The sequence below is a fragment of the Eleginops maclovinus genome, chromosome 15 (assembly GCF_036324505.1).
Source record: "Eleginops maclovinus isolate JMC-PN-2008 ecotype Puerto Natales chromosome 15, JC_Emac_rtc_rv5, whole genome shotgun sequence".
NCBI classification, from domain to species: domain Eukaryota; kingdom Metazoa; phylum Chordata; class Actinopteri; order Perciformes; family Eleginopidae; genus Eleginops; species Eleginops maclovinus.
In genome coordinates, this window is record NC_086363.1 from 20,474,449 (window position 1) to 20,618,627 (window position 144,179).

General features: G+C 41.5%; 7 protein-coding genes across 10 annotated transcripts in view; 2 read left to right on the plus strand and 5 right to left on the minus strand.

Moving 5' to 3' along the window:
- Positions 1 to 932, minus strand: part of ndufaf4 (NADH:ubiquinone oxidoreductase complex assembly factor 4) — a 2,520-nt gene extending 1,588 nt beyond the window's left edge. Inside the window, exons 1-2 of the mRNA XM_063901427.1 lie at positions 732 to 932; positions 492 to 589 (exon numbers count right to left, since the gene is read on the minus strand). Of these exons, the coding sequence (XP_063757497.1) occupies positions 492 to 589; positions 732 to 867 (234 nt within the window). The 5' untranslated portion in view covers positions 868 to 932. The remainder of the gene's footprint in view (positions 1 to 491; positions 590 to 731) is intronic.
- A 4,009-nt stretch (positions 933 to 4,941) lies between these two features.
- Positions 4,942 to 29,360, minus strand: dse (dermatan sulfate epimerase). Of its 4 annotated transcripts, XM_063902653.1 has the most exons (6): positions 29,214 to 29,354; positions 26,130 to 26,599; positions 21,350 to 21,603; positions 12,746 to 12,985; positions 9,547 to 9,754; positions 4,942 to 8,183 (listed from the first exon to the last, which is right to left on the minus strand). In XM_063902653.1, the coding sequence occupies exons 2-6, from the start codon at positions 26,558 to 26,560 to the stop codon at positions 6,431 to 6,433; spliced, it is 2,886 nt and encodes a 961-aa protein (XP_063758723.1). In that variant the 5' UTR covers positions 26,561 to 26,599; positions 29,214 to 29,354; the 3' UTR covers positions 4,942 to 6,430. The 4 variants fall into 4 exon arrangements, with proteins under 4 accessions (XP_063758723.1, XP_063758724.1, XP_063758722.1 ...); XM_063902654.1 differs by lacking the exon at positions 26,130 to 26,599 and having other exon boundaries at positions 29,214 to 29,360; XM_063902652.1 differs by lacking the exon at positions 29,214 to 29,354 and having other exon boundaries at positions 26,130 to 27,284.
- A 1,433-nt stretch (positions 29,361 to 30,793) lies between these two features.
- On the minus strand, positions 30,794 to 105,418 carry nt5dc1 (5'-nucleotidase domain containing 1). The gene is made up of 12 exons (XM_063902254.1): positions 105,094 to 105,418; positions 103,219 to 103,310; positions 99,959 to 100,030; positions 99,706 to 99,815; positions 99,126 to 99,205; positions 98,953 to 99,034; positions 62,508 to 62,682; positions 57,295 to 57,392; positions 52,119 to 52,240; positions 44,532 to 44,705; positions 34,564 to 34,732; positions 30,794 to 33,262 (listed from the first exon to the last, which is right to left on the minus strand). Exons 1-12 carry the CDS (start codon positions 105,184 to 105,186, stop codon positions 33,150 to 33,152), a joined length of 1,380 nt encoding a protein of 459 aa, XP_063758324.1. The 5' UTR covers positions 105,187 to 105,418; the 3' UTR covers positions 30,794 to 33,149.
- On the plus strand, positions 93,320 to 98,959 carry col10a1b (collagen, type X, alpha 1b). Its single transcript, XM_063902252.1, has 3 exons — positions 93,320 to 93,453; positions 93,861 to 93,996; positions 96,395 to 98,959. The coding sequence occupies exons 2-3, from the start codon at positions 93,876 to 93,878 to the stop codon at positions 98,248 to 98,250; spliced, it is 1,977 nt and encodes a 658-aa protein (XP_063758322.1). The 5' UTR covers positions 93,320 to 93,453; positions 93,861 to 93,875; the 3' UTR covers positions 98,251 to 98,959.
- Positions 105,419 to 107,527: 2,109 nt separating the features above from the next.
- Positions 107,528 to 112,945, minus strand: rpf2 (ribosome production factor 2 homolog). Its single transcript, XM_063902800.1, has 10 exons — positions 112,798 to 112,945; positions 111,905 to 112,037; positions 111,181 to 111,218; positions 110,897 to 110,936; positions 110,731 to 110,812; positions 110,406 to 110,482; positions 109,343 to 109,442; positions 109,145 to 109,247; positions 108,802 to 108,946; positions 107,528 to 108,040 (listed from the first exon to the last, which is right to left on the minus strand). Exons 1-10 carry the CDS (start codon positions 112,815 to 112,817, stop codon positions 107,855 to 107,857), a joined length of 924 nt encoding a protein of 307 aa, XP_063758870.1. The 5' UTR covers positions 112,818 to 112,945; the 3' UTR covers positions 107,528 to 107,854.
- Positions 112,946 to 116,356: 3,411 nt separating this feature from the next.
- On the minus strand, positions 116,357 to 126,586 carry amd1 (adenosylmethionine decarboxylase 1). Its single transcript, XM_063902317.1, has 9 exons — positions 126,264 to 126,586; positions 122,237 to 122,323; positions 120,567 to 120,693; positions 120,355 to 120,457; positions 120,102 to 120,144; positions 119,697 to 119,841; positions 119,487 to 119,579; positions 119,247 to 119,402; positions 116,357 to 119,162 (listed from the first exon to the last, which is right to left on the minus strand). Exons 1-9 carry the CDS (start codon positions 126,374 to 126,376, stop codon positions 119,019 to 119,021), a joined length of 1,011 nt encoding a protein of 336 aa, XP_063758387.1. The 5' UTR covers positions 126,377 to 126,586; the 3' UTR covers positions 116,357 to 119,018.
- A 1,070-nt stretch (positions 126,587 to 127,656) lies between these two features.
- The window catches only part of cdk19 (cyclin dependent kinase 19), a 49,253-nt gene continuing 32,730 nt past the window's right edge, over positions 127,657 to 144,179 (plus strand). The window contains exons 1-2 of the mRNA XM_063902582.1: positions 127,657 to 127,907; positions 131,042 to 131,117. Of these exons, the coding sequence (XP_063758652.1) occupies positions 127,780 to 127,907; positions 131,042 to 131,117 (204 nt within the window). The 5' untranslated portion in view covers positions 127,657 to 127,779. The remainder of the gene's footprint in view (positions 127,908 to 131,041; positions 131,118 to 144,179) is intronic.

A 144,179-nucleotide genomic window follows, 5' to 3' on the forward strand; every position in this document is an offset into this window, starting at 1 on the left:
AGTATTCCTACACTCTGGTACTTCTACTTTACTCAAGTACAAGATCTGAGTACTTCTACTTTACTCAAGTACAACACCTGAGTACTTCTACTTTTACTCAAGTACAAGACCTGAGTACTTCTACTTTTACTCAAGTACAAGACCTGAGTACTTCTACTTTTACTCAAGTACAAGACCTGAGTACTTCTACTCAAGTACAGGATCTGAGTACTTCTACTTTTACTCAAGTACAAGACCTGAGTACTTCTACTTTTACTCAAGTACAAGACCTGAGTACTTCTACTTTTACTCAAGTACAAGACCTGAGTACTTCTACTCAAGTACAGGATCTGAGTACTTCTACTTTTACTCAAGTACAAGACCTGAGTACTTCTTCCAGCTCTGCTTGTTATAATCACACATTCTTATAATGATTTATGTATGGAGGGAATTCAAATGAAGCAGCATCCCTCAACAGACACAGAGAAGGGCACGGAGTGTCCCGGGCTGACCTCTGCTGCTGCCGGGTCCTTGGACTCCACATACACGGAACGCAGGAGGCCCAGCAGAGGGGCGTTCTTCTGGCTTAGCGACTCCGCTGTCTCCGCGGCTGAAACAGACACACAACAGGCCGTCAACACAGGTTTTCCAGAACGTACTTCCAGAGCTTAATGACTGCTGTCCTGCCTCAGGCTGGATTCTCCGGTATGTCCCCGCAGGAGACAGCGACCTGTCAGAGGAGCGTCACTCACCTACGGAACCGCCGGAGGAGCGCGCGAGGTCGGCCTCGTGGCGGGGTGCGGCTCGCGGCTTCTCCTTGGAGATTTCTCGGTGAACCCGGTTCTCCAGGTTGAAATTTCTGAACATACGCGCAACCCGTGACCCCATGTTGAACGAGTTACAAAACACAGTTGGCAATAAAGTTCATTCAAACTGACGACGGTGAGCGAGAAGGTTCACTTCACAACAAAAATGCGACCAGAAAAATGCAGCGACACCATGTGGAGCCTACTGTTTATTTCCCGTCTGTCTGTCTGTCTGTCTGTCTGTCTGTCTGTCTGTCTGTCTGTCTGTCTGTCTGTCTGTCTGTCTGTCTGTCTGTCTGTCTGTCTGTCTGTCTGTCTGTCTGTCTGTCTGTCTGTCTGTCAATGCAGAAATTCAACCAAATACTGTGAAAATGATGCAATACAAATTACATAATTTATTTCGTCCTACGAATGTCCTCCAATAATAACATACTTTAATCATTCACAGTTGTAATTGGAATAAACTATTCTAAAAAAGGTAACGACCTGAAATATGCCATATGTCACATGAAAAGCTGTTTTAGTGTCTACATTTGTTTGAATTGACTTGGTAATGGAAAATTGTCTTATTTAAAAAAAAAATGGAGATGTAGTTTATTCAGGAGTTGGAAATCATACTTAAAAAGTATTAATGGGAATTAAGAAATGTAGTCATTGATCTATGTTGTAATAATACATAATTATTCTTTAGCCCTTGCACGGCCAGCAGATGGCAGTAATTTATATCCTGATACATTCAAAATGGCCTCGTAAAAAAATGGGCCTCATCTAAGTTTGTTCATGGTTAATCAGAGCTGGACTCAAATACAAACCAAACCTGTTCCTGTTACACATGAACTAAATCATATCACATATCACTACCGTCCCCCATGTGTCCTGACCAGGCCATACGGCAGAGGTCACTTTATATAAGGGGGGTGGTGGGGGGTATCACATCTGGAAGTGATTATCAGCTCAATCAAAACATTACAAGCCACAGCATTTTTGTGATGAGAGGAATGGAAAGACATTCTTTTCATTTCTCTCACTACTGTGCAGCTCCCCAGTTAGGATCTGGTAAAGTCACAAAGTCCACAGGATCTCAGCCAATGAGGCTTCTCGGTTCATGTGTGGCTTCCACACTCAGAACACTGAGCAATAACACAGATCACTGGTAGACAGAATTCATTTTTCTACAGAAAAAAGTTGTGAAATAAATATATTCAATTAATGTTAAACCACAGCACTGAGGTCGGATTGGTGCTTTGCATGGCTTTGATGGCTTTGTTTATCATTTCTATGCAACCATATGTATTGTGAGGAGGCTGTAGCAACACTTAATAGGACAGCTCAGAGGCAGGCTGATGCACGCTGTGTCTCCACTGTGATGGCTTGCAGAGGTGCAACATATTGTTTCTTTCTTAAATAAATACAAGCTTCCAATATTTACAAATCCATGCTAACACATACTTAGAGAATATTACGCTGTGTGAGAACAGTTTCTACATCTGGACATTTGTTATAATGCTCACTGATTTTGCCTGAAGATTAGTTAAGCATTTCCCCAGCAAAAAGTTTAAGAGTATATTCATAAAAGATTAAACACTAATATCATCCAGTACTGAAAAGCTGTTGTATCCCTTTATATCGTGTGCCTTTCATATCTTTAGTCTGGAGACCTTAACACGTTATAACGTAAAAGGAAAGCCTGCTGATATTCAATTTTTGTTGTGTCTAGGTAGCTTGATTTCCCCTCCTTGGTTGTCCCTCCCCTTGACCTGATTAACTGCCCCGCCCTTATTGTTTACACCTGTGTTCACCTTGTATATTTAAGCTGTGTTTGTCTCTGTGCCCAGGGCCAGATCGTTTTGAGTTGTCACCACGCTAGTGTGCGTTATGCTTAGACCTTTGTGACTATGGAATATTACCTCTAGTAAAAAACCTTTTTCGGAAACTCTTTTTGTGTGGAGTCGTGCATTTGGGTTTTATCATTTTATTGTGCCCCAGACGTAACAATTTTTTATTCTTCTTGTCAATAAATTCCATGTGCAGTTTGAACAAGTATTGTGTGTTTATGACTTCCTGATATATCATCTTCCTTTTTTGCCATAGCGCTCCATTTGTATTAAATCTACTATAAACTCATCAATGAGACTCACTGCTGCTGAGTGCAGCTTGGTGAGAAGGCAACAACTGTTGGTGCAATTATTAGAAAATGGAAGAAATTCAAGATGACGGTCAATCTCCCTCGGTCTGGGGCTCCATGCAAGATCTCACCTCGTGGGGCAAAAAATGATCATAAGGAAGGTGAGGGATCAGCCCAGAACTACACGGCAGGACCTGGTCAATGACCTGAAGAGAGCTGGGACCACAGTCTCAAAGAAAACCATTAGTTACACACTACGCCGTCATGGATTAAAATCCTGCAGCGCACGCAAGGTCCCCCTGCTCAAGCCAGCGCATGTCCTGGCCCTTCTGAAGTTTGCCAGTGACCATCTGGATGATCCAGAGGAGGAATGGGAGAAGGTCATGTGGTCTGATGAGACAAAAATAGAGCTTTTTGGTCTAAACTCCACTCGCTGTGTTTGGAGGAAGAAGAAGGATGAGTACAACCCCAAGAACACCATCCCAACCGTGAAGCATCGAGGTGGAAACATCATTCTTTGGGGATGCTTTTCTGCAAAGGGGACAGGATGACTGCACCGTATTGAGGGGAGGATGGATGGGGCCATATATTGGGAGATCTTGGACAACAACCTCCTTCCCTCAGTAAGAGCATTGAAGATGGGTCGTGGCTGGGTCTTCCAGCATGACAACGACCCAAAACACACAGCCAGGGCAACTAAGGAGTGGCTCCGTAAGAGGCATCTCAAGGTCCTGCAGTGGCCTAGCCAGTCTCCAGACCTGAACCCAATAGAAAATCTTTGGAGGGAGCTGAAAGTCCGTATTGCCCAGCGACAGCCCCGAAACCTGAAGGATCTGGAGAAGATCTGCATGGAGGAGTGGGCCAAAATCCCTGCTGCAGTGTGTGCAAACCTGGTCAAGAACTACAGAAAACGTCTGATCTCTGTATTTGCAAACAAAGGTCTCTGTACCAAATATTAAGTTCTGTTTTTGTAATGTATCAAATACTTATGTCAAGCAATAAAATGCTAATTAATTACTTTAATTAGCCTTGTGCAGGTCTACATTGTTATCCCTGATGTCCTTACACAGCTCTCTGGTCTTGGCCAATGTGGAGAGGTTGGAGTCTGTTTGATTGAGTGTGTGGACAGGTCTCTTTTATACAGGTAACAAGTTCAAACAGGTGCAGTTAATACAAGTAATGAGTGGAGAACAGGAGGGCTTCTTAAAGAAACACTAACAGGTCTGTGAGAGCCGGAATTCTTACTGGTTGGTAGGTGATCAAATACTTATGTCATGCAATAAAATGCTAATTAATTACTTAAAAATCATACAATGTGATTTTCACATTAGATTCCGTCTCTCACAGTTGAAGTGTACCTATGATAAAAATTACAGACTTCTACATGATTTGTAAGTGGGAGAACCTGCAAAATCGGCAGTGTATCAAATACTTGTTCTCCCCACTGTATAGTTCTTTAGACCATCAATGTCTATCGTTTAGTGTTAATAAACCGTAATTAAAAAGATATATGTTGTTGTTTTTTTTGCCAAACTGTATAACTAACACATAACTGTATTAGGTTAATTGAAAGCAATAATATTAAGTTGAACCTAATATTTGTATTTGAACTTAATAGGATTGTTTTCAATTAACCTAATAGTTATGTGTTATCTGTTGACATGATACATTTAATACAAAAGTCCACGTTTCAGATTTCTTTCAGAGTGTACAACTAACTGTGTTATTATGTAAGCCGACCTGAAGACCAGCACCCTGAAACTGAAGCTTTATTTGTTTAGTTTCTCTGAATAAGCTCTACTGATGCAGGGTGGATGTATGGGTCAGCTTTAAGGTCCTCCATGAGTCCTCCAGGTATTCTAGTTTTCTCAAGTTTTCTGAACCTTTCCTAATGTTCTGTCAGGGCTGTAGATCTTTTTGTTTTGTTTGTTTGAGCTGCAGAATGAGCTCTCTTTGCCCCTTCAATACATATATTGTTTATTTAACCAACATTTCCGAGGTCACTTATTCACTGACACAAAACACAATGAATGCATGTGGTAATTTTATTTACAAATGGTAAAAAAAAAACACCATAAAAATATATCTTGCTTTCACATATATACATGTAAATGTTTTCCTATGAACTATGGGTGACTGCATCATAGTGGCTAACCTCTGATCTATTACACAGACCAGACTTCTGGAGAACACACACTTCACACACACTCGTTCTGAAGCTCCACAGAAGCTTTTACATCAGAGGTGGTCTGGTCTCATCCTGGCATTTCATCAATTCCTATTTGGAATCAGTTGTTTTTCCTGAATACCCGTTAGGTAGATCTTACCAGTATTTGGACCATTATATAAAAATATATGAGATTTCAAGAATACACTCCTGGGGAAAGTGAGAATAAAGCTGTCATCAGTTCTAATTTCTAATTTTATACATTACATTTACACATTTTATACACTTAACTATTAAGCCCAAGTTAATTTGTGATTTTGAGGCGATATAAAAAATATTTATTACATATAATATATAATTAATAATATTTGGAAAATAAAGTTGTACATTCTAGAAAGAAAATATTATGATAGCAAAAGTCATAATAACATTTAGTATAGAAAGTTACTAACAAGAATCATATTGAGAAATAAAAAGCATTATAGTAGTATAAAGCTGTAATTCTGGTCTAATAATCATAATATTAAGAGAATAAAAAGCATAATATAAGGAGAAAGTCAAAACTCCAGATAAAGTCATATGAGAAAAGACATGGTGTTATTGTTTTTTATTTTGTGTCCAAAAATGTAAAATAATGTCCTCATAGATGAACTCTATAATCATCCGTATTCTTCATTTCAAGAGCTGCCTGTGACTCTGATAGAAGAGATAAGTGTTTAAATGATAATTTCATAATATGACCTTTAAAACATTATGATTTTTTTCTTGTAAAATGACAACTTTATTCTGACAATACTTTATTAGTCAAACATATTTTCGTTATCATCATTTTTCTTGAAATCTCAGATATTTTTCTGTGTGCCAGCTCATAGGGTCCTACTGATGAGGACCACAGAGCTTTATGTTAGACATGTATAGTCTGGTTCCCAGCACAGAGAAACTGCAGGGTGCTAGCCAGCATATGTTGGGCAATTTGCACAATTAGCAGTTTTGACCAGAGTGGCCATATTTGTCATCCCGGTGGACTGGTTTGGTGAATTTTCTTAACTGCCAATTTAAAAAAAAGAACAGACCAAAATGGTCAAAATCAGCCAAGCCATTTTTTTGCTTTAGTCTACAAATGCTAATTAATTCAACTTGTGCTAATTTTGGCAAACTGCCCAACATATGCAAGTTAGCATCTGGCAGTTTATCTGTGCTGGGGACCGTACTATACATTTCAAACATAAAACTTTGTGGTTCTCAACATTTCCTGGTTCATAGTGCTGGCAACTAGACTTTTGTGTCCTAAGATCCGCCTCCCACCGGGTGTGGGGGGGCAGCATGGGGGTCATTGGTCTGTAGTCTGGTGTATTAACACTGTGAGTGAGAGCAGGAGGAGTAGAGGTACAGTAGGATGAAGCAGTCGATCAGAAGGATGGTGTAGAAACATCTCTGCGTGTGCAGACTGCGCCCCCTCTGAAAACGGGTCAGCAACACGCCCAGCAGCAGGAAGAAGGTGGCCGTGTTCAGCAGGAGGAAGAGCCTGATGTAGGAGGCGGTGCTGGAGAGACCCTCGCTCCCCGCCGTGGCCACCATGTGAACCTCCTTAAATTTCCGGCCCTTGACAAAAGCCCCCTTTCTATTTTTGCGACCATCTGTATAATCCATAAAGGCCCGAGAGTCACCCTCCCCCTCCTCTGGACTGTCCTCATAAGTACGCTTTGAAGTCCTCTGTCTCACCTTTTTCTCGTTTACCTCAACCTGTGCGAAAATGTCAGGAAGACTCTCAGACAGCTTTTCCCCAAGGTTCACTTTCCTCCCCCCTTTCCCCTTGCCCTGTTTCTTGGACATAGCAAACATCTTCTCTATGACTTCCTCCGTCTTCTTCTTGTCTGAGAACTGGAGGAGGCGCTCTGCAGTCTTTCTGAAGCTGGCCGTGTTGAGAACCCGTCCCAGGATGTGTCTCTCCATCTGCTGGAAGACGGGCTTCACGTGCTGCAGGTTGTCCTCCACCACGTTGACGTATTCCTCGACTTCCTCAGGGGAGCTGTCCTCCTCCGCAGCTGCTGCCCACTTCTCGAAGACGATCTTCTTGTGGTCCAGCAGCACCATGGCGAACAGGGGCTTGCTGGGGACCTCTCCGGTCAGGAGGTAGATGGTGTAGGTGTGGTCCTTAGTGGCCAGGTAGATATCCACTCTCTGGTCATCGCCGCGCAGGCTGAAGCTCTGTACATCCACGCCGGGTCCATAGAAAATGTAGGCCACCCTGGTGTGGGGGAACCTCAATGGCATAGTGACGTTCACATAGTTGGAGCCGTTGTACGGGTAGCCTCGAGGGTAGTTCCAGTAACCCACCACCCCTTTGTTACTGAAGCCGGTGTCATCCATCCAGAACATCTTGTAGTTATCCTCCCCGTGGGAAACATACGCTCCATGAACACCATCTATCTTGGTGCTCTGGAATGGCAGCTCCGTGTTGTGGAAGAAGGCACTCATGGCCCTGGTGGGGCTGTCCGGATCCAGGTGGATGTGATCCACCAGAAGCAGGAGCTGTGGGTGGAGAAGGAGCAGGTTCCTCTGGAAGCTCCTGATCTTCAGCTCGGGATTATAAGAGGAATGTCCCTCCCCACGGATGAAGACCATGCCCTGCCTCTCCATGGCAGCCTCCACTCTGCCCTGGGCATCCGCCGCCAGCCCCACCTTGTACTTCAACCACTTGGAATCGCAGGCTTCCGTCACCTGTCCAGTCCACGGCATGAAGCAACTACCCGGGACGTCAGAGCTGAACAGGACTGCGTTGTTCAGCAGCGTGTACTTGGGTCCATACAGCGCCTCGGTGATGAACGGGACGCCGTTGGGCATGAAAGTGAAAGTGTTCTGATCGGGGTGCTCATGCCCGGCGTTAAAGTTCCTCCAGCCTTTGATCCACTCTTTGTACTTGTTCCTGTGAACGATGTCGAAGATGGCGCGTCCCCCCAGCTTCCCCGCCTTGAAGGACAGAAAGGTCCGGTTGGTGTCTGCAGGTAGAGCGCTGCCGTACGTCACCACCCCCCAGTCCTCAAAGTGGTGAAGTTGGGATGTTCCGAAATCTGATGGAGGCTTCGGAAACAGTCCTGGATCGTACCTGCAGAACCACACGAGAGGACGGATATCAGAGGGACGAAACACAGATAAAGACATCAGACAAAAGCCATTGACAGGGAGTCTTATCAGTGAGAGGATTGATATTTCTCTCAAAATACAAGAACCCTAACCCTACTTTGCCAATAGAGGCGTTTTTCCCACTGTTATACCCCTGATGTGCAACATGTGCAATTTACGCTTCATTTTTCTTATAATTTATTTTTCAATCTGTAAACAGTACCAGCTACTTATTGTGTTTTTATTATTAATAACGTGTGCCTACCTCTCTGAGTATCTACACAGCTCTCCACTCTGCATAACAATACTGCACATATTTAATTTTATTATTGAATAGTTAGTAATGCAGGGTTCTAAATATTAAAGTAGGAATAGGATAAAATAATCCAAGAAGCTTCTCATCTGAATTTAACAGGATTTATTAATACAATGATATGATACGTTTACAAAAGACGCTCAGCCGAGGTCTTCTCCTATTTAACTGGTCCACAGTTCACTTTCATGTGGTTAGCTGTCTACAGCGTCGTAGGAAGAAGGGTGATCTAAAACGTTTCAAGTTGTTTTCTACTCTAATGTCTTTCCGGTCTCGTCTTCGCGCATTGGTTTTAGTGGCAACGGGGCGGGTCTTCGGCACATCTGACTCCAGTCATCTTCTAATTTCCTGTCTTCTTCTATTGGCTGACGTCGACGGAGGCGGGTCCATGGCACGTTCTGCTTAGCCCTCTCATGACGTCTGTATTTATGATATATTTTACAATTCTTCTGAGGTTTATCGGTTATTAAACACGTAATAGTATAATTGCAGCGTCAATGAGTGAGATGTAGAGGCGGTGTGTTTAGTATGTAACTCCACGCGTCATTCTCCCTCTGCTCATACGATATACTATTAGCTACATGCTATCTGAGGCTAGAAACAATAACATCCGGTACGACCGGAAGTTCAAAATCTGGTCCGCCGGGAAACAGTGAATTATATCATTTAATGTTCCATTTCAATATATTGATTTATTCTCACAGTATCCTAACATATAAAAGTTTAAAATTTCAGTTAGTGAGTTAAATATTTTTTTATTTTTTGGTTGTTTTTCTTACTTTTTATCTTCTTTAACTGTGTTTATGTAGACCAAAAAAAAGTCCTTGTATGTGTTAATCTACTTACATGTAATAAACCTGATTCTGATTCTTCCTACTATTTTAAATAATACGTTAGTCTAGTCTTTATAATTAATCTGCACTATACTCGTAAATGCCCCCATTGCGGGACAAATAAAAGAACACTGAATGTGAAGATTCCAAAGAAAATTCTGAAATATATTCCTGTTATGAAACCAGATGGAGCGGCTCACCAGATGAACTCTGTGTGGAGGGTACACCATCGCTGGCCTTTCCCCGCTTTCCCCGGCCCCTCCATCACCCTGTTCTGATGGATCAGATCTGCCAGCCAGTTTCCACTGCCGTTACGCAACACATAGCGGTCCAAGAAGACCAGCTGGCTCTCTGGTCCGTAGAACCAGTTGTAGTTAGAATCTGCTATGGCCACAGTCCGCTGAAATCCTGGGGAACACACAGAGGGAACTTCAGTGGTGGACAGAGGGACAACCAATATGTATTGACTGATGCTGAAATGTGCATTAAGGCAGGAAAATAAGACTTTGAACAACATTATGAACACAACCACACAAAATGCCCCCCCCCCCCATTGAACCTCAGTCCCCTCTGCTGTGATCTGGCTCGGTCCACAGCCAAGTGCAGATTGTTCGCACTGTTCTGTTGTCTGTAATTATGTTAGAGTAATGTCGCACTCTGCTGCTGAGAGGGTTCTTAGAAACCAGAACTCCAGCATGTAATCACAGTCAATCATGGCAGGGAAAACAATCGTAAACAGAAAATTGGAACAGAAACTGTGAAGTAGCATCCCTGTGATCACTCAACACATTGTCAGGAGATTTATTCCAGGGATGGAGGCATAATTGACAGCTGTTCCCTTGAGGATTTAGGCCGAAGCATAATGTACACTGCTTTCTATTCTGCATATTTGTGTATTTATATTGTGTATTCAATATTTATGCTCTACATATATCCTTATCATTGATATCATTGATATTATATGCAGTATATTCGCTGTTTCGCGTAATCTTCTTCTGCTGATATGTATATCTCTATTGCGTAATTTTAATGTAATATTTATGTTGTGTATTTTATTTACTTCTAATTCGTATGCAATGTCTTATCTATTGGGATCAATAAAGTATATCTTATCTAATCTTATGACCAAGTGAAAAGTGGTGCTAACATTGAATTATGTCTCAGAGCTCTGAGGTTTAATGTTCAAGCATTTGCTTTAGGTCACACACACACACACACACACACACACACACACACACACACACACACACACACACACACACACACACACATACACATACACATACACACACACACACACACACACACACACACACACACACACACACACACACACACAGTGAGCAGACAGCAGCCATACATCAGACCCTTTAGGTCCTCTCAGTGTTTACACCTCAACCAATACGTTAACTCCTTCAACTCACACATCAGCTGATAGTCCATTCCTTCAGCCCCCACACAGCCCCCTCCAGTGTGGATGTGGACAGACTGTTCCACTCCTTTCAGTGCTCTGAACTCACATGTTAGTACAACTCTTACTGACATCTGTTTCCTGCCATCAATGCTCATGCTTTAACTGCCATCTTTTAAGAAGGGGGGAGAAGTACTCAGATCTTGTACTTGAGTCAAAGTAGAAGTACTCAGATCTTGTAATTGAGTAAAGTAGAAGTACTCAGATCTTGTACTTGAGTAAAAGTAGAAGTACTCAGATCTTGTACTTGAGTAAAGTAGAAGTACTCAGATCTTGTACTTGAGTAAAGTAGAAGTACTCAGATCTTGTACTTCAGTAAAAGTAGAAGTACTCAGATCTTGTATTTGAGTAAAAGTAGAAGTACTCAGATTGTGTACATGAGTAAAAGTAGAAGTACTCAGATCTTGTACATGAGTAAAAGTAGAAGTTCCCGTGCTCAGGAGAAAGTATCGCAGCAGTACATAAGCACACTCAGCAGTACACACACAGCAGTACATAACCTCCCTGTCAAATCTTATTCAAGGTCTCGTTTCGTCAGCCTTGTGAATGTTATTGAAATCCATGAAAAAACTTCAACCACACTTTAATTCACTCTGAAGGAGAGCGTGTTTCAATGCTAAATGCATTAAATAAAATAATAATTAAACCAGGAACCCTGCACATGACCGAACCTGACGGCAATAAATGTAGTGCATTAAAAGTACACCATTTACCTCTGAATTGTATTAGAATAGAAGTACAAAGTAGCATAAAATGGAAATACTCAAGTAAAGTACAAGTATCTCAAAATGTTAGTAATGTACTTAGTTACTTTACGCCTCTGCCAGCGCTTTGATCTAAAGTGCTTGACTCATCAGTTAGTTCTTGAGCAGTTTCTAACCTCTCTAATCTCTGACACAGCAACTATCATCCCAGCTGCTTTCAGTGCCAACACCTTGTGATACACACACACACACACACACACACACACACACACACACACACACACACACACACACACACATACTGATTTCTACTCCAGTGCTCAAACTTCAACTGACACTTCCGCTCCTTTGGTTCTTAAAGCTAAAGAGAATCCCTTGACCTGGGCCACCTTCACTTCCTTAATATTATTGCTTTCAACTAACCTTAATAAAGTTCATTTAAATGTGTTGACATCAAACATTTAATTAAAGCCAACGTTTCAGTTTTTCTATGCACTGACACTCCATTTAGTCCTCATACTTCAATAACTGTTGGACTGATTTCTTTTCTGGGCATTATTGAACAGTGGATAGGACAGAGGCCGACAGGAAAGAGCAGGAAACAGTTGGCTGATATTAAACCTGAATATTGATATTGAATTGAGCACTTTCAAAAGTTAATTTAGGCCTTGAAACTCATCCACCAGCACTTACAACTGTATGAGTCTAGAAGTGAAAATATCTGATCTTCCCTTGTTGTTCGGGGTTTGAATCTCTATGGTTTTTGCACTTATTGTAAGTTGCTCTGGAAGGAATGGTCAGCTAAATGTACATGAGGAACCTCCTCAGTGATGCTCACACCCAGCCTTCAGCCTCTCCTGTGGCGGCACATCCAAGGGGCTTCACTATACACAAAGTGTTGGCAGGGGGCTGTGAAATGTCCGAGCATGACCTGCAGCCCCCTCCTCTGCTGCTAAACCTCCCCCTGACCTCCAGAACAATCTGTTGACATTATACATTTGATTAAAGTCAACGATTCAGTTTTTTCAGAGTAAGATAAGATAGACCTTTATTGATCCCTTAAGGGACATTCAGGTGTCATAGCAACAACAGAATAAGACAGAAACACAGATAGAACACATAATATATAAATATAAGATAGGATAACAAAAGAATAAACATGTAGTTATAGTATGAAACAAAATATCAAAGGGACGTGAAGTAAAGAGGTGATGGGACGTTTACCTGGCAGGACGGTCCGGTACAGGAAGGCGAAGTGCTTCAGCAGCCAGGGGTGGTCGAAGTGGCTGATGGCGAAGTGGCGCTGCACCAGGAACATGTACTGGAACAGGGAGCGGGTGGTGTACGTCCCGTAGGCCACGCCTTCGTACAGGGAGCCATCCGTCACGTCCTGAAGCAGCACCATGGACTTCTCCATGATGGACAGCACCTGCTTGGTCCACAGGTAGGCCTCCTGCAAGTAGCCTGCAACACAGGGACAGAATACAGTTTGAGCCCCCCGACCCTAAACTGTCTTGAGCCATCAGCTGTAACCATGCACACTTCACATGGCAACCATTTACCAAATACACACCATAGTTCATTTCAGTGTGATATGAATTCGTCCAGTCAATACTGACTGTTGTGCAATAACCTGCCATGTGCAATAGAAACACTTGCATTTGTACTGGTGCTATCATCACATAATGTAAAAAATACACTCTTTCATAAATGTCCCCAAAAAACTTTAATATGCTTTTTTTATGTCACAACTTGCTGCTACTAATTTTTTAGCCAAGGGAGTGTACTTATTTGTCTTTTTAGAAAAATGTTATTACTAAAGTCTGCTTTTCTTTTTTCATAGTTTTTAGCTGTTATACCACTTAAAAAGGAATTCTGATTCTGATGAACCATGGAGAGAGCAGGATAGGTCACATTTTTAAATGACCATGTAATTATATATGTAAACATAGGTCAATTATAGCTTAACATCCCATTTTTTCTGAAGTTAAATACGTTAAGTACACACAGGTGTCAAATTTCTCTCCAATATTATATATAATTAAAGTTCTGTGCATATCATTTTGCCAAGCCAGTCCTTGTAGGACACATATTGAAATAATTGGTTATTTTTGGAGGATGTCCAATTCTTTTTAGAGGCTGTTGGGCTGTTGTTTATGGATAACACTTGAAATAACTAATTTAATGTTTATCTTATTGGTTTTCCTTTAGACTGTCAGCTTGCAATGGAGGTCACAGATGATATCATTTCAACTTTGAGCACTTTTGGCGATTTTGCGAGAGCGATGTTGAGGGAATCCCTTCTGTCTGCTGGGTCGGCCTCGCTCCCTCCAGAGGAGACAACAGAACAGAAAGTATTGTTGCTCCAGCTTCTATCAATGATTGAAAGACCTTATTTAGCAACTTTGTAGGAGAAGTTCTGATAAGCTGAATTTGAGAATAATTGAGGCGAGTACAGTAAGGTGTAAATGCACATGGCCAGTATAAAATGAATGGAACACAACATTAGCTCTTATTGGGGCGGCAGTGGTTCAGTCTCTAGGGACTTGGATTTTGGACCGAAGGGTATCTGGTTCACATCCCGATCAGACAAAAAAAAGTGCTCCAATTGCTCCCTGGCGCTGGCGAGACTGGCAGCCTTTCCAGCTCTCCAGATGCATATGCATTTGGGCAACCTACGTAAAAACTGTATAGTGTGTATAAATTGTGTGTGTACTTAAAAATGCATGTGCGTGTGTGCAAATACCTGTGTATAGTTAAACGCATTTAAAAACAGTTTCCCCCTAGGTGGATTAAAAACATTTTCTTGTTCTTGTTTTTGTTCTTCTTCTTCTTCTTCTTCTTCTTCTTCTTCTTCTTCTTCTTCTTCTTCTTCTTCTTCTTCTTCTTCTTCCATCAATATATTATAATAATCTAATCTAATCTAATCTAATCTGTAACCGGGGATAGTAAGGAGATGGTAATTGCCTGTTGTTGATCTATCTTCAGACAGAACCGTTACAGTTTCCACTGTTCTGTACAACATGAGAGCAGGGATCCTCTCTGTCGGCACCGGGTCTTAAAAAGAGAGTTTTACAGTATATGAGTTTGAGTTATGTCACTAAAGAAATGAATAAACAAAACAGCCTTACATCCAACAACCTAAGTGTGTTCCCTAAAGAAACCTTCCACACTGAAGCCCTAAGACACACTGCGCCATGTCTCCTCTCTCACACACTGGAACACACACAGAGGCTGTACTCTGAGAACAAGCGACCACATACACACTAAAGCCACAGTTCTGGAGGAGTCCCGGGCCAGCAGCGGTAACGGGACAGCAGCTACGTCCCTACACTGTTTGGTTTGGGGCTTGGGGACTGCGGCCCACACAGAGCAGGTATTTACCATCAAACAGGAACTCCTAGCACACACAGAGACCATATTTACTGACACACAGCTTCAGCAGCTCTCACAGGCCAGAGCCACACTTCACAGCAGCTCGGCCTGCGAGCCTCTTCAGGACCTTCCAGAAAAATCTAAAACACCATGTACCATTCAGGTCTCATGATGGCTGTGATGACCCACAGGGTTAAATAATTACACTGCACCTTCACCTAGGGGGACCAGGCACTAACAAGATGTGGGACAAAGAGTACGCTTGAGCGGGAAAATGAGGGTCAAGTTACTGCCATGATAGGATGTAGTTTAGATTGAAATGCTTATCTAACCCTTGAAAATAAACACTCCAATGATATCTGGGTCAAAGTATGTGCGGAAATTGGCCCCGGCCGTGCCGCGACTGGCTGGGGCACCTGGACCGTACGCCGGTGACCCGGGTTCGATTCCCGACCCATGGTCCTTTCCGGATCTCACACTGACTCTCTCTCCCACTTTCCTGTCACTCTCCACTGTCCTATTCGATTAAAGGCAAACACCCCCCCCCACAAAAAAATGTGCAGAAATTGTTCAACCAATTTTTTGCATTCTTGGAATACAGTCCATATTTCCATATAGTTTACAATGAACTAGCTGCTGCTGGCCACGCCCCTTTGGAGCTGCTGCTGGCCACGCCCCTTTGGAGCTGCTGCTGGCCACGCCCCTTTGGAGCTGCTGCTGGCCACGCCCCTTTGGAGCTGCTGCTGGCTACGCCCCTTTAGAGCATCATGATCTCTCCTCTGAAGAGAGTTTCCTACCGGGAGAAACTCAGCTAAATGCTGCCGTGATTAAACGCCATATTATGTTCCAAACCACATCCAGCATTATTTCTGAAACAGTATGGAGCTCAAACGTTTCTCTCTCGGTTTACCACAAGGACAGGACCTTTATATTACACACAGTCTCTCCAGAACAGCGTTAGCTCTGAGTGTAGGTATGTAAACACAGACCATAATACTCTAACATAACACATAGCTTCTTCTTTCTCAAGTGTTTACCACTAGAACAGTGCCATTATATGTATTATATACAACAACTTTACTCTAAGTCCCTCCTGCAGACATCCTGCTGAACACACACACACAGCTGGGGAGGGGATTCAGCTCATTACTGTATACTGTGGACAATAGGTTGGGACGTGTCACGTGGGCAGGACGTTGCCAGGAGTTCAATGTAAAGCCAGCCCACATTTCCGATATGACATCATAAGGACAGCAAATCTGGATCAGCTTGTTTGTACCCCCATTTTTAGAGATGTGGGTAAGGAGGAAAAGAAAGAGGGTTGTATTTTCTGACACTTTGTGAGTCTCCTTACACAACGGGGACACATATTTAGGTATAGAAGACATCAAAAAGTACATTTTGCATAACAGGGGACCTTTAATGTTTAAACCTTTTGTCAATTGGCCATGTTCACTTGAATTAGTGTTAATCATTTATGTTGTTTTTTAGTTTTCTCGTTTGAATAATTGTGCACTGTCAACATCTGTATATGTATATTTTTTTATTATTACTTTAAGTGTGTTTTGTCTTTTGCTGAAAAGACGAAATGCTAATAGAAATATTAGTACAAAAAAAAAAAGATTCCATTGGCTAGTTGGCAGGGGTAATAAAAGTCCTATTACTGTTCAAAGAAAGGGAAGTACCATGAAGTGAAACTACAAGGTCTGCAACATATAATTCCAAATAATGCGGACAGAGCTGAACACACAATTACCCCACACCTATAACTGGAAAAATAAAAGAGGAATAAAACACGGGAATCATCACGTAATCCCACATTCAAAACAAACTGAAGCAACATCCCCTGAAGTATACAGTAACCCATTGAGTTCTCCCACACTAATAATGTGGCTTGCTTGCGTAATCAGTGGCAGAGGGGGTTCTGCTGCTGAGAGCTAGGGTTAGCATGCTGCGGACTCTGGATGCAGACCCCCCCCCCCCCAGCACACAGTGTGTCCAGAGGAATGTTATGGTTTTGGGATGACTTATTTCCAACTCTTTGACTCCTCTTTGTCTGCACACCACACATGCTCAATGGAGTGGAAGTGCAGGGAAATAGTAAATAAGTGGGGGGGGGTATTTGTTTTCTAATCTTTTTTAATATTGGGGGCAGGACAGAGTCAGTAATGTTTCCAGCAGGCTGACAGCTCAGTGGTGGGGGAGGTGCATTCATGTGAAATGGAAAAGGTAGTCTAGCTTCATATTAAAGCAAGAGTAGAGAGAAGGAGCTGTGAGGCTAAATGCTGCTCTCTTATTGGTCAGAGGGGAGCTACGCAATGGCAAACTGCACTTCCTTTACTTCCTGACACCAATACATTTATCTTGTTAGACAATACAACAAGGAGTTATACAACCCAACTTTATTTGCATCGCACATTTAAAAGCAACCGAGTCGACCAAATGTGCTGTGCAACAATAAATATATTAAAAAATAAATAAACAAACAAACAGATAGGACGTAAAACAATGTAAAACACAGGACAATAAAACCATAAAGCCACCGACTGCACACTCTCATACGTGACGTAAAGACAATATAAACCCCAGACTGACATGTCTTAGAGGTGGTCTGCAAACACACGGGAGACTAAGTGGGTCTTCAAATGGGATTTAAAAACAGGCAAAGTGGCAGCAAGTCTGATCTGGGGGGGGGGGGGGGGGGGGGGGTGGTTCCACAGCCTAGGAGCTGCTACAGCAAAGGCCCTGTCCCCCCTGCTGTTTAAACCTGGAATTTGGGACCACAAGCAGGAATCTGTCATCAGACCTCAGGGACCGTGAGGATGTTGTAGGAGTCAGGTAGGCGGGGGCCAAGTCATTAAGGGCTTTGTAGGCAAACAATAACATTTTAAATTTGACTCTAAATTCTAGTTCATTATAAAGAACAGCATGTCATATATAACAGCACACAGACATTCCCAGTCTGCTCTCTAGTTGTAGCTCATGAGTTTCTACTAAGTGGATCAAAAGCTGGCTAGAGGAAACGTACCTTCATCATTTTGAATCAGCTTCACAGCTATCTGTCTAGCTGCCAGCATGTTGAGTACCCCAGAACAATGTGTGTGCCACTCACTCAGAAAGATGTATGTGAGTGCACTGACAGACTGTGAGTTAGAACATTCCAGATACAGGTGTTTGCTTGTTGCTGCCTTCAAGCTCAATATTCAACAGGACCCCACTCCCCCGTCCCAACAGCCAGAGGGCTGTATTACTGTGACGTGGCAGTCTGATTTGTGGGCTCGGGGCCTAAAAGTCAAGATAGCAAATCGTTCAATTGGGGGTTTGACAACATCAGAATAATAAAATGTATCATGTTTTTATTTACTCAGACAGTGATACATACAGCAGTGCTATTAGTTTAGATACATTTCCTATATAATCTACTGAGTACCGCAAAGTTTTATGATATAAACGTAAAGTAGGGTCCCCAGCACAGAGAAACTGCCGGATGCTAACCTGCAATTAGCACAAGTTGTGTTCATTAGCATTAATTAGTATTGTAGCCTATGTGGACAATAGTTTAAGAAAGATTGGCCGATTTGTACAATTTTGGATTGTTTCTGGGGGTAATTGCGGGTGCTGAGTCAATTTCTGACATTGTCAGGGACAACTATGGCAGTTTCAATCCTAAAGTGGCCATATTTGTCCTCTAGGTGGGCTGATTTTTACTACCATGAGTAGTGTTGCAACCATTGGATATAAACAGATGACAGAGAGAGATCACAAGATGAAGTTCATTATCTCTACTGTGGACCATTTTATTTTCTAATAAATAGGCAACTTGTCTAATCTGAATGATCCTCTAAATCCCATCAAAATCAGACCACAGAGTTTTTTGTGGTTCAAACTGCCATTTTTTTTATCCTGACAATGTCAGAAATGGACTGAGCATTCTCAATAACCTACAAAACCACTCTGAAAAAGGCTATAATGCAATGTAATGCTAACAAAACTTATGTTAACTGTGCAAATTGGCCAACATATGCAAGTTAGCATCCAGCAGTTTCTCTGTGCTGGGGCCCATACTATACATTTCTAATACAAAGCTTTGGGCTACTCAACATTTCCGGGTTCAAAATAGAAATCTAGATTACTGTATATAGGAAATGTATCTAAAATAATAGCACTGCTATACAGCCCCGAAAAAAATTAAGAGACCACTTCAGCATTGTCAGTTTCTCTTGTTTTATTTTTTATAGGTACGTCTTTTGTTATTGTATTCTATAAACTACTGACAACATTTCTCTGTGTTGGAATTCAACAGACACTGGAATGGCTGCCATACATGTAGAGATAAAGATTTAAGAAAAAAATTGGAATGGTCCCTTCATTTTTTCCGCGGCTGTATGTGTCACTGTCTGAGTAAATAAAAACATGATACATTTTATTATTCACATAACATTCATAACGATTTGCTATCTTGACTTTTAGGCCCCGAGCCCACAGATCAGACTGCCATGTCACAGTACTACAGCCCTCTGGCTGTTGTGGGGGCAGCATGGGACAGGGGAGTGGGGTCCTGTTGAATATTGAGCTTGAAGGCAGCAATAAGCAAACACCTGTATCTGGAATGTTCTAACCCACGGTCTTTCAGTGCACTCACACACTTCTGTCGGAGTGAGTGGCACACACATTGTTCATTATAAGAGTGTGTTATTTTAGGGCCCCTCAGAATGAAACAATAATAACTACTCCAAACAGCAGAGGGCTTAAGGCTTGTGTCAGATAAGCAATGAAGAAGAAGAAAGCAGGTTTGTTCTTTTTCTCTGGTCCTGCTTATTGGAACCGGTCCATTTATTCACAGCCAGAATAATATTTGGACTAATGTCATCCCTTGGCACAGGAAATGAATGATACATATCCTCTGAAGGAATGCAGTGAGGCCTCTGCACAGCGTTGCAGTGAGGGAGACAGGCAGCTAAATGTTTGTGTCGATGCTCGCGCACCATGTGTCTGCCGCCTTTCAAAAATTAATTTTCTCAGCCATGCTTCCACGGCACTATCACCGCTCAGCCATGCTTCCACGGCATTATCACCGTCACATGCTGTGAAGAGCACTGCTACCAAATGAAAGCAGTTCTAAACAGAGCAGTGTCTGGACCCTCCCTCCTCAGGTCACACTGGAGCAGCTCACTTTTTCCTGCGCTCCACACCAAATGGCAAAGGAAAGAAGAGGTCACACTATGACTCCTGAGAGTTCTGCTGTTGCCCTATGAAAATGCCTCAAATGCATAATAACTGATTATCATAACAGAGAATGGAATAGCCGGACAAACAATTAAAGCTAATCGCAAACGGACATAAACATTATATTAGGCTAAGTAAGGAACAATGTGCAGCGAGGCGGTCACTATGGGGAAAAGAACATCCGACAGGCTTATCAGGGAGCCCGACGCCAAGCACAGGGATCTTGATCAGTTCTTTTCCGGCCTATTACACGGCCAGATACTAAACAAACTAACGACTCGACTCCCAATATTAATTGAAATTATTTATTGACTCAAAAATTATCGTATTTCTTCCGCTAAGAAAAATAAACTTCCACGGCGCAAAAACGGCTGGAACTGCGACAACAACAACAACAACAACAACAACAACTACAACTACAACAACTACTTTACGGCAGCACTGATCGAGGTTTTCTGTAACTGTTCAAGTCTGTTCACAGTTTCTGATCCACTAACACGTCTTTAAACCCTGCAGAGCCCAGACCCTGTTCCTGTTAGTGTTCACTTCCTGTCTGTCTTCTTCTGGTGATTTATCTGACATACAGCGCTGCGTATTTTAACCTCTTTTCCTTTCTCTTTCTTGATCCTCCTTAACAATGGTCAATACGTCCTTGACAGCGGTCTGCACTACTGGATTAACAACATGTCACATGTTCTGAATTGACCAATCAGAATCGAGTATCCAACTAAACCATGTAATAAACCATTAACAGCATATGAGTTAGTAAAGTCGTGGACAGAACTTCGCCTGTTTTTTTACTTCCTCACCAAATTCAGAATTAGAGTCCAACGCTTGGAATAGTGAAGCGTACTGCCTGAATTTGCCTCATGAAAGGCATGTTTTTTAATTAAACAAACACTGAGAAGAAGTCACATCTTTTTCATCTTGATTTCTTCTTTTCTAATATTACATTTTTGTGTTGTCCTCTCTTTTCTGTTATCAGAACACAAAAGCAGTCTTATTGATATTTATTTTCTATTTACATATTTGATATTGAGGTTATCCAGAAGTAAAGTAAAGTAATTAGGATACATAACTAATATAAATTCCTTTTTTTAACATGGAACTATCAATTGTAACAGATTACACTGTTTATGTAAGTTTCTTAACCCTGGCGTTAAGGGAATATGAATATCCGACCAGGTGTTCCTCAGTATCATAAAGACCTGAACGGCAGGGACTGACCTTGGGTCATGTAGACCAGGCTTCCTGTGAGCAGTGCCACACAGTTGGTGGGCTGGTGGTTGTGCAGGTACTGGAAGCCCCACCCTCGGACGTACGACTTCTCGTACATGAGGCGGGACGCATTGCCGATCACCTGCAGGAAGCGTTCCTGCTGGTCCTTGTTCAGGTATTCGTACAGAAAGTCGTAGGCAGTGGCAAACCCGACCAAAGAGTGCGCCAGAGGAACCTCGTCCCAGGGAGCGTCTTTAACCAACCTGCAACACAAACATCAGGCTAAAGGCCAGGCAGAGCGAGTGCAAAACCAACATCGAGCGGTAATCAGGTGCGAAATGTTCGCTCTTTAAATGAACTTCTGGAAAATGTTTGTTATGAGCAAGAAGGAATTTTCTTTACAAAGCCTTTTAATTATCCTTACCACAGCTGTAAAACATCTTTTCACTTGGAAGGCAAAAATAAAAACTTCACACTTCCTTACCAATAAAGCGGCTTATAGAGAGACATTAAAGTGTGGTGTGTGCAAACCTCTGTTGGTTCACAGGCGCTGGGGTCTAAGAACGCTGACTTCTGGGAGTTTTAGAGGTGCAAAGTGTTGGCGTGTTAGTGTAGGTACTCTGTAAGCATTCTGCTCGCTTCAGAGAGGGGAACTTCACAGGTAGTGATGAAACACGCTTTTTTTCAAAGCTGTAAAGAAGTGGGGTTTGTGTAATTGTTTGTTACTTTAATTAGTTTATGAGTTTGTGTGAAGCACAAGTTAATCATTTGGGACACAATTGGTTAAGCCAAAGTTAACCAAGTCTCACGTCTGTATGAAGGAGCAGGCACCAGTTTCCCACAAAAGTAGAAGCTCCCCATCGGAACACAATTCCTGAAGTTCTAGGAGACATAATTGAAGGTCATGAAACCACAGCGGAGTGATTCCTGGAGCCTTCAGAGGCTCAGTGGCCGGGATTAAAGAGTGGCCAGGAGAAACTCTCAGCGCTCTTCTGACGTGAAACCACACGCTCAGTGGCTGCTCCTCTCTGCAGTGAAGCTCAGCTCGAGGTTCAAGCAGGAACACTTGCCATACATTCATTCACTCCTCAGCTGAATATCATCAGCTCATCATGGGCGCCAACCAACCAACCAACCAACCAAAGTTTATTTATATAGCACAATATCGTACATTTAACATTTGTCTCAGTTTGAACAGAATATGAATCCGACACCCTCTGTCCTTGGTCCCTCAAGTCAGACAAGGAAACACTTCCTAAGAAACTTTGAGAAAGAAACAGAGGATGATCCCTCTCCAGGACGGACAGACCTGCAATAGATGTCGTTTATAAATTAAAGAGATAATATCTTTACAACATAGGTGTCCAATGTGTCTATAAATAAGAAAACGATGAATCCAGGTGGTTGTCAACAATCCTGTGGGAGCCCTCAAATAAGTAGTGGCAGACAGGGAAGGATACTAAATAAGTCTCAGTATTTTTATTTTACTGATTATGTTTGTACCCATGGCTCCCCTCGAACCCTCTGAAACCAGAGTCAGTGCCTCACACGTGTCTCTTTTAACCAATTACATTTCACCTCAATGTCCAGCAGCCAATCATCATGCTGCAGTCAAATATAAAATGGTTCTCCTCTCTCCTGCAGTCAGCTGTGATTTCAGGTGTTCATGATGCCGCCCGCCTCCCCCCCATCCACCTCCAGTCATCAGGTCCAGTGCCAGGAGAGCTAACCCAAAGACCTCATCGCACCTCCACTTCTCCACACCTCCTCCACGGATTTTTCCTACTATACTCACGGCTGTATTTCCCCCTTAAAATATACGATATCAGGATGGGTCTAATCGCCAAAGACTATCAAACATTTATGGAACAAGTGTCAGTAAATCTTCTTCTAACAAAAAAGGAAGTCTCTCCTGATTGGACTGTGGCACACTAACTACACCAGTGGTTCCCAAACGGTGTGCCACGCCACACTGGTGTGCCGTGAGAAAAATCCTGGTGTGCCTTGGGATTTTTAAAGAATTAGGTCTAGTGCATTTAACTGTACGAAAGGTTATAAAATGGATTCCTAAATTATTTTGTTAATAAAGGGTGAAATAATATAATTGCCTGTGAAATTGTGTTTGGCATTAGTAAATAAGAACATTTTTGTCACAGACTGATAACAGTGATACTATCTGTACCCCCCCCCCCCCCCCCCCCCCCCCCCCCCCCTTCCCTTCAATGTATCTGGAAACACTGGCCGCCAGCATAGCCAGAAGGATTACATCCTCTACTGTAGAAGCTTCCACAACAAACAGAACCCTTGTTCTCAGGGTTTAGGGAGTACACATGTTGGCTCAAGGCAGGAAATAGTTGGAACGGGGTAAAGCAGTCAGACTACAAAGCATCAAGGTACATTATTTAGCAGACACCTGCAACTCATGTTGTATGATATATCTGACATCTGTAACTACGGACAATATATTGATTTATGATGACTGGATTTCACAAAAGTTCATATGGTCGGGCATTGAGCACTGGTTATTAAAGAAGTGACAAAAAATACAGGATAATTGAGAACTGTCAAATGTAGCTCACAGTAGCTACTATAAGACACTGTCATGGCTATGCTCCGAACTAAATAATGGTTATTGTGTTGGTTATAATTCAACTTTTCTTTTGTGGGATGAATAAAGTTTATTTCTGATTGGTAGTCTTTGCTCTGTCACTGTGGACTCCAGGTGTACAGATCTCACCACGTGTAGAAATGAAAATGGAAAGAGGTGCTGATGTGAAGAATGATTTGGCTAGTGGGTAACTGTTTATATGTCAGTAGGTATTCGTATACAAAATCAGATTTAAATTGAAAGAATAGATGGTTCATGTGAACAAAACACTATAACTAGCCAGTAAGGGATAACTAGTCTAGTTGCCAGCAATATGAACCTCGGCAAAACAAAAATAAACTTTGATTGAAACGTTGTTGAAATGTTTTATATTAGAAATGTATAGTACGGTCCCCAGCACATAGAAACTACTGGATGCTGACTTGCATATGTTGGGCAATTTTCACAATTAGCATAAACTGTGTTAATTAGCATTAAAGCAAATGCAGGCAATATTTAACAAATGGACTGGTTTGGTTACTGAGAATTACTGAGTCCATTTCTGACATTTTCAGGATCAACAATGGCCGTTTAAACCTGAAAATGGAAACATTTTTACTCTCTGTGGGCTGATTTTGACTACCATGACCAGGATGAAAAGAATTACCTCTACTCTGGAAAATGTGTTTTCAAATAGATAAGCAATCTGTCCAATCCAAAAGATCCAGAGTCCCCAAAAACTTTAAAATCGACCCAAAAAGCAGTCCATCGGGAGGACAAATATGGCCACCCTATGGTTTAATAAGGGTGATATACCCAAACTCTAAGGAAGATTTGAGTGTCTGGATTTTACTCTTGTCAAACCTATTGAAACAGAGCCATTACATTAATTACTAGGCAGCTGAATGGCAACACCTGCCAGCTAACCTGTCTGTTAGCAACATCACTCAACAGCAGTGACAGTTTGTTTCTCCAGTAGCTGTACACCAGGCTGACGGAAAGCCCCGGGATAAGTAGTGTTAATAAGCCCAATGTCCAATAAATTCCGTCATTTAAAGTAACAAATCTTACTTGATAAAAAAATATCAATAACCTATATGCATAACCAGCACCATACTTCCTCTTATTATAAGCAATCTGAGACTTTAATTTTGAGGGATGAGCTGCCAACAAAATAAATGAAACCCTACGGAGAGCTGTGATGGAGAGCATATTCAAGTATCCAGAATAATTTACCTACAGTTGATTAATTTTGCTAACTTATAACTTAACTTATGAGGTAATATACCTCACCTATAGTGAGGGGCCCAGCCCTTCATATGTTTTTTCTGTATGTGGCTCTCTGTGAAAAGAGTTTGGACCCCCTGCTCTATGGTTATACCAGCAGGAGAGTAGAGGATGTTATCCAAACCGAAGTGAAAACTATATTACGGTGTATTCTGCAGGTCATAAATGGCTCGGTAAGCTAACAGAGTTTGTTTGTTGTTATGAGGATGCATGTGAAACGCTATTCAACGTTCCTTCTATTTGTGCACCCCCCCTCAACAACACAGATAAAACCTTGCTTAGGGGCTAATCCCGTGAAAGAAACCATTTCTAATAGTATTGTCATTGGCGCACACCAGCTACTCCGAGCCGTTACTCCTCTTCATCAGAGAGAAGCTGGGAAGCAGAGGGTCCAGTCTTTACTTATTTTCTTACACTGGCTTAATGCCTCTAGAAATATCTAAGTATGTTTTATATTTTCAGAAAGGGATCTGAGCAGCATCAGGTTTACATAATTCTGACAATTAGGCGTCACCGCGACCTGGGCTCAGCGTCGGGCAGCCCTTCAGAGCGGGATTCAGCTCACATCTGAACTTTTCATTTCCTTTCATGTTCAGCAAACAGCTGCTAAACATATTTCCTGAAGCACAAACTTATCGGACCACAATGCATCTCTACCGGAGCTCTGCCCACAGGAACAACACTCAGAGATGAAGGGAAAGAGGTGGAGGTTCCCGCATTAATAACCACAAATGGGGGGGGGGGGGTTTGGTACCATCTAAAAGTGTGATTACTATCTGTCTCTCTAACAAAAAACAGGCTATGCTAAGGGGAGGGGTTCCAGATGTCAACAGACGTTTGCACAGGGCCTCAGATCTGAAGAATAAGAGATTAAATGATAATAAATAAAATGATAAAAAAAGACAGAAAATCTACCAACTAGGCTGAGCCGCCATCCTCTCCATGTAGTCCTTGGCGAGGTCGAGGGCCCCTTCCCTGTGGGGGTACAGCAGGCAAAACATGGACAGCACCCCCAGGTTGTTCCCGTACACCTCGTTCCAGCGGGCGCTGAACTCCGCCGGGCTCCAGGGGGGCAGGTAGAGCTCTGGGTGCTCCAGCATGGTCTCCCCCGCCTCACGGATCCTCCTCGCCATGTCGCGGTGAGTCCCCCCCGCCGCGTACTGCAGCTCCTCCACCTCCCCCCGGTTGAAGTACAGCATGGGGTGACCATTGTAGTTCCCCCCCATGAAGGGGATTCCTCCGTTGGGGTCAACTTCTGCTGCCGCCACCACGTCCACCACAGCGAGCAGGGGCCACAGCAGACTTATGAAGAAGACTGTGGGGGCCCCGCGGGTGTGTGTTCTCATCGTCTCAGAGGGGACTTTGGCATCGCCGAAAGATCTCAGCTGAGAGGGGAGAGTGTGGGGGGGAGAGAAGGATTTGAGAAAGCCAGCCCATATTCTGCACAGCCTTTTCTTACTAAAGCCCTGCATTCCATGAATAATGAGATACAGCTGTGGCCTGATGATGCAGACTTTCCATAGTAAGTGGACCTCTACTCAGAGGCACAGCGAGCAACTACGGTCCCATAATGCAGCAGGCATCGTGGCTGTGGCTTTTATTTCATACAAATTCAAATTCCTTTATAGTCGCTAAAAATATATTGATACCCTCCTGCCATTAAATCCTCACTCCCTGTATCCCATGATTCACTTCATGCTGTTTCTGAAGAAATTAAACATTGACTTTAATTAATTGTATTATGTCCACTGGTTCCATACAGCTGTATTAGGTTCGTTAAAAGCAATTATATTAAGTTGAACCTATTGTTATTTTATTTAAACTTAATATTATTGCTTTCAACCATCCTAATACAGTTATGTGTTAAATAATACATTGAATTAAGTTATCGTTTCAACTTGAGTGCACACGCTGTGTTTCCTAATACAGTTCCCTTTCACATAACTGCACCAGGTTAGTTGAAAGCAATACTATTACGTTTAAATAATTAAATAGTAGGCTCAATGTAATATCATTGCTTTCAACTAACCTAATACAGTTATGTGTAATCTGTTGACATAATACACTTAATTAAAGTCAATGGTTTCAGTGCAGAAGCAGGCCTGCCGTATGGTCCTCTCTCTCTCTCTCTCTCTCTCTCTCTCACACACACACACACACACACACACACACACACACACACACACACACACACACACACACACACACACACACACACAGCGTCTCTGGTCTGAGCATGAGAAAACATTCCATGACCCGAGTGGAGGTGTTGGGTAAGGCCTGCTGGAAACCCTTTGGTAGTGATTTCAACAGCGTCTAGACTGAGGTCCACTGTAACTGTGTTTGATAAAGAAAAAATGCTCAAGTTTGGTACACCAAACTATGCCTCTCCTGAGGTCAATTTTGACATTTGACCTTCACATGCCTGTGTGGGGAACATGAGGATGGTGGACAGCTCTGGACTCATTTATCACACTAAAGCTGCGACTGTGTCAGGAGGATCTATTTTTACTGATGATGCCTGTAAGTCTGAATTAAACCTCAACTCAACCATCTCACACTCACATGCTTTATTTCACACTAAATGAATATTATTGTGGAAGCAACCTGGAGTAGGTCCTTACAACTCGACGTTTGAAGAAAACCTTTGGCACTTGAAGATTATTCTCTTAAATATTGTAGCATTTAAGTGGGGATATATAGAATCTAGAGCAGTGGAGGATGTAAATAATTGTATTTGCAGCCCTAAATTGATATTCCTTTTAAAATGAAGCTGAAAATGCTCTCATATGCAAGGACTAAAGATCTAAAGAAGTGATGAAGAACGTTTTCTATAAGAAAGAGTGTCAAGCCTCATTGTAGAAGTATTACATGAGTATGAGAATGTGTCAATATCTAATAAATGAGGACTAATAATCATACCTTTCCTTGGTAAAGAATTAAACATTTTTTGCATAAAAACAATCATATTAAAGTACATAGATGATCAAGACAGAGCAGAATCAGGGAAATGTTTACCCAGACGGTACAGGAACTGAGAAATCACTGTTATTGTATTATTATTATTATTATTATTATTATTATTATTATTATTATTATTATTATTACATAATAGTACTAAATGTGTGCTGCGTTCACTCATGACTGAGTTCTGATTCTGCTGTGGTGTTAGCTACTGTCTACCCTTAGGACATGGTGTGATGAGTAGAAGGAGCTAGATGTAATTGTGTGGCCCGCAGCGACGCAGATTTGAATCACTATGATGAGTACCTGCCTCAGGGCTTTCCACGTTCACTCGTAAAAATGCAGAGCAATTCAATTATGACAGATTAATGAAGGAACTATCAGCCAACATAGTTCGGCAGTTCTTGAAAGTAAAGCAGGGGAGGAGATTGTGTGAGGACTATTCCCACAGGGAGCCTTCTCCTCCACAGAGATGATGCCTTCACTGAGACCCTGCTTCAACTTTTACACACTTTATGCTGAAAGTAACAAAGTACATTAACTTAAGTCACTGTACTTTAGCCATGAGAATACTTTCTACTTTTACTGGAGGAACATTTTGAATGCAGGACTTTCACTGTGACAGAGTATTCCTACACTCTGTTACTTCTACTTTACTCAAGTACAAGACCTGAGTACTTCTACTGTTACTCAAGTACAAGATCTGAGTACTTCTACTTTTATTCAAATTCTGAGTAACCTCTGGTATTGTTAGGATTATTCCCACAGAGAGCCTCCTCCTCCACAGAGATGATGCCTTCATGGTCGGAGACCCTGCTTCACCTTTAACACACTTTATGCTGGCTCTCCCTTCATCCAGTCTGCCATATACATTATAAAAAGTAGCTAAATAATACTTTATATGACTGCAGGTGGTGTAGTCAAACAGTAAAGTGAATTTAACCGCAGACAGCTCAGTAATCCTCCGCTCCGCACACAGGGAGCCTTGTTCGCATCGAGTCCGAAAAACAGTGACGGAAAGCCCGCTAAACTTACCTGTCACAGGCGGTGCTCAGGAACCCGGAGCCCGGCCTCACCGCGACCATGTCTGCCCGGAACACCGCGGAGGTTCTGGAGAAATCAGTATGATGACATGAAGTTTGTTTTAGGGACGAAACAAAGTTAGAGAGGGGAGGGAGAGAGAAGCAGAGAGAGGAGGGAGAGTCACGTGAGGAGGGGCTGCTGGTGGGGGGGGGGGGGGGGTGAGTGGGAGAGTGAGAGAGAGAGAGAGGGAAAGGCCTAATTTCACTGAGCTAAACTAACAGGTAACAGAATTGTGAGCTGTGGTGTAAAGTAACTACATTTACTCAATTACCGAACTTAGTTACACTTTTGAGGTACTTTACTTTAGTATTTCAAGGTTTCAAGGTTTTATTGGTCATATGCACAGCGTATATGTCGGCAATGAAAATCTTATATCCCATGCTCCTCTAACAACTCAACATACATGGTGCAAATAAGATAAATAGAATAGTGCAAAAAGAGAGAAGAATATTTCCATTTGATGCTACTCAATTCAGAGGTTAAATGGTGTACTTTTACTTCACTACGTGTATTTAATCCCTTTAGGTACTTAAGGATTTGGATAAATTATATAAAATATAATCAGCCCTTAAATCAGACTTTAGTTCACCTGGAGTAAATCAGCAGCTACCCTGCAGTATACAAAGCCATTCAAACTAGCTGCACCTTTACCAGCTCTGAGAACACTTTAATGATCAATAATTATAAAACATATCAGAGATATTATTCTGAAATGGACCAATCAAACAATGACTACTTTTACTGTCGCTACTTTAAGTACATTTAGATGAGAGTACTTTCTACTTTCACTGGAGGAACATTTAGAATACTTTTACTGTGACAGAGTATTCCTACACTCTGGTACTTCTACTTTTACTCAAGTACATGATCTGAGTACTTCTACATTTACTCAAGTACAAGATCTGAGTACTTCTACTTTTACTCAAGTACAAGATCGAGTACTTCTACTTTTACTCAAGTACAAGATCGGAGTACTTCTACTTTTACTCAAGTACAAGATCGGAGTACTTCTCCCAGCTGTGGCTACAGTAAGTGTGTAGTGAAGTATTCACTTTCTTTACTTGAGTCTACCTAACTACCAATACATTGATGATCATGTAAAAGTCCTGCATTCAAAATCTAATAGTAAAAGTACAAAAGTAGTATCAGCAAAATGTACTGAGAGTATAAAAAGTCAAAGTATTCTGCAGAAAAATGGCCTTCATGTATGATTTAAACATATGACATTATTAGCAAATATATTAATAAACAAGTTCTGACTTTTGTTTACCTTTAACAGCCTACTACAAATGATATACTGTATTTAAGAAATAAAAACATCCTTTCTCTATCAAATAGACTGACAGGATTTCCTGCAACAGCATTTTAGCATTAGCCTGTGACTATGGTGAACAGTATAGTCACCATCATAAGTAAACTGGCTGACTTCTCATACTTGGGTTCATATGTTCCTCCTGTGTAACCCAGCTGTATGATGTATAATAAATGAATATGTACTGTCTGTTTGTAAAGAAAACTCAAAGACAACCCTATGTAAGAAAAGTGTTGAATTTTATTTCATTGACAGTACTCCAACACTGGAACACAGAATATAACTTTCCCTGTGTTTTCCAAGAACCTTAAGACCACAAATGACTCCAACATAAGGCAAATATGCATGTCAAATGTTCCTGTTCAGATGAGGAAAGAAAAGTACAATCACCACAGCTGTATGCACAAAACATTTGCACACTCAGCAAAAGTAATACTGACCAGTCTCACACACCTACTGACAGTGCTGGGCCGCTTATTCTCAAAATAGGTTATTTTTAGTTTGTGAGAGCCATGTTAAAAGGACATTTGGGAAATTCTCTTGTTTGTTGACCTCCACAGAGCCTGATGAGGGATTAATTGCAGCATCACCGCTGTGTGTTCATCATAGGCTTGGGATGTTTAGCCCGCTTAGCACAAAGGCTAAAAGAACATGTATTGTATTCAAGTTAGCAGCTAGCCAAGAAGCCTGTTTGGCGCCATCAGAATCCTTTCAGAAAAATCCAAACTGGTTTTATTTACATGTTGTATGGTTTAGGAAATAGAAAATTAAATGGATGACCGACAACAGCAAGGTACAGTGACTGTACGCAGTAGGCCTGACGCTTTCAATGCAGAGAAGGGAAGTATGTATTTGGTATGTTTTGATTGGGTGACCAGGTGTACCGCGAATTGAGATGTCCAGCATTTGGTTCAGTCACTCAGAAAGTTGAAACTTGGCTTTTTTCCAATGGCTGTTAGAAAGCTAAAGAGGACTGTGACCATTAGCTGAGTCAGATGCCAATCAAGCAACAAAATATGCATTTAATTTCAATTGCACATGGAGGTGAATATGATTTGAAGCGAAACTACATGCGAAACTCACAAGAAAGGCCGGGCTCTTAAAGAAAAACCAAAAGAGGACTACCAAACAGAGAAGGTAACAGCAGTGGAAATAACAATCGTACACACTGTGCGGGGCGTTGTATTTATTATAAGGGTAGGATGGAAATTATATTCAAATATAAACTAGCTCCTTGCATCGCAGCAACACCCCCCTCATTGTCCCGCACAGAAACACTCTTCGACCCACATGTGACCTGCCGGCACCTGGTCCCCCTAGTTGGGATCGCTCTGAGACTAACATTCATAGTACATGAGCACAAGAGGAAATTAGTCACCCTGGCAGGACCCGTAGCAAACCAGCCTATTGTTGAACCTGTGGACCTTGCACACCTGAGTTCCTGTGTAGTTCTCAGTTACTATGAACCCAGTGATACACTTTATCCGCTGGACTGAGGCTAGTGGTCCAGCGCTAAGCTAGGCTAAACATTTCCCACAACACAGAGGCAAATGTGAAACCTTCAGTGACCCTTGGCAAACTTCCACATTTTTTTGTTCAATATTATAGCACAACTTATCTATGCTCACCGACACAGCCACCATTCAGACGTCAGTAAGTGTATGTGGTACTGCATATGAATGAAGCACAATGTTTTACACAATCACTCAAATAGCACATGTCACTGTTGCACCAAAAAGACTACAGAGAACATCTAGCATAGTCTTTATCATCCATTTGTATTATGATTATTATTTTTAAAAGTTTCCCAAAGTTGTGTTTTTGAAACAGCCAACACAGAGAGCAGCATTGTGCCAGTTATTCAGCAACAATGACCTGATATTAACACCTTCCACGAGACGCACACAGCAGACCATATACCTAATGTTGTGTTACCTAAATGCATACAGTGAAACTATTTTTTAAAAAGAACTTCACATTAACAGAAATACTGATACAATGACTCCTAGGATTTCTAGGGACACACACACAGTGACCATCGGGTATAGCTGAAGGTAACGCTCTTGAGGTAATCACTTCACGGATAAAGAGACGGTGAAATGTTCACTTTATTATGGAGAAGTTCATAGAATTCTGATTTTAAACAATCTACCATTGGAAATAATAATGGCCACACACATAAAACAATAAACACTACACCTCTATTACTACTGTATGCACACACACACACACACACACACACACACACACACACACACACACACACACACACACACACACACACACACACACACACACACACACACACACACACACACACACACACACACACTCACACACTTTATTTGTCATATTTCCACAAACACTAAACCACGAAACAACATTTAAATGTCGGCGTTATTACAGAGATACTGTGGCTTACATTCACATGGTTTCTCTGAATGGGGGGGGGGTTGCTTCCTGTGCTCCACAGATGGCGGGGGTCAGGTGGGGAACTGACATTCCTCTCCTGAGGCGAGGGGCAAGGGAGGACTTTTACTTTTTTTTTTTTTTTTACTTTTCCCTTTTTTCTTGGTTTACGACAGACTCTCGCACCTCTTCAGCAAAGAATCTGGGGGCCGGGGGTAGTAGCCCGTTGTGCAGGGCTTGTCAGGAGAAAACCTGGGGAACTTGTAATCCAGAGGGAGATCTAGAAGAGGAAAGTCAAACAGGAAAGTCAACTGCAGGTTATCCATGCAGACCACCTGCATTTGAATGCACCACTGCTGATATGTTACCTATGTTACTTAGTTCTTTAAAATGCTGCTCCTCATTTTTAGCCATGAATTTGAACTTATCTGTCTTTATTTTGATTCTATTATTACTAAATATACTAGCAATATAAGCAATATATACTTCCACCTTTAACACCATCTCCTGGATGCTATCTCACAACTGTTATGGTACTGGATGTATATGTCGTAAATTGTGTATGTCTACTTTTATCTTTAATATTTGTATGCATGCTTCTTAATTAATAATGCTATGGTTGGCTCTTTACTTGCTGTAACAATGTAAATCTCCCCTCTGTGGGGCGAATACATGTATTCTGATTAACGTGTGCTGTTATCTCTATATTTTTGAGTTAGCTTATTCTTTATTATTCCATGCCTTTTTTTACCTGCTATGCCAATTTCCCTGCTGTGGGATGAATAAAGGAATTCAGATTCTGATTCAGATAAAGAGGAATGATTTTTAAGTTCAGTGGAGAAGCAGCCTTTGATCCAAACAGAAGGGAGTGATCAGAGAACGTTGGATCTCTTGCCTCCAAAAAGACAACTCTGGCATTAAACATCCCAAATAACGATAAATAACCTCTGCAGATATTTCACATTCATGTAGTTCTCCAATCCAAAATAAAAATAAATGCAATGTGCCTTGTGATTTCTTACTCCACCCTATCCTTTAAGAGCACCATCACCAACACGTCCCGGCGCAGCACTGGCTTTTTTATTGTAAAAATGTGTTGTTCAGCTTCAACTGCTTTGTTCAGCTTCTTTTAATATATTTTTTTATATAAGTCACAGCTGCTGTGGGTAACACCAACACATGCACACACGAGCAGACGAACATGGAGTTGTTCTGAATTGTGTTAAAGTAATTTATTTCTTTAATCCTGAGTTGTGATGACTCATTCTAACCACGTTGCCTCTGTAGCTCTGCAGAACGGCTGACAGGGCATTAGGAAGTGAAACTGACATGAAACTGACACTTTTGCAACTGCATTGATTGCTTGAAGTTGATTTTACTTGCTCCTATTAAGTGTCCTTTTGTGGTTAACATGTCATGTGACTGGATTCAACAGGCAGTGATTTAATTCTGTGCTCTTTAACACATTTTCTGTCGTAGTTGTATTGGACTTTGTATCACTGTGAAGTTTATTATAATGATGACTTTTTAGGCTCACCTTTCTCCATCCAACATGTCTGTAATGTGTGTGGAGCCACATACCTGCTATGTGTTCTACACTGGGGATGGCCATGGTGCTGTATGTGTGAATGCAGTGGCAGCACCAGGTCAGTTTCTGGCTCTCCTCGTCCCCTCCTCCGCTGCGGTGTGAGTCCACGAAGTAGGAGCCCCACTGTTGGGACACGTCAGAGGGAGCCTTCATGCCCTGGGCCTGCAGAGACACACACACCTGACTGAGACTGTGCTCACATTCATTCGTGGACATGTGCAGACCTGATAAAAGGAGGAAGGAATTCCACCCTTAGCAATATAAACTTCAAACTGGCGTTAACCCAGGCAGCTTTCTGTGGTTTTTCTGACTACTGCATGAATCATTAGTTCTGAGTAGAGATGGACAAAGTACACATATCCTTCAGTCAAGCAGACACACTGAAAAAATTGAAACGTTGACTTTAATTAAATGCATTATGTCAACAGATTTCACATAACTGTATTAGGTTAGTTGAAAGCAATAATATTACGTTTAAATAAAAAATATTAGGTTCAACTTGATACTATTGCTTTCAACTTACACAATACAGTTATGTGAAATATGTAGACATAATACATTTAACTAAAATACACATTTCAGTGTTTTCATTACATTTACTCGTGTTTAAAAAAACTCTAGTAAAAGTATTTTTACTCAAGTAAACTCAACTAAAGAAGTATGGGCTTTAAAATGTACTTAAGTAAAAGTCATAACAACCAACTATTTCATAGAACATCTCCCTCATATATGGCCATGTGTGTTTAGGAAGGTTCTCAGTTGAGAAATCGTTAACTTCACCTAAATGTTTTATGTCCGATAACTGTAATAACTGTTTCTCCAGAAATGTGTTGAAGTTATACGTTTCATTAAAGCCAATATTTCTGTTTTTTCAGTCTTGCCTCTTCATCTTCCCTAACTATTAGCCAAATTACCCATGTGTCTTGCTGCCTTCTGCCTAATCTCTGTTGAAATAGCTTCGTAGGCTACGGGCACAGTTTGAAATAGGTGCGCAAAGACTCTAAATAATAGTGATCACTCCACCAAATGCAGATTAAAACTAAAGTAACAAGCCTGTTTTGAAAATGTAAGAAGTAGAAAGTACTGGTATTTTTGTTAAAAATGTAAGGAGTAAAAGTAATAAGTTGTCAGAAAAATAAATAGTGGAGTAAAGAACTGATACCAGAAAAATCAATTTAAGTACAGTGACAAAGTATTTGTACTTCACTGCTTCCCACCTCTGGTTCGGAGACATACTCTGCTCTGTTAGCCATGATCACATGATCACCTCAGTGCATTCTATACACAGAGAGATGAAGAGCAGGGATTAGTCAACAGGATGTGATGAGATACAAACCTCAAAAACCAAAGTCATAAATGTGTGCTTGCAGTTGATATCATCATGTACTGCTATATGATATTCAGAGATGATAAAAAAAACATCTGAAAGGTTTAGATCATGTTGTTATGGAGATTTGCACCAAATATTTCTAAATATAATATTTGAGAAGGAAGCACAAAACAGAAAATGGGGGAATTTCGTTCAGCAGAAAAAGCAGAACTAATTTAAAGAACTAAAACTTAAGAACATATCATAATATTGTAAACTGAAAAACTGAAATGTTGACTTTAGTAAATGTATTATGTTCAACACTTTCACATAACTGTGAAAGGTTAGTTGAAAGCAATAATGTTAAGTTGAACCTATTATTTTGTATTCAAACTTAATACTAGTTCTTTCAACTAACCTAATACAGTTATGTTAAATCTGTTGACATACATACGTACTATAATTAAAGTTTTTCAGTGTAGCTATAATTGTGGACAATGGATAAATAACTTTATCATTGTCTGCTCCAGGAGGACAGGCCAGTGACGTTATCTGGCCAAATTCCCTCGAAAAATCAAAAGACACAGAGAGGATTTCACAGTCAGGATGTCACAGTCACTGGTTCAAGGATTTGGAATGGCATGACCTATTTACTATCTAGAGAAACACACAGTGGACTTACTGTATGTGATGTCAGTCCATCAGACCGGATCATGGGCTTGTTTCCTCTTTCAGCCATAGATCCTTAACATGTCATAAAGGTCTTTGTCTAAAGGTGGTATTATGTTTAATCTTTGAGCAGCACAGGTCAAAATGATATACCCCATTCATACCAGGAGTAGAGACAGGAGAAGCACTCAGATCTTACTGTAAACTTGGGTAAAAGTAGAAGTACTCAGGTGTTGTACTTGAGTAAAGTAGAAGTACTCAGATCTTGTACTTGAGTAAAGTAGAAGTACCAGAGTGTAGGAATACTCTGTCACAGTAAAAGTCCTGCATTCTAAATGTTCCTCCAGTGAAAGTAGAAAGTACTCTCATCTAAATGTACTTAAAGTAGCGACAGTAAAAGTAGTCATTGTTTGATTGGTCATTTCAGAATAATATCTCTGATATGTTTTATAATGATTGATCATTAAAGTGTTCTCAGAGCTGGTAAAGGTGCAGCTAGTTTGAATGGCTTTGTATACTGCAGGGTAGCTGCTGATTTACTCCAGGTGAACTAAAGTCTGATTTAAGGGTTGAGTATATTTCACATCATTAATCAAAATCTGTAATAGTAATGCCGCTTTTCCATCAACTTGGAGCCGGAGCCGGAGTCGATAAAGATTTGTGTTTCCACCGCAGCGGCGCCGGCTTTAAGCGCCAAGAAAACCTGATCTTTCTTGCCCCACTCGGCTGCCCGGCAAGATCCAATACGAACCAATACATCACGCTTACTTCGGAGTGGGAGATTAACCTGAGCAATAACAGTTCATGGCGAGTACAGTGAATACAAGTTGTAACAAGCAGTATCTCTGAGCAAAGTGACTACAAAGCGACCACACACTTACAAAACACACACTTTATAAAGTCAGGCAACACTAACCAGGCTCAGTGTGATGCTGTTTATTTTTACCTTGCTTTAATCACCATCCGTTCACTGTTAGTGATCATTGGGATGAGCAGGCAGTTATTTCCCTGATGTTTTGTATTATTGCAGCTATTGAATGGAATCAATAGGTAGATACTTTATTGATCCCGAGGGAAATTCAAGGTCTCCAGTAGCTTATAGACACACAGCATAAAAAAGGATGATATAAAAACCCACATGAATGTAAATAGAAAAAGTATAGGCATAGGACTCTTGCAGTGGCAGGGCCTGACCCTGTGATTCAGTGTGCATTGTAAGGTGCTCAAGGAGAATGTGTGCCATGGTGTAGTGCAAGGGAGTATTACAGTGCAAGGCTAAAGCCGGTGTTCAAAGCCTCCATTGCCAAAGCTGCGGCGGGGAGCTGTGGTCTCAAGGTCTTAGGTGCCTCAAGGGGCGGTAACCCTCGAACCTCCTGGTGGACACCGGTGGTCAGGGAAGACGTCTGACTGAAGAAGGAGGCCTTTCGGGATATGTTATCCCTGGGTACTCCTGACGCAGTTGCAAGGTATCGACAGGCCCGAAGGGCAGCCGCCTCAGCGGTGGCCGAGGCAAAGCAGCGGGTGTGGGAGAAGTTCGGAGAAGCCATGGAGAAGGACTTTCGGTCGGCACCAAAGTTGTTCTGGAAAACCGTCCGACACCTCAGGAGGGGGAAGCAGGGAACCATCCAAGCTGTGTACAGTAAGGATGTTGACCTCAACTGATAAGGTGTTAGGGCGGTGGAAGGAACACTTTGAGGAACTCCTGAATCCGACAACTCCGCCCTCTATGTAAGAGGCGGAGCTGGAGTATGAAGGGGGATCAACTCCAATCTCACAGGGGGAAATCACTGATGTAGTTAAACAACTCCACAGTGCCAAAGCCCCGGGGGTGGATGAGATCCGCCCAGAAATGCTGAAGGCTCTGGGTGTTGAGGGACTGTCATGGTTGACACGTCTCATCAACATTGCGTGGAAGTTGGAAACAGTACCGAAGGAGTGGCAGACCGGGGTGGTGGTTCCTCTTTTTAAAAAGGGGGATCAGAGGGTGTGTGCCAATTACAGGCATCACATTACTCAGCCTGCCCGGGAAAGTTTACTCTAAGGTGCTGGAAAGGAGGGTCCGGCCGATTGTCGAACCTCAGATTGAGGAGGAACAATGCGGTTTTCGTCCTGGTCGTGGAACGACGGACCAGCTTTTCACTCGCAAGGATCCTGGAGGGGGCCTGGGAGTACGCTCATCCAGTCTACATGTGCTTTGTGGATTTGGAGAAGGCGTACGACCGGGTTCCCAGGGAGATACTGTGGGAGGTGCTGCGGGAGTATGGGGTGAGGGGGTCTCTACTCAGGGCCATCCAAACTCTTTACTCACAAAGCGAGAGCTGTGTCCGGGTCCTCGGTAGCAGGCCGGATCGATTTCCGGTGAGGGTTGGCCTCCGCCAGGGCTGCGCTTTGTCACCAATCGTGTTTGTGATATTCACGGACAGGATTTCGAGGCGTAGTCATGTTGAAAGGAGCCAGTTGAGGTGGTTCGGGCACCTAGTGAGGATGCCACCTGGGAGCCTCCTAGGGGGGTGTTCTAGGCACGTCCAGCTGGGAAGAGACCGAGGGGTAGACCTAGGACCAGGTGGAGGGATTATATCTCTTCGCTGGCCTAGGATCGCCTTGGAATCCCCCAGTCAGAGCTGGTTGATGTGGCCAGGGAAAGAGAAGTTTGGGGCTCTCTGCTGGAGCTGTTACCTCTGCGACCCTGACGCGGGAGAAGATAGATGGATGGACGGCTAAAGCCTAAAAACCAATATTAAATATGGACAATGGAAAACAAAATAAAATAATGTAAACAGTAGGTGAGACACAGAAATCAGCAGCAAATCTTAGAGTATTAAGTATTAAAGTTACAGCCAGTATTAAAGTATTAAGTTAAAAGTTAAAGGTTAGGACACAGTCCAGTACATGGGCTACACAGGTTTCCATCAGAAGTAAAATCATAACGAAAACTACGCCAGTAAAACATGCCTGTAGAAAACGGCTTATGCCACAATAGGATAGCAGAGTAGTGTGGTGACACATTGAGGGACATAATTCACAGTTGTGGGGGGGGAACTTGTTATAGTGTTTCCCAACAGGCCCGTTAGTGGGTGGGACCTAAGAGTTCTGGTTTCCCGTTGTGATTCATTCATTGCTGTGTAGTAGCAGGCTGTTAAGTGTGTTCGTTTGTGTGAGTTAAATGGAGAATAAAGTGTGGAGTTCCATATTAAACACACCACCTCCGACTCCCATTCATCGGCTCTACAGTAGTCAAGATAGTCAGAGTAGCCTCGCTTGCTATGCCAACATCACCTGTCTAATGCCAGAGACACTTTCATAACAGCGTTGCGATGCCAAACAGCGTCAGTTCAGACGTAGAAGAAAGTCATTCAATTATGGGGAGAGGGGTATGCATCAGCTGCTTGTGTGACAGTTAGACAGTGAATACATTTCAGCGAACACCGCCGTGAGTTAACCGGAGACTAATGCCGCGTTCCATTTACATCGGAGGTCGGAACTGGGAGTGACGTCACATCCGAGTTGACTGCATTCCAGTAAAACAAGTCTAAAAAGATGGATGCTCGCAGAAAGGCTGTTGTTGTATTTGCTCTTGCCGAATACCAAAAACTACAGAACAAATATGCAGTCCACTTGAAAAACTTTAAAAAGTCCACATAAATAGAAAACTACAGACCTAACACACTGTTTTGAAACATGTAAACCAATGTTTAAAGCCGAATCAGGTCAAAATATATATGTAATATTTTTTCCGGTATCATATAGCAAATTATTTGGAACATCCTTACAGTATTTTACACTAGGCTATTTTAAGTATTCCAACTAAGCAAGCCATGAACGTTCGCCTTGTTTACAGTTTTAGCAATTACCTCGGGTTATCCATTGTTAGCAATGCCGGTTGATAACAGCGCTCTGTGTCATATTTTGTGCATACAAATATCGTAGCAACATATCTTCAGATAGAAGATGAGCGGTACTTTATGTACAGGTGATTTAATGTGACACAAATAATACTGAAGAGCTAAAAATGTTATGTGATCAACGTGTTTACTTAGTGTTTACGTGCTGGGCAGCCATGTTGTGTGCGAATTGAAAGTTGATCTGGGGTATGGCGAGGTATCTCTGAGTTTCCGAGTAGGAAGTCCGACCTCAGGGGGCGTTCCAGTTGAAATTTCCGACTGGGAAGTCGGATACTCCCACTTCCCAGTTCAACTGGAACGCAGCATAAACACTAGTAAGCGGTTACGTCAAGACGCAAACGATGGCGCAATGACGCACCCCCACTTGAGCTGTACTCGGCCTCTGAGCGGTGGAAACACAAGGGTTGCTACAGGCTAGAACCAGAAAAGTGCCAGAAAAGCAAAAGATCGGATCTTAAACCGAATCCGGCTTGATGGAAAAGGGGCATTGTAGAGCCGATGAATGGGAGTCGGAGGCGGTGTGTTTAATATGGAATTCCACAGGTCAATATCCATTTATTCCACACACACACACACACACACACACACACACACACACACACACACACACACACACACACACACACACACACACACACACACACACACACACACACACACACACACACACACAACTTAATAGTCTGCTACCACGCAGCAATGAATGAATTGAAACTGCACCGGAACTCTTCAGTCCCAGCCCCTAACGGGTCCGTGGGGAAACACTCTAACACCTTCCCCACCCACAACAATACAATGGTGAATTATGTCCCTCACTGTGTCACCACACAAGTCACCCCAGAATTCACCCATACACAAAGTCTGTGCGGTGGGGAGGAACGACAGGCCGACCACCACGACTCCGGAGAACGGGAGCCGGGGAATCGACCTCTGCTCAAAGTTGCTGACAGGGGTCAAGGCCGTTGGGCGACCCCGCCACGGAGGCCGAGCCAGCACCACAGGCTGGTCCAAGTCCAGGTGAGCAGCCTTCACCCGGTCCACCGAGACGTGCTCAGCCCTGCCACCCAGGTCCCCCACCAACTGCTTGCCCCCGCGTTCCAAGACCCGGAAAGGCCCATCGTAAAGGGGTGGCAGTGGGCCTCTGTGAGCGTTGTGTCGGATGAACACGCGTTCTGCAGAACGAAGCTCCACGGGAACCCGGGACACCGGAGTGCCCAGCTGAGCAGTGGAGATCGGAGCAAAGGCCTTAGCGGGGTCCTGCAGTAAGGCGCGCTGGGCAGTAGCTGACCAGGAGGCCGTTGCGTTGGGGAAGAAATCCCCCGGAACCCGCAGCGGCTGACCGTAGACCATTTCAGCCATGGAGCACTGCAGATCCTCCTTAAGCCCCATCCTAAGGCGCAGCATAAACCAAGGCAGCTTGTCAACCCAATTACCGTCCAGTAAGCTGGCCTTGAAGGCCGCCTTCATGTAGCGATGGAAATGCTCGCAGTTGGCCTGAGGGTGACAAGCAGTTGTCCGGTGGAGTTTAACCCCCAAACCCTCAGCAACGGCGCTCCAGAGCTCGGAAATGAACTGCGAACCACGGTCTGAGGAAATGTCCGATGGGGTGCCAAAACAACACACCCATGTCGCAATGAAGGCCAGGGCTACTTCCGCCATCAGCTGCCGCCATCGACGCGAGTGGGTTCGCCTCAGGCCAGCGGGTCGTCCTGTCCACCATAGTTAGGAGGTAGGTGAAACCTTGAGATGAGGGTAATGGGCCAACCAGGCACGAGGAATCGCTCCGGGGGGGCTTTGCGTGTTGGTGCACTTTGGCATGCTGGCAAGCCACACATGCCAGCTCATGACCTCAGGTCCTTTTTGAGCCCCCACCAGACGAATTTCGCGGCCACCAACTGCACTGACGGCTTTCCGCCAGGGTGCGACAGGTTGTGAACCGCCTCGAACACGGAGAGCCTCCAGCTGGAGGGGACGACTGTCGCGGCTGGTCCGTGGAGATGTCACACAGGAGAGTAACGCCCGAGTCGCTGAAAACCACCTCCTCCAGATGCAGTCAGCCCCCCTCAGGGCCTGGACGCTGGGGTCGGTGACCTGGTCCGCCACCATGTGGGTGTAGTCGAGGCCCAACTGGATGGCCCCGATGACGACCCTCGAGAGGCAGTCTGCGACCAGCTTGGACTTGCCAGCCACATGCTGGATGTCCGTAGTGAAGTCCGAGATGTAGGAGAGCTGGCGTTGTTGGCGAGCCGACCAAGGCTCCGCCACCTTGGACATGGCGAACCTGAGCGGCTTGTGGTCCACGAACGCCGTAAATTCATGGCCCTCCAGCAAAAACCCGAAGTGCCGCACAGCCAACCAGAATCCAAAAACCTCCCGGTCAAAAGCGCTGTATCTGCGCTCTCTGGATGTCAGCTGGCGGCTGAAAAAGGTGAGTGGTTGCCTGGCACCCTCCACCCACTGCGCATGCACTGCACCAACGGCGTAGTCCGACGCATCAGTGGTAATGGAAATTGGGGCAGTGGATGACGGATGTGCCATCTTGACCTCCTTGAAGGCAACCTCAGGTTCCGCCGTCCAGCTGATCTCTGGGTTGGGGCCTTACCCTTCAATGCTTCGTACAGTGGCCGCATAATGAGGGCAGTCCGGGCGATGAAACGGTGGTAAAAGGTCACCATACCAAGGAACTCTCGGAGTGACCGGGCCGTGTGCGAGCGAAGAAAAGCTGAGACAGCCTCAACCTTTGCCGGCAGGGGAGCCGCGCCGGCCTTGGTGACGCGGTTGCCCAAGGAAGTCAATTTTGGACATCCCAAACAGACACTTTGCAGGGTTGATTATCAACCCATGTTGGCTGAGCCTTGTCTAAAGGATTCGGAGGTGGGACAGGTGCTCTTCTGCTGAAGTGCTGGCATCCAGTATGTCACCCAGGTAAACAAACACAAATGGCAAGTCCCGCAGCACCGAATCAATCAGGCGCTGGAATGATTGAGCAGCGTTCTTGAGCCCGAACGGCATCGCAGGAACTCAAACAACCCAAACGGCGTTATCACCGCTGTTTTGCGAATGTCCAGAGGATGTATGGGCACCTGGTGGTAACCACGTACCAGGTCCACCTTAGCAAACACGAGCTTACCTGCCAGGTGCGCCGAAAAGTCCTGAATGTGCGGAACCGTGTAGCGGTTGGGTAGCGTTGCGTCTTTGAGGCGGCGGTAGTCCCCACATGGGCGACAACCACCATTTGGCTTGGGGACCATGTGCAGAGGGGACGCCCAAGGACTGTCAGACCGGCGGGTGATACCCAGATGTTCCATGGTCGAAAACTCTGCCTTCGCTACTGCGAGTTTGGAAGGGTTCAACCCCCGGGCCCTGGTGTAGACTGGGGGTCCTTCAGTGGTGATCAGTGTAGAGCCGATGAATGGGATTCGGAGGCGGTGTGTTTAATATGGAATTCCACAGGTCAATATCCATTTATTCCACACACACACAACACAACTTAACAGTCTGCTATCACGCAGCAATGAATGAATTGAAACCGCACCGGAAGTCTTCAGTCCCAGCCCCTAACGGGTCCGTGGTGAAACACTCTAACAGGTTCCCCACCCACAACAATACAACAGTGAATTATGTCCCTCAATGTGTCACCACACCGTAAAGGTATTTAATAAATGTAGTGGAGTAGAAAGTACACCATTTATCTCTGAAAAGTAGTGGAGTAGAAGTACAAAGTAGCATTAAATGAAAATACTCAAGTAAAGTACAAGTATCTCAAAACTGTACTTAACTACAGTACTTAAGTAAATGTTCATAGTCACTTCCCACTTCTGCCAAGGAGGGTTGTACCATTTAAGCTCTGCGCGCTTGGTTGGACAATTAAAAAAAAGGCTCAAATCGAAGCGGCACCACCAAAGATACCATATTTTTGATTTTACACATTTTTCTTCCTTGTCAAAACCTGGCGTCTGCATTACCCACAATGCAACACGTCCACAGACAGTTGGAGAACGAGTGTTATTGGTGGTGTGGCTTCCAGCAGAGACGGGCAGTGGTCACTTCTAAAGGGAAACAGCTGCTTCACTGAACTCACCTCAAACTTTCCCTTTTTCTCCATTGGCTCCACTTGGGCCTCATTACATTTTGCTGCGTCACTCTTCGGGACGCCCTCCCCCTCCATTTCCTCCACGATCATCACTGTCTCCCACTTCCCAAAGCTGCTGGCAGGGAACATGTCCGACCTCATGCTATCTCCAAAATACACGACCTGCAGAGGGAGAAGCAGAGGGGACAGAGGACAGACTGTTTTCAGCTGCACAATAGTTTAAGTGCACTGGTAAAGATGAATTCTCTTAGCAGTAGTCAGCTGGCATATGTCTTACGACCCCCCCAGTGTAAACAAGACCAGACATGATGAGTCTGCAAAAGTCATCACGACTTCTTTGACCATCCTCTCTCCTTTGTCCTCCTCTCATGGAAAAGAAAAGAAAGCTGAGACACATTCCAGAGCTGAGTGCAGGCGCACGCCGCTCAAAGCCTACAGTCCCATTTCAACAAGCGTTTCACTTTATCCCCTTATAACAGGAGAGGCCATGGAGAGAGGAGAGGACAACTCTGGAGATTAAAAGGACAAGACCCAGAAGGACGCTGATGTTAGAGAAGAATGAGGCTACAAAGTAAAAGGCCAGTTCACTGGACTACTGAAGAACTAAGACATTATTTAGTGATAACTAAATGAGCACTATAATAATTGCTGGCATTATTACGACATTTGGCTCTAATTAAATGTTACATTTCAACAAATTTCACATAACGGTTTTAAGTTAGTTGAAAGCAATTATATTACCTTTAAATAAATAATATTAGGTTCAACTAATATTATTGCTTCCAACTAACCTGATACAGTTATGTAAGATTCCTTTACATAATACATGTAATTAGAGTCAACGTTTCAGTTTTTTTCAGTGACTGATTTACGAGGGAAAAAGCAGAGTCACACACAGTGCTCTTGAGTGTCATTCTGTAGGTCGGCAGATGATTGATGAGCGCGGTAGATTGTTTGATTACTGAGTTTGCACTAATTTCATCAGTATTACATTACATTTTGAATAATATGACTACTGATAAAAAGTGTAAAGTAATAGTTAGTAATCGAAGCAGGTTAATGTGTAGAGTCCTCACAACGGTGATGCAACTCTGACGTTCACTGACCCCCTCAAAGACTCAGTGACTCCACCATTAGACTGAGATCATACCAAACATAAATTATTCAATAATTTCATAGTAGTTATTTGTAGATATACTTTATTAGAATATTTCGGACTTGTGGGCTAGAAAGCATCTGTAGGGCTGAGGGGAAACGGAGTGACTCACATTACATGTCCCAATTTAAGCTTGTTACGTTAAACAATATACTGTGGTACTTCATGTTACATACTCAATTTGAACATTGCATGTTTAAAAGCACACCTCATTTTAAAATATGGCATCTATGCATCTCATGTTCAGGTTTTAGCTCCAGGCCCGGCCAAAGCCAAGACCACATGAAAATGAAGTCTGAAAATGTAAACCTGGCAATGTGTGGAGAATGGAGAGGATACGCCTGCTCTTTCTCAGAACCCAGAACCAGAAGGTAAATGTCCTGACCAATAAACGATTCCTGATTGAGAGAAATAGAAACTCTGCATCATGTAAACCCTTTCCGTCCATCACAAATTGTGTGTGTGTGTGTGTGTGTGTGTGTGTGTGTGTGTGTGTGTGTGTGTGTGTGTGTGTGTGTGTGTGTGTGTGTGTGTGTGTGTGTGTGTGTGTGTGTGTGTGATCAAACTGAATCCAGCCTCTCTACATGAGTCAGAAGGCCATAAAGAGGATGTAAGACATTCCAGGAGTTGCGTCTCCCCCTCCCCCTCACAGATCTGGGTCTCAGGCCCTCCCTCGTGTAAACACCCATACAGGCTAATCGCTGCTGCTGTGGGCCGGGCCTTCTGAGACCTTCCCAGAAGTAGGTACCCGCTTGTACCCCAGAAAGCTGCAGGGATAAATATTTACAGAGGCACAGAGGCAACACACTACAGAGGAGGATCATCATCGTGTATGGACACACTAACACCAGCCTCAGGCAGTCTGGACTCTGAGGGGATCAGACGATCTTTTTCCAAACACGTCCACACAATATGTCTCTGTTCACTGGTTGTCAATGCAGCCACAGCTTTCATCCTGACCCAGGAGCAGTGCCTCCACAGAGCCGCTCATACTGTCCTGTTGTCCTGAGCAGCATCTGCCCCCCCCCCCGCCCATGAGGAGTTATTTTTAATGTGTGATCGCCCACCATAAAGTACTATTTAATTTGTTGGCTCTAAATTATTGATAAGTCACAATGGCTATGGTGGCAAGGCTAACATGATCCATGTTATACGGGAATATGATGCCAACATTGAAACTGAGAAATATACTACATACAGCTCCGGAAATTTTTTTTCCAATTTGTTCTTAAATCTTTATCTCTACATGTATGGCAGCCATTACAGTGTCTGTTGAATTGCAACACAGAGAAATGTTGTCAGTAGTTTATAGAATACAATAAAAAAAAATTTTGGTCTCTTGATTTTTTCCGGAACTGTATTTCTTCCCGTGGCTCAGGGGCTGATGGACGTCGTGGTGGAGACAAAGTTCATTGAGCTTCTTTGTCCATAGTGTGTTTTACAGTAATTTCCTCCTGCTATCAGAAACACCTCACTGCAGCTTTAGGATGAGTGCAGGGTGGGCCTGTGGCCCCCCCGTCTCTTATCAGTTCATCACTCAGAGAGCAGTTCAAGCTGAAGCCGGGCCCAGGAAAACAGAGCACAGGGGCCTTAATGAGCCCATTGTGCTGCCCACTGTGTGGGGCCTGGAGCGCAAGCAGAGGGGGGCCACCCATACAGAAGCTCAAACCCCCATTTTATCATTCAGTCTGATATATTCAGATTGTTTCAACAGAGAGGTTATCACACAAGTCAATGCAGATGAAAGCAAACAGATCCCCCGTATTTTTAAGATAATTGCCCAAAGATAAATTGTATTTTATCAGGATTAAAGTACCCGGTTTACAAAGGAGAAAAATAAATGAGTCATTGTTTTAGCAAGTCAGATTGAGCACCACCCGACATTTAGAGGATAACTAAAGTATCTTGACTTCAAAAATGTAAGCCAATTAAACGTTTCTTTAAAACAGCTGTGACCCTGACCGATAATCATAAAACTTTACACTGTTCATTTGATTATTAACAGTTACAGTGACCGTGAAAGGAATGAGAACAGATCAACTGAATTATTTACATAACATAAGCATGTCAGTTAACAGCACTAGCATGGGAATTTACTTCTATAACTAAATGTCAAATATCATCAGCTGTAAGTCCCCGTTGCTAAGCAGATGTACACTGTACATTAGATTCCAATTGTGATACCGCGGCATCCCGCAAATACCAGTTTACCATTTCAACCCCAACTTGGGACAGTGACACTAATTATTATGAGATATTTAACCTGTTAAACTAGGCCTCCCCAGTGCTTTAATTAAATGTATTATGTCAAGAGTTTTCACGTGTGTTAGGTTGGTTATAAGCAATAATATTAAGATAAAATAATAAATATTAGGTACAACTTAAATGTATTGCCCTAACCCTAACCCTAACCCTAACCCTAACCTAATCTTCACAGTTATGTTACATCTGTTGACCTAATACATTTAATTAAAGGGTCAGGATTTGTCAGACACAAACATGTCAGACTGATCCTCACTGCCCGTGTTCAGGCCTGACTCTGTAATGGCATCCCATCGGCTCCACCATCAGTGTCAGCGCTGTGCTCGGGGGGATTGTAATCTTCCCTGAAAGCCTCCTTTCACCTGCAGTCAGTCCAACAGGTGAAAGTGGAGAGAGCTGAACACAGAGCCTCAGGTCACCCCGGGCGCTGTTAAAGCAGCTATAAGTGCAGGTTGACACTAAATTCCTCAAGAGCTTTCTCCACGTGGCCGGGGAACAGAGGGGGCATTGAGCAGAGGGCCGGGGTGTGTGTGTGTGTGTGTGTGTGTGTGTGTGTGTGTGTGTGTGTGTGTGTGTGTGTGTGTGTGTGTGTGTGGGTGGGGGGTGGGGGGTGATGACGAGTGCTGCCAAAGGTGAACTTAGGCTCCTCTGAGAGATCTGCACCATCCTTCCTTCTTTTATTATTCAAATATACTGTATTAGGTTAGTTGAATCTTTTTAAGTTTAAATACATTTTATTTTGGGTAAAACTCAATATTATTACTTTCAACTAACCTAATAAAGTTGTGTGAAATGTGTTGACATAATACATTTAATTGTCCTCCAGGACACCCTGTCCGCACTGTGCTCCTTCAGTGACAGGCTGCTGCACCCGCGGTGTCTCAGAGAGATACCGCAGGTCCTTCCTTCCTGCAGCAGTCAGACTCTATAACCAGCATGGCCCCGGTAGACCCCCCATACAACAAAAAACAAAAGAAATGACTAGTTGTGCCATATTTTAAATACATATTTTCTTTTGTAAAGCTGCCTTTTATGGAAGAGGATTAGAACCACATGAAACACATTTTTTGGGGGATGTGAAAAAAATTTAAATAAAGTTGAGTTCTGAGAAAAAAATCAGAATTCTGACTTTAAAGTTCTGACTTTAAAGTTCTGACTTTAATCTCAGAACCAAAAAAAATGTTTCCATGTGGCTGTAATCCTCTTCCGTAGTCTTTGGTTCTGTTGCTGCTGTAGCAAATTTCAATTTCCCCTCTGTGGGATGAATAAAGGGATTCTGATTCTGAAGGCAACGTTTCAGTTTTTTCACTGTATATTGCATTCCTCTGAAATGTCAGCTATCAGTACCTGCTACTGAAACAGACATGAGCCTCTTCTGCTTAGAGAGTGAGTACACATGGAGAGTTCAGATGCATCATTTCAGGAAATTACAAATTCATCAGAGAATAAATGTTGGCTCACCCATCTGAGTCATATCCTTTGCTCCTGCTCCGACTATAATTGCTTTTGGGAAGTTAAATGGAAAGAAATGATCTGTAATATCATCTTCCTCTGACTGCAATCGGATTTCCAGAGGGTTCTATGGGTTGAATGGTGGCAGCTTCCTCCATGTGAGTCTCTCTACCGCTCAGTATGCTCGATGCTGGACAACATGGAGTGTTTTTAACCGCCCACATTGTGTGTGGAATCTTTATGATTCATCTTGCGCCCTAACATCTCTTTAACACTGCTATCTATAAGAAGCATAATATGCCCCCCCCCCAAAAAAAATCATCATAATAAATAACAAATTGCTGTGATAAACGCTGGTTACCGTGCCGTGACTCAGTTTTGTGTTTTTGACAAGATAATGAGCATTGTGCCTCTGACATGAACTACAACTAACTCCTGTGTAGCGCTCACAGGGGCTGACCTTTAAGCCTAAAATCAGACATGATGTCATTACTGGGACCAGACTGTAGGCTTAATGAAAAATATCACAAACCAGAAGTCCCATGAGACTAAAATGTTTTTCATCCAACAGACTCAAATTGGTGTTTTTATATGTAGTTTTTCATTAGTGCTGTCAATTAATGAAAACATTTAACCGCAACAATTATCCGTAATTAATCATGATGAAGTTGAATTACTATTTATCTGTATTTTGGGCGCAGATAAAACAAATTCATGTGTATGTTGCAAAGAAATGCATGACAAACTGGTCACAGAAATCTTAATTTTTTACTTTATTATACCTCATATCTGAATTATTGGCAACTCCAACAACCAAGCCGCTGTCCCAGAGCGCCGCTGTGATTGCCCTCTGTGTAATGTGTGCTACACAGAGCATTTTCTCTCTGCTGCTGGCATCCTGCAGCTCTGTCTGATCCTACAGTGGAGACCCTGTCTGCTGTATTCTGTGTAGCTTCAGGAAACTGTACGTTTCAGCAAAATGTCTTTTCTCTGTTTTCACCACACCAGGTAGTGATGCTTCTGTCTGACGTCCTGTGGTCTCCAGTCAGTAATACATGTAGCTTGTGCCAGTTTCTTCCCCTCCTTCGTCTTTTCATTGCCATGCAACTCATGTACAGTATACATCGTGCTGGAATCACGGGATCAAGGCGGGGTCAAACTTGTTAATGTGATTCATTTGCGTATATTGTTTTTGTAACAGCGTAAGGTTTCCAGATGAATTGCAAGCGTTGACATGTTGACAGCTCTATTTTTTATATTTATTTTTACATGCAATTTATAGTGGTCAGTGGTTCCTAAATATTTGGAAACTGTGACCCCCCTTTCATAGTGCATATATCTAACACATAGCATATTTCTCTACAGAGGAGGCTTTCCAGTGCAGTACAGAAAGCCCCCCCCCAACACACGCAGACAACCACACACGCACACGCGCGCACACGCGCACACACAGCCATCAGCCATGTAACTCTCACTTGACTGTCTGATGTGAGACTTTGTGTCCGGCTCTCCTTCAGGATGCTGAGCGTTCAGATGCTTCAGCTTGTTTTTTATTCTCAGAAGGATGTTGTGTGTCCTCCAAACTGTCCTCTGGAGTGGCGGCTACATATTTGCCTGAATATACTTTTTCATACCCAATATCAGAGAGGCCAACTCGGTGGACATTTTCAAATGAGAGCTGAAGACATATCTATTTAGATTAGCTTTTCATTAGCAACGCCCCCCTTTCAATTGATCCTTTAATCTTTATTATTCTTATTATATATTTATGTTGTTTTATTTACACTATAGGTTGTATATGTTGTTATTTATTTATTTAGTTTTATTAGAGACATCCCTTTTTAAACTGGTGTTACGTGCCAGTATGTACTAAATACAGACAGACTTCAGCAATAAGTCCCCTCTACTGCATCTGGTGCTATGATAATGTAAAAATACAAATCCAGATGGTAGTTTTAGTCTTTTCATCTTTTTAGTATTCTCATTTTTTATTGTGATTTCTATATTTATTATTTGTTTTATTGTTTAATTTATTTTTAGGTTTTAATATTTTGTTGTATTTATTCATTCTGTCTTCCTTCAATTTACGGAGAGGATCGTTGTTTATTTTTATTGTATTTTCTTTACTTATCACCTTTATCACACCTTTTACCGACCTGTGTTAAGTTAATTTCTTAATTTGTCTAATTTGTGTGCCATGTTGATAAAGCACTTTGAGCTGCACCTGGTGTATGAAGCGCTATACAAATAAAGCTTTATAATAATAATCATTATTATTATTTGTCTGGAAGCACAAATAGCAGTATTCATCTTTCAAACACTTCTCTTCCAGTCTAACTCTGACCACCATCCTGACCATCCTGGCTGAATGTGCTTCAGGACTAAAAACTAGTGGACCTCACAAACCTACTGTGGTACTGTGGAGAAAAACTAATCATTTTGTCCATAAGAATGAGCTGCTTTCTAAGTAATCAGTGCGCTGCGCTCCCAGCATGCTGGCAAGCAGCGGGCCTGTCAGCAGTCATGCCAAAGGCCACGTTCCTCCTCTCCATCACCCCAGTGTGAATCCTCCTGAGCTGATTTATCGTGAAGCCCTCATGTCTTTCAGCCTCTGCCAAAAACCAGAGCTGGAGTCAACCTCAAAGCGAGGCTGGGATGTTGTTCAGCCGGAGATCTGGCTGCTACAGACAGGGGGGGGGGGGTACCTTGGGCTCTGGTTTGCCCGTCATGGTCTTCAGCAGCTCGTGGAGGTGCGGCCAGTTTCCCTGGGAGTACCAGCCGGGTTTATCCAGCGATGGCAGCCCCTCGCTCTCCTCCACATCGTTCACTGCAGAGGAGAGAGAGACCACAGTTAGAGCAAACAGCCAGCTGCTACATGACCGCACAGCCCAGGCTCCACCTGCCCCCCACCACAGCACCCAGCACCTCCCCACCACAGCACCCAGCACCTCCCCACCACAGCACCCAGCTGCCAGCAGGACAGCAGAGTGTGAATGTGAGGTCTGTAAGCCAGGAAAGCAGTGGTTCTCTAGTGTTAAATCTCTGGGACTGTGATGATTAACACGATACAAAAGGTGTAAAAAAAAAAAGTGTTTTCCTGACTCTCATCATTGCTTTATGATGTGAAGTGGTGTAGTGCCTGTTTCAGTTGTTTCAGTGTGGTGGTACTATTTGGGCATTTAAATAGCTGCTTGTTCTGTACAGTGGTAAATGGACTTTGTTAATATAGCGCTTTATCCAGTCTGTACAACCCTTCAAAGCACTATACAAGTCAGCATTCACACGCATTCATGCAGAGGCAGAAGTGCACCTTCCCAAAGCAGCGTAGAATAAAATTCACGTCTCAGATTACAAAGTGAACAGACATCTTAAACTAGGCCAAAGTTTCCACTGGCTCTTTTTTGTTGTTTTCCAGTAGGGAGAATTGTGGATGGAAAGGGTACAGACCACTGATAAGTCAGAGAGGATCATCACTAGTGCTTCATGGGACATCCTGCACAAACCCTGCGTATTGAAATTAAACTACCGTCAAATCATTTTAAATATATCAAGATTTAAAGAAAATGGAACCAAGTAAAACTATTGCGTCATCTCGCCACATTGAGGAAGTGCAGAATTCTCTCTGATTGGTGACTCTGTGTTTCATGCAGCGGGGATCAGCTCATCTCCCAAGGTCGTGTATGCAACGGAAAACTAAACACAGAAAGTACCTGGTACCAAGCTTGAGTAGAGCCCAGTGGAGATGTGATGGAAACGTGGCGCAGCAGCGCTTTGAGCTGCATGCTAACTCCCAACAGGTCTGACAAAGCACACTCTTAGTTGGGTTGAGCAAGAAATATGAATATTGTCAACATTGCCCACATACTGAAAAACATACGAAGGGCAGGGCCCCTCACTAGATGGTGAGGTGTATTGCCTCATAAATTAAGTTATAAGTTAGCAAAATCAATCAAATGTAGGTTAAATGTTGCTTGATACCTGAATAAGCTTTAAGAAAAAAACAGCCTCCATCCCAGCTCTCCATAGGGTTTACTTTCTTTTGTTGGCAGCTCATTCCTTAAAACAGAAGACTCAGATTGCTTATAGTAAGGGGAGATATGAAGGGTACATTTCATGCTGGTTATTCATATACTGTAGGTTAATGTGCTTTTTTATCAACTAAGATTTGTTAGAAAATGTTTTAAACAAATTTGAAAAGTGGGTTTATTAACACAAGAATACTACTGTGCAAAATATGTTAACATATACTTATTAATAATAATAATAATAATAATAATAATACATAAGGTTTATATAGCGCTTTCCCTAATGTTTAAAGAGGCTTTACATAAGAACAGAAAAAACAACATGAATACTACTGTGTGAATAATGTTGAGGAAGTACAATATAAGAAAAGCACTAGTTTCATGTGTGGTCCATATTCCATGATTAGACCAATTAAAAAGGGCCACAGTTGGCCCCCAAGGGTTATTCTAAGGTTTTAGAATGGCCTTACCAAAGTCCTGAGTTAAACCCAATTCAGAACATGTGGACAGTGCTGAAGTAACAAAACCATGTCAGAAAGCTAACACATTTAGCTGACCCGCACTGATTCTGTCATGAGGAGGAGGAGGAGGAGGAGGAGGAGGAGGAGGAGGAGGAGGAGGAGGAGTAAAATATTTGCAAATACTGCAGGATATTTTTTTTTTCGGTATACTCTAAAATACAAAGTCATGTGATTTCTATAATGCTTCATATTGAGCTGACTGAACTCAGGCTGGAATTCAGTCGAACTCTTTAAGCTTAAAAACACCTAAACTGACTCTTCTCAGGAACCTTGAACCGTTCTGAAAGAACTTCAGTTCACTGTTTTCAGTCTTTCTATTTGTAACTGTTCCCTGTGAGGCAGTGTTTTGTCTGCATTGTAGTTCCAGAAGAAAGAAGTTAAAATTAAATGTACAGAACAACTAGCTAAGCCCTACAGAACAACCATTAAATCACACAGCTTATCCTTATCACTGTAGGTGCAAAACTATGTTTCGAGTGTTAACTGTCACAAACCATTCAAATCAAGATTCAGAAATATTATGTTAACAGACTACTCAAATGAACAAAAATGGATATGAAGTACCTAGCTGCTGTTTTCATTTTATTTTAATGATTTTTTTGCTCATTGTGCTTTCCGTTTACCTTTAAAAAAAATGATATGTATGTATGACAATGATGATGATGGTAATGAAAATAATAGTAATCATAATTATAATTATGATTACTATTATCGTAATTATCTTAATTATCTTATTTTGCATAAAAATAGGATACAAATGTATACTGTCTTGTTATTTGAGAATAGACTTGTAGGAATGTATTTTTAACCTTATTATTTTCTACCACCCTGGAAACTGGGTGTATGTATAAATGTACATACTGTATGTATGTGTATGTACACATGGCTTTTATTTATTTGTGTGTGTATTTAATTATTGATTTATCTTCTTTTTTTTTTAATCCTGCAACTGGATGACAAACGGGAGGGCTACTTTCTGTATAAGCTATGCTTTCTGCCCTCCTGCTTCTACTCTTTTTGTTTGTTTGTCGGATTCATAAATTGTCTGTATTAATATTGTAATAGTAGAATAAATAAACAAATTAAAATAAAAAACAACTTTACCTCGATATATGCAGTTACTTGAATGTTAAATAACATATACCCTGATGGAGGATCTGAGATGATTATCAAATGATTGGACTGTGTTTAATCGTCTGTCCTCAGCTAACAGACTTTATGTGTCACTCACTGGTCACACATAATACACTTTATCGCTAATAAATGAAACAAAGATGTTAAGAGTGCAGAATAATAAGAGGTCTCCCAACTGAGAGAAGAATGCCAGGAGGCCAGAGGAAGAACAAAGGCCTTTTTTTTTTTTTTTTCAACGTGGCAAACCTCAGGGAGAGAAAGGGAGAGGGAGAGGGGAGAGAAAGAGAACATATTTCCCTGAGTGGATCATCCTGTCTTCACACATAATGCATCCCCAGTGTTATTGCTGGCAGGGAGACAGTCAGAATGAAGGGAGCATTCCATCAGGGCTCCCTGCTCTGCACACCTCCTACCTGAGCACCAGACCACAGGCCGGCAGAGCAGAGAGCCGAGCCGGCAGGGAGGAGGGATGTGGACTCTTGAGGAATTGTGGGTAAATGATATGAATCTGATTAACACAACTAGCAGCTGTTTGAAATCTTCAGAGATGACAGCTGGACTGATGAGGAATATATGAGATCTGATCAGTGTGTGTGTGTGGGTGTGGATGAAGATGTCTCTATTTGTCGCCAGTCTGAACTTGGACTTTGAGCATTCTAAAACCTATTAAAAATTAAATCATCTATCTGAAAGCTGCAGCTGATTCAGAACGCTGCTGCTCGAGTCCTCACTAACACAAGACTAGGGTTGGGTATCGGTTGGGTTTTATCCGATACCGGTGCCTACTCTGTATTTTTGAAACGGTTCCGGTGCCGAAACGGTTCTCGAACCGGTACTTTAAAAAACGAAAACGCACACACGTTGTCAAAAAACAATACCCTTTTATTTCCAGGGCCAAATTGAACTCAGTATTAACTTAAATCTTTAAACAATGTAAATACAAGTAACATATAGTAATAAATAAACCAATATAGAGAGGCCCAGCCTGGGACTCTCTTCTATTTGTCCGACACTGGTTGCTGCCGTTGAATTGCTTGGCCTTTTGTCACGTAATTTATCAAACACGGTGCATTGATCGGCTTTTAAATAAACTCCATGCACCGTCAGCTGTTTCATTAAATTAGAAGTGATACCTCCCTTGCATGCTATTGCTTAAGACATGTGTTGCATGTCGCAGAATCTGCATCCTTAGATGTGAAATGAAGCCAAACCTTGGAGCGTTTTACTTTCGGCATCTTTATTGATCCTCTCACTCAGTTCTGATCAACAAGTGTGCTGAGTAGCGGCACTGACATCAGGTTCAACAACCTCAAGTTGACGCCGGAACACCAGGGGGCAGTATAAAAAAAAAAGTCTGGTACCGAAATGAGGCACCGAAATGTTCGTTCTTATCCGGTCTCGTTACTACCGTTTATGTCGGAACCGGTGCCCTATTGGCACCGCGTTTAGGTGCCCAAACCTACACAAGACACAAGTCTTTACACTGGCTTCCTGTCCGTCAGAGAATTGATTTCAAAGTTCTGCTGCTGGTTTATAAAGCATTGAATAGTTTGGGCACAAAATACATTAGTGATCTCCTTTTACATTATGAACCATCCAGAACTCTCAGGTCTTTCTGTCCCCAGAGTCAGAACTAAACAAGGAGAAGCAGCCTTCAGTTATTATGCTCCAAATATCTGGAACAAACTCCCAGAACCCTGCAGGTCTGCTGCTACTCTTACTACTTTCAAATCCAGGCTGAAGACTTTTCTCTTTGCTTCTTCATATCTTACACTGCTCTGTAAATTCTATTCATGTAGTTGACATATTAGCTTGTTTTATGTTTATTTTATTCTCTTTGCTTTTAATGACTGTTTTTAAATTCCATTTTATAATGTGTTTATGCTGCACTATTTCTAAATGCTCTTAATGTCTTTCATTTTTGTAAGTCGCTTTGAATTGCCTTGAGTTGATAAATAAATAAACTTGCCTTGCTGATAATGTCCTGACTCCATCTCCATACTGAAGATACAGAAGATAAATTGATGTGGATCTTTCTAGCCCACTGTAGGCAGGAAGCAAGTCTTAACAAAATGTTTAAATTATTACTTCTGAAGCCTTTCAACTGTAACATTCTGTAATTAAAGAAAGTTCACAAGAATTCAAAAAATCCCCCAAAACAATCAGTGATGGAATGGAGTTGTGAGCACGCCGGTACTCACCAAGGGTCCTGAAGGGCCTCTGCTCAGGCACCAAGGAGAAGAAACCAGGCTTGAGAGCGTTCGTGATGATGACGTCAAATAGTTCTTCAAAATCCTTCCTGCAACAGCCAGAGAAACAACATTAACCTCGGCCCTGGCCCGGCCAGGACAATGCCTGGACAGCCTCCAAATACACTGAGGAGGGTTACACAAGCACAACATCTGAGTGGAGCCACATAACTGTTACATTTTAAAAAACAACAACAATGTATTAATAAACATCAATATATTATAGGTAGATGTACTGCATGAATTTTCATTTTTGAAACGAGGCTACTTTCATTCTTCTTTTTTAATGGTGAAGCTGGAATCATTAAGGGTCCCCTATTATACTTTTTGTCAACAATATATTACAGGTCTCAGATATATACAGAACATGTCTCTGATGAAACACCAAACAGATCATTGTAGCATCCCATAAACCCCTCTGTTTCAGCCCTGTTCCAAAAGTGCTGATTCTGTGTCTGTAACTTTAAATTCTAATGAGCTGCTGCTGGCCACGCCCCTCTCAGAAGTGATTGGTTTAAAAAAACACAATTATGCTCTAGGAGAAGATTCAGGTGATAGAGTGGGCGGGGTTACCTTGGTTTGTTATTGGCTAATGGTTGTACAACCCCAAATAAATGTGACATCACAATGTGGCCAAAATCTGATCAGCTGATTTTGAGACAGGTTTTTATAGAGATGGATCAGGACCAAAAGAGAGAGGAATCTTTCATTCCTGTAACTTCCCAAATCTCTGAACACAGAGGGGACACATATTTATGTAAAAAGACATGAAAAAGTGGATTTTGCATAATTGGGGCCCTTTAAAACAAAAATACTCTTGGTTTTGTATTCAAATATTAAACTAAAACACTTTTTGTAAGCTCTAGCATTTGGTAGGTCTAGCCTAAAATAATTTTTGATTATAAATATCTTGGTTTTTTCTTTTCTTTTCTTTTTTCACATTGTTCTGTCGTCTAACATAATACACTGAAGTAAAAAAAGACTAATTTCCTCTTTTATTTATTTGCATTGCGTTTGATGTTGAGGTAATCCAAAAGTGATGGAAAGTAATCAGATTACATTACTTTTATACTTTGTTACTCAGATGAGGTAACTGATTACATTGTTTTACAGGTAACGAGTAAGTGTAGCAGATTACATTTTTAAAGTAACCCTCCCAACCCTGTGTACACATGATGGTAAAACATGCAGGAATCAACAGTGTACACATGGAGGGAATACTAAGATCAATAAACACTCCCACAGAGCTACAAACAGGAAGTGATAGTGAACATGTTGAGGGCTCTCCAAAGAGACCCTCAGTACAGTAGGGAGTATGAGCTAGTTAACTATTAGTATGTGCAGGATAATCTTTACATAATCTTACATATGTGGTTAGGAAGCATTATGAAACAGGAAGGATATGTAAACCGCTGTCGGTTTGATGCATGAAAATATGTGTGTGCATGCAAAAATTTGCTTTTGCCTTTTGCATTCCTACTGTAGCAAATAAAAAATGCAACTCAGGAACTCATTCATTGATACAAATGCTTCTGTTTTGTCATGTTTTTATAAAAGTAGCAGAATTGACTAAGCTAGAACTGCACTGCACTGCTGTGTTGCACAATGAGGACTACACAACAACTAACACATCTATAAAGTAAGGAGCATACAGCAGCAGCACACAGTGTGTTGGGTGGGGCCCAGCAGTTGGGGCCAGCAGCCTCCTGTCAGACAGCTCCGCCGTGTTGTGCTACTTCTGACAGCCCACTGTCACTGGCCCGCAGCCCACTGACAGCCTACTCACCACCCACAGCAGCTGGAGGCCGGGTGGGGGCAGGACGCGCTGTATCCTGAAGCAACAGTAAAATGCTAAGGAAATGAGACTCCACGAAACAACACATTGTTGGTCCTGTGCTGTCTGAACTCCGAGAGCATGCACAAGTTCAATGAAATGCAGAGTGCATCCAACCAGAAAGTGCAAAGAGTAGTGCATGAGGTTTCAATAAATTCAAATAACAGTAAAATGTTGTTGTAATGTACATAATGTATATGAAGACATATCTTTGGATAAGGTGCGGATTAGAAGCAAATACATACTGTATAAGGTGTGGGTTTTAGGCATGTGATGGAAGAAGTATTCAGATGCTTTACTTCAGTAAAAGTACCAATTCATTATTGTCAAAAAACTTTATTGCTTCAAGTGAAAGTCCTGCATTCAAAATCTTACTAAAGTAAAAGTACAAAAGTATTGTCAGTATAAAAGGTCAAAGTAATCATAGGGCAGAAAAATTGCCTTATGTGTGTAATTGATTATATTCATATATGTGACATTCTAGATAATATTGTTCCATCAAGTGGTACAAAACAAAGTCTGATTGAGTTTTTGCAAAGTATTTAAATAGTTTGAATTTTTGTTAAAAGTAGCTAAAGCTGTTAAATAAATGTAGTAGAGTAGAAAGTACACCATTTATCTCTGAAAAGTAGTGGGGTAGAAGTATAAAGTAGCATTAAAAGGAAATATTCAAGTAAACTACAAGTAGTAGTAAAATTGTACTTAAATACAGTACTTGAGTAAATGTACTTAGTTATTTCCCACCGCTGATACAAAGTAAATAAAGACAACCTCAATGAGAGGCAGGGAGTGAAAGGCCCCCGAGTGTGAGGCGCTGTGGGTTTGAGCCCCCTGACGTTTAAAGGGGGGTGTGGTGCTGAGCAAGAGTGGGAGAGTTATGGAGGTAATGGTGTTTTGGAAACATCTGTACACAAACATCAAGCGTTGGAAATGCAGGAGGCACACCAGAGCAGACTCCTCCACCACCACCATGAACCTCTGGCAGTGCAGCTGACCTGACTTCCTGTTGAAGCAATCACAACATCAATCTGCATCCCCGGGCCGTGTAAAGCAGAGACTGAACATGATTTAGAGCAGCCACACTCATCCACAGCTGGGGCTTTGACTGCGGTGGTTGGGAGGCGACACATGCTGCGTTACTGGAGGTCAGAGACCCAGAAGAGGGCGGGGCGAGCCAGTCAAACACCAGGGGAGCCGGGGAGAGGACCGGAGAACCACAGGGAGGAACAGGCTGCTACATGCCTTACAGCAGGGGTGAACAAACTCTTTTAACTGAGGACATGAAAACATACGAAGGGCTGGGCCCCTCCCTAGAGCTGAGGTATATTGCCTCAAATATTAATTTATAAGTTAGCTAAATCAATCAAATGTAGGTAAATGATGCTTGATACTTGAAAATGCTTTAAGAAATAAAACAGCCTACATCACAGCTCTCCGTAGGGTTTCATTTTTTTAGTTGCAAAAAGTGTTGGTTGCTCATTTCTTGAAACAGAAGCTTCAGATTGATAATAATAAGCGGGAATATGGAGGGTATATTTCAAGCTGGGTATGGAAATAAGTTATTTGGCTTTTTTTATCAACTAAGATGTTTTAGATAATGTTTTCAACTTTAATTGACTGAATTTATTTGAAAAGTTGGCTTATTAACGCATGAATACTACTGTGTAAAATATGTTCACACCTATATATAGTACAGTACAATATAAGACAAGCACAAGTTTCATGTGTGGGCCATATCCCATTATACTTTTAGAATTTGCTGCAGGCCAATTAAAAATGGACCAGGGTAGTTTGGACACCCCTGCCCTGAACATCTACAGATCAGCTGTAAGCATTAAACGTGAGAAAGCAGACCACCAGGGGAGCAGTGTGGAGGACAACACCTCACAAAGAGCGGGCTTATGTTTGTGAGAGCGCAGCAGCAACACACACTCTGTGTTTTTTCAAGGCTCTCTCACAGCTTGATTGAGTGTGTAACAAGGCTTAGGCTGCCAGAATAAACCACACAGTGTGCAGGGCCCACAGAGCCAGCGGAGCACAAAGTCAGTGTTCATCTGCAAACGATAACGCCCTTCTGTGGCACACCTACAATTATCAAATAAAGTGCTGAGTGTTCATTGTGCACTGGTGAGAAATGGTGAGCGTACAGACTCCAGGGAGGTCACGCCTTGCCAACTAAAATTTGACTCGTGAAACTAATGTATTTTATTGTTAGACCCTTAATACTTTAAGTAACATAATAGCTTTTTGGAGCTTTGAACGAGCTAACTAGCTAACCGACTATATGTATAAACTAGTACGTAATAAAGAATATTCTGTGAAACTCAAGAAGAAGTCAAGAATGAACTCATGTGAACTTTGTGTGGAGTTAAGACACCATTATCCTAACACAGTAGTTGAGTAGAAAACTTAACAGAGGTAAAAAAGACACCAAAGAGCAATATTAAATCAAATGAACCTGCAAATACTGTATCTAATACATTTCCACTATGACCAATCATTTTTGGATTTGGGAAAAGCCAAATATGACATTGCTTAGCATAGTCATAACATCTATAGATATATATCTTTCATTATTTATGTGTATATATTCACTGTTTTGCTTATTTGATTTATCTTCCACTGCTGATATGTATATATCTTATTTTATTTATTTATTTACTTCTAATTCATGTGCAATGTCTTGTCGATGCTGCTGTGATGAAAAAGATCCCAAATCGGGATCCATAAAGTATATCTTATCTTATTGTCTTACAGTCTTAAGAATTAATGTTGAGTGGTGAATAGATAGAAGAATCGGAGGATGAAACCCTCTTTATTAGTCACATACATGCACACAGCAGAGCACACACAGTGAAATGTGTCCTCTGCATTTAACCCATCCTAGTACTAGGAGCAGTGGGCAGCTATCGTGCAGCGCCCGGGGAGCAATGGGGAGGGGCGATTGGAGGTGTCCGGTGCCTTGCTCAAGGGCACCACAGCAGGGCCTATGAGGTGAACTGGGATGAATGAATAAGCCTTTTTGAAGAACGCGTATATTTTTTAAAGTAACAGACAACATAATAAATATAAACAGAAATTGCCCAACGTGCAGACTTGGCTGCTCGGAGATATGGAGTGTTGCATATGTGCCATGATGACGGGGTTTAAGAGATGAGACTGAAGCAATGACTGAAACATGTTCTATGGGAGCTGTAAGGAATGTTGGGAGCTGAGGGGAAACCCAAAAAGGCCAGCTTGGACTGAGCAGGCTTCAGGTCATAAATCCTGAGGGGGGGTTATGGTAAGTAGTGCACCAGGTCCTGTCCTTTTAGGGAGGGGCAGTTCTTACCCCAGGATGTGTTCACAGATGAGCCTGCAGTAGTCGCTGTGGGAGCTGGTAATGAGGAGGACGACCTTCCCGGCGCTCTTCATGCTGCGCAGCCAGGTCTTGACAGAGTCAGAGCAGGGCTGCAGGTACCGGCCCGGGTCCCTCTTCACACTGGGGAAGTACGTCCCTGCATCCTCTGCACAGGGACACAAACACAGTCACATAACCACCCTCAATCTGAAGCACACAACATGGATGGTCTGAGTCATACATATACAGCCCCGGAAAAAATTAAGAGACCACTTCAGCATTATCATTTTCTCTGGTTATACTTTTTATCGGTATGTCTTTGATTAAATGATTTTTTTTTTCTTATTGTGTTCTATAAACTACTGAACATTTTTCTCTGTGTTGGAATTCAACAGAAATGGCTGCCATACATGTAGAGATAAAAATGTAAGAAACATTTGGAGTGGTCTCTTAATTTTTTCCGGAGCTGTATTTATATTAATCATATGCTATGGTGTTCAGAGGTCTCAACCCAGTAGAACTATGGGATATCTTGGACCAATGTGTGACACTGATCTGCACCACTATCATCAAAACACCAAATGAGGGAATATCATTTTCAATTAAAGTGTTTACATCTCTAGACAGAAGATATTTTTATCCCACTTTTTGAGTTTCTAAAAAAATCTAGTCCTTCCAGCATTTACAAATTTAAAATGCATCTAATGAAATCGGACCGATCTGCAGTAAAGGATCTTCTAGTTTCACGTAAACACTAGCTTGCTTCTTTCAACAGCAGTGGGGTTTTGCTATAACTATAGGCTTCTTACTTTGAGGAGAAATGTGTAGCTTTACTAGCTAAAGATTAGCCAACTGTCGCCAAACTACCTAGCTTGCTTGGTAGCATGGTGGGCTAGTGGAATCCAGTGCTAGCAGGTTAGCAGCTAACTCACCTCAATGAGCTAGTGTTGACTAACTGGTTAAAGTGCTACCAGTTAGCTTGCCAGCTACAGTAATGTGCTAGCTATGAGCACTACCTAATTCATCAGGATGTACAGATGAAGGTGTTCCACTTTGATTTGTAAAAACCCATTTACATCAGTTCCAAATCTGAAAAATTAAGTTCTCGAATATTTAATGGTTATCATTTATGACTCAAATAAGGATGCTCATGGAAGAACTAAAAAAACACAAAAAAAGTTATATACAAATAAATAGTAGTACATGGTTGAAAATGTTAAAGGACAACCATTTTGATAATACCTTATAATAATATCTTTAACAAATGCACATTTAGAATCTTGAAGTTTAGATGGGTAAAATAATCCAATTACAATGGATGTCTGAGCCACTGTCAATGGGCTTTCTGCACTTTGAAGCTCCCCCGCTGCCTTCAGTGCATCCTGTCAGCATGATGTACTGAGTTTAATACAGCAGCAATCTATCACAGTCCTAATGTCTACCTAATGCTCTCAGCAAAATCCAATAAATAAATCCCTACCTATGAGGACTCTGATAACAACATTCAGTATAATGATTCATCCACACATATAGACTAGTTTACAAAGTGCGTACGTACAATTTGTATTTGTTAGAGAAGGAAACATGATAAAATGGCATCTTGAGGGTTTTAATGACTTGAAATAGGACTGATTGTGTTCTTTCTGAAATCATGAAGAACAGAATACAGTTGGACTGCTGCTGTACAGTGTATTTGCTCTCCAGCTGAAGGGGGTAACCACTAAGTGAGAAGTGATGTTGCTTCTTTCACAAGAGGGCATAGGAAAACAGGCAGGGTGTGTATGAGTGCTGTGTATTCAGCTTAGGTGTTTATCCTGGCAGAGAATATCACAGACACACACACAGTCAGAGACCCAGTACACTGTGACCTTAGGTGTCCTCGTTCAGTTTTTTGTCGGACAAATGTTCTGATGTTTTCTTGCATCTAAAAGCTGCACTGAGTTACATTTTTGTGGCAAACCAACATATCTGAACCTATGATAAGTGAGCCAATAAAAGCTGTGATGTTAATTTCACACCACATTACGGAAGTGTTGGTACTATATTCTGAGAGGACTTAAATAACTCAAAGTTACTCAAATCAAAATTAAACTATTTTATGACAGGATATCCACTGTGTCTCATTTATGGACATGTTTTCTTCCGAGTGGTGCAGGACGAAACCGTACAGCGTGTCCAAAATGACAAGAGTTGATCCTCATGAGAGCATCAATGTGTTCAGTAAATCCCACGATAATATGACCAAATCACTCAAGAAACATCCTCTAGAGACCATTATGCCACATTTAAAAGCAGCCTGGCCAACGACTTGCAGAAATATGTTATGATGTGAACAAAGTGAGCAGCATTGTTGTCATCCCTGGAACCTACTGCCAGTACAGAAACAACATCAGAGCTGAGTACACCATCAACATATCAGGACTCTCAACTGTTAGGAATTGTTTCAACAGGAATTGTTGCAACAACTGTTAGGAATTGTTTCATCTTTGAAATTTTAGAATAACATCTTCTTAGTTATATTGAATGAGCCTAATATGTGTGTGATGGGTTGCTGAGGGTTCAAAAAGTGTGTACATGCTGCCCCTCTGTGGTAGAACACGGGATTAGCTTCTGGGAAAAAAAGAAAGTTTAGGATTTAGGAAAGCAGTTGAAGGTTCTAACCACAAGGTGACGACAAACACAAACAAGCAGAACTGGACCAGGAGGCCTTATTTCACACCTATGAAAAGGTCTGAGATAAACATTTGCTTCTGATTTTCACCAGATGTCTTCGGAATTGTCTCCACAGACAACTGCACCTTCAGATGGAGAGGAAAAGCATGTCGGCACATCAACGCATTAGCGTCCTGCCCTCAGTCAGCATGGCTGTTCCTCCTCTGGGAGCCTGTAGTACAAAGCCTGCTCTGCCTCATTACCCACAGCCAGGGAGGTCAGCTGGGGGGGGGGGGGGGGGCTCTCCGCCAGCAAAATCCCATGTCGCACTTATGTGTGAGAAAGGATAAACAACAGACCGCGCCAACGTGTTTTATGTTACATTGGATCAAATGCACTGCTTCAGAGATCAGAGAGTGGAAGCTGTTTATTCCACAGGGACCTGAACTGTACCACCCAGGCACCCGGCTGAAACAAGGTCCCTGGAAAGAGTCCATGTCAAACCATATCGCAGTGCTCCAGCAGGACGTGGATTTGCTGCAAAAATTGCTAAAATATAAATCAGCAAAGAATACAGGCAGCATAAAGTTTGCACCGTAAAGGAACAGAGGCTGTGATGTTTGTGTTAGGTGTTGCAATTTAGTTTTAGTAAATTTGATAGAACTTTGTCAGTTTTAAAACACAGTCTCCCTTCATTTAATACTTGCAGTTGATTATTCTGATTTTCAAACTTGTGTCTTGGTGATCATTTGTTGAACAATTCTATAAAAGGGATTGAATGTTCAGATTTTTATCATTGCTGGTGGCCAAAATATGATATTTAAAGTTTGGTCAGAGGACTTTTTCTGAAGAGTTCTAAACATCTAAAAAGGTATATCGGTGTTGTAGCAGTTAGAATATTCCATGCTGGAAAAACCTATAGCAAACTGTTTTGTTGTCACTGCTAATACAGAACTCATTCATTTAAATATATGAAATGTTTAATTAAATTTCAGAAGTAAATGTTGTTGTACAGTAGATACTTTATTTTAGAAACTACATAGATCTCAGTGAAACAGTGACACCTATTCCTGCAGTTTTCTATGTTTGAAATCTAAATAATCTAGTGAGTGCATCTAGACAGGAAGTGACATCAGGACTGAGTTCAGATATTCCTGATCCAGGGACTGCTTATGTATTGGTAAGGGATTTTTTATTTTTTGACAAATTGTCAAATATCTATGAAACGGTAGTGAACTTATAAGGTCTGGTAAACATGTTAACCATGTTTGACTTCTGTTGAAACTCTCCTCCAGCTCGGTCTACAGCTTCAGTGTACTCGGTCCGAGTGACTCAGCAGAGGTGGGAGAAGTACTCAGATCTTGTACTTGAGTAAAAGTAGAAGTACTCAGATCTTGAACTTGAGTAAAAGTAGAAGTACTCAGATCTTGTTCTTGAGTAAAAGTAGAAGTACTCAGATCTTGTACTTGAGTAAAAGTTGAAGTACTCAGATGTTGTACTTGAGTAAAGTAGAAGTACTCAGGTCTTGTACTTGAGTAAAGTAGAAGTACCAGAGTGTAGGAATACTGTCACAGTAAAAGTCCTGCATTCTAAATGTTCCTCCAGTGAAAGTAGAAAGTACTCTCATCTAAATGTACTTAAAGTAGCGACAGTAAAAGTAGTCATTGTTTGATTATTCCATTTCAGAATAATATCTCTGATATGTTTTATAATGATTGATCATTAAAGTGTTCTCAGAGCTGGTAAAGGTGCAGCTAGTTTGAATGGCTTTGTATACTGCAGGGTAGCTGCTGGATTTACTCCAGGTGAACTAAAGTCTGATTTAAGGGAGATTATATTTACCATCATTAATCCAGATCTGTAAAGTAACTAAAGGGATTAAATAAATGTAGTGGAGTAAAAGTACACCATTTACCTCTGAGTTGTAGTGGAGTAGAAGTACACAGTAGCATAAATATAATTAGTCACTTTACTTTACTGCACGTCCCGCAGAGAAAAAACCACATTCAAAACTGGGCACCAGTGGCAGCTTACTACTGTGTGTGTGTGTGTGTGTGTGTGTGTGTGTGTGTGTGTGTGTGTATGTGTGTGTGTATGTGTGTGTGTGTGTGTGTGTGTGTGTGTGTGTGTGTGTGTGTGTGTGTGTGTGTGTGTGTGTGTGTGTGTGTGTGTGTGTGTGTGTGTGTGTGTGTGTGTGTGTTTGTGCACGCGCGTGTGTGTACAGGCCCTGGCTGTGAATGTGGGACTGGAGTGCCCTGAGGGCTCGCAGGACTGTGGCTGGGCACCAGGCCTCTCGAGCTGTCACACATGAAAGGATCCGGACAGCAACACAAATCAACAGCAGCAGCGCAAATTAGAGCGGAGCACAGCAGCGCACACAAACAGCCTCACCAAATGTGAGGAGGGCACCAATCTGAAGGCATGCCAGTTGTCTTTATCGCCATGGTAATGAGGGAAGATAAATGCTATCAAAACAAATATGAAAAAGATACATTTATCCACTTCCTCATTATACTTGAGGAGCTGTGTTTACAGAGTATAGCAAATGGAGATGACCTCCAGAGGGAAGCTATAATCTCAGTGTTTTCTCTTAAAAAAGCCTCCAGACGAGCAGTGTTTTCCAGCACCTGTCGGAACCACGTGGAAAACCGTGGCCCGGCCATTCTGTCTGTGGACGTTCCATTTTTAGCAGTCCTACCGCAAATTGCTGCATCATGTCCCTCGTGGTGCACGCAGTTTGGTTTTTTTCGGTCTGTGACAGAGGAGAATCTTGAAATGATAAAAAAAAAAATGCAATGCAATAAAACAAAATAAAAACCCTGACCAAAGAAAAGGTTGTAAATCTGTTATAGTACATAAACAAAGTACAGCATTCTCATGGGCACATATATTGATTAGAAACTGTGTCAGTGTATATCACGCAGGATTTGTGTTTATGCTTTACAGACATAAAAATTGATCTCACTCAAAAGTCTTTTATCCCACCTCGATATGTTCATACGTTCACTAATGGCGACTTTTGCCTAATTATTTCCAATTCCAAACGTTCTTTGCATGTAAAGAGATGCTCCTGGAGCAGAGCAAAGGGTCGACACAGAGAACAAAAGGCAGCTGAGAATAACAGTAGTGGACGGTGGTTTTTGGACATCCGTATGCAGATCGCTGTGGGAGACGGTGACGCCAGTCACACAGTCACCCTCAGACCAAACGTGAGGACACTGAAATGTGTCATTACACCAAACCACAGCTATATTTAGACAGAGCTATCTAAAGAAAACTGTGAGCATTCTTACTCTAAGGTTTGAACAGAGAGTCCTCAAATAACAATAAACTCTCACTTCTGCACTTCTGGAATATTCTTCCGGCTGAGCTGAAAACCTGCACGGACTTTCTCTCATGGTACAACAAAATGGATGTTAAGCAACCAGTCATGCCAACATAAATTACACTGTAATCTTTACGTTTTTGCATTGAACTGTATTGTAAAATTATATTTCAACTATACTATGTAATATGTATTGACTGTTGATGGTTATGTACCTGCCTAAGGACTGCAGATTGAAATTAGCTATTAGCTCAAATCTGGTTTAAATCCTCTCTTCTCTTTTCTGGGATGAATGTATTGGTATGCATGGTCTTTGTTCAAATAAATACATAAAATAAAATAAATGCATTTAGAGTATGACATCATCTGGTGACTTAAAGCCTCAAAAAGTTGGAAACACTGCACATGACACAGCATTAAGCGTTTATGTTGTTGCTGTACTTTGGTGGTTCCACTGTCTATCATTCAACTACTGGAGACGACTCACAGTGATACTCTTTGCTAATTGGAAATATGTACGGATAGCACTTCCTGTTTTGGTTGCACAATTATTTAGGTTCTTCCTGTGTAAATGGAGGCTATTTTCACAGGAGATGGTACAGGATGACAGGAGGATCTGCACAGTGAAAGTGAGGGAACCAAGCTAAATGCAGATAGAGTCATCTTTTTACAGCCATTACATTGAGCAACAAGCATTTACTTTATAATAATAAGTTAAAGCAAAAATAAAGTGTACTTCAAGTATCTTAGCTGAATGTTGCTGACAGAGGAACAAAAACAAAGCACAGAAAGGTAAATGTGTAAAACCCTGAGCAAGTCTGGCCAGGTCCCTTTTAATCATAGGGGCTTCATGGCACTTAGTGATAAAGGATCCTCCCATCTCAAAGTGCAATCTCCATAAACAATAGCTGCGGGCCCCCAGGAGAAACTGGGAGTGTTTTACAGAGCCTTGGATGACAACATGACACATCTCAAGAGTTCTTTGGTTCTTTTGAGTCCGTTTTTATAGTCATATCGTCAGTCTTTATTTTTTCATGTTAAATCTGCAGATTCATTTCATATTTTTAGAAATATGGCCTTCCTATCCCCTGTGCAAAATAACCAAACAAACACATCCAGACCAGAAGCAGTTTACAGCCCTCTCATTGTCACCGTGGTCTCTGCGTCTGGCGTTGCACATCGGGCTTGAGACAAAAGATAAACAACATTTGTTAGAATCAAGGCTTCCTGATTCCATGTATTCTGCTATTATGGAGGCCAAATCCCCATTTAAATTTGGCTCACCAAGAGGCTAAGCCAAGCTTTGTACTGTGATGCGTTTTGATTTCCATACAGTTTTGTTTGATTTGATCATGTTTAATATTATATAAACTTAATTATTTTATTAGAACAAAAAACGCTCAACAGAAAACATGTCGGCTCTAGCTCCCCCTCTGTCATTAAGCCCCAGCATACAACATCCATGTGACAATAACCGGAAGTGCTCAACAAATACAAATGAAAGTGATATAAACAAATAATAATAACACAAATAATGAACTCAGGCTAAATGGCATGTTGGCTCCTACACCCATAATAAGGTATGTTTTTTACCAATCTAACAGGGAAAAGATGTGATTTGGAGGGATATTTCTCTGGCTTAGGTCAAAAGCATCACACAGGAGTACCATCAGGTCATGCAAAGTGTGTGTTCTTCAACAACCAGCAAGAACCCCAGAAGTCTATTCCAAAGTGTGAAGAACTCAGTTAACACGTTTCCATCAGGGAAAAATAATAATAATAATAATAATAATAATAATAATAATAATAATAATAATAATAATAATAATAATAATAATAATAATAATAATAATAATAATAATAATAATAATAATAATAATAATAATAATAATGATGCGTGTAACTGGCCGGTGATTCTGTTTCACCCATAACTGAATGCTTTCTTCCTTGGCTCATGCTCCACCTCTCCATCAAGTTTCCATAACTTCCTCGGCTGAATAAGGAAATTTGCATGGAACTATTACTAACGAAAGTGATTATTTTGCCAGAGCAAAAAGCAACTGAGAGAAGTATAGTACTGCCTTGCGTTTGGAGAGCCAGAATCTCCGTTCAGTCGTTCACTTCACTCAATGTGTTGATCACAACCACAACACTGTGAGGTGAGCTCTTAAAAGCAAATTAAACTGACTGAAACTATTTTTCTCAGAATATGAGCACATTAAATATGGTCTTAAGTGTTAGCAGCTTTCATCAGGCTCTGGGTGCTGTTGCACTCCTCAGTCTTCTCTCTGCTATCTCATGAAGTCCTTGTGTCCCAGACAACACCTTCATCCATTATCCACAGGCCAAATGTGATGTAACCCAAGCCACCAGTTCATCAGTGTCGAGTGTGTTTGTGTATTTGATACTATACAGAATGTGCTTCAAATGTTATTGTTGCATGCAAAACAGAAATGTAGCTTATCTGAGTGCAAACACAGGCCAGATCAAAGCACAAGCATTGCCACGACATCATTTAGCCAGGCAGACATAACAGTGTGCATCCCCACCCTGATGTGTGACGTCTCCCCACGGAACATATGCATGTGTAGCACAGATGTAAGGGAATGACAAAGGGACCTGAATACCAAACAGATCATTTGATATGTGAAAATAGGCTGAGAGTGATACTAACAGAGGAGAACTGCCATTTAAATCTCACTTGTGGATTTGTGGTGTTTACATGGCGCCCTGTCCTCAGAGACAGCAGCAGAGACACGGGGGGGTAAATGTTGCCTTCCTGACAACACATAATGTAAACAGAAAAACATTTCTCTTCATTGTGTCTCAGTATTCATCACACAGATCAAAGAGTCGATGTGCTTCTAGCCTGACACGTCTCAGCTGCTGACTCACCCCAACAACAGAATGTATGGATTACACATACACCCCCGGTATCTATATAGGTAGCTTTAGTTTAATTTACCAGGTGTTACAATGTTTGTGTTCATGATTCCTGACACCATGATACAGTGCAGGAAAATGGAATTACGTGTATGGTGCTCAAATCATTTAACAGCAACACCGAGTCCCTGCAACTCTGGATAATCCATAGAGAGGGATCTGAAAACTGTGGATTATACAATCAGCCCACTGTGACACTGACCGATTGTGAGATGGCAGTGAAATCTCCAGAAGAGCTCCTGTGTGGACCATGAGCTGAGAATATTGAACTCAACCATAATGCTGTGAGCCTTACAAATAATATTCCAGCACCTCCATTGAATCTCTCTCGAAATTGAAAGATTTCTCAAATCATGGACTGTTTTTAACTTTGACCCAGTTTATCAGTTGCCCGCACTGAGCACAGGCCTGAGACCTTGGGCTGCTCTCTGTGTTCTGTGTCCTTACTCATGCCTGTCAGCGTCAGCTGATAGAGGTTATAGTGCTTCGAGTGTTTTATCTTGGTATGCAGTATGTTGATTATTCTCTCAGAACCAGCTAAATACATGGGACTGGGGTGAGAAATCTTCAGGGTTGGTCAGACAACCGCTGGGTCACCTCGTGGCTGCAGCACATATCAGTTCTCCGGCCATTAACTTCATAATAAACCTTCAGTGTTTGCCATCAAGTCCCAGTTCTTCCCCTGTTCTCATTGTGTTTCGACTCCAAGTTTCCATCACATGGACAACTTAAAACAAAATATGCATATATTTCAGATAATATGACTGACGTCATTCCTCCCTCTGGACGCGTTCCTCAGATTTTAAAGCCTTCGATGTGAAGCAGTTTGACTCCAGAAAAAGACAATAAATTACCTTAACTTGCCACTTTCCAAACTACTACATGTCAAAGGCTTGTGGCACGGATGACTTCATTGTCTAACTTAAATCGTTCTGAAGACATAAAAACATGGATGCAGTTGCTATGTCAACAAGCGGTTGGCACATGTACACAATCCCTGCTCCTGACCAAGGATCTGTGTGTTTAGTGTAGAGAAAATCATCCACTGTGACAACTAGAATCCCCACCAAGATGCAAGTTTCAAAGTAAGCTGATAATATAGAAGAAGATGAACCTTTATTAATCCACCTAGGGGGAAATTCAGTTTTCACTCTGTTTTTATATGCATACATACATTAACCACACACAGTACACAGGTAGGTGCACACACACACATGCATTTTTAAGTACATACACAATTTATACACACTATACAGTTTTTACATGTTGGTTGCACACATGCATCTGGAGAGGTGCCAGAGCAAAGGCTGCCAGTCTCCCTGGCGCCAGAGAGCATTTGGGGGTTTCGGTACCTTGCTCAAGGGCACCTAGGCAGGGCCCAGGATGTGAACTGGCACCCCAATCCACCACTTTTTTGGGTCCGATCGGGATGTGAACCGGAATGAAACCTGCCTTCACAACTGAAAGAGTATGAAGCAACACACTTCTGGCTGCTAACGTGTTTCCAGAAAAGCAAGATTTAGGCAAAACATTGCAAAAGTGCAAAGAGTTTTTACATTGCAGGAGGAGATCACACAACAGACCGCAGCAGTGTAGTTAAAGGAGACTCCACTGCACCCAGAGCGCAGCCGGCTATCAGACAGGAAGCTCACAACAATTACTCTATGTGGAGCTAAACAAATTCAGCAGTTAATTTAGCAGTGGACACTGAGGTGGATGAGTGGTCGGAGACGTGGTGGATTTGATGAGAGCATTTCGGTATTTTTGCAGCTTAATGCCATGTTTGAAATGAAACTGCTGACTTTAAAGCTGTCTTATTTTGGATTTTTTGGATCCCCATAAAAACCAAAGCACATGTCACTTCACCAAGGCTGTCCCCTAGTTTACTGAGAAAATTATGCATTTCTTTATTTTGTTGCTCCACCTATGTCGGGAGATACTCACTGACTTGAACAGCTGAATCGCACATTGCAAAAAGGGATAAAAGCATTTTATTAGCAAATAAAATAGTGCTGAACTTTTCATTATTTTTGCAACAAAACCAGATCCCGTGGTTTGAAATAAGTGTTATGTTTGAAATAATGTTACCATTACTACTCTCTATCACACATACACAAAGCATTGGCCTCAAAAATGTTTTGATTTTCTTCTCAAAAGAGAATGTGGCTTTAATGTGCTCCCAGTAATGATAGTGTAGACGAGGGTTGGCTGAGGGCACCTCACCAGAGGTCATTACAGCTCTGCAGGCAGCCCCCTGTGTGATGCATGGGACTGAGTCAAATCACTATTCTCTAACTGATGCAGGGAGGATTTTCATCCAAAGTATACGATTAGCTCAACATGAACAGGATAAAGTTTAAAACTGACAACTTATTTTAAATGGCTGGATCACAAAATTCACCTGCACGCCCTTTTGAGGTCATTTAGATCGAGGCTTGGTGAGGTAATGATGTCGATAGCAGCCTGGCTAGCTGCTTATATTCAAGGGCAAACCAGTCACAATACTCTGCTGAGCTAGCTAGCCTGCTAGCTGCCTTTAAGCATGCTACTCAGTTGCACTTGTGGCAATTCAGATATGGTCAAAAAAGCCATGCCATGTGTCCAGAAAACACGTCAAAAAAACAAGTTAATTTCAAGCACACCATAGGGAAGAGTAGGGTAAGATGAGCCAGTGGGTAAGTTGACCCACCCCCTTTATCTAGGGAACTTTGCACATGTGTTGCCATGTGACCATAAATTCAGGAAGCACCATCATTTCTCTTTGGTTGTGATGGAGACAGCTTATGGTAAAGTGGTAAATGTGTTTTTATCACAATAAAACGTGTTTTTCTTCAAAGTAAATCTTCAACATGTAGTTAAGTCTCTGTAGTATAAAATGGTATTCAAATGTAGTTTTACACAACTTGTTTTTTATTTTTAAACATTGAAGAAAAGCTATCATGCCAAGAAAGTCCAAGAGAAAGACTGAGGAGATGGAGAGAGCAGACACTGATTCCTTAAGCAACATCTTTAGGAAGGGCTACAGCCTTCAATAAAACCAAAGGCTTCAAAGAATCCTAATCATCAAACCATTCACTTAAGATTTGTACATAGGATTATACAACACCTGTATTTAGACACTGGATCAAGTTAGTGCCATCTTCTCTTTGCCAATTATGTTCACAAGGTTGCATAGGTACTTTTACACATATGTTTTGGGAGTGCTCTGAGGTACAGTCCTTTTGGGTCACTGAATCTTTATCAGAAATTCTCCATAAGGAGATTCCATGTTGCCCCTTGTTATGCCTGTTAAATGACAATTCTCAGGTCCCTATGCCTGTACATGAAAAAAGAATGTGGTTTTCCAGCCTAACTGCTGCAAAGAAAATCCTGGTAGTATGGTAGAAACCACCACACTTACTGTCCTTAAACATTGGTGGCACCTGCTGTTAGATATTTTGACTCTAGAGCTCTCTATTGCACGGTCTCATGGTGCTTAGGGAAAGACCAGTGGCGGTGCGTCAATAGTGGGCGCTTGGGCGCCGCCCACCCTGACTTTTTGAGTTAAAAAACGTTATATATACAACATAATTGAAATAAGAAATGTACCGTGTTTATGGGTTAAATGTGTATGGGAGACCACTGTCAAGAACCGCTAAAATGTGTCCGGACATAATATATTGCCATTCGCCTTTTCTGAGAATAGGCAGGTCGGCTACCGTCCGTGGGCGCCGATAACATGGGAGTCTATAGGAGAGCTTATACTTTTCTCAGTCATTTTAGCAAGGATAGCTTTTCATTGGGGGATGAAACTTAGATCTGTGGGCGCAAATCTTTGCGCCCACAGCCAATGGCATTGTTTCTTAGTTCAATGTGACATTCTTAGATACGCGATTGGACTATTTCGGCGAATCAGCATCGTTATCATTCCCTAACCACAAGCGTAAAGAGCAGCACCGTAGCTAGCTGAAACTTAGATTGAGTGAATATGGCGACATCGATGGCTGAGAACTCCGTGCAGGCTCTACTTAAAACACCGTTTCATCGACTATCAGATGTCGAAAAGAAGAAATTGAAAGACTTGGGACCCGAGCGTCCGGATTTAAACATTCAACAGACGACCACTGATCGCGGGAGAACCTACACTCGGACTTTCTCCTCAAACTTGTATGCTAAGCGGAATTGGTTAGCTGGTTGTACAGTGAGCAATGCCTTTTTTTGTTTCCCTTGTCTGTTATTTCAAAGTCCTGGGACTGAAACACTTTGGACTACAACCGGGATGAAGGATCTAAAGCACTTCACACAAAAATGTAAGAAGCACGAATGTGGCCGCAGCCACCTAACCAACTGTCTTAAGCTAAACCTCTAAAAAAGTGCTATTTAAACCGTGCCGCCCAACTGCGCCCCCCCCAAAAAAATGTTCACCAGCCGCCACTGGGAAAGACTATAGAGTCTTGGTCAGAAGCTCTATAGCCGTTAAATCTCTTGCCAGAAGGGGGGTTAACTGAGGGGAGGGGAGGGGGAGGGTGGGCTGAAGATCCCTCACCAGGGAGGGAAATAAGGGTACTGAATACACTTATATTGTGTGAATGTGTGTGCGTGCATGCTTTTGTGCATATGTAAACTTTGTGTGCATGCATGTTTACAAGTATATAGGATTAAGTTTTGTATACGTATGTGCAGGTGTACGACTGTATCTGCTTGTGCATGTAATGCCAATCTAAGTTAATGTATATATCTATTTTATTTGCAAATTACCGGGTGTACGTACATGCACAGTATACCATGAATTTATTTAAGTTTAATTTAAAACGATATCTGTATGTGTATACATGATCTTTTCTGTTAATATGAATTAATCAAAAATAACAATAAAAAGTTGTTAACAAAAAAAAAAAAAACACAGCGGGGGAGTTCTTTGACAATCTGGCAAAAGTGACCAACAGATGACAGTATAACCACATTTGATAACATGAATAATTATCAATGACTATCCTATACATCGCTGGGGTAAATGTACAACAGACTGGTACTGTGTTCACCTACCAACTACAGTATATTTACAAGGATATCTATTTTGGTCTGTTAAGTTCATTCTGATTCTGATCTGGCTCTTTCATTTTTGTTTTACTGGATTAATTCTCTCCCAACATGATTTATAATGTTGACGAGGTGTCACTACAGTGCAGACACCAAAGCAGGTAGTGGCAGCGAAAGGATGACATAATTGTTTACTTATGCTCAGGTTTAATTGACATAATTTAATCCTTGACACGGATCAACTCACCCCTACTATGGGGCAAGTTAAGCCACAACACAACTTTTTTATGGAGTCATATTTTCATGACCCTTTGTGATAGATAAATTGTTATCAGTTTGATTAACAGAAGACATCCTGAAGTAAAGGTTGTAGGTGTCATTTGACTTCCATCTCGTTTTTCCCTGACTAGACGACAAGGTAAGTGAAAATTGGCTCATCTTACCCCACTCTCCCCTACGTAAGTACTACGCTTCTGTGTTACTTCTGAGTTTAGAAAAGTGTCTGCTCTTTTTCTTTTTGCTGAATCAATCAATTCTTCGCTTATTTCATCTTTGTTCTATTCACACTGTTTTTGCACCAAAGTGCAGCACTGCTGTGTCAATAGTTTCAGATTTATTAATGTAAAACTGTCAGGCAGTTAGCTTAAGAAATAAGAAACTCCCACTTTGGAACTATCAGACTGTGTTCACATATGTCAGCACTGAATGATGATCATTCCACAGCCTGACGATGAAAAGTATGCTTATTAACAACACAAACTGTGTTCTTTTCTTTTTAATTAAATAATTGCGGCCTAAAGCTAAAAAAGGCGTATAAAACTATTTGAAATATTGCATCCAATCTGATAAAATAATTCCAACGTTAGCTGATGCAAATCCAGATGTTGCCTTTTCTGTGATGCACAACCATAAACTCAAAGAAAACTTTTATCCAGCAATTGCAGTACTTTTATATTTCAGCCACTCAAATGGATTTAATAGCTTTTGCAACAGCTACATTTCAATTCTTTGTACTATTATGTTTTTTATCAGCTGTCGTAAAAATCAAACCAGAGATATTTATAATGCTTGTGAGATAAATGCTATTCGTGACTGGCTCCTTATTCGTTTCCACTGAGGGATGCAGGATTTCTTTAGTTTGGAAGAGAAAAAAGAACCAAGGTCCTTCCGTACACATTTTTCCCACCATACTAAGTGGTTCTCAGGGATCCTTCCCAGCCCAACCCAAAAAAAATCCAAACCAAGAACAACACAAAAAACCTGAACTAGGAAAGCAGCCCGGCAAAAAAACTCCACAAAGATTCCAGTATATTCAGGACACAGGCCACCAGGGCTGATAAGCACTGGGTTCACAGTGGCATCAAGACCTCTATTACAACACAATGACCAGAGTTAATTGGACAGTGCCGATGGGTGAACGGGTGAAGGGTTCAAGTGAGGCAATGTAAGGGTTCGAGAAGGTTCAATCCTAAATAGATCCCTCAGTGTCACAATTAATGTAAAGTCAATTCCAATTTGCTCTTAATATCACACACTATTCTCCACCCATATGGGACCACCCCAAAAAAAACAGGTGAAGTTATTATCTAACTACAGTTGGCCACCTGAATGTTAGCAGCTCCAGGTGGCTAGTGACCTATACACCTATATAAAAAACATATTAGTGAAATGCAAACTATAACACAGCCATTGCAAATTGAATAGACATCAAGTAAACCCACTCTGACAGTCAGATGTGACAAAAAGTAACAAAAATGCAATGACGTTGGCATTGCCTCAGAAGATTTTAAGAAGCAGTAATGTCAATTAAACCTGAGATCTTACTCAAAAATATATGACCATGTTTATGTAGATTAAAACTGTCATCAGGGGAATGTCACATGAGTAAAACATAATATGCATAATATCTCCTTCTGGTTTCCCATATTATCAATCACGGCTGTGTTTACCTGCTCCTGAATGAAGCAATGGTAATGGTGTCTCAGTGTGCATTGGGGAAAAACACACAGGAGAACTCAGAACAGATTATCAAGGTAATCAAGGTGGAAGAATGTGTTTCTTAAAAAAAACATGTCAAATTTATGGCAATGTATCCCTGATTATGATCAATGATTCTGTTAGAAACCGTTTTCCCTGGCCCTAGAAGAACATTGATAAACATTTCCTTTTGAGCTAGTTTTTACTGTTTCAATAGAAGTTATTCAACTAGTGTAGCCGGGTACACACAGTGAGGGTTTGTGCTTGGTTGTTTTGGTCTGTTGCTATCAATAAACTCAGTAAAGAACATTGTAGACGATAGGCCAGGTTAATATGTCAAAGTGTGCAAAAATACAGTTATTTTCAACTACAGCCACTTGCAAATTTGAATAGCATAGCATTTCCTTAAAAAAAGGTAGGGTTAGGTTTTGCTTGCAAAATGAGTGGATGAAATGGGATTTAATGTTTTAATTGCAGTTCTATGAATATCACCTTCATTAAATAAACCAAGAAGATGTTTCTGAAAATCAATTTTGAACTGACCGTCCTGAATCAAAGTGTTGCTGTTAAGAAGCCAGCTTTGGCTCTGTGATTTCTAAGATTTCAGGTCCATACACATACAGTGCATTGTGAGTGCTATGCTGTACATTATATGTTTTTGTCTACATGTATAGTCATTGATTTCTATGAGGAGTAACCCTGTGTGGTACAGCAGTGATGATCCATTTGTCTTCACCAATGTTCAGCTCAGGTTGAATTCAGAGAAAGGTTTGTAAACAGGACTCTCTGGAACATGTTTTTGGGTTGTTATCTCAGATTCAGTCGACGGAATCAAGGGAGTGAGAATGGAACATAAAAAGGAATGTAAAAGGGAATTTGTAAACAACAACAGCACAGTGAAATGACAGTGATTGGTCAGTTCGGCTCCACTAGAGTTTGGCTCCCATCACATGTTCATTTTCAGAAGTAAAAATCCCTTTAGAATATATTTGCCCAGTATGCATACAGGAGCAGCCAGCCTACCTCTTTCCATTTTTGTCTTCGTGCACAGTAATTATTTTGAGCTCTAAGTAATTTAGTAAAAACAGGCGCTACGAGAAAAACATCAACAAAATGGTGTTGGAGCCATTTAAAATGTTGGGTTTGGCCTCAAACACCTTTGTTTACCACTAACTCCAGCAGCGTATCAGTAGGGCTGAGTCCTCTGTGCTACCCAGAGAGGGGAGGAGGAGTGGGAAGTAAGAGGCGGGACGTACCATGACAACTACAAACGTCTGATGCAAGACAGAAAGCTGAAGACTAACACTGACATTCTCTCCTTGAGCTTTAGTAGACGATGAAATCCTGTACATTGGATACGTTTCCAGAGGAGAAAGATATGACAGAAGGCGTTATGGTGACTGTTAACGGAAATTACATATATTGTCATTTGTACTGAAAGGTGTATTCCTTCAACATAAATCACGTACACATAGATTCAAGTTTGAAAGACTTTATTGTCATTTGCAGAATAGCTACAGTGTAGATGATAACATTACAACCTAAAGACCGAGGATCACCCAACAGTGCAACATACAATATTGTTAAGACGTCAAAATAAACACAACACAATAGTGCAATTGACACAATGTGCAATTACAAAGGCAGGAAGAAGAAAAGTATTTACATGAGTGAGATAAAACTGAATGTAAAATTGTAATAAATAATACTGCTTATTGTATTTACATATAAACATGTGGACTATAAACTGATGTATAATAATGATAATGATAATAATAATTCCTTTGATTTTGAGACACCATAATTAATGACAGCCAAAGAGACCTTACAATGGATAAAAGAAACACTCAAAAAGTAAAAACAGTAATATTGAACACATACAGGGCCGACAAAACATCATTTAAAAGCAGGAGGGTTGAGCTTTGATGAGTGGTCCATGAGCAGGGCCTCTGTTTGCCTCCACTGAGCTTCAGGAAGTTCCTGCTCAACCAGCTCCAGATGTAATGAAGTCAGGTGGTGCGAGAGCTCAGGGTAGTGTTGTGTTTGGTCAAAGTCAGCCAGGCGTTTGATGATGAATCTCAGGAGTTTAGCAGTCTTGTGGCCAGTGTCTCTGAGTTTAGTGGTTTTGGTCCTGATGCTGCGGTACCGCCTGCCAGACGGCAGCAGACAGAACAGTTTGTTGCTGGGGTGATGGGGGTCTTTGATAATCCTGTGGGCTTTCTTCCTGAGCCGCTGGGAGTAGAGGTCCTCCATGGATGGCAGCTCTGTCCTGGTGATGTGCTGTGCAGTTTTCACCACCCTCTGTAGAGTCTTATGGTTGAGGGCGGTGCAACTGCTGTACCAGGCCATGATGCAGCCGGTCAGGATGCTCTCTATGGTGCACCAGTATAAGGTCCTGACCCTCTCTATGGTGCACCATAGAGAGGGTCAGGACCTTCTACAGGTGCACCATAGAGAGCATCCTGTAGGCTGTGAGGATGTTCTCTATGGTGCAGAGTGTCCTGGAGTCCATGTTGAACCTCCCAGCCGGGGGGCAAAGAAGAACCGCTGTAGAGCTGTCTTTGTGTTGAGGCTGGTGTGCTGAGTCCATGTCAGGTGAAATCTCAGAAATGTGAACCCCGAGGAACCTGAAGCTGCTGACTCTTTCGACCACAGACCCCTTGATAGGGATGGCGGTGTGTCCCCTGAAAAAGCTGATGGTCCTGTTGAAACGCCATGCTTGAGAGTTAATCCAGTTTAACATCGAGGCATTGGACATTTGTCAGAAGAATACTCTGTAGAAAAGGACGGTTTTCACATTTCCTTTGTGTGACTAGAACTCTGGCCTGGTTCACTCTTTTTATTTTCTCTGCTCACCTGACCCGGTAAAGCTGCAGCAGGTAGCCATGGTTCTGAAGCGTCAAAGTTGGTCTCTATCATTTTGGATGATAGGGTTCATTTGGGCTTTATGATACAAAGTTGGAGAGAAGCTTGAGACATGGCAGCCATCCAGGGCGCCATCTTGATCGCTTACACAGTAGCATAAGCTTGGTATGGCTATACTCGACTCTCCTCCAGGTTTTCAGCCGCAAAATCTGTGAGCCCTGCCTTGAGCTTGGACCATTGTTGATGCTGCTAACCAGAGATTCTTCACTTTATTAGAAGGTGGTCTTCGTATAATTTATTCACGGTAATACAATGAAATCAGGGGAAACTAAACTCATTTAGAAAGGCATTACGGTCAATAAGGTTGTAAATGCAAGGACCACAGACCTCTACTGGCACGTTTTTACACACAAGCATTTCACTGTCCATGTTAAGCCCACTACAAGTCTATAGATACAGTATCTCAGAAAAGTGAGTACACCCCTCACATGTTTGTAAATATTTTATTGTATCTTTTCATGGGACAACACTGAAGATAAGACACTTTGACACAATATAAAGTAGTCAGTGTACAGCTTGTATAACAGTGTACATTTGCTGTGCCCTAAAAATAACTCAACACACAGCCATTAATGTCTCAACCGCTGGCAACAGAAGTGAGTACACCCCTAAGTGAAAATGGCCAAATTGTGCCCAATTAGCTATTCCCCCCCCCCCCGGTTGGAGTTATCGCTCTCACACTCTCTCATACTGGTCACTGGAAGTTCAACATGGCACCTCATGGCAAAGAACTCTCTGAGGATCTGAAAAAAAGAGTTGTTGCTCTACATAAAGACGGCCTAGGCTATAAGAAGATTGCCAACACCCTGAAACTGAGCCGCAGCACGGTGGCCAAGACCATAAAGCGTTTTAACAGGACAGGTTCCACTCAGAACAGGCCTCGCCATGGTCGACCAAAGAAGTTGAGTGCACGTGCTCAGCGTCATATCCAGAGGTTGTCTCTTGAAAATAGACATATGACTGCTGCCAGCATTGCTGCAGAGGTTAACGGGGGGGGGGTCAGTCTGTCAGTGCTCAGACCATACGCCGCACACTGTATCAAATTGGTCTGCATTGCTGTCGTCCCAGAAAGAAGCCTCTTCTAAAGATGATGCACAAGAAAGCCCGCAAACAGTTTGCTGAACACAAGCAGACTAAGGACATGGATTACTGGAACCATGTCCTGTGGTCTGATGAGACCAAGATAAACGTATTTGGTTCAGATGGTGTCAAGCGTGTGTAGCGGCAACCAGGTGAGGAATACAAAGACAAGTGTGTCTTGCCTAAAGTCAAGCATGGTGGTGGGAGTGTCATGGTTTGGGGCTGCATGAGTGCTGCCGGCTGTGGGGAGCTACAGTTCATTGAGGGAACCATGAATGCCAACATGTACTGTGACATACTGAAGCAGAGCATGATCCCCTCCCTTTGAAAACTGGGCCGCAGGGCAGTATTCCAACATGATAATGACCCCAAACACACCTCCAAGATGACCACTGCCTTGCTAAAGAGACTGAGGGTAAAGGTGATGGACTGGTGAAGCATGTCTCCAGACCTAAACCCTATTGAGCATCTGTGGGGCATCCTCAAACGGAAGGTGGAGGAGCGCAAGGTCTCTAACATCCACCAGCTCCGTGATGTCGTCATGGAGGAGTGGAAGAGGGTTCCAGTGACAACCTGTGGAGCTCTAGTGAACTCTATGCCCAAGAGAGTTAAGGCAGTTCTGGAAAATAACGGTGGCCACACAAAATATTGACATTTTGGGCACAATTTGGTCATTTTCACTTAGGGGTGTACTCAATTTGTTGCCAGCGGTTGAGACATTAATGGCTGTGTGTTGAGTTATTTTGAGGGCACAGCAAATGTACACTGTTATACAAGCTGTACACTGACTACTTTACATTGAATCAAAGTGTCATATCTTCAGTGTTGTCCCATGAAAAGATATAATAACATATTTACAAACATGTGAGGGGTGTAGTCACTTTTGTGAGATACTGTAAATAACAGAGTTTATGCAGCCCAAGTTAGACACGACCCAAATGCACGTGCCATGCACCATAGACTATGTGCAATGGATTATATAAAAAAGGTCCTTAAACTTTACTGTTTGTCCTTTACATTTTAAAGATGTGTCGTATGAATTCATTTATCTTCAATTCATCTTCTTAAACTCAAAATTTCTAAAATGCATAAGGTACCACTTGACAATAAGACTACCCTTATAAAGGATCATAAAGGGTTTATAATTGGGTTATTAATTAGGTTGTAAACACTTTATCAATCATTAAGAACCACTTATAAACCAGTTCTAACGTAGTTTCATACATCAACACAGGCTCACTATTTGGCAAGCTGACTAACCCTTATATTGATACCTAGCTTTCTTCTTCTTCTTCATCAGCCAGCATCCTTGGTATCTGTTGTTTACTGAGTTGATTCTCCCCGTCCATCTTGATGTTTCTTGGCATCTCTTGTCTTATAAAAACTAGTGTTCATAACCTAATTAATAAATGAATTACAAACTATTCGTAAACCTTTTATAAGGGTAGTTGTAGTGCCCTTTAAGTATGATCTATACTTTAAGGCACTGAGGGATGCGAACGGGAGAACCTCTTCGGGCGCATGCTCCAGTCCAACAAAACAATGTCCAATCAGCATATGTCTTTGAATCTCTCAATCCATTTATTTGTAATTCAGCATAATCACCAACTTTGCTCGGCCTGTTTCCATTCAGTGAACAATGTCTCTGGTATCAACACTAACACACGTTCCGACTCTACTCCATGACACTGTCTCGACAAGACACGGTCAAAAACTGTTTGCTTTCCCATCCCACACACATGATTCTGATCACGGGGTAATTACATTTATGCACTCTGCAAGGAATGCGCTATCCTGTGGTCAAATGTCAGAACTGCAGGTTAACATGAATTTATGCAGATTAAATGAACACACAATGCATTATGGCTCCAACACACCAGCCCCTAATTGTTAATGGCAGGAGGGCATAAACAATTCAATACATACATAATGGAGCCAATAATCAATGTGAAAATGAACAAATAAAACCAAATGAACAACCAAAAATTCCTCTATGGGTGAGAGGTCACCATTAACACCGGATTTATTGCAACTTATGTTGCAGTTTCTTGAAGAACACAAAGTGTTTTAACTGGCCTTTCCAGTGTGCTTTTCTTTCTTTTTATAATGTCCATCTTGAAGTTCTGTGTTCGTTACGGTTTCCATGAACTTCACATCCGCTCTTGACATCTCCCTTTTGTCTTCTGATGTACCATTAATAACCCACCCCAATAAGGTCCTAATGGCATAGGGTCCGTTTCCATAACTGTTGACTACTTCCCAAGGCTCAAGCATTTTGGAGGCGTTGTTACCTATCAACAACCCCACATCTACTTGAATGCGAAGAACACTAACACCATCCAAGTATGGCCACTTAGCCAACTCCCTTTCTTTGATAGGTTATTAGTGCTTATAGGCATCCTCTTTTGAGTGTAGACATCTGGTAGATCATAGAACTGGCTCCTGCTGAGACTTGACATTTCCAAACCTGGCAACATGTAGCTGGAAACTGATTCTATTGAACCCATAGTTCTTAGGTGGATTTGGGTTTTCCTTCCATTCAGATTTAGTTTCTCATCAGGTTTTCTGAACAAAATGTGGCATTGCTGCTTGGATCTAAAACTGCATAGGTTTGTATGACTTTGTCTCCCTTCTTGGACTTAAACCCGTACTGGTAAGATGGATAGAATCCCATCACTAATCCCGGCCCCTGTATGACCACATGTTTGCAAAGAGACAAGTGTGGTGCTCAATGATGGTTCCTTTAAATTTTTGGGGTCTGTGTTGATTGCTCTCTCTCTTTGGTGGATGTGAAGAACACTTGGATGGTTTACGCTGCATACCTTTCAAGACAAGCGTTTATTGCAGTACTTGCTGAAATGCCCAATGCGAAGGCAGCCAAAACAGATTCCTTTTCCCTTCAGAAAATGAATCTTGTTCCTGTGTGTCTTTCCTCAAACTGTGGACACTGATCCAATGTGTGACTTTGAGAGCAACAGATCCAAAGGCTGGAGTTATTTGCAGATGTATTTCTTTGCAGTTTATCCTTATAAGGCTTTCTGGATTGTTCTAATGTACAGGTTTCAACAGACGTAGCAACATTTTTTGCTTTGAATCTTGGTTTCAACTGTGAATTCATTGAGTTCACATGTTTGCTTATTGCAGAGAGTTGTGTATTCTGAATGTTGCCAAAGATTGGGTCGGACCCTATTTTAACTTGACGCTCAATGAATCTGACAATATCAATGAACTGTGCCCTGTGATTGAGTCTTTCCATTAGCTCGCATGCAGAGCTTCTCCAATTTTCTCTTAGCTTACATGGAAGATTTAAAATCACTGTTCTCATATTTGCTGGCATATCCAGTTCTCTCATGTATTGTATGTCCTCCATTGCATTTCAACACTCACACAAAAAGAGGGCATAGGCTTTCAGAGATTTCACATCTTCAGGTTTCACTACTGGCCAGCTGACGACTTTCTCCATATATGCTGCAGTAACTTTGTGTTCGTTCCCAAAGTGTTCCAGTAGCAGATCCTTAGCAGTAGCATAGCCTCTGTCTGGAGACATATGCTGACAGCTACGCAGTAGCTCTCTAGGTTGACCTCTTGTGTACTTATCCAAGAAATACAGACAGTCTTGCGTTACTCTCCACACAATGTTCAAATACTCTAATGAATATTCTGTACTACAAAAGATCCCCATCATAAAGTGGAATTTCTCTTGGTCGTAGTAAATGAGAGGCTTGTTGTTGTTTTATTAGCAATGCTGTTATTTCATTTTGCCTTTACAGTAAGGTATACAAGCTAACTCTACTCCATGACACTGTCTCGATACGACACGACACGACACGACACGACACAGTCAAAAACAGTTTGCTTTCCCGTCCTACACACCTGTAGGACGGGAAAGCATCTGATCACGGGGTAATTACATTTATGCATTCTGCAAAGAATGCGCTAGTCTGTGGTCAAATGTCAAAACTGCAGGTTAACATGAATTTATGCAGATAAAATAAACACACAATGCATTATGGCTCCAACTGTAGTCTTATTGTAAAGTGGTACCATGCAGAAGATGGTTCCCTTTGTTAGTGTTGGCTTACGGGCTGATATGCTTAAGCTACAGTTATACCAAACATTTGCTAGTTTGGTGAAAAAAATGAGTAAAGTTTTTCTCTTTTTATCAAACTCAGAGTTTCAAGGAAAGAAGAAAGTATTTTTGTTTTGTATAATGTTGTACATTTCCTTCATTAATGCTATAAATTGTATTTTTGAATCGTTTGATAATCTTTAACTCTCTTCTGTGGGTTTTGGGTTGCCACACTCTCGGAAATTAGTGAATATGTGTGCAATATTTCTGATTGATCAAAGACCATGATTTTCTCAGAGATCTTCAGCTGCCAGACAGATTGCAACACCAGCCTGTAAAAGTTGCTGACTATGAGCTGCTGAGGGAGGAACAGAAAAGTGAAAAGTACTGCTCATTATAGCACTTACTCAGTTTTGATTAAGATAACTGGATTTACAGTCAACCATTACCTGCTCATACAAATATATCCTAAATGAGAGCAGAGTCTGATTTCATAACCGCAAAATTTGATGTCTCTGGCTTTAATTCCTTCTTCTCATGAAACCAACATTCCATAATTCCATAAAGACCTGGGTGAAAATTCTCTCAATGAGAAAAAAGTAAATCCAGAAGGATGCAGTGAAGGCCTTTGGTTGCTATTCTGAATTACAGTTATCCCTAGGTTGGTCAAACTTCCAACCATTATTTTTTCTTTTGGTCTGTAATTGCAGCCACCCTCAGCCAGGAGGTCCAGCTTCAGTCCTTCCATTCATAAAGCTCCAAGTGCCTCTTAGTGGCATTTGGATATTAAAACTTTCAATCTGAACCACCCTAACTTCCCAGCTCCAACACTCTATCTTTAGCTCCTGCTTTCCACTCTTTCGTGCAGGCATGCCTAGTCATCAACCTTTAATTACCCTCTCCCTTTTCTCAGGCACCACAGCATCCTCAAAACGCTGGCACCAAAGAGTCAACACAGTCAGAAACAGCAAAGCAAGGCAATAAAAATACACATATAAATATGTATAATAATTTGTATAACCAAATGCTTTATTAAAGGAATAATTTATGATTCCTATAACTATATTTATAGTTACTATAAAAATGATGTAAATATTGCCCATTTTCACAGGGAAACTTTAACACATTTTTGGTCATGTACATTATTGTACTATTGTTTTTGTTTCTAATGAATGAGCCTCTGATATTAGTTAGAGTAGTCGCCGTACAGAAATGACCAAGACATAATTGGGCTGATTTAGACACTCTGATATCTCCTGTTTAGCATATGTGCTGTACTGTAATGTGAAAGATGTTGCTCTAATTGCTATTCATTTCTCTTTAGTTCACACATGTTTGGCATCTTTAAGCAAATTATTAGATAGACATATGATAAAGCTGTTGAATATTGAGGGACATTTAGCAGCTAAAGAGGCAGATATTATTCACATGAGTTAACCAAAAAAGAGCTAAAAACAGTGTTTCTTTTCTCATGGTCTTTCTGTTAAAATAAAGAATAAAGTCCTGATAAACTACTGTTATTTGAAATCTCAAATATTAAAAAGTGTATTTGCCTAAAAAATCTTTTGGCATCTGGATTTAGCCTTTGCAAAGTTAGCCTATTTTATTAGATAGTCAAATAATTCTCAAAGTGAGAAATTGAAGACAGTAGAAAGATGGCGCCGTGGATGGCTGCCGTATCTCTAGCTCGTCTCCAACTCTGCATTATTTTCCTTTAATAATATGTTTACTTGTTGGAGGAGCTCGGGCCTAAGATTTTCATTGGCAAAACTACGCTGTAGCTACTGTGCATCTGACAATAAAAACCCTTGAGTTTTTGATTATAGCACCTAATAATCACCAGCCAAACATCAACCCAGCCCCACTCAAAGAAAACAAGAGCCAATATTACAACATCGTGAGAACCACAAAATAACAGTTCACATTTGATCTTCTCTTCAAGGACGACCAGGGGGCAGAACACATTCAATCCAATAATTCAGACACACACAGGTGGCTAGTTTCAGGATAATGTGGAAAACAGAGGCTGGGCATGTTGGGGGACAAGCCCTGTTCCTGCAGAGTTAATTAAAGCCACCGAAGAAGCATTAGGTCACGTCTGGAGAGCAGCAGCAGTACGGTTTGAAGGGGCAAAACAATGGTTACAGACCCTTCCCAGAAATACCACCCAGCCAGCCCGCAGTCAGAGGAAAGCTCCTTATCGTGCTGCGTCTCTGCTGCTGTCCACACAAAACATCTCCATCATAATTACATGTTTATGCACTATAGACAGCGAGCTAACCCAGAGACCTAACAAATCTAAGTAGTCGTTTATATTAAAACCTCACAGTGGCCAGATTTAGATAGGGAGGCATTAATTCTGACATACCAAAAACAAAAAAAAAGACCCAAATGAAATAAAAAAGCAGCCCTGCCTCGCTGTGGTCACAGCCACTTTAATGATGAGATGCAGTGGCATATCTGCAACTTAGAAACTCGTTAAATGTGGACTCCACCCCCACAGTACTCTTTCATTTGTTCTAAGAGTTCACCAAAGATGCCCGTGGCTAAGGGAGCGCTCACCTGCGGTCGCTGATTTTGGCAGTTTAAATGATATGGAGTAAGGAAGGAAAGACTTCACCAAACCCAAAAATATTTTACACAGCGGTTTGACCAAACCGGTGTAAGGTTCCTGAGGATCACCATGTTGAATGATCATGGACAGTATGAAACAACATTCAGCCCTCAAGTCATTCAAAACTACTTTCACTAATGTCAATGCTTTAATGATGTTTCTTATTAGGATGCTTTATCTCCTTCTCGTGTGAATAGTCATATTCTAAAACAAGATGACCTGTATTCGAAATGTAGACAGTTCTCGTTCTATTGGTAGGATTGCATTTTACTTTCAGAGATGTGTGGCTCTATTGCCAGGCAGTAAGCAGAGAATCAGGACATCTCTCCTCCTGTCCACGCTGTTTTTTAGTCTTTAACCCAAGCTCTGTTAAGTTGCAGCCAAGGCCTTGTATGCACATGTGTGTGAGCGATACACAGTCTTGTCAACAGTTTGATACTTCTTGTAAGTGAGAGTTGGTTCTGGAAACGACGTGCAAACAGAGGCAAGGAGGAGGAATTAAATAATGCAGGATCCAAATTTTCCAAAAAATCCTCTCTGCCAATGTTTGCCGAGAGGGAAAAACATTGACACATGTCATGCCTCAATGACACACACACACACACACACACACACACACACACACACACACACACACACACACAGCATTTAGGTGAGAAACTGAGTGTAAACAGAACCGACTCCAGGGTGACTGATGCCTCACAAGGTTCATTTGACATCATTTGTTTCTGCTGTCTATCCTGAAATTGGCAATTACCAATTGTTTTTTAGTCTTGATGTTTGTACATCAACGAAGTAATATGTGTTTATTAAAACAAGGCATCAATTAACAATATACTGCAGTCCAGATGTTTTGGAGAAAGTTTGGAAACAGCATGGTGAGACACAATACAGTGTTGAAATGTGACTAAGTACATTTACTCGAGTACTGTACTTAAATTGTATTTGGCATAATTGTACTTTAGTAATTGTATTTAATGCTACATACAGTGGGGAGAACAAGTATTTGATACACTGCAGATTTTGCAGGTTCTCCCACTTACAAAGCATGTAGAAGTCTGTATTTTTATCATAGGTACACTTCAACTGTGAGAGACGGAATCTAAAACAAAAATCCAGAAAATCACATTGTATGATTTTTAAGTAATTAATTAGCATTTTATTGCATGACATAAGTATTTGATCACCTACCAACCAGTAAGAATTCCGACTCTCACAGACCTGTTAGTGTTTCTTTAAGAAGCCCTCCTGTTCTCCACTCATTACTTGTATTAACTGCAACTGTTTGAACTTGTTACCTGTATAAAAGAGACCTGTCCACACACTCAATCAAACAGACCAGAGAGCTGTGTAAGGACAACAGGGATAAAAATGTAGACCTGCACAAGGCTAATTAAAGTAATTAATTAGCATTTTATTGCTTGACATAAGTATTTGATACATTACAAAAACAGAACTTAATATTTGGTACAGAGACCTTTGTTTGCAAATACAGAGATCAGACGTTTTCTGTAGTTCTTGACCAGGTTTGCACACACTGCAGCAGGGATTTTGGCCCACTCCTCCATGCAGATCTTCTCCAGATCCTTCAGGTTTCGGGGCTGTCGCTGGGCAATACGGACTTTCAGCTCCCTCCAAAGATTTTCTATTGGGTTCAGGTCTGGAGACTGGCTAGGCCACTGCAGGACCTTGAGATGCCTCTTACGGAGCCACTCCTTAGTTGCCCTGGCTGTGTGTTTTGGGTCGTTGTCATGCTGGAAGACCCAGCCACGACCCATCTTCAATGCTCTTACTGAGGGAAGGAGGTTGTTGGCCAAGATCTCCCAATACATGGCCCCATCCATCCTCCCCTCAATGTGGTGCAGTCATCCATGCCCTTTGCAGAAAAGCATCCCCAAAGAATGATGTTTCCACCTCCATGCTTCACGGTTGGGATGGTGTTCTTGGGGTTGTACTCATCCTTGTTCTTCCTCCAAACACGGCGAGTGGAGTTTAGACCAAAAAGCCACATTTTTGTCTCATCAGACCACATGACCTTCTCCCATTCCTCCTCTGGATCATCCAGATGGTCACTGGCAAACTTCAGATGGGCCAGGACATGCGCTGGCTTGAGCAGGGGGACCTTGCGTCCAGGATTTTAATCCATGACGGCGTAGTGTGTAACTAATGGTTTTCTTTGAGACTGTGGTCCCAGCTCTCTTCAGGTCATTGACCAGGTCCTGCCGTGTAGTTCTGGGCTGATCCCTCACCTTCCTCATGATCATTGACGCCCCACGAGGTGAGATCTCGCATGGAGCCCCAGACTGAGGGAGATTGACCGTCATCTTGAACTTCTTCCAATTTCTAATAATTGCGCCAACAGTTGTTGCCTTCTCACCAAGCTGCTTGCCTATTGTCCTGTAGCCCATCCCAGCCTTGTGCAGGTCTACAATTATATCCCTGATGTCCTTACACAGCTCTCTGGTCTTGGCCATTGTGGAGAGGTTGGAGTCTCTTTGATTGAGTGTGTGGACAGGTCTCTTTTATACAGGTAACAAGTTCAAACAGGTGCAGTTAATACAGTAATGAGTGGAGAACAGGAGGGCTTCTTAAAGAAACACTAACAGGTCTGTGAGAGTCGGAATTCTTACTGGTTGGTAGGTGATCAAATACTTATGGCATGCAATAAAATGCAAATTAACTATTTAAAAATCATACAATGTGATTTTCTGGATTTTGGTTTTAGATTCTGTCTCTCACAGTTGAAGTGTACCTATGATAAAAATGACAGACTTCTACATGATTTGTAAGTGGGAAAACCTGCAAAATCGGCAGTGTATCAAATACTTGTTCTCCCCACTGTATAATTCTACTCCACTTTTAGAGACAAATATTGTACACTCATAGTTACATTTTACATATAAAAACACGTAAAATATGATCAAGATGCAGTACTGTACTACAAATATAACTAGTATTTTACACAGTAAATCGTAAGTGAACTGACCCCACATTCAAACGCTCCTGTATATGTAATTGTGGACATGTATTTGTTATAAAAAAAGGATAACATAATATTCTATAATAACACTTCTATAAAAACAGCCATTATGCATACTTTTGAAGTACATTTTGCTCATAACACATCTAGTGAAGTAACATTTTCAATTCAGGGCTTTTACTTAACAGATTATATTAAGACCATAGTATTTGTGCCTAAGTGAAGAATCTGCACACTTTTCCTGCCTATGGTAATACATGACATTTTACATTGCAGACTTATTCACTGCATTAGTGCATAAAACACTATGAATGCCCTTGGTCAGAGAATGCCATGTACATACACATCAGGTACACAGCCATGTTCCAGGCTCCTCCACTGCAGCATGGAGCCGCTCAGAACCTCTCTATTGCCCCCTGCTGTCTGCATCTGCACTGTGGAGCAGCAAACCACACACCGGTTTGTAAAACTCACAGAGGATAAACTGACAAAACCTGCCAGCATCATGACAGGCTTCACTGTGTTAACATTTAATTGGAACACAAATCAAGTGGGTGGTGAGTTTAATGCATCTGAATGAGTGAGTAGTGACTGTCAAACCAAGACATTTCAGAAAAAAGGGATCCGACAACTTTCCAGCATGCATTAAAACTGGAAGTCGTTTTCGATTGAATAAAAACCGGAAAGGGTTTGCTACCTTCAGTCTACCACATCCTCCCCAGATTAGAGTCTTCAGACTGGGGGCAAATATTGTCTGACCAACAGTCTTTACTTTTCCAGAAAAACACCCTGTCACAAGAACTTGGTCAATAAAATGATGTTTTTAGTTATAAACAGTTTGTACATCCGTGCTAAAAAAGGACTCTAACACTCCTGACAAAAGTGCAAATTGCTGCAAATTGTGATTTTTGTGTATGTATGACTGACGGATGTTAGCTCTTAGGTCTGAACCTCGGCGTGGCACACATTTAAATGCTGATCACTAAACGGAGATAAAAGAACTAAATTATAATAAAGTGAATTTGAGAGGAATCCCTTGCTGCTGCACCGTACAGACAGAGAAGGGGAGAGTAGGGGAGGAGAGGGAGGCCTGTCGCTTCAGGGTGACGGTCCTCCCTCTCAGACATGGCACCCATCATTAAAGATGACATCAGAGCAGGGAGGGCCTTCCACGTGAGGTCCATCATACATGATGCTGAGAGCCGCTCAGTATAAATACGTAGAGCCTGCTGCCATGAGGAGAAGCAGCTGCCGCCAGACAGACAGACTCAACAACTAAGGATATAACAGCGCATTGCCGGGACAGCAGCCTCCCGACCCCCCCGCTGTTTCTCTGGAGCATTAACCTACACGGTAAGGTCTTTTTTTCCTGATTTGTGCTCAGTGCATGGGGTATCCCAACCGCAGCCTGGCTCTCACTGCACTGCTGGTGTAATCAACCCAGTCAGAGTTCACTGGGATAGAGGTTGTGTTTGTGAACAAGTTTTCACTAAAGAAAGTCCTTACTAAGTGTTAAAAATGGATGATCTAGAACTGATAGAGTTAAAAGATCTGGATACATTTAGAAATCAAAGACACTGATATGTATTTGCAGCTATCTCCCCATCCTGTTAGATCACCACTGCACTGGAGAGTCAGTGAAGTGAGCAGAGCAGGTGCCGAGACACTGAGATTATATTACAGTGACCTGGGTGCTGTTTGACATTAAAGACAAAGAGAGCAACAATGCTTCTTCTCATTATCGATTTCTGTCTTTGCAGGTTGAGCTGCCCAAGATGGACCTGAGGGTGACAAGCGTTCTTCTCGTCCTCCTAGCTTTGGCTGAGGCGACCCCTGAAAGATACTACCATCATGTGCCAAAAGTGAGCAAGACCCCCTATCCCGTCAAGAGCCACGGTGAGTCCCACCTATCTTTTCCCACCAGGGTTTAAACCTTTTACTATATCAGCAATCATGAAGATGAAGTGTTAAGGAGATCTGGTATCTGATCTGAAATGTATGCAAATACAGAAGGTTCATTTAACATAAGCACTTACTAATGTTGGGTATAACAACTCAGCGGAAGGACATTTTAATGGTCCTGTCATTGCAAGCTGCACAGTAAAACCGCTTACAAACTGTTTCAGCACCCCATATGACATATACAGGTACAGAATCAGAATCAGAATACCGCATATAGCCTTCAATTTCATTTAACGGAAGGTTTTGAAAAAACAACAACTCCCCCTGGACTGACCTAAGGAGGCACTGTGGTCCACTGGCAAATCCAATTAAGGTCATACCTTTAACCACTGATATGAAAGTCAGGGTAGCCTGCGTGAACTCTGAAAATATGGCATCGCACTGTATCAGAACCTGACGACAAAGACACATTTCTTAACTGAGTGCAGTTTCTACTCATTTCCCTAATCATCATTATCCCCAAAACTCTAACTTCTGTTGTGCAACCTGGCAAACTGTTGGCTCACACACATCAGGTAATGAGGCTTCCAAAACTCTATTAACTGGCATCAAGGTGCACACCCAGCAGGTCCAGAACCCCCTCTGATTGGCTGAGAGCAGGAGGCTGTGGCTGAACTGCTGTGAATGACTTTAACTGAATAGAGCTGTGAGGCAGGGTATAGCTGTTAAAGGGCCCTGTATCATCAATGATTAAAGAAGGAAACATAGCAGAAAAACATAGCATTGGTCATCAGCTGCCAAGATAGTGTATACACTGTATTTTAGATCACAACCAATGATTCAAATTCTTTGTTCCATACTTTAAAATGTATTCCAGAGGTTTGGACGAGGTTGTGATGTGGTTTGACTGTGCGCCTCATCATAAAAATAGAATAGAAAGTCAACAATAAGAGCCCACAATTGACAAATCGCCCAAACAGATGTTGTTACCACGTTGCAGGCACGCCCTGACAAAATGCTTTGTGTTATTAAAGTTACGCCACGTAATTACAAAAGAAAAAGAAACAGACTGCAGAGAAACACTTCCACAAGATCAGACAGCAAATATAACAAACAATCTACAGGATCTTCTCTGAATAAAGGGGAAGCTTATTAAAGACTGGCAAATGAACTGTGTATAGAGGTAATGATCTGAATATAAGCATAGCAGGACTCTCCAAACGAGATTCAGCCAGTGTGGCCAGAGTGTGTTGCTTCTGGCAAAAATACCCCTGTGGACTTGCAGGCGCAGTCTTATGTGGTTTGAAAATGACAGGCGTGTAAAAGCATTGTTTTTCTCAAAACACCATTTCAAAGAGAGGCCAACACCATGGGTTTGATAGTAACAATCATAATTTGGCAGTGATGCATCCACAATTATGGCATATAAAGGAATGTAGTCTGACAGCATATTATCAGAGATGCTTGCTTTCCATAGTTCATGCTGTCTTTAAGTTGGAGTCGGGTTAGAGGAGAGTTGCTATAAGATTGACTTTAAACCAAAATTGAAGAGACATTTAATGACACATTTGTCTCATGTAAATAAGCTTTAAGTACAATACATGAAATGGCAACATAGACTGTATGTATCTATTTTGTAAACAGTTCACCACAAACAAAATGTAATCCTGACAAAGAATTAGGAGAGAACAAGGTGCTTATTCCCAATCTGTCTGTCCCCTTGTTTAAACTCTCTGTTATTGTAAAATATGATAAATGTAAAACTAGAGGGCCAAACTATGTCTTTTGTGCCATATATGGGTTTTATAGGGTAGGGTTCTTCGTATGTGGACTAGTGATGAACATACATAAGTGAGCAATATTCTCCAGTAAAACAAACTGACACTCCAACTTGGTACTTATGGCCTTCACCATAAACACTACACTACTTGCAGTGAAATGCATCAGGTGGATGTTAACAACTGGCAGACCACTAACTATGCGTTCAAGGCCATGGGTATTGCCCGCAATTGAAGGGTGCAGTAAAGTGAGGGCGAATGCAACTGAGATGCACCGGAGCTGGTGTGTTGCCAGCATATATAAGCTTAGTGAGAGCATCACCACAGACCAGGGGTCCCCACAACCCACCCTACTATAATAACGAGTTGTGTCTTACGGAGTAGAGAACCAAACCTAGGGTTATTTTACTACCAATGAAATATCTATGTAATATACGTAAAGGCAGAAAGTTCTTCAAGCATATCTTGATCAAACACACTTATTTTTACAACATGTGGAATACTGTAAAGACTGCTTTTCACTTTAAAAACCATGATTGAGACAACATTGTAAACAAAAAATTCATATATTTCCTAAATAATTACATCAAATGTTTTGTCTATGTATTCCCTAGCCGTTGAAGGCCAGCAAGGTCCTTCTGGGCCTCCAGGGGAGCCAGGACCAATGGGACCACCTGGACCTCCTGGGAAGAGTGGTACAGGACATACAGGACCACAAGGCTCAGCAGGACCTCCTGGACCCCCAGGCTACTCTCAAGCAGGTAAACCTGGCAACCCAGGGGGCCCTGGAAAAGCAGGTACCCCTGGCATTCCCGGTCATAAAGGGGAACCTGGCGCAACTGGACCAATGGGTGCCAGAGGTCCACCTGGTCAACATGGAACACCTGGACCTGCTGGAATTTCTTCAGCTGGAAAACCTGGATCAGCTGGCATGCCTGGGGCAATGGGACACAGGGGAGAGCCTGGTTTGAAGGGACATCCCGGTATTCCTGGTCTTCCTGGCAACAAAGGAGAGAGAGGCATTGGAGTTCCTGGGGTTCAAGGACCATCAGGCGCGGTTGGACCAATGGGCCCATCTGGAATGCCTGGCAAACCTGGAGTTGGTGCACCTGGTGCCACCGGCTATCCTGGAGAACCTGGCAAGAGTGGCACACCAGGAAGAGATGGCGCTTCTGGGCCAATGGGTATGCAAGGACCAAAGGGTCATACTGGGGCTCCAGGTACAGGAGCATCAGGGAAACCAGGCCAGAATGGTACCCCAGGTACGCCAGGACCTATGGGTGCTAAAGGTCCACAGGGTCCAGCCGGTCAGCCAGGATCCCCTGGCATGCCAGGTGTTGGCAAAACAGGTGAACCAGGAATACCAGGTAGCAGAGGATCCCCCGGTACATCTGGAACCACTGGTCAGAAAGGAGAGCCAGGCCCAACTGGTTTTACTGGTCAGTCAGGTGCTCCTGGTCCAATGGGCCCTGCTGGTCCACAAGGTGCAAGAGGATTCCAGGGTGAGGGAGGCCCAGTAGGACCTAAGGGTGACATTGGTATGGTTGGCGCACCAGGCCCAAGAGGAACCAAGGGTGAACAGGGAGCTCAGGGTTTCACTGGTAAACCAGGTACCCCAGGTGCAGTAGGTCCTGCAGGAATTCCAGGGCATAATGGTCTTCAGGGTCCAAAGGGTTCACAAGGCCATGGAGGTGCACCAGGAGTCCCAGGCTCAAATGGTGCACCAGGACCAAAAGGACACACAGGACCTGCAGGAGGACCAGGAAAAAGTGGGGATAACGGAAGACCAGGACCCATGGGACCAGCTGGGCCCAGCGGTCCAGGAGGTCTTCCTGGACTTAAGGGTCATCCTGGCATTCCAGGTCCACCTGGCCCAGCTGGCATGACATCTAAGGGTATTTCTGGTCCTGCGGGTCCACCTGGAAATCCAGGTGCCAGAGGTCATGATGGTCAACCAGGCCCTCACGGTCCTCCTGGTCCACCTGGCCCACCAGGAGAGATGGTGTACCACCATGAAAAGAGCATGCCAATCAAGTCCCATGAGGTTGTGATGTCCCATGAGATGATGAAGGCCCCAATGTCCGCTTTCAGTGCTGTGCTGACCAGAGCCTACCCCCCAGCTGCATCCCCTATTCAGTTCGACCAGATTATTTACAATGGGGAGAACCATTATGACCAGCACAGTGGTGTGTTCACCTGCCAGGTCCCCGGCCTCTACTATTTCAGCTATCATATGCATGTCAATGGTGCTAATGCACTGGTCGCCCTTTACAAAAACGAGGAGCCAGTTCTTTTCACCTATGATGAGTACAACAAAGGTTTCCTGGATCAGATGTCAGGCAGTACTGTTCTCATGCTGCATGGTGGTGACAGAGTCTATGTTCAGGTCCCTGATGAGGAGAGTAATGGCATATTTGCAGCGGATAATGTTCACTGCTCTTTCTCTGGGTTCTTGATTGCCTCAACGTGATTTCACAAATTCAAATAAACCTCAAAACCTTTCCAAACATTAGCAGCTCAGAGCAACAGATCAGTATATAAAATCACAAATATAGATTTTAAAAAATAATTTTCAAGTTTTACTGCCTCATAAAGAGCTTTACAGTTTTTTTATTTGCCAAACAATCTATCAATTGACAGAACAATAATGCTGAGTAAAATCTTTAAAAAGATGGTATAAAATGCTCCCTTTTCCTTCCCCAAGTTTACCATGTGTGTGCCTTTGTAATTTTCGGAAACATGAAACAATATTGGAAGATATGTTAAGTGGTGCTTTACAACTGCCTGTAACATTTACAGCACGTCTTTTATTTGTATTTGTTTTTATTAATGTCTGATGTTTAAGACTTTTTCTGTAATATACATACATGAGACATGCAAAACTGTTGTACTACATGTTATTAGAGATCAGCAATTTCTCACAAGCTCAGTGACCAGCAAACCAACACAGAATGAGAATCTCAAACTGCATTTTTTTTCAAAACAATAATGTCCCAGTGGTTGTGTTAAGTTATGTACCACTTGCTGACCAAAACACAGATTAAAACTTCTAGTTTGAAAAAGAAAGTATTGTGTAATTGTTTTTTTTTCTTATTTACAGTATGGGTCCTTGTAAAAATATAAGAAATAGAACATAAATGATAATGTGTGCAGTTTGGAATAAAAGGCATACCTTTGAAGGCAGATGTTTTATAATTGTGTTCGATGGCGGCAACCATGTCTTTCCAAAAGTCGGAGTTCACCTCATTTCCTCGCTGTTCACAAAAACATTAATAAACAATTCAATTGTTTTTCGACATAAAAATCTCTACCATTAATTTGATACCATAAAGGATGAGATATTACCTTATGCAACATGTCCACAACTCTTCCACAGAGGAGAGCCCCTGGCAGGTCAAAGTAGTTGTCATAGAAATAGTATTTTGCTGCAAAGACCAAAGCAAAAGTCCATGAAAACTAGTCGTTTTTGGTACTTTTTCATATTCAATGTAATACCAAGAGTAGACGGCGGTCAGCCCCCTGAAGAGAAACCGACAGGACTACAGGGAGTGAGCAAAGCAATGTCCTCCTGTGGTCAGGGACAGCAGCAAAATGAAATTAAGCGACCTTAGAGATTTGTGGCAATGTTTAACTTTGGTGTTTTAAAGTATTGAAGGGCACAGGTTACTAGCTTAACTGAGCGTTGCAAAAAGGGCTGTCTGAACGCAAGGTATGCTAGGAAAAACCTTCACACAAAGTGTACGTTCAAACAGATGAATCTATTCAAATGGTAAAATATGTCCTACTCCTAACCCTCGTCTACAGCATTGCTTTGCTCTCTGCCTGTTTCTCCAAACCATGTCGACCACTGTCTACTGTAGGTCACATCTTTAAAAGCCAACAGCCTACAACTATTATATAACAAAGATGGATACAAATGCCATACCGGATCGTGTGAAGGTGGTATTGAGGCTGTTGAAATGCCCCCACTCCCTCTTAGGACCGTAATGTTTAATGATGTCTTCCGTGCTGAGGTCATTGGTTCCATGTGTCGCTCTAAAAAAGCAAGAAAAAACTCCTCTCTATTTTCTGTCTTTCCCATTTTGAAAGGTCACTGAAAGCAATTAAAACCTTAACAAAGGAACTGTAGAGTTGATTTGGCTGACGGGTTAAATATATTTCATGCAGCAACAGCTTACCGCAAGACGGTTCCATCTTCAGCCAGCTTCACAAGGTTTCCATCCTCCAGATCCACCACGAGTCCTTTGAAACTGGACAGAAATTCAACAAGTTAGAACACCTGTATAAATCTCCTCCGGTCAACAGAAAGCTGAGTTTACTGAGCTGCCACAGTCACATCATTTAAAGTACATTTAACAAAAGTCCCGGCAGGAGTCTAGTAACACTCAACTATAAAACTATTTGCTTCTTTATTACAAATACTAAATACCAAACTCTATTTTCCTTTAAAATCCTACAGTTATTAATCCAAGAGCAAAACATATTCTTTAGTTTAACTTCTCAAATTGGTTGGTCACAGAAGTCTTCATTTTATTCCTAGGATCACAAACAAATGGATGTGAAGCACCGAAGAGTAGATCCTGAGTCCATCACAGCACAAAAGATGGTTTAAATCAGGGGTGTCCAAGCTCTTTTCACTGAGGGCCACATACTGAAAAACATACGAAGGTATGGGCCCCTCACTAGAGGAGAGTTACATTGCCTCATAAGTTAAGTTATAAGTTATCAAAAGCAATCAAATGTAGGACAATCATGCTTGATACTTGAATAAGAGAAGACGAGATAAGATGTACGTTTATTAATCCCTGAATATGCTTTAAGAAAAACCAACAGCCGACATCACAGCAGGGTGTAATTTATCTTGTTGGCAGCCCATCCCTTAAAACAGAGGCTTAAGATTACTTACAATGAGGGGAAAGATGAAGGGCATATTTTAAGATTCTTATGCAAATAAGTTATTGGGCTTTTTTTATCAACTAAGATTTGTAAGAATGTTTTCAGCTTTGACTGAAATCATTTGCAAAGTGGCCTTATTAACACATGAAAACTACTGTGTAATATGTTTTTGCATATATATTTAAGATGTACAATATAAGAAAACACACATTTCAGGTGGGGGCCATTTTCCATTATACTTTGGAATTTGCGGAGGGCCGATTCAAAATGGCACAGCTTGGAGTTTGGACACCCCTGGTTTGAATGAAGTAAGCACACCAAAACATCTGCATCTAGAAAAAGAAGAATATAACTAGAGTCCGGCATGTAGAGCCTGTGTGCGACTCCATAATCCTCCAGGCTGATATACGGGTGAGTATGAGCCTATTCTAATACATCAGTGTTGATGTATAAGTTGTCCAATAAGTAACAAGACTTATCTTTTTTATTTAAATGTGTTTTTAAAAAATGTTTTAATGCAAACATAAACCTTTAGAGGTTTAGCTTCACCTTCACTCTTGTTTATTACCAAATAGGTTTACACATACGAGGAATTTGCTCTGGTGTGTGTGTATACAATGACACAGAAAGAAGAATACATAGCAAAACAAAATAAAATAAAATAGGACTGTTATAACCACTATTTTTTAAAACTATTTTAAGACTACAATATTTACACAAAATATAATTATGTGAGAAACTGAGTACAGTGAAATATAATGACAATCCATGGTGGCTCAGGACCACGGTACCATGGTAGGGAGCACAAACAGATCATGCAATAATGACACAAACATGGCTCACAGCATAGTTGTATCTTAAACAAAGTATTTATTTAAAAAGGTGTAAATAACATTCAAATTAACTGATTGTGATTAGACAATTAGTTTGAAGTGATTAATATTAAATAAGAAACTAATCTTTGTCATTAAAGAGGCTGTAGATGCTCTGGTTGCATCCCCTTATAACCTGGGCTATTCTGCCGTGCTTACTCTAAAGCAGGGGTGTCCAAACTTTCTTCACTGAGGGCCACATACAGAATACAGAAGGGGAGGTATATTGCCTCATAAGATAAGTTATAAGTAAGCAAAATGTATCAAATGTAGTTCAATTATAGCCTGGTCCTACCAGACTCTCGTACTACATTTCATTTGTACAGAGTCTGGCCACTCCCCATTGACAAATGTTTTTTACTTGAAGGTGGGTACTCTGTTGAAGTTTAAAACTATTGGATCTGCCCAGTGCCACTCTGGATCTGCCATAACCAATCGCTAACGTTTGGTCGTGACGTATGCTCCTTCACCACTAACGGAGCGAGCTGGAAAATCAAACTTTTCCCGAACCCCTTGGGGAGGAGGGCCACAACATCTTGGCCACCAACAAAACTCAGCAAAGATTGTTCTTGCTCCGGCTTTAACTTCTGGGTATTCGACAGCGTTTCCACAACGGACCGAATGGCTTCGCTCGCATCTTTCTCCGCCGCCATTGTTGAACTACAACGCAAAAAGTGTTTTTAAGCTCATCCCTTAAAACAGAAGCCTCAGATTGCTTATAATAAGGGGAAATAAGCTTGTTATGCAAATACGTGTTGGGGCTTTTTCTTACCCTCTATATTTGTTAGAAAGGGTTTTAACTTTAATTTACTGAAAGTGGTACATGAATACTACTGCATTATATATTTTTTAAATACATTTAAGAAGTACAAAAAAAGTTTCATGTGAAGGCCATATTCCGTTATACTTTTTGAATTTGCTGAGCGCAGATTCAAAGTGGACCAAGGGCCGGATTTGGCCCCCGGGCCGTAGTTTGGACACCCTTGCTCTAAAGTAACCCAGAGCCTGTACTTGAAGAAACTCCTCAATAACTCCTCTTAAATAAACCATTATGATGTCCGCTGTTCGACAGACTCTGACTCAGGTTTAATCACTTTAACATTTTGTTTCCATTTTTACTGAAGACACTGAAGTTCTGTTGCTTTCTATAACAATCAATCACAAGTTATTTATATTGCCCAATCTAACAAATTACACATTTGTCTCAGGAGGCCCTTTCAACGTCAAAGGAAAAACTCCCAGAGGAACCCCACGATTACCAGAGGTGGGAACCCTCTTCCAGGAAGGACAGACGTGCAACAGACGCCTTCTGTTGTTGAAGATATGATACATGTATCATGGGTGCACATCAGTAGCATAAGCTGAGTATAACTTTTAATAGGGATGTCATACCCAGTCTGACAGAGATTGTGTAGTAGATAAATAATGCAAACAACAATTTCACTCATGGATTTCAGGAAGGATTATAATAGTTTGGGACTAGCAGAGACACCTAAAATGGACACATTAATGGACACTTTGCTAAAAAAATAGAGAGAGGTACATTTCTCACCAATGAATGTTGATATAATCATAGGGTTAACTTATTTTAGCTTTATGTATTAGATGTAGTTTCATCACGTTAGGTCAGCAGGTACTTCCTTTAAGACATCATCTGCTAGCTGACTCACCAGAAGTCCCAGGTAGCAGGAGTGAGGTTCAGCAGGTCCTTGTCATAGCCTTTATGCTCCACCAGATACCTGGCAAAGCTCTCATAGATCAGCTGGAGAAACAAACAGGACATCTCTCATAAGTGACCAAAGAATGAGCAGCACAGTCTAGATGCAATTCACAAAGATGTGTTACTGAACACCAGGAACACACACTGTTCTGCAAGGAGGATTCTCTGGTGGAGGTGTGGTGAGAAGAGAAGACTTTCCTTTAGATCAATCATGATCACAATCAACTATATAAAACACGAGTAATGCTTTTGTTTCTATACTTGTAAAACATAGCATATCACATACTATCATCTCATAAACGTGTAATGGTGAACATGTGAGCTATTCTGACATCCAACAGACACAAAGACACTTTGATAGGAGTCACTATTGTGTGCCCCGCCCAAAAATATAGTCGCTAACTTTATCTGAGGGCAGTCTGTTGGGTGCTGGCCCGGTAGAGTAAGGTTTCTAACTGGAAAGCTACAAATTCCATAAGGCTGGGAATAATTACAGGATAGGTTGTTATTTCACTCTGTTTCTAGGCATTTACATAACGCATTGGGCATTAATAAACACTTGGTTTAAAGATAAGACTTGCACATGGTTGCCTGCAGTGGTGTAAAGTAACAAAGTAGATTTACTCAAGTACTGTACTTGAGTATTATCATTTTTTTGCTATAGTATTTGTACTCCTCTACAATTCAGAGGTTAATCTTGTACTTTTTCTCCACTACATTTATTTAGAACCTTCAGTTACTTTACAGATTTGGATTAATGATGGTAAATATAATCAGCCCTTAATTCAGACTTTAGTTCACCTGCAGTAAATCCAGCAGCTACCCTGCAGTATACAAAGCCATTCAAACTAGCTGCACCTTTACCAGCTCTGAGAACACTTTAGTGATCAATCATTATAAAACATATCAGAGATATTATTCTGAAATGGACCAATCAAACAATCACTACTTTTACTGTCACTACTTTAAGTACATTTAGATGAGAGTACTTTCTACTTTTACTGGAGGAACATTTAGAATACTTTTACTGGAGGAACATTTTGAATGCAGGACTTTCACTGTAACAGAGTATTCCTACACTCTGGTACTTTTACTTTTACTCAAGTACAAGACCTGAGTACTTCTACTTTTACTCAAGTACAAGATCTGAGTACTTCTACTTTTACTCAAGTACAGGATCTGAGTACTTCTACTTTTACTCAAGTACAGGATCTAAGGATTTCTTCCACCCCTGGTAGCCTGTATGGGGACAGATAAATTGACCGGTTAGTCAAAAACGTCCTATCAGTAGAACAGAGAATGCATTTATTTCAAGGTTTCAAGGTTTTTATTGAGCATCCCTCTCTTGGTTTTCTGTATGGAAGTGCTCTGACAGGATTAGTAGACACACATGTGACATGCAGCAGAGAGCATACATGAACCCAGGCTGATGAAAAGGCTGAGGATAGGCTGGAATCCAGCAGTCATTCATGTTTTGTCCCTGTGTGTCACAGAATCCGACGCGCTTTGGGCTGCGGTGATTTGAGCTTCTAGTAATAGTAATGCAATATGATATGAGAAGCTTGTGTTGCCAATAGGCCTCAGAGAGGATTTATAGACATGGATGATCATCCCGCAGAGTGACTGCAGCATCACGAGCCTCCATCACCGTGCACACATCCCTCCATTCACTCACACACACTGAAGCCATTTTCCACACACTGTATCAGTGAAGGCAACACACTATTGACAAGAGGTCGAGGAGCATATTGACGGCTCCGTGCTATTTTTAATCCAGATGTGTTGCGGGTCGAAGCGTTGCGGCCACAGTACGGCTCTCACTCACCCTGGAGGTCTCCTTCAGATGGTAGCGGCACAGCGTGTGGTCCAGGTCGAAGCCGATAACATCACTGTCCGCCAGGCTGAAGTATTCAGTCATTGTAGCAGAAACTCCGGAGTCAGACGACACCCAACACACAGCTCCACGCGACCACTGATCTGTCACTGACACTGCGGTCTGTGCACGCGCCTCTCGTTCTGCGCTTACGGTAGCTAGAATACACTTCGGCGCTTTCTAAATCCGAATCACTTATCCGTGAACGGTTACTTAGTTTCTGCCCGTATGCAGCCTGAAGTGAAACTTCTGCTGGGTTCCAGAAGAAGGCGGCAGAGAGGTGGGCGCAGGAGCGTGCATTGCTTCCGGGTGGATAACGAAACCGTAACACACAGTGTATGTGCGCAAAATACATTTGGAAAGCGAATTCAATTATTCAGGGCCGGATCAAATTGATCAGATGCCTGGAGTTTAGGCGCTGGAGACACAGAAACAGGGGCCGGTTTACAGTTAGGAAGCCTTGATCAATACTACTCTATAGTCTGTTTACCAGCTCATAGTGCTATAGCCTATAGCGAACCCAGAAATGTTGTGATCCCCAAGGTTTATTGTAGAAATGTATAGTAGGCTACGGGTCCCCAGCACATAAAGACTGCCGGATGCTAATTTGCATAGGTTGGGCAGTTCGCACAGTTAGCATAGGTTGTGTTAATAAGGATAACTTACCATTATAGCCTGTGCAGACAATGGTTCAAAATGGCTTGGCCGATTTGGACAATTTTGGTGTGGTTTTGGGGGTAATGACGATGCTGTGTCCATTTCCGACATTTTCAGAATCACAAAGTTGCAGTTTTAACCAGAACGTGGCCATTGTTCTACTGCCCAGGCATTTCGATGAAATTTGGGTGGATTTAAAATTATTAGGGAAAGCAATTTGTGAATATCTCTCTAACACAGGGGTGTCCAAACTACGGCCCAGGGGCCAAATGCGGCCCGCAGCCCACTTTTAATCGGCCCTCAGCAAATGCTGTAAGTGTAATGGAATATGGCCCACACCTGAAACTTGTGCTTTTCTTATATAGTACTTCTTAAATATGTAAAAAATAATATACAGTATATAATACAGTAGTATTCATGTGTTAATAAGACCAATTTTCAAATAAATTCAGTCAATTGAAGTTGAAATATTTTTTGAAACAAATCATAGTTGATTAAAAAAAAAGGACAATAACTTATTTACATAACAAGCTTAAAATATACCGTTCATATTTCCCCTTTTTATACGCAATCTGAAGCTTCTGTTTTGAGATGAGCTGCCAACTACATAAATGAACTCCTATGGAGAGCTGAGATGTTTCAAGAATAATTTACTTACAGTTGATTGATTTTGCTAACTTATAACTTAACTTATGAGGCAATATACTTCACCTCTAGTGAGGGGCCCAGGCCTTAATATGTTTTTCTTTATGTGGCCCTCAGGGAAAAAAGTTTGTAGAGCCCTGCTCCAACATTTACAACTTTCTCTCCTGGCATTTGTGAAGCCACTGCGTGACAGCCAATCTTCCTTCCTAGTTTTTTGTGTATTCCTTTAGGTGGGTTAAAGTTACAAACACCTCACATCTTATTAATAGGCCTAGTATAACCCTACCTTAGTAACACAGAGGTGCGCCCGGTTTACGGTATTTGATAGTAGCCTATGCTTGTTGGTGCTGTAGTTGTTCAGGGTGTAGTGCTATCTTTGTAAGTACCGGAGCACAACTATGCTGGCTCTTGCGTGCACAGTTGTGGCTCGTTTTGAAGTTTATGCAACTACTGTCGATCAACACTCCAGCCAGAATCAGTCAAACATGGTCAGCTAATAAGTACACTGATGAATAAAGGTGTGTGATTCTTACAGTACCTGCTGCCAACAGCTGATCGTAGGAAAAGCTTCTTCCCTATCCAACCACAGAACACACTGCAGCTAAGAACATACACCTCCACCCCTCAGACACAACATTTATAAATATTTATGGCTATTTTGCACATTTACATTTTATAGTCTGTAAAATTTGTAAATATTGCCATTGCATTTTCATTGCTGCCAACTCTGCTTTGATTTATTTGTGTTTTTTATTACTGCAGTGAGAAATGCCAAATAAAAGTTGGTATACACTTGTATGATGGCAATAAAGATATTCAGATTGTTCACGGATCACTTTATGAACTCCTTCCAGATGACCCACTGAACGCACTGCCGTGACGCGCAGCAGTGTTCACCTTCATTAGATCACCCATAAATAATCGTTTCATGGTTTGTCACTGATTGGCTTAAACTCTGACTAACGTTGCTGTAAAATAATACACTTCCCATATTTACGAAACATTGGTGTTTACGGAAAACGGGAAAGAAAATACACATAAAATAGATTTAAACAAATTCAAATAAATGAGGCTCCAAACAACCTGACAGGTTACAGTCTTTAATTTTTCTAAAGGCGAAAGCTGACAGTGAAATCACAGTTCACACACTCTCTACAAGTTACAGAAGAAACAGAAACAGTTTCAGGCCGACTTCCACATAACCCAAGTCCTGATGCTCATGAGTTTGACCGGAGAACTGAGACAGCACAGTCATGATGCTCAAGACAAAGAAGTCACATGTAATGAGTAAAACAATAATATAATAGATGTGTCTCCCCTCTGCCTGGGGGCTGCTTACAGGACAGTAAAGGGTGTCAAGGAGCAGAACATGTCAGTCTGATAAACAGGGAGTCAGTTCAGCTGCTAAACCTCAGCTGTCCACTTTGACCACTTTGGGTGCCTGTGCATCCTGGTCTTCAGCGACCGCCTCCCCCTTCCTCTTCCTCAGACCTTTCATCTTACGCGTCTGCAGCTTGGTCAGATCCTGCTTCTGCATGTGGACACGGCCAAACTTGGTGCCAAAGAGATTATGGGAAATGTTCTTCTTCTTCTTGACCTGTAACAGTGATAAAGAGAAGCATAAACATGTCAGTTTGAATAATACACCCTGCATTATCTGTTTCCAGTGAGAAAAACTCCCACAACCAAGAATTACAGCAGTCTCACTGTGTGGTGATAAAGGCCTGGATATCTCTCAGGTTCTTTGGGAAACATTCTTGAGAAAAGATCACCTGCGAGAAGCTAAAGGCAGAGGATACCAACAGAGTCCTCCAATATGTCAGGTTCCAAAATAACACTATTAAGTTTTATTATTGTCATTTAAACAGAGCATGTTAAAATATAATTTGACAGTTCGACAAAGCTAAGCAACAGTGTGACCTTTCCTCTGGTGCCATCATCAGGGTAAACATTGTAATGAACACAGAGTCCGGATCTTGTGCCGTGTTTTCCCTTCTCCATTCCACTCTTATTTTGTTTTACTTTAGGAAATGTGTCAATCATAGCAAACTGCTATGAAGTGTGATAACATATTTTGGAATTATTTCACCCAGGTATATAATTAAAAGCTGGAAAAACCATGTAGTGAACCTTAAAATGTCCAAAGTGCGGTGGAAAACTATATTCTGAGAAGTACTTTGTAGCAAAGGTGAGCCGAGTGAAGCACAGCTGTACTATGCTGTGAAAGAGTAACCACAACATGAGCAGGAAAGCCTCGTAGGGCCATTTATCTGCCTATAACAGACTTTGATTAAGCAAACACAAATCAACATAGTCATTTCCATCTCCTGTCCAAGCCGGGAGACAGCAGATTGTTACCTTCAGAGCTTTGGGCTGTCTGTGAGCTAGTTTGTACAGGTCATCTGAAGCCAGATGTGTTCTTCTTAAGACCAGGTCAAATGATGGCCCCATCTCCTCCATCTCTATCCGCGGCGTGCGGCACCCGGACTTCTTCAACACACTCCTGCAATGACAAATATTAACATCTCTGTGGTAGGGGGTGGAACAGAAACATGTGGTGCCGCCTGGTGTACTAAGGTCTGATTTTCATACAGTAAGGATCTAAAAGAGGATTGAGACAGGAGTGGCTAAGGAGAAAATTCATTTATTTTACACACAGAACTTCTTTTCTTCACAACATTTTTGAGCACATTTATTTTACCTGTAGCTGCGCATATAGATCTTCCCATCCAGGGCTGTGAAGTGCAGGACGTGTTCTAACCCTGCCAGTCGCACAGCAGTCACGGTGGGACCTCGGAAGAAGTCTGAGAGGGGAACAGTAACTGTTATTAGCACAAAAACACAATTTTCACCTAAATGAAATCTAGAGATGCATTCCCTGAGTATTATAATTGTTTACCTGTGAGCAGACTCTTAAGGCGTTTGTGCTCGTTGTCCGTTTCAAACGCATCTCCTGCAAACACTAGCATGGGTTTGGTCCCCTCAGGACATTTACTGTTCTGCAATAGAAACAGATATATTGTGGAATTTCATCATCAAAACACTGCACAGAACATAATGACTGCATTTGGTGTATGTTTCTGGGACTAACATGTCATCTTTTTATCCAATACTAATCTACACCTCTGGAAAAAGGTTCAGACAGATCCTTGACTCAGGGAAAACATGTTCACTAACTTGTCATACACGCTGCTTTTGGATAAATTAAAAATGGTATAAAAAAGCAATAACTTCCTCGTCATTGGAGAGCGCACACGCCCAACCATTAAATCACAGTTTAGCATTCCCTCTGTGATATCGAGTGGCTATAGTCACCACACATTACCTTGTAATATCACCCTCATTCACCCCATTTGGAAAAGGATGATTCTTAGCTTTTTCAATCATTATTATTATTATTGTTCTCCAAATATACAGCTCCAGAAAATTTTTTGAGACCCCTCAAAATGTTTCTTAAATCTTTATCTCTACATGTTTGGCAGCCATTCCAGTGACTGTTGAATTCCAACACAGAGAAATGATGTCAGTAATTTATAGAACACAATGAAAAATTTAAAAACATTTAACTCAAAGACATATCTATAAATAGTAAAACAAGAGAAAATGATAATGCTGAAGTGCTCTCAATTTTTTCCGCAGCTGTATATAACATAGTGACATCACAAAGTGGCCAAATCTGATCAGCTCATTTTCAGACAGCTTTTTATAAAGATGGATCAGGACAAAGAGAGAGAATATTTTTTCCTGAAACGCTTTAAATCTTACCACAGAGGGGACACATTTATGTAGAAAAGACATGAAAAAGTGGATTTTGCTAAAAAAGTCAGCGTTCAATGTATATCAAACGTAGTAAACTACATAACTAAACAGGCAAAAAAAATAGTTTAAACAGGGCCCACACTCGCATCGACCCTACATCCCAGTGTGACAGAGAAAACACAGGTTACTGACGCTGAGCTTACCTTGATCTCACTCAGAGCAACGTACTTCTCAACTCCAAGCTCAACCATATCCAGCACGTGAAAGTCAAACAGGCGTCCTGCAAACAGTGACACACATATCATCCAGCATGCACTGCTTCAAAGATTAACGTTCTGAAAGAAAGCGTGAATAGTCTGGATATCTGTCTCCTGTTTTCCATATTTGTATAATAAGAAATGTTTACAGTAGGCTGGTACTTGACCCCTTACAGTCAGGATGTGATGATTCTTCAATATCACAGAAAATAACACATGTCTAAATACATGTCTGTGTGAGTTATGTAGGACAAGAGAAAATACAGCTTACCAAATATAAGGTTGTTGGGTCGTTTCTTGTTGTGGGAGCCAAACAGAAACAGAGAGCAGTCTGTCTTCTTAGAGAAAAATTCCTGATGGAGTTCAAAAGATAAGAATGATGAGTGATTTCACTGGAAAACATTAATGTTTTAACTGTAATCAAGCTTTAAACTTACGAGTGATGTTGAGTCCTCAAAAGGTCGTGTTATGTTCTTCCTGAACAGCAAAAACAGATTTAATAGACAGTCATTACTTAATGCTTCCTAACACTCGCCGGCTCTGTTCCAAAAAAAAAAAAGGAAGCAAGAAGACACCAGGAATCCTGCTCAATTCTCTCTCATTCTCAGTGGAATCAGTGCCAGGAATATTGATGTTAGCCCATACAACTGAAGGCTCGTTCTTTGATCATTTAACTTATTTGAAAACGAAAATATAGTGTTAAAGTGGCATTTTCACTTACTTCTTGTACAGCACAGCATTGGGCTTCTTCAGAGAGTACTGCAGGAAAAAACATGTTTGAATTCATAATCCTGCTAGTGAGGCAGCAGCTTTCATGGAAATTGATCAGCAAATCATCAGTATTACTGATAATCTGTGTCACAGAACTCATCAAAGACCCTGACCAGGTAACCCTTACTCTCAATTTAAATGTCTTTTACTTCACAGCCGGGGTTCCCTTGGAGTAGTTCTTACTCGCAAAACAAATACGTTATGACATACAGCCGCGGGAAAAAATACCACTTCAGCATTATCATTATCTCTTGTTTTATTTATAGGTATGTCTTTGAGTTTTATGTTTATTTGTATTGTATTCTATAAACTACTGACATTTGGAGTGGTCTCTTAATTTTTTACAGAGCTGTATATCACTTTATTGTAGAGATTGCTAGAAAAAGCAACACAAGCCATTGGCTTCATTTACTATTTCTATGTGACTTTACATCCTGCTTGAGTTCTCAGTTTATCTAATAGAGTCACATCACACAGCGCACTAAAACACAACATTCAGCTCAACCTGTCCAATGTAAAACACACGTGGTAATGTGAGGGATGCTTGAGGTCAAATTACACCCATATCAGCATCTGAATAAAACACTGTTCTTCTGTGCTTTCAAAGAAAGACATTCACACATTGCAGCTGTGTGAAATACATTTCTAACCCAGTACATCTCCAGGTTACTCACTATGTCCTTGAGGGCCTGGGTAACAGTCTGATTGGCGTTGCCCCCTTTCATAATCATGGCTGTCTTCACATCCTCAGTCAGCTTGGGCGCTCTGCTGTCCAGAAAGCGCTTGGAGCGCTTTGTTTTAGGTTTTCTGAGGGAAGACACAAACACAAGGGAAGATGACACGATGCTAAACAAAATACCATGTCGCAGAATGTAGGAAAACATATGTCAACATGGCATTGATCCTCAGGGGCTTTATGGTTAAATGTGTAATGTTGCAGGTTATTGATGGTCATCCATACAATTTGCTAATTTCATCTGAGGCGAAGCCAGGGGTACGGTAGGTCACTATAATACGGAACTTAAATTTAAATACAACTGTACACATAAACAACCAAGTACAATTATACAATCAGAAATATAAATTAAGTATATTTCCATCCCTAATATACCATAACCCTAATCATCAGAAATCCTTTTAGTCCCACAGCGGGTAAATGTACATTGTTACAGCAAAAGTAGCAGAGCAGGTAAACAAACAGGCATGCTATAACACAGAATAAGCTAACATATTAGTTAGTATAAAGAAGAAAAGCACACATTTATGCTAGGTCATACAAATCATATCTTTCTTTGCACTGTGTTTCAGCCTCACCATGGCTGTTGCTCAAAGCCTAAATAGATAATATATAACAGATAAGTGATGCACCTGGACTGCCTTCTGTTAGCCTTACAGTAAGTCCTTCTGTATGGCAGTAGGTACATCTTTACAGTAGGTGTTAAGCAACAGCGTGCCAACTATGCTAGGCTAACGTTAGCAGACTTAACAAAGTGAGTTTGGTCGAGTGCTGCACAACAAAACAGTACAGACCTGAACACGGTGAGTTATTTCACAGTGTCACACTTACATTACACCGTCATGCGTCATTTTCTGTCTTTGGTCGTGTTTCTGTCGGACACAAGCTGCACGAGCTCTCACGATGGGTTTCTTCTTCCACGTGAGTGAAAACAGGAAGACAACATTGGGAGTTTTCTTCTTTGTTGGTGGATCTGCGGCTGAATTCCTGCTTCACGTGAATTAGCGCCACCTAGTTTTAACTGACTTTCCACAATGAACGCAGTCTGTATAGATGTGTGTGTTTGTGTAATCATCTAATTTGTTATACCTTATAATAAGTTGTATCCAGTGGTGTAAAGTAACTAAGTACATTTAGTAAAGTACTTTATACTCCACTACAGTTCAGAGGTAAATTGTGTACTTTTTACATGTATTTAATCCCTTTAGTTACTTTACAGATCTGGATTAATGATGGTAAATATAATCTCCCTTAAATCAGACTTTAGTTCACCTGCAGTAAATCCAGCAGCTACCCTGCAGTATACAAAGCCATTCAAACTAGCTGCACCTTTACCAGCTCTGAGAACACTTTAATGATTTAATTTAACTTTTACTGTGACAGAGTATTCCTACACTCTGGTACTTCTACTTTACTCAAGTACAAGATCTGAGTACTTCTACTTTACTCAAGTACAAGATCTGAGTACTTCTACTTTACTCAAGTACAAGATCTGAGTACTTCTACTTTACTCAAGTACAAGATCTGAGTACTTCTACTTTACTCAAGTACAAGATCTGAGTACTTCTACTTTTACTCAAGTACAAGATCTGAGTACATGTACTTTTACTCAAGTACAAGATCTGAGTACTTCTACTTTACTCAAGTACAAGATCTGAGTACTTCTACTTTTACTCAAGTACAAGATCTGAGTACTTCTACTTTACTCAAGTACAAGATCTGAGTACTTCTACTTTTACTCAAGTACAAGATCTGAGTACTTCTACTTTACTCAAGTACAAGATCTGAGTACTTCTACTTTTACTCAAGTACAAGGTCCGAGTACATGTACTTTTATTCAAACACAAGATCTGAGTAGTTCTACTTTTACTCAAGTACAAGATCTGAGTACTTCTACTTTTACTCAAGTACAAGATCCGAGTACTTCTACTTTTACTAAAGTACAATAACACAGGTTTATTAAGTAGGTTTACACATACGAGGAATTAGCCTTGGTATATATGGTGCATACATGAACACAGTTAAAGAAGACAAAAAGTAAGAAGAAACAACAAAAATAAACACTATTTAAAAAACAACAACTATTATGTCAAGATATAGAAGATTATTAACAGGATATAAGAAAAAAAACTGCGTAAAGTATACTATGAAAAGTACTCAGAATAATACAATTAAATATGTGCAGTATAGTTATGGAAAGGGAAAAGCTGTGCAGATACAAATGTATAAAATATCCAGAGGGTTGTGCAGAATTAACAATCCTTAAATAAAACAAACAAAAACAAGATATTGTTTTCAGTGGACTAACAGTATAAGATTGGTGTTCCTGTAATGTGTTAGTGATGTACTTTTGGATGATTGGACTATTGGATTGCATTATATTGTGAGTCTGTGTCTTCCTATTTAGGATTAAGTGACAGTATATCCGTCAAACCACAGGAACGGTTGTAGATTTACTGACATGAAGGAAGGCCACAAAGGATCTGCAGTAAAATAGATGATGGATATTTCTATTCAATGTGCAGAACTGTAACACTGATGAAACGTCAGATTTATGTATTTATACTTTCTCTCAGATTGCCATGTGTCTGCCTCTGTGTCTCTGATAAAAACTCAGACTTGTGAGTTTGCATGCGCTTTTCCTTCCCTGTCCAGCAGGTGGCATCATCTCCTGCCACACGACAGCGGTTTCAGCAATGACACTCACTGAGGGCCCCAGTGTTGTCCAGCTGGGAGGAGGGCAGAAACTCATCGGCTTGACCCCACCTGAAGATGACCCGACTGAACTCTTGGTCGGCCAATGCCTCACTTTGATGGTTACTGACCCTGTAGTGATCACACTCAGAATCAAGTAGGTTTTCACATACAAGGAATCTGTTTGGTGTATTGGTGCAGAAAAACAAATGTCGTCAAAAAGGTGTCAAAAACCATCGACCGAGATTAGAAAAATCTACAAAAGAGATAGGCTTTTTCTCCACTTACGATGCGATACGATACTACTTTATCGTTGGATAGAGTCGACATTTTTATTTTTTCTATCAGAAAAGGACAAATATCACAAAAAGATAAGAGAGAAACACACCTTTAACTCAACTTTACAATCACTAAAGACATTATGGTAAGACCCCTTGAAGTACATTTGATCTGGGATTAAACTCCGTATTTAATTTGAGGATTGACTGATGCACAATAGAGTCGCTCATAAAATCTCTGAGCAGATTTTCAACTGGTGGAGCAATTTGGATTTAACAGCAGGGCACAAACACTTGTGCTATATATTGCAGTACTGTCGAACACTCAGAATCACAGATGTTAAACAGGCAGCAGAGAAAATTAATTCCCTTTACAGATTTATTCAGTGTGTTTTTGCCAGTGGCCCAGCATTACACCAAAATATAGTTATATGAAAGTGCATGCTTAATTGTTTCAGTATAGATCAAAAATAAGAACTTTATGAGTCAGGTGGTTAGACAAAAACTATTTCTGTTTTCTTTGTGGTAATTTCAAGAGCATTATTTGAACTATGGTAATTTATTCTAAAATTGACTTTAGACAAGTGGAAATTGATGAGTGAAATTGATTGATATCTATTACACACTGACAAAAATAAGGAATAACAATGCTTTTTTTTAAAATCTCAACATAGAAATGAATTATTGTTTCACATCCTTTAGTTTATCTAACTGTATTTACTCCCGTTTAATTTCAATCTGTGAGGTTTCCCTGAATGTTTGATGATGGGTGGGGGGAGGGGAATGTTATTTTCCCATGTGTTAATGTATGGATGTGTGACTGTTCTTTATGTTAAAAAAAACAATGTTTAAAATTGACTTCAGGACAATTGAGATGTGATGTGCATGAGTTAAAGTAGCTAAAACATATATGGAAAAACTGGAAATACTTTCAGTAGGTTACATCTAAACACTGCAGGACTAACATGTGTAGATCCATTTGAGTTTTAATTAAAAAATCGTCATAAGAGGAATCCAAATGTCACATCAGAAGTGCTTCTTTCCTCATGCTTTTTTTTTTTAAATGTACATTTAAACAATGAAGCTCCAACTCATTCCACTTTATGAAAGTTGCAAAAACTGAATCTGTGGAAACATTTCTCAACCAACTCATGTCAATACTGACTGATGCAAAGGTGGGTTTTTCCTGTCTAACCACATCTCTGGGCACACGGTGATAAGCGTGTCTCACTAATACAAGTGGATCTGTATCGACATGCTATTTGGCATATTTCTTGGTATTTATTGGTTACCAAGAGTCTATGCACTGCAAAAGTGAGATGGTGCAGACATCTTTGATAATGTATTGTTAGCTTCCACAAGCCTTTCTCTAAAAATATATATATTTCTAAACAGCTTTAAATAACGATCACAGCACGTGCACAGATAGGTTTCTTTTTATTGAAGCATCAAGCTCATAGCACAGATATATTTAGCACATCTTGACCATCCAAAGAAAAGCAAAAGAAAGAATTAGAACAGCCAAATTTCTCCTTCAGTACATCCTGCAACTGCACCCTCTCTGACCCCCTCCCCCTCCCCCTCCCCTCCCCTCAGAGGAAAGGAAGGTGGAAATTACAAATCATGGTTTAATCCTCAATAACTTCAGAACTAACTGCTTTCAAGACAAAACAAACATTTGGACAAAAGGGGAAGAGAAAAAAAAAGAAGATTGGTCCGCATCAAAAATACAAAATATTTTTTGTATAAAATTCTATAACCATTCAACTGCAAAAATGCATTTTGAGTTCACTGTATAAAAAAATAAAACAATAGCATACTGATTCACACCAACAAGGCTAAAATGTAGCTAATCCAAGAACAGTTAGCATCAAACTGCTTCAGTACTCATGAACAGTTTAAATCCCTAAATATGTGACTTCATAAAAAGGACCTGGAACATCATAGCAGATCACCTCAGTCATTAGACAGCAGAGATTGGTCCTCAGGAAAACAATTAAACCAATTCAAAAAGCCATGATGGACAACTCAGAAGGAAACCATTCCAAGAGACAACTCCCTGCTTGTTCTTACATTAACCGTTCCAACCAGTTCAGAGGATCTGTGAGATGACTGCACTGCTGTTATCTGCTGATGCGTCACCAGACAAACCCCCAAAGAACACATTGATTGAACCGCCGGCTAAAGGCAGGTTAGGATCTGGGCATGTCTTGTCCAGCTCAAATTCAAACTGATTCTCTGGCAGGAGAAGCATCGTGAACACCACTGAAAAGAACGGCAGGCGGAGAAGACCGTCATAACTCAGAAACCTAACCTGCATTCAGCACATAGCATAAGAACAATAGGAATAATACAAGTTAACCTGACCCCACCTATCCCTAACACACGAGGAAATGCTATCAGCTGGTAAAAAAAAGAAAAAAAGGTGAAGCCCACAGACCTACAAGAGACGGCGCTGTGCTACACTGTCAAGCAACACGCCACTATGGTCACATGCACCATAGTTTCACAGGATTTTCCCCTCAACAAACAAAGGGCATTGATCCAGACAAAAAAAAAAAAAACTGCTGGGGAGACATGTTTTCGACCAATTCACTGCAAAAAATGTCTGGGCACAATAAATGTAATAAAACGGCAGTTTATGCAGCGGTTACATGTGGAATGATCCGGGATCACCCTGGCATGCTCAGACTGGTGGGCCTCTATTGTGCGCTTACAGATTTCTGTATGGGGCGGAAAGAGACAGAGAGAGGATGGATGTTATGTGGGAAAAAGAAAAATGCTTTGCTGGGCAACTAAGCAAAAAGTGTCTGATTCATTATTTCCCTTTGAGAGCGGGTGCATCCAGGAGCCGCTTGTCAGGGCTCCGAGGCCAGCTGACCGGCCGTCTCTGGCAGGGGAGACCTGCAGCACAGGGCATTATGAGTTGTGAGTGTGTGTGTGTGTGTGTGTGTGTGCGTGTGTGTGTGCGCGTGTGTGTACTCTTGCTAAAAACCCGGTCTGGGCTTTTCTCTGGCTGTGTACATTCAAAAGACGAGGGACAAACGTGTCTATCCCCGGCTGTGCTACATTCAGTTTTAACATGTCATGTGAATGTGCTGAATATGGCTGGTGTGTGTGTGTGTGTGTGTGTGTGTGTGTGTGTGTGTGTGGGGGTGGGGGGGGTTCAAGACCCAGAGGGTACCTCTAGATACAGAATTCTGTAAATAAAGAAGCCCGGATGAAACAGAGCGTGCATGTGATGTCTAAATTATTAATACAGTTTCCAGTCGGCCTTGGGAAACACGGACTGCATGACTGTCAGCGTGGAGAAGCACCAATTACTGAATGCTTCAAATCCCAGCAAGGCAAGAAGTCTTCAGTGAAGTTCCTTGACCAATTGCAAACATTTGGACGTATATTTCAACATTAAAACAGTAAATATGGCATTAGTTTTCAAATAACTCTAATATGTCCCGACTATGGGACGACCACTAAATGGCCAACAGCTCACCATGACGTATACATTCAGCAGACTAAAGGTTGGCCTTCTTTTTCGTACCACAAGCAAAGAGCTTTTTAAAGTGCACTCAAAGTTCAAAAATACCTATAGGTGAGGTGGAGAGCTATGGTCATGTTAGAGAGGGACAAGCGGGGGTGGTGCTTAGAGGCAGACGGGTCTGAGCATGTCAGGGCTCCAGCCTAGTGCGGGCGGAAGCCTTGTCTGTGGGGGATGAGAGGGGAGACCTGCAGGAAGGGTCTGTTGGACTGGGCACAGGTGGACAGCCCCAAACCGAGCGTGTTTAACTCCTCTACATGCACTTCAAGATCACAGCAAGAGTGAGCTAGAATATCGAAACAGAGAAAAGAGCTTTCATGCAAGAGATCTAAGTCACAGGTACAACGATGCAAACAACTCAAACTGGGAGGTAAAGTAGGGCCCGCGTCAGCACCCAGAGGTCCTGAACGACGACAGCAGCAGAAGGGGGGGGAGAAGAAGAGAAAGGAGCAGGACAAGCTCTCTACTGGGGGATGGAGACAGCCGCAGGGGGGACTCCCCACGCAGCCGCCTTTTTTTTTACGCTTCTTCATCCTCAACCCTCAGCTCTGCTGACTCTGCCCGCGGCTCTTGGCGTAGCTGGTGAAGACAAAATTGTAATCGTTGAATTGAGCCAGCTGGCGGTCAAGGCGCTTGTAGCCCTCCACTTTCTGGGCCGGAGAAAAGACACTGCGACATTTGGAGCTCTGCGGGTCAAACAGGAGAAACACACTCAGTGACAAATCTATCTCGAGTCCCTCTGAATGAAGCAAGCTGCTCTTTATACCTACCTGATTGACAAAAAGCGTGGTCACGAATTTCCCTGGCTTGAACACCTCCACCACCTTACTGATCAGATCATCGTACGATGTCTGGGAGAGATTGGTTTCGAAACTGACGTAGGAGAACTCTGGCTCCGGGGTGATGTGGATGGTCCAGTATGTTCCCTGGAGAGGACGATAAGCACAGCCAGATCACACACATGTTGAGCACCACAGCAGGCAGTGAGCCAATCGAAAGAAGAGACTCACGTCAGTCTTCATTCCATTCATTGAGTATCCACAAGGGTTGAACATTGTGGCGTCAATCACAGAACCTGGTATCAGGTCACGAATTCCACTCATCTGCAACAAAGCACAGAACTACGTCAACATCAAATAAACCACCAGTGACACTCAATAAACCTCCACACAAACACTGGAAGCTCAAATGCACACATGGGATGTCAAGAGACTACTTACACGAGTGACATCACTTGCAGAAACACCATCTTTCATATAGAACTGGTCCATAATGGCTGGATCGAGGTTACTCATCAGAACTTCCAGCGTCTGATCCGCAAGCTTGTTCTCCCAGTACTCTGGTAAGTCCAGGGTAAACAGGTACCTGTGTGACGGGCAGGGAGGGTGCATTACATTAACAACAAAACAGCCATTTTCCCCTTCATGTTATCATTCAACTAGTCCATTATCTATGCTAACATCCAATCATCATTAGGTAATATCCTGCTGGAGCAGAAACACTCTTAAGCTCTAGTAGTTTCTATAAACTCTTTCAGGGGTAGATTCAGTACTCAACTTAACCAAAATAAGCACTGATGTACAACACTGTGGACAAGACATGGAGTTATATCCACAAATGCTTACCAGCAGTCAGAGTTCAAACGTCCCATACAGTAGGCTGCACCATCTGGAGGAGGCAAAGAGCACAGGGAAACTTCAGAGGACCTTTACACAGAAATGATGCAACGTATTGTACACCTTGGTTTCTTCAAAATGTAGTTTGACGAAACCAAGGTATCGTAAACCATGGTTTTGTCAAACTACATTTTTAAGAAACCAAGGAAAATGGAATGCAAAAAAAAGCAAGAAAGAGGTCAGTTTCTGAAATGTGACGTACTTGGGAAAATCTGGCTAAGAAAGTCCACTTCCTCCTGGAAGTTTCGATGAGGGAACTCTTGATGGGTTGGCTTCATAAAGTTCTTGCGGGAGTAGAAGAAGTTCTGCAAGAAGTATCGAGCAATATGAAAAGACCAAAAGGCTGCAGGCATTGGGTAAGAGCTTCAGGAATTAGAATGTACGTCTTGTCTCTGAGAAAGCCGAATGTCCTACCTCGATGGCATCAAACCCGCAGTACTCCCTGGCGAGTTCCAGCAGAGGCACCAGTGCTTGCAGTAAGAGGGTGGTTCCGCACGTTTTCAAAATGAAACGTCTCTTGGAGACAAACATGCTACTCTCACTGTGGAGGAGAAAAAGAGCAACGTCTCATTTATTACACAAGTACCGAGCTGGTGTTCTCCTTTCACTCAGATGGTTTATCTGCTCCACTCAGCCTACAGAACAGTTTGGCTGGACCTTATTCTTCCTGTGCAGCTTTAAATAAGTCCAGCACAGCGCATACTTCAAAAGATTAGAATGTTTTTATTGTTCGATTTCTTGAATCCACATTGCAATACCAACCAATGATAAACCCATTGTGACTGTGCAATACTTTACTTAGACGATATTGAGTCAGTTGAGAGTAATTGCATTTTAAAATGCAACTCACTTTGTTTTATTGGCACCTATGTGTTCACGTTAATTAAATAAATAAATGTTTTAACTGAACAGAATTTGTTGTATATTAGCATTGTAGTGACAGCAACAGAAATGGATAGGCTTCAAAAAACTCTATTATCACAAGCTGTATTGCTGAAGTGATATTCTACAACAGCGTGGCAGGGATTCCTCAGATTGTGCAGCCTTGTCATGAGATCTAGTTTAGCATTTCTGAGGAAACAGTCACAGCGAATGAAGCAGGGCTGCAACAACAAATCGATAAAAATCGGTTATTAAAAAAGTTGGCAACCAACTCAGTTATGGATTCGTTGGGTCTATGTTGTAACTCTCCGTTTGCGGAAAATTGCAGAAGCACGGTCTGACCAGCCTATCCGGCTTATTACACGGCCAAATACTAAAACTGACGACTAACTTGACTTTAAGTTATTTAAACTATGTCCATTTATTGACTCAACTATTTCAAAGTGTTTGCAAATTTGCAGAAAGTAGGTTGGGTTGAGACACTGTGTGCTGTATTTAAGGAGTGACGTAGGATACATTGAATAGTTTTTAGCTAATCTGAACAATGCCCAATTTGGGTTGTTTTGTGTGTTGACTTTGTCAATTTAGAAATACAGTTTTCTGAATAAAATAATGGAAAACATTTCTTGGGCACGTTTTTTTTATCCGATTAATCGTAGAAATAATCAACAGATTAATCGATTATCAAAATAATCGTTAGTTGCAGCCGTAGAATGATGCATCACTTCTGTCAACAAGAGTAGCTACACCTAAAACATCTGCTTGCTAAACCAGTCCAACGACATGACTGCGGTAATTACAGGGCAGGTACACAGGAGCAACTTCTAAAACCTCCTCCTCAAGAAAGAAATATTAATTAATATATTTGTAAATGATCCTTTAACCTGGTGTTGTGTCATCTGCCTGCAGTCTGTCATCACTGCAGTTATTAAATCACTTTCTGGTTGCCATGACAATTTGTTGTCTGCCAGATGAGACTGATCCTTTAAAAGTCTGCAAGATCCCATGGTGCCCCTGGTAACTGGCACCAGCAGCACCTTACATCGGGCTAAGGCAGGGATTCTGGTCCCTTCTCTCTAGGACTCAGAACAGCGTGTGAGGCTCAGACTGCAGTGTCAGTGGAAAGCGCTTTACAGACGACCGCTGTCTAATCCTGCCTGCTTTCTGATGGGGAGGAAGATGGAGGACAGTGCTGCACTCACCTGAGTATATAAGCTTCCTGCTTGTCAGACTTTGTCACACTTATGATCAAACAATGCACATTCTCCAAAAGTTTGTCCCACTCAAACCTAGAAACAGAAAGCAGAAGAGCAACAGTTAGCATTTCCAGACACTCGTTTATCAGATTGTACAGACGGGACTCCAATGAAGTGACCCCCACTACTGTTCCCCTCACACTTAGACCAGAGTAGTTCTGATTATGTGTTTTAATAAGACAAGCACACTCCTCTACGGCAATGGCCTGCTACATGAGGGGGAGGGGAGGGGGTCTGTTTCTGGTATTATGTACCAGACAACACAGCCAGACCCCCCCCCCCCACTAAAGTCACCAGAATTTACCAGCAGCCAACGCAGCATAAATTATAAAGTAACAGTTGGAATAGTAAATGATTTCCCCTTATACTTATGTTTATTTATTTTGATTGTACCATGTCACAATACCTTAATTTTCCCCTGGGATTTAAAGTATTTTCATTGATTGATTACATTTGAAAAATCTTGACTCATTATTTGAGCACATTTGCATAACACTCAATGACAGAGTGCTCTGTGGCTTAAAACCTTTGTCACTTTCATCAGTATTCAGCATAACTAAATCTGGCATGATAGTTGAATGGCTACTGGTTTAGCCTCAGACAGGCACCTCATGGTGATGAAACACACAATTACCAACCATTAACTTGGTTATTAGAAAGTACTGCATTTAATGAACAGTTAGCTCTATGCATTATATTCAGGTGCTGTTGCAATCAGAATGTGTCATTAGAGTGGCATCGTGTGTTAATTGGCAAAGGGAAATATAACAACATTACAGAACCACGGGGTTATATGATCGCAACATGTTTACCAGTCACTATCTAACTTACATCTAGCTTCAGTACAATGAAACAATACTGAACTGGAGTGATCCAATATAAACCAATCAAGCATTTGACCTCTAACAGACAGAATCGGAGGATGGAACCCTCTTTATTAGTCACATACATGCACACAGCAGAGCACACAGTGAAATTGGTCCTCTGCATTTAACCCATCCTAGTACTAGGAGCAGTGGGCAGCTATTGTGCAGCGCCCGGGGAGCAATGGGGAGGGGGGATTGGAGGTGTCCGGTGCCTTGCTCAAGGGCACCACAGCAGGGCCTAGGAGGTGAACTGGGACCTCTCCAAATAGCAGTCCACCTTCCATATTTTCAAGTTATGGAAGTTATGGTTTCAAGTGTTCGGGGACTTGAACCGGCAACCCTACGATTCCCAGTCCAAGCCCCTACTGACTGAGCCACTGCAAGCCTCAACCCTAGGTCACAGTTATTTGTAAATTATTACTTTTTGAGCCTCATCATTCATGGCAACTGGTGAGGATAACAAAACAAGAACTTTTATTCAGTACAAAACCAGTGCTGTTGCAACATGTCGGCTTCATACCAGAGGGACAGCGTTACTGGAGACCTGGGTCAGCTCCCGTTTCGGTGTGAAATGTACACCACGCGCTATTTCTGGTCTCTCAGCACTAACACATTTTCCTCAAAGAAACGCATGGACTCCAGGAAAGGGCCACATTAAAAACACTGTAGGAGTTCATGCAGACCAAAAGACAGAGGTACCAGATACTTAGTGGACAGATTCAAGAAAATTACTTTAGTGGAAAATTCTAAAAATATTGAGACTAACTTCAAATATGCTTTATCACTAATAACGCATTACAGTTGTGACAAGGGCATGAAATACAATACACCTCCCGTCTCATAAGTTGAAGTATTATTATCTTATATTAGGCGTATTAGATGTTTACACAGATAAACACATTTAGCTAAATGGATATCAGCTGGTTGAAAATAAACCAATTTGTCCATCTGAAAAATGCATTTTAGTGTCAGAAACGTGGCTCGTGAGAGTCCAATGTTTACTTTAGTGACTATAGTGTGAAGGAATCATAATCTGTGTTCACTTTCACTCCTCCTGTTATAGATTTAACCTGCCACTAGCCTCCTTAAAAAAAAAAGGGGGGGGGAGCAGTAAGGTAACCTGCGTGACAGACATTTGTGTAATCTCCTCTCTAAACCACCTCTGGGGAAATAAAAATAACACCAGTAGATATAGTTGTCATGGCAAACACTTGAATGCAGACTGTCGAGGAGTGTGATACCAATAAATATCATCAGGAGTAGTTTCCTGCCAAACGCTACCAGCAGACTAAGGTGCTGTAAAGCCCTGAGGAAGGGCAGCAGGGGTAATGTGAGCGAGCTCCACATTTGTGAATCAGATGCCCTTGTGGACTTATTTGGACATTGGCTGACTTCCAGTGAGCCTGATCCACTGACAGTGTCCGACTGAGCCGTTAATCTGCCCTCTGGCTGTAAATAAATGCCAGTCCTCATTCACCCGACTGGCCACACTTGTGTTAAACTGACCTCTGTGATCTGGTTAATGACCACAAAAAGCACTCATAACCTGCAGACTGAGCCTTACAACAGGCTCTTCACTCAGTACTACTGTACTGCAATAACAGGTCATTTCAGAACGATGAATCCTACATAACTTCAGATGAACTTATAATTCAGATGCTTGTGTTGTAAACCAGGAAAAGAGGATGTGTTCAAGGTGGCCAGCTGTCATCGTAAATGAATGTGTGGACACTGAATTCTCCTCCTGTTGCTCTGCTCTCACACTGAAGAACACTAAGAGTCCTGGACAAACTCCATTTACTCGAGCACCAAACAGTGACATAGCTCCCCTTCGTGATCTATCCAGTTATGACTGACTTTGGCACACGCTTCTCAGTGTTAGAGACATAGTAACAAATGGAGGTCAAAGCATTCGCATTCTTTTCTCATCTCTCAAACCCTTTCCATTGAATGCAAAGTGCCTCTAAGCAAATCACAGACGGGATACCCAGTAACCAATCAGATGAACTGGGAGGAGAGTGCCAACATGTCTGGAAACGTGACCGGAGCAGGGACAGCATGCAGCAGGTCTAAAAACTGCCAAGCAGCGAGTGGTCTAAACCCTATCATACAAGCCCCAGTCCTGGGATCCAGACCCACTAGACCCTCTGCTGACTCAGGGACCCGATCATCATAGTGTTGTACTTTGTGATGGGAGCATTTTGGGATCCAGCTCACATTTAAATAATCTGCAACTAAGTGCCCTGTCGTGGGCCAGTATCGCTGGATCCGAGGACGCAGCACGCATTGAAGAAGGGCGACCACATGCTTGACATCCTCGAAAAGCCCCCCCTTACATCGTTGTTCAATGACGCAGACAGATAACCTCTCCATTTGCAGCAAAACAAACTCACAATTCAGTTTAATCGAAATCCGATGTGCTATATAAAATACGTATCTAGTATGGTAGCACTAGTGTAATCAAACCATGTCCCAACAACACTGCGGGGGTAATAAAACACGTGCGTAGTGACAGGGGGTTAAAAAGCATCCAGCCCGCCTAATGTTGTTAAAAAAGGTAAGCTGTTAGACACAGCGTTTGAAAGCAGGGCCTCGTGACAAGAGGCTGTCTGAGGAGCCAGCAGCACACTGAGGCTGAGAACTAGCTAAAGAGCTAGCTGTTAGCTAGCTGTTGGGTCTAAACGAGGTGCCAACTGTCAAGACGACCCTTCAAATCTACACCAGTTAATCCGTCCCTCACTATCACATGCTCGCCAACATGATAGCGATTAACTGAATATTAATGTGTCAATAGTTCCTCGGTGAAGAATGAATGACTCAGCTTAGAAATCGCTGTTAAAGGGGGAGGTGGCCATTTTCCAGTGACGGTGTTAGCTGTTCCCTGGTGCTATGCTCTGGTGTCTCAATGTGGTTCTGTTCTTGTAAATTCATCGAATTGAGGATTAACTAAGTAGTACAGAGAAGCGATTACCTCGGGGAAACTAAATCGTATCAGGTTAAATTCGTTACATGTCAACAACCGACTGTGGGAGTGAAGCCAAGCATGTGGCCGGTGTCTCTGCCTGCTCTTCAACCGTATGCTGCCGCTGTTACGGACTGACACAAACCTTGGGATGGTACGGAGGTCCCCGGTTCCTTTGCTCTCGTCCTGCCGAGAGAACCACACTTCCAACAGCTTCTCAGTCCCCTCGAAGAAATGTGCACCGTTATCCTCCATCATGAGACAACCGACACCCAACAAAAAAAATCAAACTTTGGTTGTAACGTTTACAACTTGATTAATCCTTCCTCGATCCGTTATAATTTATTGAGGTACAGTCCTTTAAACAATCCAGGTGTTGATTTTCTTGAGTTACCGTCTTCCCTTTTTCAGAGAATACCGTTAGCGAGTGCTAGCTAATATCGCCGGCCATACTGTGTAAAGCACTGAATGGAGATGGCGCGGTGAATTTATATGCCTGCCGCTATGAGGTCATTTTGCAGTAGTCCAATCAGATCTCTGGGCTCTGGTTTGTTATATATGATTGGTTAAGGTTCCGATCACTCATTGAAAAGAACAGGGGTTTCCTCACGTGACGTTATATTGTTTTTGCAGCCTCTTCCGAGTGGCCATAGCGCTTCACAATATAAGTACAGTAAAATAAATTAAATTTAGGAAGAAATTACAATTGCCTATATTACAAACGAAGGACTTTATGAATTTAGCGCATACACAATTTGTATTGACCTGAAAGTGCTTATCTGACATACTATTTTGTGCAAAATAAAATAAAATACAATGTCTGAATATTGTATTCCTGCCATGTAGCCTTGCACAATCGTATTGCAATCATGTCATGTTTGTACTCCCAAGAAATATATAATTTAGTTGTTTTATACGCCACATGTGTTTACCCAAAGAACATATGTTATAAAAATGTGTATGTTAAGCCGATTGTAAATTAGGCCAATGTCATGTGGATTTGAGATAATGTCCCTTTTATCAGAAAGAAATACAACCATTGCATACAACTTTAACCAACCCACCAAAAATTAGGTTAGACCCTGATCGGGATTGTTATGAGCACAACACATCACAATATTAAATGAAGTGCCAAGAGGGTGTTAGTAATTTCTGTATCCATGTTTACAAAACAACATTTCAGATCATTTGATTATATTTTCTATGAACATCTAATGTATTTGTTGTATTGTCTTGATACAAATTGTTATATGTGTTAGTAAATGACGCCATTAATAGTTCAGGGATCCTACACATTTCTGTAAGAAGTATTAGGAATACACAGCAGCCCTGTTTGCACATCATGAAATCCGAACAGCATTTCATGAGATTGAGTGGGCTCTGCAAAGTGCAACACACTGCAGCGAGAAACGCGGTTTGTAGTTTATTTTTCCCCAGTTTACGAACTGGAAAACCACGGTGCCTGCTCTAAAGAACTACCGTTCCCAGCTATCCCTGCGCGCCAATTAGAAACGTCAACGAGCCAGTGAACATTAAACGGAGCAGACCAAAATCCCAAACAAGGAAATGGTGGGGGAATAAAACGACCAGATTATTTAATTAATGCATGTTATAATTAATATTTTATTTTAATGTAAATTGAGACGTATTTATGGGTTAAAATGGATTACGACTTCAAAACAAAACTGGCGGCCGAACGAGAGAGAGTAGAAGATCTGTTCGAATATGAAGGTTGCAAAGTGGGTCGAGGCACCTACGGGCACGTTTATAAAGCTAAGCGCAAAGACGGGTAAGATGACCGGGAACGGGTTTGTTTCAGCGGGCTGCATGTCTCTGCACACCGACGCGGTGTTACATCTGATCCTCCGCGAGGCGATACCGCGAGTCTCTCTCTGTGTTTTTGTTTTCATGTAACGCACGCACGCACGCACGCACTCACTCACTCATTCACTGTCCCCCCTCCCCCCCTTCCTTTCCCACCCCCTAAACAACATGGTATAGAGCTCCTGCAGATGATGTCATATATGCTGGTCACGTGACGAGATACGACAGGGGCAGCCATTTTGGCAGTCATCGCGGCAGTAAATTGACAGGCACTGGCAGACTGTCAAGGATGGTGGATAACTGCTGTGCACCAGGTTGCACAAATAGGCGTGGGAAAAAGAAAGGTGTATCGTATTATCGCATTCCTAAAGACGCGGAGAGGAGGGAGAAGTGGATTGGAGCGATTAAAAGAGCCAGGAGCCTTCAGAAAAAGACTGAAAGATGGGACCCCCCCGGCCGTTGGCTTTCGCTTATGCAGTGATCACTTCATATCAGGTGGGTGAAGGAATACAGTACAATGCTACAAAAAGTTTCTGGTCAGTTTAATTAAATTTAATTAGTTTAATTTAAGAAGTAGCACCCAGTTATTATAGCTAACGGACACTGTGATGTCCCTTTTTAACTCAACAAGTGTGGCTCTGGCGCAGCCTAGCCAGTTAGCTTGTAGCAAGCTAGTGGTAAACAAACCCGTGTTGAAATATTCCTTCTTATTTTGTAGGGAGAAAGAGTGATAATCCGTTGAGTCCGGATTTTATCCCCTCAATTTTCGATTACCTTCCATCTCCAGAGAAGAGGAGACATAAAACGAGACTGGAGGTTTTTAACAGAAGGCAGAAGGCTAAACTGCACAAAGTAGAGCAGGCAAAGATATCTGCTAACGTGACACTGCCTATCAAACTGGAATAATTTAATACTTACCCTTGCAGTGATGATGCCGAAGTTTTTGGATGTAAGACTCCACAGTTGAATGTTGTTTACGAAGCCGGACTGACACCATTTGTAAGCCTCCAAGCTTTTGTACGCTCTGAGGGAGTCTCCTGAGTACACTGATGGAAAGCTTACAAGATAGCTGTGGATGTCTGCGTAGCGCAAGTCGGGTACATCGTCTTCAGAGCAGGAGGTTATGCTCTTGAAAAGCACACCGGGTGAATTATATGGGTCGCTTATATTTAATCTCTCTAATTTTGTACTATAAAGCCGAATTTCACTTGAATTAAAATGAGAAGTATACTCGCTCGGTAAGAAAACACTGGCACCGGTGGTCATGTTGACTGCCAAAATGGTGGCTCCCAACCAAAAGTCACGTGACCGCAGGAGCTCTATAGCAGCGGTGCTGTATGTGCTTCTTGTTCTATGCCCTGTGTCTTCTTCGCGGGGCTGATGAATACAGCAGCCTGCTTCATGCACAGTATTCAAACGCTGTGCTATCGTCGTTCATCGCGATAGTGACAGCTTTCTGTCGTGCTTCCCATATAAAAACTGCACAGCCAAACTTTGTCTCAGTCCCACAGTTGAATGTCGTCTGCTCAGTATTCTATTTTATTTCTTACAATGTTACATAGTACGTGTGAATGTGTACATACAACAACAGGAAGCTGACCAACACGCTTTCACATGTCAGCAGTGTGTCTAACTGTTGCTTCTGGACAGAGGTGGGACAAGTACTCAGATCTTGTACTTGAGTAATTGTGTAGAAGTACTCAGATCTTGTACTAACTGTGTTCATGTATGCGCCGTATACACCAAGGCAAATTCCTCATATGTGTAAACCTACTTAATAAACCTGTTTCAAGTACTCAGATCTTGTACTTTAGTAAAAGTAGAAGTACTCAGATCTTGTACTTTAGTAAAAGTAGAAGTACTCAGATCTTGTACTTTAGTAAAAGTAGAAGTACTCCGATATTGTACTTTAGTAAAAATAGAAGTACTCAGATCTTGTACTTTAGTAAAAATAGAAGTACTCCGATATTGTACTTTAGTAAAAATAGAAGTACTCAGATATTGTACTTTAGTAAAAGTAGAAGTACTCAGATCTTGTACTTGAGTAAAAGTAGAAGTACTCAGGTCTTGTACTTGAGTAAAGTAGAAGTACCAGAGTGTAGGAATACTCTGTCACAGTAAAAGTATTCTAAATGTTCCTCCAGTGAAAGTAGAAAGTACTCTCATCTAAATGAACTTAAAGTAGCGACAGTAAAAGTAGTGATTGTTTGATTGGTCCATTTCAGAATAATATCTCTGATATGTTTTATAATGATTGATCATTAAAGTGTTCTCAGAGCTGGTAAAGGTGCAGCTAGTTTGAATGGCTTTGTTTACTGCAAATAACTAAAGTCCTGTAAATGTATTGTATTTGTAGTAAAAGTACACGATTAACCTCTGAATTGCAGTGGAGTAGAAGTACAAAGTGGCTTAAAATAGTTTTATTTCTTTATTTTTTTAGCCGTGACAGCGTCCAATGTTATTCGCAGCGCACCTGCAGCATATAGACTTATACTGCAGGAGTAGTCCAGTAACAGGACTTCGAAAGTTAGTAAAATGATTTCCAATAAATGAGGATTATGGGGTTGACGGAAAAACCCTCAATGGTCAGAAATAGGGTGAGCGTGTGATAAAAACAGTGTGTTGGTTCATCTTCAATTTGAGTCAAACCATTCCAATATAATATTGAGGTAAACGCAATTCTAACGCTATTATGTTATTATTCATGTCCAAATGAATATTAAACCCCCCCGAAATAATGACTTTATCTGTTTTACGGACTAAACTTGATAAAAACTCTGAGAATTTATAGGAATTCAGAATTAGGACCCAGAGTGGAATACTGTAAGAAATAAAATGTGCTACAGTGTTTCCAGGATGGCTGCAGTACAAGGCTTTGAAAGAGTTATATTGTAGTTTAGGGTTGATGACACATTTCATTTATTTACTCCACTTTATGCACAAATGATTGGGCAAATGAATATCCTAGATGGAGAGCAGCCTTAGCCTTCCTGTTGCTGAGCAGCTGGATGTTCCTCAGCAGCGAGCTTCAGGCAGAGAGGGGATCCAGGCCACAGAGCCATCTGGTAATATTACTTCCTTTTTCTCTTCTGTCTACAGGAACGATGAGAAGGAGTACGCACTGAAACAAATAGAAGGCACTGGAATATCGATGTCTGCCTGCAGAGAAATCGCTGTAAGTTACAACTTTTTACGAGTGTGTTATTGTGTGTAAATTGAAAGGAAAAGTTGTGCCATGAGCTGTGTGTGGAATATTCTACTTTGCTTTTTTTTTTATCTTGAGATGAGCTGATAGAAATGTATTTCATGCCTGTTAATGTTAGCTTGGCTTAAGGACTGCTGTCCTTTCTTATTCTATACTAATTCATACAGAGGCCAGCATGTCAACAAACTTATTGTGTGGTATCTTTCAATGTCTGCTGGACCTGCTATAAGGAATCTTAATAGTTTTACTCTTCATTAACTGTCTGTACATAGATGATGTGTATATCGAAATGCTCTGTGCTGTAATTAAATAAAGAAATACTTTGGTGAACAAACATAGATTAACACATTATCACTCATGCACCGTTTGCACATACACAACACACACACGCACATACTGACAACAGCGACCTATTGCACAAGCCTCATGGCCAACATTTACATGTTTATTACATTACATGTGAGTGTTGAGAAGCGTAAAGGATATACAGGAATGACCTCTTATAGCGGTTCAGCCTGCTCCTGGGAACCCTGCATCTTCTACCAGAAGGTAGGAGCTGGAGTTCGGGGGCAGAATGTGGGTGGGATCAGACACACTTTGTTGTGCCTGTCTAATAAAAAACTGCTCATATATGTTTTGGAGAGATGGATGTTTCACCCCCGTCATTTTCATAGCAGTCTGTACCAGTTGAGCAATCTGTGACTTCAACTGCACCGTCAAGTAACCATACAGGTGGTGATATCATATCTGCTGATGCTCTCTCCAGCTCTTAAAGAATCGTAAAACAGAGCACGAACTTCTGTTCAACTCTGTAGGCCCTGAGTCAATGCAAAAAATGCATCCGCTGTTGAAATCAAGAGCTCAGGCCTTCAACATGCACCCTCCAACTGAGTGCACTATCTATTTGAATACCAAGGTACTTATAGGAGCTGACCTGAGTTATGGGTTCATTGTGGATAACCACCAGCCTAAGGTAACCCACTGTCTTTGGGTCCCACACCATCTCCTCAGTCGTCTTCACATTCAGCTCAAGGTGGTTAAAATCCCACCATTGCACAACTCTCTCTATTTAACAGTGGTAAGCTGATGAACTGCTGCCTTTGTGCTTTAAGCCAAGGATTGCTGTATCAGAGAGTTTGAGTATATAGTTCTCAGCGTGGATTCTTTTGCAGTCGTTTGTGTACAGTGTGAAGAGGAACGACCAGGGAGCTCACACAACCCTGGGGGGCTCCCGTGCTGATTGTCTGCGGTATTGAGAGAGCATTGTTGAACTTGACGCGCTGAGTGTGATTGGTTAATCAAGAAAAATACCATTTCAAAATAAAATGATTTACACTAATCTGTATCAACATGTGAGGCTGCACTGTGTTAAAAGCTGAGCTAAAATCCACAAACAGTAGGCGAGCATAAGCCCTGGGGTCTTCCAAGTGTTTAGTGACCAGGTGTGTGCTATCAAGAGAATTATATGTGCCACGCCCCTGCCTGTAGGCAAACTGAAAAGGGTCTAAAAATGCATCTACCTATTTCTTAAAGGTCTCCTGTTATGCAAAATGCTCTTTTTGCTGTCTTCTATACATAAATATGTGTCCCCGGTGTGTAAAGAGACTCACAAAGTGTCAGAAAATACAACCCTCTCTCTTTTCCTCCTTACCCACATCTCTAAAAACGGGGGTACAAACGAGCTGATCCAGATTTGCTGCCGATATGACGTCATAACTGAAAGGTGGGCTGGCTTTACATTGAACTCCTGGCAATGTCCCGCCCACGTGACACATCTCAACCTATTGCCTCAATATACAGTCCCGAGCTGAATCCCCTCCGCATTACCTGTGTGTGTGTGTGTGTGTGTGTGTGTGTGTGTGTGTGTGTGTGTGTGTGTGTGTGTGTGTGTGTGTGTGTGTTCAGCAGGATGTCTGCAGGAGGGACAAGAGTTGCTGAATATATAATAAATATAATGTCTCTGTTCTAGTGGTAAACCCTGAGAAGTGTTTCAGAAATAATGCTGGATGTGGTTTGGAACATCATATGGCGTTTAATCATGGCAGCGTTTAGCTGAGTTTCTCCTTTAGAAGCTTCTCTCTTCAGACAGAGAGATCGTGTTGCTCCAAAGGGGCGTGGACAGCTTCAGCTCAGCTCAAATTTAAAGCGACAGTCACAGAATCAGCACTATCGAAAACGGGGCTGAAACAGAGGGATAGCGAACGTGCTAAAATGCATGATCTGTTTGGTGTTTTGAGGTGTTTTTTTTAATATATATATATATATTTGAGACCTATAATATATGCCATAATAGAAGACCTTTAAGCAGCAGCCCCATGATCCTCTCAAAGCATTTTCCAGAGGGTGGGGATGGTGTGAAGGTCCACAGATTTTTGAAACATGCTGATGTCAGTTCTTCTGCACTTGTGAGGAGGGATTTTGAGATGCTATCTGGACCTGTGGACTTGTTAGTACAGGTGTGCTTGAAAAGTGATTGGACCTTAAGAGGTTGATTCACTCCCTTTGCGTCCTGGCCAGTAGAGATTGTCTCTAACATTAGCTTTACACTAAATGATCTTCTCAGTGTACTACTCTCTACATCCTGCTTGAGGGATAAGGAGATGTCTTACGACGAAGTAGAGAAGAGAGAACTCTGTCTTTTCTAAAGGCTTTATTGGGCATGATTTTTTTTTAAAGAAAACAAATACTTTATACTGAAAATCTTTCAGTTCTGAACAGAGCCTTTATACAATTAGCTCCTTTCAGATATTCACCTTGTGATGGTATCCACATGTTGGTGTATGAGTAAGCCTCTGAGTCACTTTTAAATAGAAATACCAAATGCAATCCAACAGCTGTAACACGACCAGTCTGGAAGAAGTAAGGACTTCCTGTCAGGCTGCTACATGTTCACATAGATTAAAACAGTGGCTGAATGTAACTAGTACAATTATTCAAGTGTTGTACTTAAGTGAAACATTGAGGTACTTGTTCTTTACTTGAGTATTTTCATTTCATGCTACTTTATACTTTTATGCAACTACATTTTGGAGGCAAATGTTGTACTTTTACTCCACTTCATTTATTAAAGATATCTAACTCTAGCTACTTTGCATATTTAGATTATTAATACAAAATATAAATGAACTAAAACATTATCATGTTTTATTAAAGGTTAAGCTACCAAGTGATGAACACATGAATGCATCAGTAATGACAGCACAATCATTTAAATATAAGCTGCTTAAATGGGCCATTCTGCATAATGAGTACTTTTGGTACTTAGAGTATATTTTGATACTAGTACTTTCTTAGTTTTACCATTTCTCATACTCCATGCAGTGCACATTACTCTGACATTGTTTCATAATACTGCACAACAAATATTTATATTTCTTGTACACATAAACTTTGTTACTTTTCTTTTTTTTTATAAATAATAGTTCTATGCTCTTATTTTTACAAATTAGTTCCTCTTACCGTACACTACTGTATATACATTTTTTCCGACATGTATATACAGTAGTGTACTTCATCTGCATTACTTGCACACTGGTCTAGTAACATAATCTGCACTATTTTTTCTAATCTGTACTACTTAGTTTCTTCTTGCACAATTTCTTATTGCGTTTTATTGTTTTATGTCTTATATATACATTATGTTGCATTGTTGGAGGATTTGAGTTTTTCATTGCCATATCTACACTGTAGCTACTGTGCACATGACAATAAAGCCTTTGAATGTTTATAATATATACAGCATTATAGAAGCAAGTTCCCTGTATGCGTGAATCTGCTTTGCAATCAACCTGATTCCATTTTTGATTCTGATGGTTGATATTATTTTTATAATGGACATGCTTAAGACTTTCATATTCAGGTTGGGACCATGCAGTTTGTATTTTATGTATGGGTCTCTGGTTCCCAGTGTAGGAAGCAGAGGCATGCTCTGAGCAGTACTTCGCAAACACTGTGAGTGACACTGAGCAAACTCACAGGCTCAGTTATACATTCAACCGTTCAATAACATGTTACATATTTACAGGTTTTGCCCCAAAAATTCCTGGAAACACAATGGTATGCCTAGCAGTAATGGCAGTTTTCTAAAGCTGAGGTGGTAATCAAATCTTGTACTTCCGTAATAGTAGAAGTACTCAGATCTTGTACTTCGGTAAAAGTAGAAGTACTCAGATCTTCAGTAAAAGTAGAAGTACTCAGATCTTCAGTAAAAGTAGAAGTACTCAGATCTTCAGTAAAAGTAGAAGTACCCAGATCTTCAGTAAAAGTAGAAGTACTCAGATCCTGTACTTGAGTAAAAGTAGAAGTACTCAGATCTTGTACTTGAGTAAAAGTAGAAGTACTCAGATCCTGTACTTGAGTAAAAGTAGAAGTACTCATCTTGTACTTGAGTAAAAGTAGAAGTACTCAGATCCTGTACTTGAGTAAAAGTAGAAGTACTCAGATCTTGTACTTGAGTAAAAGTAGAAGTACTCAGGTCTTGTACTTGAGTAAAAGTAGAAGTACTCAGATCCTGTACTTGAGTAAAAGTAGAAGTACTCAGATCTTGTACTTGAGTAAAGTAGAAGTACCAGAGTGTAGGAATACTCTGTCACAGTAAAAGTCCTGCATTCTAAATGTTCCTCCAGTGAAAGTAGAAAGTACTCTCCTCTAAATGTACTTAAAGTAGCGACAGTAAAAGCAGTCATTGTTTGATTGGTCCATTTCAGAATAATATCTCTGATATGTCTTTAGTACAGTACTTGAGTAAATGTACTTAGTTACTGCCCAGCTCTGTTCTAAAGTAAACACAGCTTGCAATGGATGTTCTAAGGCTTGCAGAGACTGATTTCCTGAAGCAGCAGCTTTACAGCCAGCCAGAAGAAAAGGGGACTAAGGTCAGAGCACACATCAGGAGGTGCGCTAACTCTGTGCCTGGTGCAGCTTTAATTCTAAATTGTCCTCATGGTTTTTATCTTACCAGGGGAGGGGACGCTTGGGGGAACATTTAAAGAATATGGTTCATGTTTATAGTTATAGTGTAATTGCTGTGTCATACTTTCTATTTCTCTTTATTCTTCTACATTTCTATTAATTCACATAATGGCCAAAGAAATTGAATATAAATACCTTCTGAGTACTTAGAAACACATACTGTAGTTCCTCAAATATTTGTTATTATTCCAGTCCAATAATACCAGGTTCAGACTACAAAGAGACATATTATTTAGCCTGTATATATAGGATATAATAACCTAACCCAACAGATGTAGGGCACCAGGAATGTAAATCAGCATCCGGTGCAACAATTGGTTTTAAACTGTCTAGTGGACAGCCAACACTGAAACGTTGACTTTAAGTAAATGTATTATGGCAACAGATTTCACATGACTGTATAAGGTTTAGTTGAAAGCAATAATAGTAACATGAAGGCCATATATTGACATAATATAATTCAGAGGAACCTGCTGGCCAGCTAAAACATGCACACAGGGATCACGAGGCCTTCTTTTTGTTTTCAAATAGTTCTTTTTTCTTGACCCAGCGAAAGGTTTTTACTGCCACGTTATTGGCCTTTCATGATCTGTGATGCAACAGAAGTGAATAAGGCTTATGGAAAAAGGGGAAAACAACGTGATTTACATGATAAGAGATGATTTACAAGGTACAAATAACAAAACAAACACAGATAGATAAGGTATAGCTTACACATAATGGATACAATATTAATACTCAGGTGTATATTAACTGTCAGATCTTACCTCCTGTTCATTATCATTGTGTTGTGTTCCCATCTCTCATCAAAGATATGAACTCGGTTTCTGATTCTGATGGTTGTTTTATCCATTCCATACATTTCATTGACTAGATTCCTCCATTGTTGCAGCATAACATGGACAGGGTCTTTTCTGATTTTTCCATGCCTATGTTTATTTCCCCCTTAAAAAAACATAAAGCATTCACAATAATGAGGTCACCTTTATAGAAACATTAAAAAGACATCACAAATCTTATTATAGGCCAGCAAGCTTTCACTCAACTAACGTTGCAGTGTGACGCAGGTTGAGGAAGAGCTGCTCCAAATAATAGAAAAACAATCAATGACATGTATTTTAGAAGGTTGCAATGTTTCCTCTGCCTCAGGGTTCATTTTCTGTCCAGTTATTTGGACAAAGGTCACCGTTTGATACTTTGTTTTGCTGTAACCAAACTTTCAAAATCTCCATAGCTCCTGAGTTGAGTGGATAGTTTCTCTATCTAGTTTGGGTGTTAAGCCATAGGCTCAGACTAGGGAAGGCTAATATTTGACCAACTATCAACCTGTTTTAAACACCACCAACCATTACTGGACATCAGTCTATGTACATGTATATATCCTGCTCATACTACCTTCAAATCCTGAAGCACACAGCACGTGACAGAGCTTCAGGAGTATACATTGAGCTGGTGATAAAGTAAGAATCCCCTGTGAAGTAGCGGTAGGACGGCAGGTGGAGCTGAATTTCATTCATTCTTCCATTGTAAGTTGACTAAGTTACTATCTCCTTGCCAATTCCTTGTAATATGTTTAATAATGGCTATACTTATCACTTGGAATAGCTAGGAATCTTTTTTGTTGTATTGCCTATGGTGTTTACCCAATAGTGGGTTCTTGTTTAGAGAAATGCCAAACATATTAGACATTTCTCTTCTAACTATTTCCCAGAAGCCACACAAAACATGACAGGACCAAATATATGGTCATGGCTGGCCTTCATCACATTCTTTCCTGCATTTTTAAGTGAGACTTTGTTTATACTGACTTTGAGTTTGGGCTGTCTTGAAGTAACAAATTAAAATCTTCCATGTGTATTATTTCCAGTAGTTTGAGTTGGTGTGTTATGAATGTTTTCATCTGCTTCTGGTATATTGCAGGATAGTTCATTTTCCTCTTTACTTTTACATTGATAATACTTTGTTCATCCTGATGGTTAAATTGTGATATTTTGAGCCTAACAGGCAGGCCGTTAACTCACTGTTGATCTGCTCAACTCAGACTGTCAATCTGCTTTAGGTCTCAAAGCAAAAACCTTCCCTTCCCTCTGATGATTTAAAAGTGCTTTTTGTTTGGGAAACAGAAAATAATTTGGGATGCATTTAGTCATGGCGTTGGTTGTTTCCAAATGAGTGGAATCAGACCATGAAGTCTGTCCTGGGGCGGGCAAACAGAAGCATTGCTGGGGCCTCTGCGCTCTTTAAAAACACTGGATGCTAAGAAATAATAGTTTTTCACCTGATATCTGCTACTGTGAAGTACAGTAGTGGACAGAAACATGTCAGCTCTTTACAAAGAGGGATTGGAAAGTCCTGCCATGAGAAAATGAATATTCAGGCTAGTGGAGCACTGGCTTTAAGGGAAAGCAGGACTGGTTCTGTGTGTCAAGAACATCTCTTTTTTTGAGCATGTGTTTGTGTGTGTGTGTGTAATCTAAATAACCTTATATATTATATTCCCTGTTCCAAACTATTGCATCAGTACCATATTTATAACTCCATGAGGGCCAAAGGCATATTAAATGCTGCACTGTGAAGCAGGAGGAAGAGCTTTCTTTAAAGTTCTCACTGGCAATCCTTTGATCGTCCGGTACCGAAATAGTGAAGTAAACTGTGAATATAGGTTAACATGTTCCTGATGAGCCAGTGCAGTGTGTCCATGATTTAAATAACATTACACTGCAGGAAAGTTGAGCCAGGTTCAACATTTGACCTGATCGGGCACACACACTGTGCCAGCAGAGTGTGTTTCACACAAATGTGGAAGTGTTTTAACAGGCAATGCTAATATCTAAACACTGCTTTCTTTTTATTGGGTAAAGTGAGAACAACACCACTGCCTTCATTTAGAATAGATCACGCTTTTATCACATCTTATAGACATCCCATCTCTTTGCACTTGCTGACCTTGTCCTAGCAGCAGCGTCGTTGAGAGAGGATTTAGTATTTGCTCATGGTCAATTGTTAGGAATGTGAGTGCAGTCATGGGCTTAACGTATGCACATACAGCTCCACGAGGAACATGGAGCTGAGGAATGCAGCAGCCATTATTTCCAAGCAGAGCAGCCTCACATTGCTTGTCCTCTGAACATTATAACCACATGAAATTGGTTTTGCTTAAAAATCTTCTAGACTTGCCCAGCAGAACAAAGGATTCTCTGTGCCTCCCAGCCCACCACCTCGCTTCGTTTAGCAGACTGTGCAGTTCAGCAACTGGCATGCCACATGCAGCGGGAGAGAGGCTGCTCTGGCTGCAATGTGCTTTGGATTTTGCAGCATAACATGGACAGGGTCTCTTCTGATTTTTCCATGCCTATGTTTATTTCCCCCTTATAATACATGTCATCGATTGTTTTTTCTATTATTTGGAGCAGCTCTTCCTCAACCTCCATCACACTGCAACGCAAGTTGAATGAAAGCTTGCTGCCCTATATAATACCATCTGTGATATCTTTTTAATGTTTCTATAAAGGTGACCTCAATATTGTGCATGCTTTATGTTTCTTTAAAAGGTTGCAATGTTTCCTCTGCCTCAGGGTTCATTTTCTGTCCAGTTATTTGGACAAAGGTCACCGTTTGATACTTTGTTTTGCTGTAACCAAACTTTCAAAATCTCCATAGCTCCTGAGTTGAGTGGATAGTTTCTCTATCTAGTTTGGGTGTTAAACCATAGGCTCAGACTAGGGAAGGCTAATATTTGACCAACTATCAACCTGTTTTAAACACAACCAACCATTACTGGACATCAGTCTATGTACATACAGTGAAGGAAATAAGTATTTGATCCCCTGCCGATTTTGTTAGATGCCCACTTACAAAGAACTGAACAATCTACACTTTTAAAGGTAGGTTTATTTTTAACATTGAGAGACAGAAATGTAGATTCAAAAAAAGATATCAATTGATTTGCGTTTTCTGACAGGAATCCTCATTGAACCAGTGTGATACTGTTGAAAGAAAGAAATACAAATTGTTGTCTTAATCCAGGCCTCCCCTTTTCATCAAGGGGCACAGAAATACTTCAGTGGTTTACTTTCCACCCACCTGCTCCTGGTTCACGCCTTCTCTCTACATTCGGTTTGACCTTGCTGAATTGATACATTGTCCATAAATGTCGTTTTTCCCATGAAACCAGTCTTGTTGTTCTCCCTGTCGGTCACAAAGGCTTTTGTTAGTCTGGATATCCTGACCTCATAAATATTTCCTTTCTCCCTCTCTATCATGGCTCATGTGAGCACATACTGTGTGTAAAGATAACAATGTCTCCCTCTTTAACAGTGATTTGTCCTTTACTCTCATAGGTAGAAACACAAAGTCATAGCCCTGCTTTAAGATGATGAAGCAGCTGTTTCCTGTTTTGCCATGCAAACATGTCTCAGTTGTGTTTGTCAAACTGGTTACCAGGGATCCAATGAGTGCTAATGTCTCGCAGTCACTTAAATGGAAGACTTCACTTTCCCTCTTTGTTTCATTGAGTCCATGAAAGCGTACAGAACGTATGCACTGGTTAATCTGCCGGGCTGATGTTAAATGCAGATAACGTGTAGTGATGCATCACCGTCATACTGATGGATCCTGCAGGAATCTGGTGGTCCATTAAAGACTGCAGAGTCAGCAGTATTTGTCTGTTAATAACACCAAATGTCTGCTGCTGCTGCTGTGCTGGGGGCCTGCACTTCTGGAGGAACAAGGCTTGTAGAGAACTGCAGACCCTGCACATAGCTCCCTGAAGAGCCTATTAATCAAGGGGTCCTGGGCAGTGCGACAAACCCCCCCCCCCCCTACCAGCTCATGTGCTGTGAAGGCGAGAACGAGTCCTAACAGTGTTCATGTTGAACCTGATTGGATCCAGTTTAGTACGAATTTTAGTTTGTATTAACTTGAACATTGTAGGGTTTAGTCAATGAAACCTCAAGGCGCTTTGGTTTTCTTAGGTGACATGTTACTTTCATTTTTGTGTATTTCAAAAGTCTTCTAAAAGAGTGTTTTCCGGGCCTGATCCGATGAGTTTCATCAACACCCCTCGTGTTTCAAATGTGCTAATTTGACAGGCTGAGTTACAGAAGTTACTAAACAGTGTGCTCCGAAGCTCAGTGGCCTTCACAAACACATCACAAATTGCCTCTTCTTTTTCTTCTTAGCTCTTCCTGCTCATTCATCAGACAGCCAGCCACCCTATCATCCTTCAAACAAGCCTTTAAAACCCACCTCTTCAGTTCATAATGCTTTCTGTTCTGTATTTGAATCTAATTTACTTTGTTGTTTGAATTGCACTTTTGTAAAGCGACTTTGGATACTTAGAAAGGGGCAATATCAATGTAATGTATTATTATTATAGTTATTATTATTATAGTTATTATTATGCCCCCACCATCGTAATCATTGATGATCAGGAAGTGTTCGATAGGGTGTAATCCCCGGCCTGCCCTTCATCGCTGCACGTGTTGAAGAATGACCGTAAAGCCTTTTATTTACCTAACAACATATTAAGACGTTTCCCACAGGCAGGACACCATGCTCCCTGTGGCTCAGGCTGGATTACCGCTGTGTGATTAGTGGAGATTTCCCAGGGCTTTTTTTATTGTGTTGTGTCATTATACCAGCAGCATGCAAACATCAAAAATGAACAATGTAAGTCCTAGATAAAAACGATTATATTTACAGCCGAGATGAGTAGATGTTTCACATGCAGTAATGCGTCAGATGGCTTAAGAAGACCATCATGTGTTAGAATTACCAACATCGGGGATTGTATTACCTGAATCCCTGCCATGGTGTTGGAGCTGGTAAATATGACTCTTATGTACCAAAGGTTTAACCGTACAGCATGCAACAATAACCGTGTTGTCAGGATGCAGGCTGTCTGTAAACACAATAAATGCCTCAAGTCTTCTGAAGCCTTCTCCTTCCTCTTCTCCATTTCGTTGATCTTACCTAAAGCCTGACCTGTGGTTTTTCACAAATACAAACAAAGCTTTTTTTACTTTCCTTAGGCGTGCAGGTCCTTCCTTGTCACAAATGAGTGACGCTTGATTTTTTGGAAATAAACATATCTTGCATAGATTACATGTTTGCATTGTGTGACTGTATTTCTTCTTATTCCGCGCTGAAGTTTCTGGCACATTGTTTCTTGTGTTGCTGATAGAACGCGTAGAGGAAAACCTTAAGGAAAACATCAAAATAATTTCTGTACCTGAACATCGGATTGTACTTCAACATGTTGTGACTGAAGTGTTGCTTTTCCTCTAAATGCAGCACTGGCAGGAAATATTCTTACTTTTCTCATAACACCTTTCTGCTATTACCAGATAGGTATTAAAGCAATGGCAGGTCTCACTCTGAGCTGTATGTGTTTAATGCGACAGATGACAGGACTTTGTATTTTAACTGTCATGTTATAAGCAATGGTTAAAAGATAATAAGCTATAAGTCCTAACAAGCTGAGACCAAGTGCACGGTTGGCTGAGCCCCATTAGGGCTGGAGGGCAGCCTACCGCCGACAGGTCTGAGGGCCTTGTCATTGCTTTAGACAGCTTTGCTTCTACAAGGCTCCATGTATTGCATTGTTTTCTTCAGCTGGACTACGTCACTTTTGAAATCTAGGTGTTATAGTTGCTTATTACTTATCTACATATGAAATCCCAGACAGGTAAATCTTTCTTTTTATTCAAGAAACATGACTTAAGTATTACATCATGAATCAGAGATGATGATTCACACTTTCATATTATTATATTTTCAAGCAAAAAGGCGCAATATTCTGTAATTTCATTTTAGCAATTTGAAGATTAGCTTTGGTTCTCCTTGGACACTGGGAAATGTTTGTAAGTACTGTAAATTAATAGAAGTGTGGTGTAAGTGTGTGTTCTGACAGGGATTGTGTGAACATCAGACACCAGGAACAAAGCTGTGACAGTACCAGCATGACTGGCCAGGACGGGGTTGATGGGTTTCACACGTGTTCGGGATCCTGCGTCGAACACTTGGTTTGTGTGGGAGCATTAGTGCCACATGCAGGCAATGATCATATGAGGTCTCGGTCCAGTGCCTGGCCCTCGGGGCTGGAAGTGGGGCCTTAGAGCTGGGGGTTTACAAGCCCTAAACCCAGAGCTCATTACCACAATGCCCCATTATAGCTGTGGATTAGGGCCAAAGGGAAGAGGCCAAATCAAACAGCCTGCATACAATTCCTGAATTATTCCCCTCGGTTTGTCACTTCCTACGTTAAGCCTGCTGCCCCTCAACTGCCCTTTTGGTACAAAGTTACAAAATATAGAGTTTTTGCTGCACACTGGATATTTATTTGAATCTGTGTTGGAATTTATGTTGGAATTGCAGAGAGGGTGTTTCTGGTACAAGGTACAGTCTGAAGAGGTTAAAACTCCAGCAGCACCTGTAATATGTAGAACAACAGCAACAACAACAACAGGCTTGTCTGTTTAGTGCTGTAATCCTGGTCCTTTCCACTCTAATGGTGCGTTCACACCGAACGCGATCGTATTGCTCTAATCGCATCGCTCTTATCGCTCGAGTTTCACCGCGGCTGTCAGTTGTGTAACCACGTCATTCAAATACTATGGTAGATACCAACTACATCAAAATGAACATATTTTACCGTGATTTAGTTGTACTACATGTTTAATAATAATGCCAACCTAACAACTCACTAGTACCGGTTTGTAAAAAACATGAATTATTGCTTTAACACGTCTCATCACAAAACAGATGAAAAACCCTTTGAAATGTGTGTTTTCTGAATGGAGATCGGATCGATCAGGCTAAGCTCGGGGTTGTAGTTGCTCCGTCCACGCTCAAAAGAACATCATGCAGACATAAATAAAGCAGCGTCTGTATTCACCATGCCATAGACAGTCTGTGCTTGGTACATGTATAACTTTTCTCCAGTTTCAGAAAAGATATGAGGAGCTGGGGGCTCATCTCCCTTTTTTACTCAGCAACTTGAGAACTGGACTTCTCTCCTGCGACTTTCGTTTCACCATCCGGTGTTGCAGCTATTTTCAT

Coding starts and splice junctions, on each gene's coding strand:
- rpf2 (XM_063902800.1), bottom strand. CDS start 112,817: ATGACGCATGACGGTGTAAT. Junction 110,937..111,180: donor AATGCTGTGCTGTACAAGAA/GTAAGTGAAAAT, acceptor TTTGCTGTTCAG/GAAGAACATAACACGACCTT. Junction 109,248..109,342: donor CCTTAAGAGTCTGCTCACAG/GTAAACAATTAT, acceptor TTCCCCTCTCAG/ACTTCTTCCGAGGTCCCACC.
- dse (XM_063902652.1), bottom strand. CDS start 26,686: ATGCAGGGCTTTAGTAAGAAAAGGCTGTGCAGAATATGGGCTGGCTTT. Junction 12,986..21,349: donor CCTGGTCTACATGACCCAAG/GTCAGTCCCTGC, acceptor CCTGTGTTGCAG/GCTACTTGCAGGAGGCCTAC. Junction 9,755..12,745: donor GTACCGGACCGTCCTGCCAG/GTAAACGTCCCA, acceptor TGTGTTCCCCAG/GATTTCAGCGGACTGTGGCC.
- nt5dc1 (XM_063902254.1), bottom strand. CDS start 105,186: ATGACTGAATACTTCAGCCTGGCGGACAGTGATGTTATCGGCTTCGAC. Junction 103,311..105,093: donor ATCTGAAGGAGACCTCCAGG/GTGAGTGAGAGC, acceptor TTGTTTCTCCAG/CTGATCTATGAGAGCTTTGC. Junction 100,031..103,218: donor CCTGCTACCTGGGACTTCTG/GTGAGTCAGCTA, acceptor ATTTCTGTCCAG/TTTCAAAGGACTCGTGGTGG.
- amd1 (XM_063902317.1), bottom strand. CDS start 126,376: ATGATGGAGGATAACGGTGCACATTTCTTCGAGGGGACTGAGAAGCTG. Junction 122,324..126,263: donor GACCTCCGTACCATCCCAAG/GTTTGTGTCAGT, acceptor TTCTGTTTCTAG/GTTTGAGTGGGACAAACTTT. Junction 119,842..120,101: donor CGTTTGAACTCTGACTGCTG/GTAAGCATTTGT, acceptor CCCGTCACACAG/GTACCTGTTTACCCTGGACT.
- col10a1b (XM_063902252.1), top strand. CDS start 93,876: ATGGACCTGAGGGTGACAAGCGTTCTTCTCGTCCTCCTAGCTTTGGCT. Junction 93,997..96,394: donor CTATCCCGTCAAGAGCCACG/GTGAGTCCCACC, acceptor TGTATTCCCTAG/CCGTTGAAGGCCAGCAAGGT.